General features: G+C 43.8%; 1 protein-coding gene across 1 annotated transcript; it reads left to right on the plus strand.

The window, feature by feature from the left end:
- Positions 1-13,614: 13,614 nt before the first annotated feature.
- Positions 13,615-115,555, plus strand: WNK2 (WNK lysine deficient protein kinase 2; the record flags this gene model as incomplete). The annotated part of the gene is made up of 28 exons (XM_080350572.1): positions 13,615-14,376; positions 52,473-52,645; positions 53,591-53,811; positions 56,965-57,122; positions 66,614-66,702; positions 67,554-67,773; positions 70,485-70,773; positions 73,709-73,905; positions 76,463-76,576; positions 80,222-80,413; positions 81,452-81,991; positions 84,691-84,990; positions 87,521-87,570; positions 89,177-89,342; positions 89,423-89,539; positions 89,703-89,870; positions 90,098-90,143; positions 91,282-91,398; positions 91,861-92,927; positions 94,329-94,401; positions 95,879-95,934; positions 96,012-96,682; positions 98,538-98,752; positions 100,838-101,053; positions 101,991-102,089; positions 107,548-107,592; positions 109,346-109,599; positions 115,148-115,555. 28 exons carry the CDS (start codon positions 13,615-13,617, stop codon positions 115,553-115,555), a joined length of 7,023 nt encoding a protein of 2,340 aa, XP_080206698.1.
- Between the last annotated feature and the right edge of the window lie 28,624 nt (positions 115,556-144,179).

Here is a 144,179-nt window from a genome sequence, read left to right on the forward strand (position 1 = left end):
GTGCCAGGGGTGGGTTAATGGTTGGACTCAATGATCTTAAAGGTCTTTTCCAACCAAAATGATTCCATGGTTCTGTGAAGATGACTGTAAGCATCTAGAGCTGAAGCAGCCCAGAGGCTGCGGAGGAGGGTTCCTGTCCCCGGCTCTGAGCAGCGACAAGGACTCCGACTGGAAGACTGCAAAGTGCCAGGAGATCCCTCACTTGGCTCCTGGGGGCTGGCTTGGGGAGCCGGGAGTTCTGTCCTGCTTTGAATAGCTTATTTTAGAAGAACCAAATGTTAGCAGAATTTTAAAGCTACATTATTGGTAGTGTTGTGTACACAGCTGAAATCCAGGCGATGAATTTAGAGCAGACAATTAATAGGATGTATGATAACAAGTAATCATGAAGGTATGCAGTTAAAGTTTATGAAGGAATTCTTTTACACCTGTCTGAATGAAATAGTGCAGATAATTGCACACTTAAAGAAGCAAAAAATGAATATAAGCTTAGAGCATAATAGGATCCAATTTTTTTCTAGCTGTCGAATTTCAGTGGCTTTGTTAAGGTGTGCAGGGCAGCGCCCCTGGGCTGGGGGGTATCATTAATTAGCTTACTTTGCATGTGGCACAGGATAGAAGCTGTAAGAGCATGTGCAAAGTAACCAATTGGTGGACAAAATGTGCGCTTCAACTCAGGGGAGAAAATTACCTTGTACCATGTGCTATCTACACCAGATTTAGCCTCTATTTTCCCCATATGTGTGCTTGCATCCTGCACTTTATCAGGTGCAGGTTTGGCTAGAAGGTGAGTTCTGCTCAGCCTCATGCTTTGTATCCTGGGACAGGTAGGGTGGGAGCCCATAGGAGTAACTGTGCAAAACCACAGGTTGGGTTTAAAACTTGGGTCTCGCAATGTTTGATTCTTTGGGTGTGTTGTCTGTCGTGAAGCAAATTGCCCAAATTACAAAGAGGGTGTGACACAGCACAATGAGGAAAGAGGCACATGCTTTTGATTGACTTTTAACATAAAGAGTATGGGAAGTAGTGCTGAAAGCGGGCCCCTAAACCTGTGCGGGGAAATTTGTAATCAGAAATGGCATAGTTTATACTCTTCTATATTTCTAATCGTATTGTTGTCTGATCTCATCTAAAGCCTGAAGGCTTCTTGCTGGGTGAAAATTGCATGTGGAAATAGAATCTAGATAAGTTGCCTGTCATCTCAGTATCAAAGCACTTGAGTCCAGGATGAAAATGTCAGGTTTTTATTTTAGAAAAAGAAAGGCTTTTCCTCCTGTGGGATTCTGTGAACAACATGAATCAAGATGTCTGAAACCGCTGGACTGCAGAAAGTCAGACAGAGTCAATTACGTTTCAAAACCATGGCCATGGCAAGGTGTAACTAATCAACTAACCATGACAAATTCTCTTTTCTTACCAATATATATTTGATAGTCATTTCTTACTGTGTTCATCTCAAAAATAAGAAGCATAAAATACCTGCAAACACTGTTCTCCAACAGTATTTTTGCATTTGTCTGGAGCTTATGGAGAAAGTTGGCGATAACTGGTTCCAACCATTTCTGCCACATCTCCTGGCTTTCTGGAAAAGCTGCTTTAAAATGGCACTAAATTGAAAGTGCCTTGTTGCAGAGATTTTTAATTTAGAAATAATATATCTTAGATTTGCTTTACTCAAATTATTCAACATCATGATTTGGAGTATTCCAAACAGCAATGAGAAAACTCTTTGAAACCCCTTAATTGCACAACTGAAGTGGACCCCTGGTGCAGCACATATCCTCAGGCAAAATGTTTAGACTACTTACCTCTCTGATTAGTCTTTAGTTTCAAGGAAAAGTTAAAAGCATGTAGTAGCAGTTGTTTTGGGGTTGCCTTTGAGGACTGATGGAGAGAGTGCTGACAGGTAGGTGAAACATCGCACCGATAAGTAAAAGATAGCAGTGCAGAACCTGGCTGGGGCCAAAGCTACTGTATGAGGAAAGGCAGGTATCTATAAAGTATATAAGATGTAGAGGCTGATAAGGTGAGAGGATAGCGTGAAAAGTGTGCTCTGTAAGCCAAATGAAAACATATGGCTTAAGCTTTTGTTGTGTGTATGTACTGCAGTTATCACTGGAAAAGTTATATCTGAATGTTTTCCTCCCATAGCAAGAACCAAAAATACCCCTTTCATCCCCAAATTAACAGAATCAAGAAAAATACAGCATCTCCAGGAGTCCTTTTGCAGCCCAGTCCCCTGGGAGAGAAAGGGTGAGACACCCCTGACATTCAGCAGAGGAATCCTAGTTATTTCTGTTCTTTGCCAAGGCCAAATCGGTCTCTTGAGAGAATGTTGCTGGACTGGTAACATTCAGCATCAAGGAACTTGTGTTCAGAAAGCCACTGGCTCCCAGAGGGTGGTGGCTGTGGGCTGACTTCAGAGGTCAATGCCCACAGCCTTCTTCTCCTCCACCAGCCTCCAAGGCACCAGGAGGACCCTTTCTCTGAAGTTATTTTGTCCTAATCAGAGAAAAATGACTTGTATCTTTATTAGGCAATGAAGAAATCTCCTCTCTCACCCAGGTGCATGAATTCTCAAAACAGTTGGAGCAGGTTCACGTGTCTTCTCACAGTTCATGTGCTGGAATTTTTCTAAGCAATTTTGACTCCTCTGCAATGAGATGCCATAATGCATGAAAGAGGATGACCGCAGTGGTTGCTAATGAAAGCAGGTTAATGTATAGAGTATGTTGTATCTATTTTATTGCTCCTATAACATTGGGGCCACCGGGTTAGCAGAAAAACCCAAGGAAGGTTTCCTACCCATCCTAAGGCTGCTCCATCTCCTGTCCAGCCTCCTGCAGGACTCTGTGCCAAGGGATTCACTTCCAGCTTCGCACCCTCTGAGCACCCAGCTGCTCCGGAGCAAACACAGCTGGCACCGGTGTCATTGGGCACCGTCAGTCCGTGACATGGGCTACTGCAGTTCTGTTCAAACGAGGAAACAGAGTTATTCTGTGGCGTTACAGGCTAATTTCTCATTGCAGACAGTAACTGAGTAAATTGAGAGTAATGCTCTTTAAAGCACCTGGAACTCAGCCTTGTGGCCTCCTGATGAGGGATATATTAAAGCAAATACTGTATTACAAAGACACTGACAGCAGATCACCTCGGCTGCTTTTGCATAACTGTGTTTTCACTTCACTAATATGTTTTTACAGTAAATAAGTGAGAAAGGGATCTTAAAAGGGCTCAGATATTCCTCCTGTGTGCTGCTCTGTGGAGTATTTGCTAGCAGTCTGCCTCCTGGCTTAGCCTTGTAGTTAGAGGTTTCTCATAGCTATTAAAGGAGATTAAACCCAAGCAAAGAGCAAATTGCACCATTTTCTGGCATTTCTTCCCATACAAACAACTGTTGGACAAGACTGGCTTGGCAAGGAGCTGTCCCAAATCCCACTGCCCCCCTGTTCCTCTGAGACCACACAAATGCTCAGAGTGCTTAGAGCAAGCTGCTTTCCCTTTGGGATCTGGGCTATTTGGCCTTCGCACACTCTACAGCTCTTGATGCCCCACATCCTTGACTGTTCCTGGGAGCCACGGAACCCAGTGAAGGCTGCACACCCATTCTGAGCTCCAGACGTCCACCTTCCAGTTGTTGAGGAGCAGCCACATCTATTTAACAGCTGTGGGTGAGGCACCATCCCCTCTTCCTCAGGCTGTGTAATTTCTCCACTCTGTCCCTAAACATCTCTTTCTGCCGGTATCCCTGCTCACAGCGGAGGATCGGTACATACTACTTTTCTTTCTGGTGTTTTTTTCAGGTTGCCAGGGAGACAGTCGTCTGTCTGCACTTTACAATCCAGGCATTTGGGCCTGATTCCTCCAAGAAATAGTCAGAGGTGGGGTTTTTTTCCTTTCTACCATAACTAATTCCCCAAAATCACATCTTCTTACCCGCGCCCTCCCCTGTTGTGTGTCTCAGCATTTAGAAATACCTGCTCGTGGTGGGGGAATGGCCTGGGAGGGAGAGGGTGATGGCTCAGATGGGCGCTGCTCCTGGGAAGAAGAACCATAGAAACATAGAATCATTTTGGTTGGAAAAAACCTTTAAGATCACAGATCTGAGCCTCTACACCCATGCAGCAAAAACTCCCTGTCAGAGGAGCTCCAGGACAAGGTGTGAAGACATGGTGCCACACACAACACAAGACGGTGTTACACACGTTTGCTCTGTGATAGGGTGGTTAAAGACTGAAAACCAGACATGTAACCAATATCTCTTTTGGTTTTGGCTCATCCTGGGCCATGACCAATTTCTCTCATATTTCAGAGTCAGGAGGAAATTGCTTCCTAGGAAATGGTGTTGGTCTCACCTTCCTTTACTGCTTCACCAAGTACATTAAAAAGCTGGTTTGATAAGGCTTTTTTCTGTGTTTATGTCTCTGTGTGTGGGATGTAGTTCCTGTTGTGAAAGGTGCTCTTGCTGGCCATAAAGAATGCTGGAAAATGTGGTGCTGCAGGTGGACGAGTGATGATGCTGGTCCGGCAGCCTCTTGAAGCATCCACAGCTTTACAAACACAGGTACAATAGCTCCCTAGTCTGCAGAGCGTGTGGTCTAAGCCACATGAGATCCAGAAATACTCAGGAGACTGATACTCACTGAGTAAAAAGAAGGTTCTTCCAAAGAATGATGGAGAAAGGCAGAAAATACACGTTACTAGACAACGGTGGGTAGATATTTTCATGTGTAAGATCAAAGTGGGAGACAGTGAGAAGCCGAACCTAGGAAAAGAAAACCACTCTTTGGTGATACTGTGGGTTGTGAAGACAAGGATGACAACAGAGCACAGCGACTTGTTCAAACAGAGGGATAGATACAATACTGAAAGCATCACTGGCTTTGGAATATATTCTAGGCTAAGAGCACATGTTGCTAGGAAACTTTTATATTAAAAGGCATTCATCTTTAAACCTTGGGAACATAGTAATAGCTTTTCCTCTGTGTTAGGGAAGTTCTTTTAATGTCAGTCCTGACGTTACTTAGACAAGTAATACGCGAGAGGGAGAAAAATACATTAAATTGTCTTGGGCAAAGATTAAAATCTAACATTATTTTTAGCTAGCTTACAGGGTTTAACTGAGCTTTAGTCATTCTGGTCTGACTAATAAGAGGCTGATAAACAAAGATGACTGTGTTTTGTTTGATAAGATGTTAAACAGAATAAGAACTGAAATATGTCTGGAAAAAGGTTTAGTTAGCCGAACCCAGAAGGTAACTTTGGGTTATGACAGGATTCAACAGCTGCGATCTGGAGAGGAGGGCAGCTAATCAAAATGCCTTCAGGTTATCACATTCTCAACCACAGACCGTCCGCCTTTTAGTTTTCCCATTTCATACAAGTTCTGTATGCAAGACTCAATAGTTCATATAAACCCCTTTAAAAATCCTCAAGCATCAAATCTCTTGAGGCCAACTTCTAAGAGGTTTCTAACCATAGAATCATAGAACTGTAGAATCGTAGAATCATAGAATCACAGAATCGTAGAATACCAGATGGAAGTGACCTCAAGGACCACCTGGTCCAAGCTTTCTTGGCAAAAGCCCATTCTAGACAAGCTGGCCCAGTCTCCTGTCCAGCTGAATCTCAAACGTGTCCAATGTTGGGGAATCCACCCCTTCCCTGGGGAGATTATTCCAATGGCCAGTTGTTCTCATCAGGAAAAATTTCCCTCTTGTGTCCAGGTGGAATCGTCCCAAGAGCAACTTGTACCCATCGCCCCTCGTCTTTTCCATGGGACTCCTTGTGGAAAGGATGTTAAAGACCTGCTTCCTGAACAGAGAAATCTTTAGAGAAGAGCAGAGCTATTTGTGGGATTCTCTGCTCAAATGAGACATCCAAATCTGGTTCTAGTAGTTCCTAACCCTAATAGTTTAAGATGGTTTTACTTATTTTTCTTTCTTCCTTCAGTTCTTCCCTCCTTCCATCCCTGGCTTGAGTGTAGGTGCCATCCTAACAGTTCCTGGCTGATTGATTACGATCCAGCATCCTGAGGTGCCTGATGGTTGCAGCTTCAGCACATCCCTCCTGCTGCTGCCACGCTCTCCATCCGCCCATTCAGTCAACGGGGGAATTGCAGGGTAAACCAAAGCTACTGCTTTTATTCTCCCTGTGTGCTCCTTCCCTCTATGCCCTGGTTACACTGAAGGTCTATCTGACTTGTTTGCCATGGTAAATTCAGGATTACAAACAAGCTTTATAACATGTAATTGTCCCCTTAAAAAAAAAATCACAAAAAATAAAGAAGCACTACTGATAAGATTATTATGAGCACTTTTAAGGGACTTTTAGTATTAATATCACTATACGACATGTCCCAGGGTATTGGGAGCTCTCACATAGTATGTTCAGCCTCAATCTCTCCACATGTGCAAATGAGAACGGAGAGATCTGCCTTTCTGTCTGGCACCTCCGGAACACAAGAACTTCTGCTCTGGGAGAGCACTGCAATGTTGAACAATTCGCTGAGAGGGGAAAACACAGTGTTAGGATTGATATTAAACATGTTGTTAAATGATCTAAAAGTAACATCCTTGGAGTTCTGTGCAATGAAGCTGGTGACAGGCTTTGTCATATCAGAGCTGATACAGCTGGAAAAAGCAGAGAAGCTTTTGGGCTCCACCTAATCATAACTTAAGATCTGTCTAGCAAAACCAGAGTGGAAAAGGCAATGTGAACCCGTAGGATGGAGTAGGGCTTCTGCAGGTGTTCCTGCCTTGAGGATGTAGACTGTCCGTCAATGCCTGTGGTGTGCCCTTGTCTTTGACAGCGTCTCTCGCACGCTATCTAATTTTCCTAGGGTAAAAGGATATGGTTAATTTAGCAGCTGGAAACCTTTCAGGGCAGGAGCCGTCTTTGTTTTCTGTGCTGGTACCACCACCCGTGTCCTGCGTGATACACTGCCAGAAGGGAAATGAAACACCCAGCTGTTCGTGTCCCAGATGTGCATGTTCACAGAGGCAGCGGGTCTACAAACACTTGCACAGGGGTGTGACATTTGCACAATTAACCTCATAACCAGTTGGATGGATGAGTGAACTTGTACTGCAGGATCACAAGGTGGATATTATATGAAGAGTAATTATATTGCAGAGCACCTTTGCCATGTGCGTCTTCTGTGTGTGAGTTAGAGAACAAATGGAGCTGTGTGGTCAGTTATGGCAGGCGAAAGGGAGACCACGGTCGCCTTTGAAGCCATTCCAACACACAGACGTTCTGGTGACACCTTCTCTGTTATGCCACTTGGTGGAGCTTAGTGATTTTGGCTATCACATACATCCTTTTGCAAACTTACTGTTGGATTACACTATCGGTTGTCAGTATATCTGGAAAACAGACCAAATCTCTACCCAGGCAGTCAAACCAAAAGTCTGCCTTAAGTTCTAACCAACAAGATGCTGATTCCTAGCTACTAATGGTAACCTTCCCTTCTCTTGAAAGCAATAACATAGATGGTGTGGTGTTTTAATTTTTTGAAGAAATGTTAAAATATGGGCTGAGGATCTTGGTATTTATGACATACAGGATGGGAGATAGGTGGAATTATGTCACATTTGGTTTATTTTTCAGATTTAAAAGAATGTTTTAAATTTTAGATTTTCTCTTTCCTTGCAGAATTTTGGGAATGTGTAGATGAACCTGGTGAAGATGTCCCTGCTCATGGCAGGGGTGGCACCGGGGGACCTTCAAAGATCCCTTCCAAGCCAGACTATTCCATCATTCTATGATTCTCTATTGTTTTTAGCTCAAGTTAACGCCATCGCAGACGTACTTCTGACTGTTGATCACAGCGGTGTGTTCAGAGCCACCGGAACCCACCAGACAAACGCATTCCTCGTGCCTCAGCGCTGGCTCTTACTCTTGTTTGTAAAATGAACCTGGTCCCTTGAATACTCACGGCATAAGGGAGGTTTTTGTGCTGAGGTTACATGCTCTCACCGCTTCTTCAATTCGTGAGAAAGAATAGGATCAAAGAGCCAAGTACAACCAGGAGCACCGCACAGAGACAAGATCAGCAGATGTTCTTATTAAACTTAGAAGAACTTGTGCCTCATCTTTTATGTTAGAAAGAATAGTGGCATTGTCATTATGTCTTATATCTGCCTATTTTGCTGCTAAAAAAAAAAAAGAAAAAATGCAAAGGCTCCACACAAACATTAACATTTTCGAAAGCCCCAACTGTGCCATGAAATGCCACATTTGACTCATTGATTTGGTCTATTTTGCTCTGTTCCTTATTCTGCTCTAATCCTTACTTTGCTCCATCCATCTATTTTATTTTCATTATAAAGGTGCTGCAGGGATCATAGCAGAAAATGGCAGAGAGGTTTTAAAAAATACCAATGAGCTGTTTGAACTCTTGCAATCCTCGTGGCCACACAGAAGCATTGGGATATTAATTGGGTGGTTCATTTGAGTTTATTGCAGGCTCAAAGCCATGATTTCCTGGCAAATAAAAGCAGATAAATAATTAAATACAAACTTTTGAATTACGCAGTAATTCTAAAGCAACTATTAATCCTTGGTCAGATTTGGGGTGGGAAAGGTGGTAGCCTGCACGTCTGAAAAATAAACGTCACCTTCATGAATTGGCATGGAGAGGTGATGTTCCATGTCAATGATACAGAGATGCAGACGACCTGTGTGCTGCCGGTGCTGAGTCAGCTGCCCTGCAGGGAGGCCCGAACACAAGGAGCTGGGACACGGCTGCTCCTCGGGCAGGGGAGCAGGGAACACACCTCATAAACCCACACAGCAATGGAGATACTGCCCATTCACTTCTTCGCAGCACCATTAAATTCATTTATTTGAAGAAACCTGAGAGGTGACGCTATGGCATATTGCTATAGGCTGTATAAGCTCCCATTAACAGGAATTAAAAACACAGACCATTTTTTGAGTTGTTGTCATACATGTTGGAACAATATATTGTACCAGTGGAGGGCAAACAAAGACACATGGAGCTGATCCCCTCCTGAGGTGGGGGATGCACATCTTGCCCCCGCTTGCTGCCTGGCTCGCTGTACCTGCGGCAGGACTTTGCCAACAGCATCCATCACTGAGACATACAGAGATGCTATTTTACACATTTGCCATAAGTTTGTATTAACTCAACGACTTGAACTATTGTACCTATAAACAAATAGTCAGAACAGAATACAGATGACCTAACTGAGAATGCATTGTGAAACTGGGTTTTAAGATTATTATTGTTGTTATCTTAAAGGAAACACAACTGTTCTATAAGGCTGCATCAGGGCCAGTAGCACGTGCAGTGCTGAGAGCACACTCTCGGTGCAACTGAAAGTAGCTCTCAAGAGGTGTTTGACCTGTTTTTAATCAAGTTATAGGTTATATAAAAAACAAGTTAATAGAAAACTGGAGGCCAACATAAATGTTTCCACAGTTTCCTGCAAACATTTATTTTAAACAAATAAAAAATTTCTCGGTATCTGAGAACCTGAAAGTCAAGCTGTTAACACGGAGAACTGGACTTCCTCACTCAAAACTAACATATACAGAGAGAAAAGAATGGCTGTTATTAGGAGAAAATGGTTATTTTTCTCCCTTTTAAAAATAACACTAGCTATTTACTCGGACAAGCTGTCCTGCTCTGTGTTAGCTGGTGGCTGACTGTTCCTGACATCAGTCAGCAGAGCGGTGAGGGGAGTCACAGACAGAACAGTGTTAATCTGCTCGTCAAGTGGAAATACCCATCTGTGCTTCGGGGGCGAAGTGTGGCTCAGTCAGCTTCTCGTGCAGAGAGAATTTCATAGAACCATAGAATCGCTTTGGTTGGAAAAGACCTTCAAGATCTTCAAATCCAACTGTTAACCCAAGGCTGCCACGTCCACGTCTACCCCATGTCCCTGAGAACCTCATCTCTGCATCTGTTCAGCCCCTCCAGGATGGTGACTCCAGCACTGCCCTGGGCAGCCTGTTCCAATGCCCCACAGCCCTTTGGGGAAGAAATTGTTCCTAAATCCAACCTCAACCTCCCCTGGTGCAATTTGAGGCCATTTCCTCTTGTCCTATCGTATGTTCCTTGGGAAAAGAGACACTCACAGGGATGAGCAGTTTGTTTTTCATACGTGCAAAGAACAGCTCTCCAAGTCAAACGCTGGACTGAGATCCCTATGTCTGAGGCAGCACCTTCACTACCATTCTGTTAAAACACTCTATAATTTACAATGCCACCCGCACACCAGCTCTCGGTGGTGAGTCAGCTTCAGGTTTGCTCTGGTGATGCTCTAACAATCAAGAAAACTGTAACTGTTTATCTTATTCTATGCCTTTTGGTAATAAAGCATACCATCATCTATCTGTCTGTCTGTCTACTGACTTGTGCAGAGCTGAGATCAGGATGGCAGAAGAATCAATAACCTGTCTCTGTTCTGGGTAAACTGAGGCAGGTAGAGGAAACCAAATAAAACAGCTTATGGAAACAGACCTCATAGGGCTCTGTTCCCATCAGCCGAGGGGTCTTTGGCTCGATGGTAGAAATGAAGAGTGTGTTTGTCTTTTCCTTTAGGTTTCCTTAAAGTCCACCCTGTGTATTTGTCAAGCTCTCCTTGCCACGCAGGGGGGCACAGCGGAATGGCAGGTTGTCTGTGGGACGGCTCAACCAAAGAACACTGAAGAACCACAAGCTGAATGTCCATCCAGCTGCTGTGTCCATGGTGGTCACCGACAGCCAGCAAGGCCTGGACAGGCCACTCTGAAGGCTCCAGAATCACAATCTGCTGGGAAAGGCCATCGTTAGCTGCTGTAGAGTCCTGGCTCAGACTGTGCATCCCGTTCACAGGTGAGCAGGTGGGAACACGTCACTCTGCCCGTGTGACCCAGCCACAGTGCTGCATCGTCCCCTCAATGCTGCACGTTGTCACGCGTTGTCACGCTGCTTGCCAAGGTTACTCACTGGAGTGTGTGGAACAAACGTACAGCAGCACGGGAAATGTCAAAGAGTACAAGTGTGAAGAAGATTTTTCCTTCTGTTTAAGTACTATCAAAAGTCATCCATGTAAACAGATTCAGAGCATTTGGTAGTGGATCACGATTAGGTTTGTGTCCTGCAAATTATGTTAATTTTTCAGTAGGCAAAAGGCCACTAGAAGAGCACTAGGCACTATTTCGACATAGGATGGCACAAGGAACCGCAGAGGAAGCTCAGCCGTGAGGAAGCTGGTGTGAGGACGACTCTTGTGAGGACCAGGTGGGAGCCACCTGTGCAGCTCAGCAGTGCCTGTGTGTCCTCCCGAGCCTGGTTTGGGATGTTCTTCTCACCTGCCCACGTGCAGGTATTCACCCTCCTCCAGGAAGGTCTGGCAGAGAAAGGCAAATCAAGTCTCTTCCCCCTCCAACCCCTGTATTTTTCTTGATTGCAGGTTTCAGGGTTTGGGATTTGGTCAGCTCTAGAATGTTCCCCATTTTTTTCTGTCCACCTGCTGAGTGTCGCCTGCTACTTTTAGTTGTCTCATTAGCCTGAATTTTGTCCTTTTTTCTACCTGGTGGTGAGGATTTCTGTAGCTGGGAAGGGAGTTCTGGGTCAAGTTTATATAATAACTAGGAGAAAGTGTCAGAGCTGTTAACCTTCCCTGCTTTTCTCTTGGTGACTTCATATTGTTTTCTGTTTACTAAAGCTCTGTCGGTAGAGAAAGAATAGCCTGGCATATAGAACTAATGGTAGGTAATTCTGTATAACACGCAAACCTGTGGTTTATACCACAGTTGCAAGTCCTAGAAATATTGTATTTTAACACTGAAAAACAAACCATTGTAAGATCAAATATATTCATAACCCTGGGGTTTTTTTTGTTTTGTTCTGTTCTGGTTTTTTAATGGAAACACCAGAGATTCTATTTAAAATAACCATGTATTTTCTTATTTTAAAAGTTTTTGCTTAATAATCTTTAACTAAAAATGAATTAATTAAAAGAAAAACTAATTATGGTTCCCTGGCAGTCAACTTCCTTTCCTTCAGAAATCTTGGGGAATAATTACTGGGTAAACCACCTCATTAAAAAAAAAAAAAGTTAAATTTTAATTACTAAAACATATATTTGTATGAATCTAATACTTAAGAAAGCAAGCTTGACAGTAGTGAAGTTCAGAGTCCTTTAATGAATTTACAGAGCAGAAATGTCACAGCTGAGGATGGGCACAGCCTTCAGCAAAGGACGTGTCCTCTCACCAAACTAAGCCGAGGGGAAGCATGTCTTGGTCTCCACCTCTAACTTTCCCTCTGTCTAGTCCAATGCCAAGTGTTAGCCATAATAAACCATGAGCCCAATATTCAGAGAACAATTCAGAAGCTGCCAGGAATGAAGAAAAAAAAAAGAAAAAAAACCCAAACAAAGAAAAATCCAGACACATGCGGCAGACAGCGCGTTCAAACCCACAGCAGTGAAAGGCAGAGTGATGTGTTATCAAACGCTATGCACGAGTTAGTCCTTATGCATGTTTTACGTTTGAAGGATTCTGAAAAATGACGCGTAGGAAGAATATTTGGTTTCTTCTAAGTAATCCTCCTTTTAATTACACCCTAGAATAACAGGCGGCTTGGTGCAGTCACCTCCGCGCCGTTCGCGACCCGAGGGAGCAGTAGGAGCCGCGGGCTGGGCTGGGCTGGGCTGGGCTGGGCTGGGCTGGGCCGGGACCCGCAGGACGACGCTCACGGAGGAGCAAAGGGAAGCGCCGGGCGGGGACACCTGCACCGCTCCCCCAGGGCCGCTCCCGCCCGCGCCGCGGGGCCCGGAGACCCTCCCATTGTCTCTGGCGGCGGGGCGGGCAGGGCCGGGCCGGGGCCGCCCTCCGCAGCCTCATTGGCGGTCGCCGAGCGCCGGTGCCTTAAATGGGGCGCTCGGCGGGGAGCGGCTCCCATTGACAAAAGCAGCGCGGCGGCAGCGGGGTGGGGGCGGCGGAGCGGGGCCGGAGGAGCGGGGGAGGGCGGGGGGCGGTGGCGGCCCATGGAGGCGCGGCGGAGGCTGCCGCAGGGCTCGCCGCGGGCAGGGGCGCACTCGGCGCCCTGAGCCGCGGGCGCGGAGCGGGAGGCCGGCATTGCGGGCAGGGGCGTGCTGCAGCGCGCAGGGGCGGGCCGCGGAGCTCCGCTGCCGGCCGCCGGCTCGCTCGGCTCTCCTTTCCGCGGCGCGCACCCCCGCCAGGCGCACGCACAGCGGTAACCGCCCCTTCTCCCCGCCGCCCTTCTCATCCTCATCTCATGGCGCTGAGGACGGCAGCCCCCCGCTCCGCACGTAAGTAAGCGGCTCCGCCGCGGCTTTGTGCGCGGCCCTGCTCGCTCCCCCCGCAGGTGAGGCGGCCCTGCCGCGCACCTGAGCCCGGGGCTGCCCGGGCGGGGAGGGGGGTGGGCAGGGTGGCTGCGGCTCGGCCCGCGGAGCCCGGCGTGTCGCAGCCCTCCCGTTTCTAAGCCGCGGTGCGGCTCTGCCCGGGGAATCGTCGCGCTGGGGCCGGGGTGCGGTGCCTGGGGGCCGGGGCCGAGCCGTGGCCGCGGTGCGTCAGGGCGCTGCACTCTGCATTTGCCCCTCGCAGGTGGCGGCTCAGCGGCTCGGCGCGGACATGGACCTCGGTGACTCCCCCAGCCCGGGGAAAAGCGCTGAAACCTCAAACCGAATGGAAACTGGGGGCGATGCCAGATCGGCACCTCGGCGGGGAGGAAGAGGAGGAGGAGGAGGTGGCGGGTTTCCAGCGGCTGCCGAGCCCAGCGCTCCCCCGGTTGCGGAGACGAGCATGAATATTGACGGGCCCGTCGGCGCCGGGAGGAGCGGGGCGGCTGCCGCTGCAATGCCGGGAGCCCCGGGGGCACCTGCCCCGCCGCTCCGCGCCCCTTGCTCCAGGGATCCCAAAATGGTCCATCAGCGGTTCCTGCGGAGGAGCGTGGTGGACTCGGACCAGGAGGAACCTGCTTTCGACCTTCCCGAGTCAGAGCATCAGAGGAAAATTATTCTGCTCCCTAAAACCAGGAGGATAATTGCGGAGAGGGCAAAGGCAGGGCAGGGGGCCGTGGAGAAGGTCTGCCTGGAGGCCGAGCCTGCGGGGGAGCCAAAGGCACCGCCAGCCCCTGGCAGTGTCGGAGGGGCTGAGGAGCAGAAGGAGGCTGGCAAAGATGTGGAGAGGAAAGAGGCGTCAGATGCTTCTAAAGATCAGAGCAAGGCTAAGAAAGAGGAGCCTGAGGAGGAGGCTGACATGAAAGCGGTTGCCACCTCGCTGGATGGCAGGTTCCTAAAGTTTGATATTGAACTCGGGAGGGGATCCTTCAAAACGGTCTATAAGGGCCTGGACACAGAGACGTGGGTGGAAGTTGCATGGTGTGAACTTCAGGTAAGCCGAGCTGATCCTCCGGGTTTTTTTCTTTTGCATTGTAAGCCTAGGAGCTAAAGGCAACATGCTGGTGTCATCTACAGAAGCTCAGCTTTGAGCAGCCTTTATAGTCACCATTGCTTAGTATCCAGTGTCTAACTATAGCGCAATATTCTCATTGGTTCTGAATCTACCACCTTATATACACTCCTCCCAGGCTTAACCCTCTCAGGCCTGGGATCTGACTGCTGACTCTGGCGATGTTAACATAGGACCTGTCATATTGCATTAAAAAATCACGAGTCGCTCTCTCCAAATGCACAAAGCATGCCGAAAAGAGCTAAATGGAGCTCCTGTCCCCCATTGCCTCTAGCCACTTTAGGAACCAGCAGCTTGATTTAGCGGGAATGGAGCAGCAGGTCTCTGCTAAAGACCCTGAATATATTTACAGGAGCAAACTTTCCTTTTTCTACAAATATAAATGCATAATCCTTTTATAAAGATGAAAGATTTGCTGCCCCCTTACTTGCCCTTTCTACTGCTTTGAAACTGTGACTGCCACCAGCTTCTTGTGAATCAAACCTTGGAAAGCACCTGAGTGCTTTCCTTTTATGTTTTAAGACCCCATGAAATGGGGTTAGGTTCAGTTAGGTCAAAGACCTGTCTATCCAAATACCTATTACAAGGAAGATTTTAAATAAAACATTTGATTTGGCCTCTAGATCTTTACAGAGAAGGCATCTAGTAATATCTAAAGAGAGTGAAGAGTCAGATACTGTCTTTTGCTGATTTGGGACGTAGCTCTTATTATTTTCTTGGTGATTTTTATATTCTCACATCTGTAAAAATGACAGTAGTGTATGCTTTTCTTTGTGAAGCTTTCAGTGTCTGTTACTTACCTCATTTCTGTTAGCATTCAGTTGAATAGGACCTATCCAAGAGAAAACCTGAGGCAGATTTTTTTTTAGGTTGCTTTTCCTAGAGCTATTACTTAAGTCTGAGTTACAGTGCAATTTTGGTGGGAATTAGAGAATTTAAGTCTGAGTTATAATTTGAGGTCCTTAAACTCCCACTGGTTCGCTGAGTTTTATGGCCTATGAGACTATGTGAGAATAGCATGTAAATAATGTGAGGTTGTAAGCCTGAGCTCCTGATTGTTTTTTCTTTTAGTGTTACCCAATCTGTTTGTATCTCACTCCTGATTCCTGGGATAGGTGGGGATGGATGTACAGTTCCATCTTTGTTCCCTAGTGACTTCATTACACCATATAATCGTGATTTACTGCAGCATTACTTCTTTAATAAAAAGTGTGGGTAGCACTTTTCAGTCTTCATAATCATGTGTCCCCATGGCTTTTATTAGACAGAAATGCAAAATATGGAGGCACAGCAGTTGTGCAGGGTAAGGCCCTGGGCAGAGGGCCCAAAGGGCTGGTGGTTGGGGATTTAACCCCATTCCCCCAGGCTGGGGGCTCCTGGGGAAGGGGAGCGGCTGTGGGGTGGCCATGGGGACCCCCGGGGAGCTGGGCCCTGTGGGCAGGCCTGCTATTTGTCTGCTTTGGGCTTGTGTCCCGAGACTAAGGCCTGAAATTAATTGAGGCTGATAACTAGGATGCTGCCAGGGGCAGGTTTGTCCCCAGGCAGAGGCTGGTGTGGTTCCCTGTGTTCACTGCAGAGCCATCGGCGCATCAGGAATTCATCTCCTTGCCCATGTTTCGGCATGCTCTGGCAGAGGAACTGAAATGATGCATTTTCAGCGTGCTTTCTGTAATGGAGTAGCTTGAACTACGAGACTGCCAAGTATGGTGGAGAACACAGCGTATTGGAATTCCAGTGTTTGGGTCATTTAGAAAGAGATTGGGAAGGGAAAATTGCATGATGAAGCTTACCTGGTGACTGGTTTTCTGATCCCTAGTTACACTCATTAGGAATTCTTGAACCGACCTGCATGTGAATAAATCATTTAATAATTCTCTAATTTCCACTAGTTTCCATTGCATGTGCTTCAGCTTAATTCAGATCTTACTACTAGATATTTTCAGTTTAATACAGAATGGTTTAGGCCACTAACTAGAGAAAGAAAACTCATTATTTTGACTGCTTTTGAGAAAATTACTGTGAAACCAGGCAAGGGCTGCTGGTTCTCCTGAAACACGGTGGGTTTGGAGGTGATGCCAGAGGCCGAGTAACATGAGATGGTGTGTGAATTTTGAAAACCAGGACTTTGGTCTGGATTGAGAAAGACTAACTGAATGACAAAAGCCTTTAATCACCATGTGATTAAAGCCTGTGCTTTTAGGCTGAGTTTGCATGAGGGAAGCTCAGGAGGTGTGAATGGCTGTGCTTTGTCTTGGGCTTTTTGACTTGTACAGTACTCTGAGTTCAGCTGGGGAAACATTCACAAGGTGCTTTCATTTCAACACTTTATTCACGGCATTTTGAACATTTTTATGTAAGCTGTGCCAGTTAGATATGCCCTCGTTTGTGCCTCTGTGGGAATGTTGAAGTATCCATAGTGGAAGCCATGGTCACCATGTGGCTGGAAACAAAATTACTTCCTCTGCAGCCTCACACCATCAGAACCCGTCCCAGAGCCCTTTTACGGAAATATTGCAGCTGACTGTGCTTTGTCTTTCCTGTGGACGGGCACTTGTGCTTGTTACTTCCAGAGCCCGAGGGTTAAACGAGCAGCACTGAGGTTCCACGCAGGCATTAATCCTCTCTCCTTGCTCAGCACTTTTTTCAGCCCAGTTGTACTTGTTGCCTGTGTGTCTGTCTCTTGTTTTGTCCGTCTGTACAAAGACCTTGCGAGCCATTCTTGTTCAGCGGTTTTATTTCATTGAAAAGATGGCTTTAGGGTTCAGAACCGGAATCATGGCTTGGATTAGGGTAGGATCCAAATGCTAACCAAACTAGATCTGGGTTTTAGACCTGTCTGAAGATATGAGAGCTGTAGTCAAATTCTAGCTAGAAAATAAGGGTATTGTTACTTCCTGAAACTGAAGTATTGGGGCAGTATTAGTGTGCCCTTGCAGTTTGGAAGGGTTTGCATTCTAAGGTTTTCATCAGCTGTAATTAATTGTAATTGGTGGCGCACAATTGCTATGTGGTGAGGCTTCAGCAGAACAGTATTTCAGTGTTGTGCTCCTAAATAAAATGTTAGGTCATGAATAAGGAATATAGGCTTTTGCCAATCTATTGCTGGCAAGCCAAATAATCCTTTTAGTTAGATGAATCGTTTCAAAATCCCCATCCTGTTTCCCCTTGGGAACATGTGGGGAAACTGCAGAAGAGTCAAACCTGGTGCCATCTCACATGCAAAGACCTCATTGTACTTTATGGTTCTCACTTGAACTGTGAATACCGAGCTTCTGTTTGACTGTATTTAATTTTAGTTTGTTGAAAATGGGGAAGGGATAGACTGTCACCTCCTGCTGTTGCTGTGCCTATGGCGAGCAGGTGAGAAAAGCCAGTTGGTGAACCTGGCAGGAAAGCCAGGCTTTTCCAGCGCTTGCCCCAGACTGGTTCTTGGCTTCAGGACACTTGGTCTCCTGGAGCTCTCCATGGGAGCCCCTGATGTTCCTTGGGACAGAGCTTAGTTCAGGGATTGGATGTTGGAGGTATTTGGGGAGCTAGGGAAGAGTGAAGGATGGGCAGAGGTCAGTTGTCCTTCCCCGCCCATATGGCTGAAATTAGAAATGGAGGGAATTAGAATAGCTCTGACCGCATTTTCCAAAAGGCCACCAAACCACGGGGCCTGTAATGGTAAACTAGCCATGGAGACGTGCTACTCCAGGGTGGCAATTGCTTGCTCCCTTCACCTACAGCTTTTCTGCCAAGTTTCTGGTTGTGTATTTCTGTAGGGAAAAACTGGGTTTTCTTTACAAGATGAGTGTTTTACTTAAGTTTCGTAGCACTTATTTTTATGCCACTGCCGATCTTTTCAGACTGCCTGAACCAAAGAAGGAAAAGCATGGAAGTGCATTGTATGTCTGAAGTCACTCAGATATTCAGGAGTTTCAGATTTTTGGAGGGCACAGCTTTTAACTGGAAATTAAGTGCTAAATGTGGATGTGTTTCTGAACATGTCTTTCATTTTATTTGTATACAGTATTATTATGGGAACATGCAATGTATTTTCTTGATCTGTTTTTGTTAAATGAGAAGCTCATCCAGATTGGGTGATAGCTGGCTGATATTAATATGGCATGAACATTCTAGAAGTAGAAGATGAGATTAGACTTTGTTTTAATGCAAGGTGAATAGAAAGGGCATTTAAAATCATTAATTTTAGACCTGCGTGAGCTTGCTCATTTTTGTTTCTAAGGCTGATAGTCTTCCCTTGAAGCAAAATTTCTATTTTGAGTGGATGAAGGGAGGAAAATCATGCAGTTTACTTCTAAGCATGTTACCTTATGTGTGAGAGAAAACTATGGTGCCTATGTAAGTATTTTCTTTAATGTTTAAGTGTTATTTTCCATACTATGTGATCTGTGATAGTTGTTCAAAGTGATGCCAAAGGTCCATGCCTCAGATGTTTTTGTGGAAGCAGTTACATTTGCATGGTTAAAAATGATGGCCTGTAAAATGGACAATATTAAAGCAAGTTCCCTTTGCTCTAGCAAAGTTACATCTGGCAAAATTGAATGATGTGGAAGTAGGAGGATGTCCTGCACCCCTCTATCAAGAAGCCAGGGGATTTTTTTCTGTCAGAGGTAATGTCTGCAGGACTTTCACTGGTGTGGTAGTTTGGATTTTGTAGCATCCTTGTTGGTTGACAGCGTTCATCTGGGGTTGAAGTAGTAGCTGGTTACTATCTATTCTATTAATTTATTGGATGGGTGAACTTTTTAGTGTAAAAGAACAGAATAATTTAGAAAATCTGGGAGAAGAAAGGGAGATGGTATCTGAAAGCTTGAATCTGATACTGCCGCCTGCTCATATTACCTCTGAGAATAATTTTGACTGTTTTGAGTTAATTCTTGAGATAGTGACTTCTGTTTAAATTTAAATAGTTGGTTTAGCTCTGCTTTAGTGTCAGTATGAAAACATGTGCCTGTATCACTGGTGTTTGTTAGTATAGCTGTTGCCCTGACATGGAGAAGCAGGATAGGGATATGGTAGTGAACTATTAATAGACTGCTTCTCAAATTCAGCAAATGAAATAGAGCTGGGTGAGACTTCAGATTCAGCCTTTGAATCGAATAAGACTCCTTTCTTTTGCTTTTGAGCACATTTTGCCTAAAGGTAGATTGTGTGCTCTTCTAATCCTGGTTAAACTCTTCATGCTAGGTGTGTGGGGTCCAATTGCAGTAAAAGGAAATGACTTAAAATAAACCCAGAACTTGGTGTAAAGGATATTTCTGATCCCTTTGGTCATGTCTTGTCCACAGCTGACAGAGGGAAAAAAAGCTGATGTTGCAGGCTGTCATCTCAGTAATGTTTGCACTTGATATGCTGTCTGACTTGTGTGTATAGCATGCTTACATTTATGGTCTGATTGCCTTGTTGTGTGGTTAGCGTCTAACAGGTCTGGAGAAAGCCCGGTGGCTCTGGGAACGATGTGCTAAAAGAAGGGCAGCAGTGGCAGTTCAGCTGTTGGTTACTGGAGTTACCAGGATTTTTCATGCTCTGAGAGATGGGAGGTGCCGTGGAGGTTGGGGAGGGTGGGTGGATGAAAGGCACCATAAGGATGGGGTGTGAAGGGGCTGTTGAGGAGGCAAGTAGTGGTAAATCTCCCACACTTCAGGAGCCTGGCTGGGCTGGGGGGTCTGGGTTGAGTGCTGAGAAGAGCTGGCTACAACTGTGGTCAGGGGAAGTTGGGTTTTCAGGCTTGCCATGACATAGCTGTCGATTGCCAGCAGCAGGACACGTCCCTGCATGTTCAGCAGGTTCTGTGGTAGGTCTGACTGGCCAGAAAATACAAATACAAGGTAAGTGCTGATGCAGGATACCCGAACAGCCGGTAGGCATGTCATGTGGGGTGTGTGACACTTGGCACTCCTGTTGGAAGAGTCATGAAACAGGAGGGGTTGATGCAAATAATATTTGGAGAAGATCTGAAATGGTCATGCAGAAGCAGAACTGGTTTTCCTTTTGGTTAAGTTTGTACAGGTGAAATTGAAGTTACATCTGGAAATGGATTATTTCCTTAAAGTTTATTGTCCTATTAGAAAACATGGGTGCTATCCCAACCTTGATTTTGGTCTGCCTGCCACCAAGCTTGGCAAGGAAGGGGAAAGTTGGTGTGCTGTATTTATTTTTCTTCCATGGAGTTAAGTCAGCTAGAAACAACTGTCATTTAGTATCTTGCTATTCCTGTGTAGCTCTGAGATGGAGCAAGCAGCTCACTACTTTCCTCCTGCCCTTCATCCTGCTCTGAGATGAGAAACCTGCCTCTTTTGCCAGGAATGAGTTTTACTACCATATTATCTGTGACATCTTAAACAACAAATTGTTGTAGCCTCTTCTGCGGTGGTGTCTGGACCAGTTTGTAAAACTGCAAGATGACAGATGTTTTCCAGTCTCTGCTATGCATGGTGTGATGGTCTTTCTGTGTATTTGTTTCCATTTCACTTCTGGAGAGTTGGTGAAAGTGTGAGCTGAATTGGTATGTGAAAAGCAAGGTGTGCACCCTCATTCTCCACACCTCATCCCAAAGAGTACTTGGAGATCTTTAAGTCCAGTTTCCACATAAAACAGAAAGTAGAACCTGTTTTATGTATTAGATTGATCCCTTGCTCTGGAATGGCCTAATCTTCAAACCATAAGCAGCTTCCCATATCCCTGAAGAAAATCTCGCTATCCTCCAAAGAAATCAAGTCCATACCTCCTTTTGGCATGGTGTTCATCCAAAGCAGCTCGCCTGGTGGGAACTTCATGGATTAGCTTGGGTGCTGTGGAGCTTCTGAGCTGTTCTTTCTCCTTGCAGATGGTCATTCCCATGTAGAAGATGCTGAGGATTTGGTGCAAGGAGGGGGTGACAAGTCTTGTGTCCTCTGTGATCACCTGTTGTGGACATAAGTTGTCAAGTTGCTGAACATCTCTAAGCCTTGGGGAGCATCTTAGTTGCCAGCCAGTCATCCATAACGATGTTCTAAATCAGCTGGCAATAAATGTGCACCAAAAACTTTGTAGAGCAATTTGTTTGTTAGCAGTGACTTGACTCACACTGAATATGTACAGTTAAGTGGTGTGTGGTGATACGCCTTCTATTCAGTCCCTGAAAGAAAAATATAAGTAAACTCTATATTTGTGCTCATTTGGAATTTTATTTTTGGAAGATGCTCCATTTTAGGCTTGAATGGTCTTGCAAACTTGGGTTTTCAATTCACCATCATTCCAACAATGCCTTTTACAAAAGATTTATTACCAATACTAAACATGCCATAGCCTTTGTAACACTACTGTGCCTACAGCGTTATTCTAAATAAGCACATTTCTGGAGCTGATGGGATTTCTCCTGTCCTTCTCCAGAATCTTCCATACAAGTGTGCGTGCATTCTAATTCCTATCAGTGTCAGTGTACACAATCAGATTTATAACTGATTTACTGCAATATTTTTTTCTGTGTTTAATACAGCATAACAGCTGTAAAATGTGGTGGTTAAATATGCAGTGGGAGTAAGGGGTAAAATGAAATGCCATATACATGTTGCTTAAACTATCAAGGAAGGAGTAACTCAAGACCTAATACCATCTGTTCTTCAGTTGTTTGCTACGGAGGGATACAGAACAGTTATTCATGAACTCTGAGGAAAACAGATAGGAGAATACAGGCTCAAATAACATTGGTGGGGTTTTTTCTTATTTGCCTGTTCTTTGTCAATTCAGTCTGATCTTCATTCCTGGCTTACTGAAAGGGAAATTAAACACTTTTAGTATTTGATCCCATTATGAATCTCTGCAGTACTTGACCAAAGTTAATTTGAATTTGTGTCATTTTTGGTTAGGCAAATAAACTTAAAACTGCTTTTTGTAAGAAAAGGAAAACCTGAAAGGAAATGGGGGCATTTTGGTTACATGCCAGTATTTTCTTTTTAATGTTGTGGGGTTTTTTTGGGAGGGGGTGAAAGCTGTATTGTAGTTGGTTACTAAAGCTACCAATTTGCCTTTCTCCAATTCTGAAAGTCCTGCTATAGTCTAGCTCTCCAGAAAACTACTTAGGAGGCTTTTTGTTTTATCTTAACCCGGATAATTTAAATGTAAATCTGTATGGATGATGGCTGACTTCTTTTCCTAGCTATGTTTATACTCTTGGGGAACTATATTACCTTTTCCATTACCTATTTAGCAAAGTATGGGCCTTACAGAACTGTGATCCAGTGCTGAGCACACTGATGTTGTGCTGGATGTATTCCTGTATTAGCAGGGCTTGCCCAAATGCCATTGTCATGTGCTTCAAGTGCTTAAAACTGTCTAAAACCCAGTAAGACTGAACAGATGGAGGAAGGCTTTTTTCCTCTAGCTAAATAATAAAAGAATGTTCTATAAAATAAGGTTTTATTAAAAAGAACAAATGGCAGTTGGTCACTTCATATATGGAGACGGAGCATTTATTTTACAAAAGCGGTGTTGCCTAAGTCTGCTTCTAAAATGGGTGTTCCTTTCTCTCACTGGTATGTGCTTAAAGGATTAAAATTATGGTATTTATTCCAGATTTTTGTACAATAAGCAGCTTTTTAACATTGCTTTTCCTGATGCTGTCTGCGTTTTTTTCAGTTAGTAACATTTTGGGTGACCCATTGTACTCGCTGGAGCTGATACAGCTGTGGTGGTTGACTGAGCAGAATCAATTTTGTCTATTAGAGTAGAACAGTGTAGAAGGGGGAGGAAATAGCAAAATTTCCAGTGGATGTATCTCATTGCTGCAGGCCTGTCTGCTGAAATATTTGATAAAAATCTAGATCTTGTAATTCTAAATGGGTTTATTTTGGCCTAGGATTTACTGATTAATTAAGGAAAATTGCCATGGTTGTGTGCGTTTAGAACTCATTTTGTTTCTTTCATATCAGCGTTTGTTTTGAAGATTGTTGTTGCACTAATAAAATGGACTTGCTTTTCTCTCAATTATGGTAAGACTTGCGTTGCCTTTGATTACTAGTGGAGGGGGAGAATATCCTGTCCTTTGGGAAGCAGAGCTTGTTTGTACATATGTAAAACTAATAATAGGAACAGACAAAATACACAAGCACTTCTATTAAGCCATGAGTTATAGGGTAAAATGAATTGGTAAGACTGACCTAGGATGGTTGCTTATAGCCCATCTTGGCTCCTCAAGTTATGGTCTTGCTTGTGGTGTTTTTTGCACATGCTTTGGGGGATGTGGCATCAGTCCCTGCTGTCCTCCAGGCTTCTAATTTTATAACTTTTGTAATGTCTTTCATTGATCTTAATGAATTTGAAAAGTCTGTGGCAGTTCAGCCTGTGAGCCTCAGGAACTTCCAGTGCGGGTGGATGGGGATGAGTTATGGGGTGAGAATATCACATGATATTTGGGGATTATTTGTATTGTAAGGGCCTTGATAATTTGAAGCTCTTGTAGCACTGTTGTAAGAAACATGGGGATTCCTGTAGCTTCTGCTGGTTCTCAAGTGTATGGCAGACTCCTGAACAGGGCTGAAGTTAACTGAAGCAAGATTGAGCTATAAATGTTTCTAGTCTGCCGAGAGCTTCTGAGCTCCATCCATCTGTGTCAAAGTTGCAGTGATCATTTGGTCTTTAAATAGAAAACTCACTTTGGAGTCTTCATGTCAGACCTTAAAGACTATTTGCTTGAGCTGGTTTCTACTCTGCTGTAGGGGTGTCCTGTCCAACACTCTGTTTCCTCTCATCTGAGAATGGAAGTATCTCCTGTCTTGGAGGCATGAAGCTGCAGGAGGTGTGCTCCTCACCCTTCCATTAGCCCCAGTGACTACTGCAGGTGGAGATGGGAGTTCAGAATGAATCTCCCATGTTTAAGCCCTTTGTTATTGCTGCCATGGGAGTAGAGATGGGCAATACCTCTGGTAGGTGCCAAGTAAGAGTTTCTTCGAGGAAACTCCTTCCTGTAGGTGCTGTCAACCAGCTCATTCACAGCATGGTAGGTGTGTTCTGCAAACACCTCCTAGCCCCAACTATTTGAAGAATGGATGAACAGTTCATTTCTGGGTCCTGGCTGTGTTTTTGTACAAGGATGCACTGACCTCAGTTATGGGATGTACGCAGGAGCCCTTGGCTTCTGCAGGAACCTCATCTGCAGGAAAGGTCTCAGTACCTTGGGTGCACTGGCAGCTGGAGGATGGGGTGTCAGGGCTGCAAGTGCTTTCAGGAGAGTACCTTTGGACTCAGGTCAACTTTATGCCTTATTTTTATAGTATGTTAAATTAAGCCAACTGGATAGATTCCCATGTGATACAGGATACTCCTACAAAGGCACCCTGTGTTTTCCCCTGGGCTGTGGACAACTCTGGATCCCTGTTTGTGGAAGAGGATTAAGCTTTCTTTTCAGAGTATAGAAGAAAGAAACCTGTAGCAAATATCTGTGGTTGGGAGGAATAAATTACAGATATTTTGTGAGATATTTTGTGTGTGTGTGGCTTGACTACTTGAACCCCTATTCCCTGTCCACCCCCCACTCCTGAGCACCCTGACAAGGCCTGTACCCCCATACCCCACATCACACCGGGGCTGTTAGCAGGTAAAGCTTGTTGTATGCGAGGAGATTATCCTGCTGCCAGGGATAATTCTGACTTCCCATACCATGAGAAATAATTGTGCGTGATCTGAGATGTGTATCTGCTTGCTTGGGTGAAGCCAGTATTACAAGTTTTTTAACTGCTGAAGCGACAAAACTACTGGAAGCAGCAGTTCTTCCTCTAAGTAACATCAAAGCATTAACTATAATGCTTCATTTATTAAGTATGTGTATACTGTTTTAGAGTTCTCAGGTGGTTTGAGGGAGGGAGAACAGGCCAGTGCTCACTCACATGTGGGTTTCAAGGAAAACTTTTCCTCTCAATAGCTTTATTTTTGGGCTCTTTGCTGTGAAATAAGACACTTGAGATTATGGAGTCTGTGTATTCAAAAGCAACTGTTGCAGCTAAATGGGCCTGTGGATGTTTGACTTCTGCCACGCTAACAGCTCTCCATATTTTTAATTTATGTGGTGATGTTGAACAACAACTCAGTTTATAGCAAGTGTTACTGGGGAGTGTGGTCCATGTTGGGAGGGGATCTCTCAGCATGAAGATGGGGAATGAGAAGCTGGGGGGTCTGGTTGGGGAAATCAGCTTTGCCTGAGCAGGACCTACTGGAAAATACACAATTTACTCACCTGGAACCTATAAATGAAACTGGTGTTGCTGCTGAATCCCAGGTTGAGTGAGAGGGGTGTGACTGGTGCTGATCTGGTTTTGTTACGGATTAGGGAAGGATTACAGGGTGGTTCCTTTGTGCATTTTTTTAGGAGGGCTTTATTCAAAAGGGATTCTACTTCGTAAAATCTTTCCAGTAGGCTTCTAAAAAGCAGTTCAGTGTCTTATTCCTTCTCATTGCTCCTCTTCCCTGTCATCTTCTACCACCCCAAAAGTTACAAGGACAGTATCCTGCTCTATAACACCTTCTGTACCACCACAGGGTGTGTACAAATACTTGTTCTTTATGTCCCTTTTTTGTTTTTCAGAGGGTCATCTGCACAATCACTTGAAATTATCATCTTTGATTCATCTCATAAGATACTTTGATAAAATTTAGATACTTCAGTGTGCGTAAAGTACAGAGTATCTGTTATCCTAGTTGCATTACCTCTGATTTTTTAGAGCTGAAATTGTAATTTATGAATTTTCTGTTAGAGAAAGGAAAAAAGTCATTAAAACATTTCCACTAAGCTAATTTTTGTGTGCAGGAGGAGTGAACTCTTATTCTTATGAACTGTGGCCTTTGTACCTTAAAATCTACGTAGTGTACATTTCAAAATGGATTTCTGTCAGCAGGGTGACTAATGAAATCATCTTGTAGTTGGAGTTCTTGGCACCTAATAAGATGTGAACTCCCGGTGAAGCTGCTACTCGCAGTTTGGTTGTTTCTGAATGTATTGTTCTGTGGATTTTACGGATCATGCTTTTTCTGCAGTTTTTCCTTCAGTGGGGGCAACTAGAGAATTTCTCTTTCCCTTCTGTATCAGTTTTCCTGAAAATTGAAAGTTGCTTTGTTTCCATGACTTGCTACCCTGACTGACTTGCTAAATGTATTGTGGACAACAGAGACACATACACACACAGAGCATCAGCGCAGTCTTATTCCTGAAGAAACAAAGGCTGAAAAATCACCTTTTTTTCCGGCAATAACTAGAAAGAACTAACAGGGATGAGTTTTCTTAGTCTTGGCTTGCTCTTCATAAATTTAAGTCTGTGAAAGATAGAAAACTCCCAGTAACTGGGGACAAGTGCTGTACCGAGAGCAATCTATGTGGAGGATGCAGTGGAGTATTTTGAGTCTGTTTTAATTTCCCAGCCTGGATGGATTAAGTGGGAGCCTCTTCTTGTTCATCTTTGTGTCAATTCTGAACAATGTGTATTGATGTTTCCCATCAACTTGGTACAGTTTTGCAAGTATTTTTCTCAGAGGATACATATTTAAGGGTCAGAATGAACTATAGTCTGTGGCAAAGTGCGCTTAATTGTGTGAGTGGGGAAATGGAATAGCTGGTTTAACTAAAACATCTTAAATGTGCTGAAATGTTAATTATTCTTAGAGGTCTAAGATAGATGAAAAATTGCTCACGAAAGCCCATTCACCTGTTTTAATCAGCTTATTTTAAAAAAAAGGGCAAAAAAACCATGCATCCTACTTCTGTGGTGCTCAGAAATCCCTGAGCCACGGTTTATGCTTTTATTTCAATAAGCATTCTATTCAGTCTGTGTTTTAAGCATGCTTTATATTTTTTAAATGTAATAACATTCCCGGAGCAGCAGCTTTTCTTCTTAGGTCTGCCCAAAATCGCCATGCAGATTTACTTGGCTTTCAAATGATTCCTCGCACTGATAGCGGTGTGATGATAGCACGTCTGGAGAGTGTTATTTCTCTTGCAAGATTAAAATGAACAAACAATATTTATCGAAGCAAGATAACAGCAACTATATAACAGTATGAAGCAGTGACAGTGTGCATGCCCGTACCAGACCTGTGATCTTAACAGGGGAAAACACAATGCCAAATCAGTGTATTTGTAATATATATATATTTTTGCAACATAGCTAGAGAGCCAGTGGTTCAGTTGATTGACTTCTCTTTAACCCTAGACATGGAGATGAAAACATATGCTCAAATGCTTCCCTTGTTTTTCAGAGAAAAATCCAGTAATTCTATTTTTCCTTAAAAACCTGTTGTAAGGGACATATACCTGCTATCAGGCTTCATTTTGTAGTGATAAACCTTCTTAAATAGCTGATGTGTTATATCTGGTAATGCTGCAAGTGGAAAGGGGAATTAATTAAGCAATGGCTGTGTTGTGATTTGATTTGGATTATTTTGGTCTCACTTGTTGAGTTGCTGTTTACTTTCATATTCATGGTAAGTGTTTCCTATTTGTTTACTTGCTCTTTGCTTATTGCATATCCATAAGATGGATGTGAAAGTTACTTAAAAAAACCCCACACAAACCTACAGTAGGAATCATAATAAGGATACAGTATTCATGCATGTGAGATGAATACAAGAGTCTAAAATTGTCACTGTCCTCCTAAAATTAGATCACTGCAATGAGTATTATCCTTTGATAAAAGACCCTTTAAAGTATGTGGGTTTTTAAAATTAATTGTAGTATGTGGCACTCTTTAATTGCAGTGGTGCAGAATATATTAATGTATTTCTGGTAAGCAAAGTGGGCCTGAGTGATTTTAAAAGAAAATGTCTTTAGTTTGTGAATTCTCAAGCGCTTCCTTTAAAAAGTACCTGGAGTGGTTTAGTAGGGGTTTGCGAACTTGTAGGTAGAGCTCTGCTGAAGCCTAACTTTACAAAAGTTTTAAGTCTTTCTTAAAGACTTAAAGACACTGCAACTAGTATGTCAACTTTCTCTTGAATACTGTGTGTAAGTGCTGATCGTGTGCTGTCATACTTTTAAGATGCTAGAAAATAAAAAATGATCTTTAAATCGATCAGAGCTGCAAGGAAGGCTGTGCTAAAACCTTTGTTTCATTGCAATAAATTGTTCTTGGATTGTCTAATTTTGAAAACTTCTCAAAACAAAACTCTAAAATATTTGGAGTAAATCACTCTATGACTCAAAATAACACTCTGGTGGTTCTGTGTGGGATGATGATCCATGTCTAGATTTTGATGTCTTATTATAATTTTATTTTATATTCAAACCATTGCATTATTAATATTTGGAAATTGTCTGAATCTGCTGGCAAGACTAATCCAGCCTCCTTGTGCAAGATGTCCTTTGAATACTTCTGAGCACCCTTTTTTGAGACACTTAAAATTTAACTAAGCCACTTGGCACATCTTGGAGCCTAAACTTGTACATTTTTAGCCTCGTAGACTAAAAATACATAGTCTTGTAGACTAAAAATACATCTTTTAGAAAGAGAATGGTATTCGCAGTAAATCAAACTCATTTTGAGTGTGCTAACATAAAATGAGTGGTATTTGATAACTTTCTCAACTAGAGCTTGATGAAAACCAGGCTTTTGCCAAAAGAAAAGCCCAGCCTAGTGTGTAACTGACTCTGGGGAGGCTGCCCCCCTGCTCTGTTTCTTTGTACTGCAGCAGAGAATGCTGCAGATTATGTCTATAATGGGGTTAATTGACAGAGCAGAAAGGGGTAAGGAGAATTTGTTGGATTTAATGTTATAGTTGTGGGGGGGAAAGAACGGGAAGGGCTGATCTGGTGTGTGCTGCCCTGTGAATACACGTGCGTCGGTAGCTGGCAGGCGGGGAGATGTGCGTGATGTGCTCTTGTAATAACATACATTTTTCCATGTATATTATTAGAGTGGGAATTAATGTATGGGGTGTTTTATTTTGTTTTCTCATGGAAATGTCTTGGGAGAAAAGGGTGTGATGAGAAACCTCTTCAGCCAGCCTTGTTCCAGTTGTCAGGGAGAAAACCCCCAGGCTCTTTCACTTCAGTCTCCCTGGCTCTAGAAAAGGCTTTGTGAATTGAAATACAACTAAGAAACTACCCTAGAGTTTTTGGTTTTTTATCTTTTAAAATTTAATAGGTAAGGGTGTTTTATTTCCTACACCTGCCTGCGGTGCTGAATGCGGTGGCCGGAGCAGCACCGAGGGCTCCCTGCTCGCTCATCTGCAGGGTGGAAATCGGGGAGGTTTGGGAGTTGAATTTGCAGGCCAAACCTCTGTTGATATATTTATTACCTGTCCTATTTTTGTCTCGTACATTTGAAACTATTTTTATTCAGTATAATGTTCTGGAGGACCTAATGTAGTTAATAGACTTTATAAAAAAAACCAAAACAACATCCAAAACCAAAACACCCTATTGGGAATGAAAGGTCATTGCAGATCTTTTAATTTGAAGTCCAACCAAACAGGCGTGGTATTTAATCCATCTTTCCTTGGAGCAACAGCCAGCATATAAAAGCCATAATAAGCAAATTATTAGTTACATCCTCTTCTCAGTCTAACTGAATGTCTTCTAAACTAATATATATGGGCCTGCAGTGGCTTCCTTCAAATGTGGCCTTTTTTGGTTTAGGTTTCTAGTAAATAATGAGGCTGTCCTGGCTTACCCAAGGTGACGAAGTGTGCTTCATCAGTTTATTTCCAGTTAGTTATTCTTCCAGGTGGATCTCCCTGCTCTAAAGGGATACTAATTTACTAATGTCACAGGAAATCTCTTCCAAGTCCTTTCTCTAGTTAGTTAAGCTTTGAGTTATTTGAATTAAGAAAGGTTTCTTGTTCTGGGTTTAAGTGTACATTTATTTTCTTTCAGATCATATGTATTCTCTGCATCTGTTTTTCACATAATGTTTAGATTGAAATGTTCCCAAATTTTTCTCAAGAGTCTGCAAATTTAATTGGGTGAAGAAGTCTGTTCCTCACTTTATTTCACGATTTAAATAAATTATTACATCTCAAACCGAACTGCTACCTTAAAGAAGTCAAAGCACATTATACTTGGCTGTGTGGTATAATGCTTTACAGTTGACAAAAAAATCTTGTGTGAAGTTAAAAATATTAGGCAAAAATAGATTATTTTATGATAAACATAATTTATCACTGTCATAGATGGAGATTGGCTTCGGAGGAATTAGTTTAGGTATCTTTTTCCATCATCAGCAATGGAGCTGTGACAGCAGAGGTTTCTGTGTCCCCTCCGTGCCCAGGCCTGCACTGTTCTGCTCCATCTCCCTTGGACCCACCTCTGTCCATCTGGCAAAGCCTGGAGCAGGGCAAGAAAGTAAGATCAGTGGCTTACATGCTGTGAAATCTGCTGGTTTAGAAAGGTCCGTGCATGTATTTCAGGCATGGGAAACAAGCGGCGATGGGCTCGGCGGGTGGTGGTTGGGCCACCAGCCTGGGTTCTTGGTGGTGGCCGTGAGGCTCCTGGTGGCCCTGTGGGTGCTGCTCTCTTTTTGTCTTTTGCTGGCACAGGGAAAGAGGTGAATAATTGGAGCTATGTGAGAACAGGGAAGGCTAACAGAGCCTCTGAAAATACAGCTTCGGCTCAGCCTGCCATTGGGACTTGCAGCTTGTTTGTGCAGGGGCTGTTTCTCCTGGCGGGCAGGCTCTGACGGCATGGCCGCCTGTGGTATTAAGGCAAGGTGATGATTCACAAGAGTGAGTTCCTAATGTTCCTTCCTCTCAAAATCGCTGTGAACCTGCGTACATGGGGAAAATGTGGTTAAAGCTGATATTGGAGAGATTTGTCTACATGCAGAGGCATGGTTACATAATGTGGATATAAAGGACAAGTACTGTTGTCTGCTACCAAATTGTAGGACAACTAAAGTGTGACTGGTTAGGAAGGGCAGACTCGATGTTTAGTACCAACACACAAAGTAAAGGGGATGTGATTATTCTAGACTGTTTGATCCCCAGATGTTTGCATGTTTGCCACTCTTTAGGCATGGCAGAGGGTAAGTGCAATTCAGGGAAGAGTTAATTAAGGCCTTTAGAGTGAGCCATGCGGGTGGCACTGCCCGTCTGCATCGGGCACACCAAGGGCTTTCTGCCCCGCCGGGTCAGCAATGGGCAGGTTATCTCTATGGGCTATAGAGGAGCCTCGAACCTGGTACAGGCCGGCTGGTGTCAGGAGGAGTTTGGTCACTGTTGGAAATCATGTTGCACTGATCTGGGTTCTGTGGTGTGTGGTGTCTTGTCTTTTTTTTTTGTGGTGGTGTGTGTTTTTGTTTTGCTTTTTTTTCCTGGGAGGTGGAGAGGGAATAATGTCATGTCAGTGCAGCGGAAAAAGGCACTTCAAGTGTTTTCCAAGGCCAGATAAGCTGTATGAATGGATGCTTGCAAGAGGGGAGCCTCGGGGGCTCAGCAGGGTGTGTAGGGAGGAGTGAGGGGCTGGGGTCAATGGGGATGGGGGGTTGTGGAGATGGAGAAGCCCAGGGACTGGGAACTGTGGGCAAGGTGCCTTCCTGTCCCCTCTCCTGGGATTGTCTGAATCCTGCCCTTGCCCCTTCACCTGAGCTGAAGCTGGCTTGATTCTTTAATGTGAGATGGAGCTTGGAGGATTTCTTCCCTCTGGGCAACAATTTGCCCACGTTACTCTTTCTCCTTGTCTATACATTACATTTGCAGTGAATCATGGAAAAGCTCCAAGCCCTTTCTGGTGTGACACAGGATCTGTGCTGCTCCTCAGCTGTTTTTCTAAGCAGCACCTGCCATGGTGGGAAATTAAAGCAGGCGTCTCATCCAGAAAGCAGTGGTGCTGGGGGGGGAAATGCAAATGAATGAGCTTGCCCAGATGGTTCCCTCTGGTTGGGAACAGTCATTGGGAAGGGAGGATGTCCTGATGAGAATGAGCAGCACAATCCCCTCTGAGGTGTTGGTTTAAGAGGGCATCTAATTGGGACGTATGTGCCTCGGCAAACCTTTCTAAAAAACTATTTCTGCTTGAAGATTAGTATCCAAAGCATGGCAGTGCCTGTGGGCTTTTCTGGATATTTTTTCTCTAATTGGTGTGCCTTGTCCTGTGGTTCTGAGGCAGAGCGAGTGCACCAAGATACCTGAAATGTTTTCCAGAAATTGGATTAGAGCAATATTGTGTTCCAGATCTTACAGGTAAACCAAATCAACAGCTCAAAGTTTCAAAGGTTGTATTAGCCTCAGGTGCCTGCTGACCGTTGAAATGCTGCCTGTTTTTCAGATTTAACCTTAATTAAGAACCTGTGAAACACCTGAGTCTCCGTTCTTCCCAAAAGCAAGGACATGGATCAGCAGGGAGGTTGTGAACTGTCAATGTTGCTTTCAGGTGATGCTTCCCAATCTCCTAACCTTAATATACAAAACGTTGGGCAGTTCCCTTAGATTGTTAACAGCATGTTCTCTGGTGCAGAGCACTGCATGGATCTCACTTCGAGAAAGATGTGGATGGGTCAGTCAGAATCCAGCATGTGGTTACAACAGTGAGCAGAGACCTGGACTCCATGGCTGGTGGTGTGAGGTGGTTTGTCCAGTCTAGGGAGGAGGTGACTGATTTAAAGATATTTGAAGAACAGTATCTGCTAAAAAACCCCTCAAAAGCCTACTTGAAAGAGGAGTTGAATAAATGATTCTTCATGCCCACTATGTGCAGGCAAATAATTAATGGGCTTAAAATGAAGCTAGGGAGATGCAGGTTAGACAAAAGGGAGAACTTTGCAACTAAGAGCAGTGGACACTGACAAATATTCCCTGGGGAGGCTCACTGGAGCTGGTGTACAGGTCTATCTGGAATAATTTTAAATAGTCGCTCTTGTCTTGGAGCAAGGGAGTAAATGAGTGATATTTCCCAGTGACCTCCAGAACCACTTGCTGCAGTTCTTATTCTGTGCCATGGCATTGGTCACATGTTTGGGTTTACAAGGTTTGCATTTATATTGGTGTCCTGTGAGCACTGTTATTTCAATCAGCACACGGTTTATGTAAGTTTGGTTTAGTTTGGTAAGGAGCCAACCTAAACTGAGCACTCATAAGTCATCTTCAGATTGAGCTGTTGGCAAATTATATTTGTATGTATTTCATTAAGAGTGCATTGAACTGGTTTCAGATGGTGTAAGGGTTAGGGTGCAGCTTCAGGTAGTAGCCTAGCCAACAAAAAATGACCCCATTTTGCACACAGAGGAATGCAACAGCTGAAAGCGGCACCTTGTGCGAGTGCAGAGACTGCCCTTCCAGCCATGCTCACTGGCTGCAGGGAGGGACAACACATTGTGATGGCCTGACTGCAGAACCTTGCTGGGAGAGTAAGGCTGGGCTTAGCTGGGTTAGCCTGGCAAACCAAGAGGAGATGTAACAGCTCAGTAGAAAGACAAAGGGAGGGAAAACTCACTGGAAGGAAGAGAGCCCTGGAGGTTGGAGGATGAAGTTGGCTGGGGAAGCAGCGTGTCTCAGTTGGGCTCAGGTAGAGTGAGCAAGGAGGAGGAATAAGGTTGTAGCACAGCTTTGCATTGGGAGCAGCGTGACAGCAGTTCTGATTGTTTTAAGAAGGTGATGAATTTATGGACAAGACTATCTCGCATGTCCTGCAGTTGACCTTGGAAGTTCTTTATGTAGTAAGGTTCCACAAGAAGAAACTCTTCCTTCTTGAGTTACTGCTTGGTTTTGTGTGTGGTGTGTGGTTTTGTTTGGTGGTGGAACCTTATTGTTAAAATGTTCAGGTTTCATCCAACATGTGCAATGTACTAGTGCAAAGTGGAAACTTCAGAGAGGAATGTTTGTTTTTTTTTTTAAAAAAAACAAACAACAACAAAAAAACACCCCAAAAAAACAAAACAACCCCCCACCAAACACCACAAAACCCAGACACTTTAATTTGGAAATCTTTTTTTTTTGAGTGCTCATATTACTTCTGAATTGCTGTTTGGGGTTTTATTGGTTTGTGTTGGGTTTTTTGTTGTGTGGGGTTTTTTTCGTTTTGAGTCTCTTGTATACTCAAGTTAGGTCAGGTTTGCAACTGCGTGAATCACTGGGGTTTTGAACATACCTGTGAAAATACAGGAAGAAAAGCTTTTATTCTGTTCATGAACCACAATGTCTCTCAGGTTATGTGTTTGCACTTTATCTATAGATATTATTTTTGTTGGAGCTATTGACAGTGGCTGGAGGCTCAGAGTCAGCAAACTAAACCAAGTGTCTGATGAACTTGGGAGCAGAGATAAATTGATGTAACATGATGGTTTCTTATCCAGCGCAGAACGTATAAACTGTGAAGCACAATGTTGTTGTGTGCAAGTGAACTGTAACCTGATGATATTTAACAAGGGAAAGTGTAGAGTCCTGCATCTGGGCAGGAACAACCCCAGGTTCCAGTATAGGCTGGGGAATGACCTATTAGAGAGCAGCGTAGGGGAAAGGGACCTGGGGGTCCTGGTGGACAGCAGGATGACCATGAGCCAGCACTGGGCCCTTGTGGCCAGGAAGCCAATGGTACCTGGGGTGGGTTAGAAGGGGGTGGTCAGTAGGTCAGAGAGGTTCTCCTGCCCCTCTGCTCTGCCCTGGGGAGACCACACCTGGAATCTTGTGTCCAGTTGTGGCCCCTCAGTTCCAGCAGGACAGGGAACTGCTGGAGAGAGTCCAGCGCAGGGCAACAAAGATGATTAAGGGAGTGGAGCATCTCCCTTATGAAGAAAGGCTGAGGGAGCTGGGGCTCTTTAGTTTGGAGAAGAGGAGGCTAAGGGGGGACCTTATTAATGTCTATACATATATAAAAGGTGAGTGCCATGAGGATGGAGCCAGGCTCTTCTCGGTGGCAAACAATGATAGGACAAAGGGTAATGGGTTTAAGCTGGAACACAGGAGGTTCCACTTAAATTTGAGAAGAAACTTCTCAGTGAGGGTGGCAGAGCCTGGCCCAGGCTGCCCAGGAGGGTTGTGGAGTCTCCTTCCCTGAAGACATTCAACATCTACCTGGACATGTTCCTGTGCAACCTCACCTAGGCGTTCCTGCTCTGGCGGGGGATTTGGCTGGATGATCTTCTGAGGTCCCTTCCAATCCCAAACATACTGTGGTACTGTGTGTGATGTGGAGATGGTGACAGTGCTTCAGCACTGATGGCTTGGAGCAAAGAAGCAGCGACGGCCACATCTTCATGTGGCCCTGGCTCTCCATGCCTCCTCGTTCCCATGGCCTCTACGTTCCAGCCCAAGTGAGGAAGTCATATAGGAATGACTAAATTTTTGTCTTCCTGTCTTTACTGAGCTTCATTTTTATGGCTGTGGAAGTGATGGTACAGTATTCTGTGTAGAGGTTGACATTTCCTGCCATCTTTCTAATTTTCTTTTAAATAAGATACTTCCCAGACATGCTGTGTCTGTGAGCGCTGGCCAAGGTCACTGTTTGTAAGGACATGGTCTTATTGAGGATGGTGGATCGAGTGTCTTGCCACATTCTGCTCAGCATAATCTGAAAATTTAGAGCTGTTCTCCATACTGTCAGAACACATGTGGTGGGTTTTGGTTGTAGAAGAGGGAAAATGCAATGCTTAAATATCAAAAGCAAAGGAGCAGTAATGTGTAATTTTTAGCTGAGGCTAAACCCCTGAGGTTAATGCTCGATTTTCCACAAAGCCTCATCTCTTGAGAAGTGAGTCTTCTGTTTCTGGCTGGGTGCATATTTAGTGAAGCAACCAAGTAGATAGACTAGAGGAAATCATTGGTTATTAACTTAAAGTTGGTTAAGAGAGACAGCAGTAATAACAGAAGATAAACTAATCTCATTTGTTACAGTGGAAAGTCAGTTCTAAATTGATTACTATCTTTGTTGAAGGGATTTTTTTGTGTGTGAAATACTAACACTTCATTGAAAAGATTATTGCTGGTTTTACTAGGCATTATTTTAACACAGTGTTGTTTCTATAAGGACACAAATCGAGGGTGTGATTGCCTTTCTCCCTTCCTGTCCTTTTGTCAGTTATCTGATTGCTCTTCTTCCTTCTGAAGCCTTGATATCATAGTGCAAGAATGGAATGGAAATGGTTTTCTGTTGTGGCAAAGGTTTGTTTGTGAGCAGTCTCATCAATCACACCTGCTTTCCTTCTAAATGTTTCCTATGGCAAGAACATCTGTTTAGGAGAATATCACCGATCCCTATGGGATGATTTACCATATGCTCCTATTTCAGGGTAAAATTAAACCAATGGACCTTGACGATGTTTTCCTAACCAAAAATGGGTCCTTGTGCTTCTGTTAACAGGACATGACCAGTATTATTTAATAATGGTGTGAATCACTTCCACTGGTGCTTTTCTGGAGAGTAATGCAGTGTCTATGTGCCTTGAACCGCTCTTTCGCACACGAAGGCAGATGGTGTTAAACTAGTCAGATAAGCATATGTCCAATCTGGTGCTGCTGGGCATACTAACAGGGTAATGATTTATAGGATTGAGAGCCTGGAGATATGGTTACCACCAGAGGGAAGAAAATAGGGCTGCTGCATGCTTTCCTGTAAGATTAGAGCTGTCAAGTGCCCAGGTTTCCTTGGGTATCTCCACTTTCTGAATCTATAAATTTTGAGGCTTGGCTGCATGATGTCCAGGGATCTCCATCCAGATGAACTGGCAAGAGGGTCTGTGTTAGTCGGGCTGGTCATGCACGATAAATCTGACGTGTTCTGGGCTCGCAGGGTGGGCTCTGGCTGCACTGTGTGTGTGTGGATAGTCCTGTTTGGAAATCTTGCAGAAAAGGGCAGCACGAATGAGTTCAGAGTGGCTGTGATTGCCCCCTGCACCTCCCTCTTCCTGCAAATTTGCGTACTGGCAGAATTAGCATCTGCAAAACACTTTGTGGTCCTGGCGTGGCTGAGGAATGAACACCAATGCACTGCCCAGTATTTATAATAAAGCTTTCATTTGGAAACTAGTACAAAGGCTCAGAAATCCCTTGCAGCTTTCATGAGGGTGAAGCCCATTGACAGAGAACGGTGTGCACACACTGGGATAAACAGCTGGCACGTTGCACAGTGATTTTTCAATTCTTTAATGTTTTTTTACCTCGCACCCTAGCATACACATCAGCATGAGGTGAAAATAAAAGCACAAACTGTTTCTGACTTCAGTTGCAGGGACTGGAACTGCAGCGTGTGCTTTGAACTTCTGTACAGCCAATTGCAAATGAGTTCACGGCCTTGGATTTTAATGTGCCAATGAGTTTTAAAGACAGTCCTGCCCTCTTATGTAAGCTTTGAAGGTATTTTCATGCCTTATTTGTGCTATTTATCATGGTTTAGTATGCAATTATACAAAGAGGATATTTTGGGGGGGAATTAGGCAAGTTATTGGGCAAGAATTGGTGACAAGACATTTCTGATCACTCTGCTGACAAGTTGATTTAGGCTCATAAACTTTGTCTGCTCTATCTTGCATTAATCCAGGTTTTGCTAAAATCTATAGAAAATGTGTAAAGGAGGAAACTACGAAAGAATTAATTAAAACATAAAGTGGGGTTTTTAATACTTCATTTAAAGGAATGCAAATATTAAAATAGAGCCCCATGAGTGCACATGCAGAAACTCTGAAACCTCTTAGTGCTGTTTCAGACTGTATCCCTGCATTAACAGCATTTAATGTGAAACACGTACCTCACCGCTTCCTTTGATTTCCCCAGGAAGCTTTTAAAATTATTGTTGGTGGCAGTTTTTCCATCTTTAGAGTAAACAGCACTTCATTGCGTCCGGAGCCGGCCCGAGCTGCTCTCCCCGGAGCGCGGGGCTCTGCGAGGACGGGGTGACGCTGCCAAAGGCACCGCTGGGTGACTCTGACACACCTGCTGCTACATAGGGACAGTGATTTCATTGAGGCAAATACAATCATTTGAGGGTGTTTTGCTTTTAATTTCAGTAAATCTTGAACATTACCCTGTAAGGATGTATCCTACACCCTTTCTTTGTCGCAGAGTGAAGCAGTTACTGGTGATGTCTGTGACAGGTGGTTAAATCTTGCGTATTGTTTTTTGTCAGCCTGCTCTGCAGACACCTGTGCTTTCGTTTTGCTGTATGAGGGCTGCTTTGCCCACGGCTGAACAATAACTTGTTGAACGATGAAGCCCTTCTGTGTACTCAACCTGTCGCTTATCCCGAGGACTGTGGGAAACACAGTCCGGGATTTACATTCTGAACAGTGAGCGTCTGTTACTGCTGGTGACTGAAAGTGTCTTACTTGAATTGCTGCTTCTCCCTCACTAGTAATTAACCTGTTGCTTCATGCTAGGAGCAAGCCGTTGTGCTACAGAAGCCACATGCTCTTCAGAGAGACCAGCATTTGCAGCCTCAGAAGGATGTATTGATTGGTTTTTATTAATGTGAAAGTATCTAAGGAGAGATGAAATAACCAAAGTTTGAAGAATTATAAAGCATTTTTAAATAATATCAAAACTGGGCAGAGTTCCCAGAGTTCTAGTCAAGTTTTTAACTATGATGTGTTTTGCATTTTATAGGTAGGTAGCATTTACTTAGCAAAGAGATGCATCTTTGGGGAAAAAATATATTCTTAACTCCTCAATGAAAGTGTTTAGCAGTAATATTTTTCGGCTATTGAATACAGAACTATTTTCTTCAATGTGCATTGAACAAATTGAATCCTCAATCCTAAGATCTGCAGGCAGTGCCATTTGTCCTTAAAAAAACAACTGCAAGCAAACAAACCAGGTGGTATTGCTCAAATTAACATGATAGCTGTATGTGCTGTTATTTTTTTTCTTCAGGTGTTTCATTTGAAGAGATTTTAGGCTTTTTATTTGTTGAAATTAGAGGAAAGCAAATGCTTCTGTTGTGTTAATTCTGTGTGGGTGGATTCTTCAGTTCTGTGGTACCTTGTTAGTGTTCTTGAAGTCAAACACCAGTCAAATTGAAAAGAGTTTATTTGCTTTGCGTAGGTACACACTATTATGGAGACGGAGCGTGCAAGATAGCCAAGAAAACTGTCATCTTTATATAAGGGAGTTTGTAAAGCCAGCTTTTGAATTTTTTTTTCCCCTTGGCAGAGTGTTTTGCGCGAGGAGGAGAGAACAGAGGTGGTTTCTGTATGTTTTTCTAACTAGCATTGATTTTTACAAATGAAGGAAATAGTATGTGATTAAACATACAAGAAGCCTTTTTTGGCAAATATAACTGTTCAGTATTTTCTTCTTGCACTACTCAATGAAATCTGAGTGTGAAGCCCAAATTACCAGACCATTCTTTTTCATAACCTAATTTTCCCACTTTAAAGTCTTTTTAAGCCAATGGTGCCCTGAGCTGCATCCCCAGCCCTGTGGGCAGCAGGTGGAGAGAGGTGATTGTCCCCTCTGTCCTGCTCTGGTGAGACCCCCCTGCAGTGCTGGTCCAGCTCTGTCCTCAGCACAGGACACACAGGGACCTGCTGGAGAGGGGCCAGAGGAGCCACAGGAATGATCCGAGGCTGGAACAGCTCTGCTAGAGGACAGGCTGAGAGAGCTGGGGGGTTCAGTTGGAGAAGAGAAGCTCTGGGGAGACCTTATTGTGGCCTTTCTGTGCTTAAAAGGTGTCGAGAAGAAAAATGGAGACAGACTTTTCAGCAGGGCCTGTTGTGACAGGACAAGGGGTGATTGTTTTAAACTGAAGGAGTGGAGATTGAAGCTGGACATGAGGAAGGAATTGTTGGCCCTGAGGGTGGTGAGAGCCTGGCCCAGGCTGGCCAAAGAGGTGGTGGATGAACCATCCCTGGAGACATCCCAGGCCAGGCTGGACGGAGCTCTGAGCACCCTGAGCTGGTGAAGATGTCCCTGCTCATGGCAGGGGTGGCACTGGGGAGCTGGGAAGGTCCCTGCCAACCCAGACTATGCTGTGATTCTGTTCTTGAAGTGTTTAATAAAATTATACAAAGTTTTATCTTAGTTTTCTGATTAATATTGCTTTCTGTAGAGTCTCTGAATGTCTGATACTATTAGTTAAATACACTATATGGAACATTCCTTGCATAATTTTGTAAAATCTGTACTTCTTTAGGCTGGAGATTTTTAGCTGTGATCAAGAGGTCTGAACATGTTGATAAGAAACGTATCTGTGCACACCAGTTGTGAATCTGATGGTGCAAGATATGGGTTTTGTTTTGGTTGGGGTCTTTTTTGCTCATTTAATTTTCAGACTGTTGTCATGATGGGCAACAGGAACACCGACCATGAAGCATCACACACTTGCTTAGATTTGGTGCTGCTGACTTCACGTTTTCATAGGTTCTGTCTGGCCAAGATTTGAACTATCTTGTTTGCACTTGGTAACTAGCATTTGATTTAGTATTCCAGGACCCTAACCAAGGGGATGTGTCTTAACTACCGCTGTAGCTGAACTATGTCACAGACATCGAGTCGGAAAGTACCACCATGATCATCTAATTGAACGTCCTGTGTACTGTGGTTCATTGGAGTTTCGTGGATGAATCTCTAATCCCCTGCATCTCGGTCTGTTTGTGACCTCTCATCTTTATGCCTTAAGTCTGTAGTAATTATTTTCAAAGTGTAAAATTTGGTAGTAATGGCTTCTTTTCACAGCTCTTCATAAAAAACACAAATCACTTTGTTAGAACAAAACCTAAGCCCTGCAGAACCTCTTGCAAATCATCAGGGACATGTATTTTTATATGTGTAACTTGGGTAAGTGATCAGACAAAAACTGTTACATTTTTTTTAGAATTTTTAATCAATTTATATACATGGCAATTTTCTGTTTCGTTCTTATTCTTTCTTAATGTGAAGCAAATGCATTGCAGAAATCTGAGTTCATTATGTCAACACTATTATCTTTATCAACCCAAACATATAATCTCATTGGACAGTGGCCAAGATCTGTTTTTCATAAACCCGTGTTGATGTTACCCTTTCATGCTTTGCTGTTCAAGGGAGGGGAAGTTAACTTTTTAGCTGTTAGTATGTTTTAGATGACAAGCTGGTGTTATTCTTTTGGGCAGGGCTATAGAATGTCAAGCTTTGCAGGAGGGGAAAGAAAGAAAAAGGAAATATTTTGTTACAAATGTGATGCTTTCAGCATAATTCGTAACCATTATGAGAAACTCTGATTAATATATCCTGGCCAGGAGTGCAGCATTTGCCTTTGAGTGTTTTCTAACAGGTTGTCAAGTGGTGTTAGGAATGAACAGAAAGTTGACAGCTCTTTTCAGCATTTAGGAAGGTTCCCAAGACACTTGCAGATAAATTACGAAGTAAGTGTTCAGGAGCTGGGATACCCCAATCTGCCAAGTGTCTTTGTGGCTGTGAATGATCCCTGTCCCTACTTTCCAAGGGGTTTGCAAGCATGCTACAGGGAATGCTTGTTCTGAGTTGTTTTTCAGCAGGAAAGATGGACTATGACTTTTTCCTTCATCTTTGCACTATATCCTTCCCACATACCGTTTCTTTTGAATCTTCTTTCCAGCAGCAGCAAGCAGTTGGTCTGTTTTCGGGCACTGTGGAGTGGGGCTGGAGTGAGAGCAGAGTGTTGCTGGGGCAGCTCTGGGACCTCAAACTCTTTGGCTTCACATGTGCGGGAGTTTAAGTTGGGTATTTGCAATAATATGGCTCCCCGCAAGGTTGGTTGGTTTGTTTTAATTTTGTTTTGAGTGAGCCATCACTGTGCCCTTGTGGCCAGGAAGGCCGATGGCATCCTGGGGTGGATTACAAGGTGGGTGGTTAGTAGATCAAGAGAGGTCCTCCTTCCCCTCTACTCTGCCCTGGTGAGACCCCATCTGGAATATTGTGTCCAGTTCTGGGCCCCTCAGTTCCACAAAGGCAGGGAACTGCTAGAGAGGGTTCAGCATAGGGCGACGAAGATGATTAAGGGAGTGGAGCATCTCCCTTATGAAGAAAGGCTGAGGGAGCTGGGGCTCTTTAGTTTGGAGAAGAGGAGACTGATGGGGGACCTTATTAATGCTTATAAATATATAAAGGGTGGGTGCTACGAGGATGGAGCCAGGCTCTTCTCAGTGACAAACAATGATAGGACAAGGGGTAATGGGATCAAGCTGGAACACAAGAGGTTCCACTTAAATTTGAGAGGAAACTTCTCAGTGAGGGTGGCAGAGCCTGGCCCAGGCTGCCCAGGGGGCTGTGGAGTCTCCTTCTCTGCAGACATTCCAACCCGCCTGGACACCTTCCTGTGTAACCTCATCTGGGCGCTTCTGCTCCGTGAGGGGATTGGACTAGGTGATCTTTTGAGGTCCCTTCCAATCACAAACATACTGTGATACTGTGAGTTTTGTTGTGTTTGGTTTTGTTTTCAAAACAAAGAGCAAGTCATGTTAAAGGACTTTTTTCCTGTGTTCTCTTCTAATTAACTCCCCCCAGAGGTCCCTAGCAAAAACCAGAAGCAAGTTGGGAAGGAGGAGTTCACGATACTGGTGGTTATGCTGCTGTTCATCCATATGTCTCTGGGGTGTACCGAGGAACTCGTTGTTTTTTTGTGTCCTAGAGATGCAAAACATGGGCGCAGAAGAGTTAAATGACTGAGTGTTGGTGGCTTGGCAGGCCACAATGTGAGGGAAGAACTGGAAAAATCTCCCCAGGATCCATTGAGCCATTATTAGAGCTTAAACGAAGATCTGTGCCATTGCTTTTCTGTTGTCTAGCTATTTTATATTCCTTTATATATAAAGTTCAGCATGTATGTACATAGACACACATGCATATGTGCAGTCTTGTTTTGTGAAAACGAAGTCGTGAAAAGTTCTAAGATGCTAAAGGTACATTGAAGGCTGTGTGGGGAAGCTGGCTTGTGCACCAAGACAGCTTTTCTCTGGGAAGAGAATTAAATACGTCCAGCTAAATAAAGGCTGCGGTTGTGCCAGTTTTTCTCCTGCAGAGCTCGGGGCCGCTGCTGCAGCCCTGGCCAACCAGACCCAGGGGCCCTCCTGGTGTTCTCAGTGCTCAGCTCAGCTTTGCTCACAACTTTGAAGGTTTTTGAGTATTATTATGCTATGCTGCTTTGGGTGGGCAGGAACAAGTGAGAAAATGGCTTTTAACTCTGATTTTTCCGTGGCATGAGGTGGTTTTTGTGAGAAGAGTGATCGAATTAAAGGTGTATTCATCACAGACTGTGATTTGAAGAGCTCTGAAAATCTTTCTACAGCCTGCTCCAGGGAGGGCTCTTAAATGGTTATTAGTCCACCCAGCTGGTTTAGTGGGGGTTATTTTGTAGTTTGTGGAGTTTTGTTTCTTTAATAATTTGAAAATTTCTTAGGTAGTTTCCTAAAATAAATGCGCTTAGTCTATAATTAAGAGACTAAGCCTGACAGCCTGTTCCGTGAGCATCTCCTGACCTGTGGTTGATGAGCAAATCCAAAACAGTTCAAGGGCTTAATTTTGGAGGCAGAAAATATCTGTTCTGACTCGAATGATCTCCATTGCAAATGTCATAATCCTGTTGCTGCATTTCTGTCTAAACATAAGTTCTGGAGGGAATGGTTTGTTTTAAGCAACTTTTCTAAATTGGTGTATTTCACAAAGGATAAAAACTAATGTGAAGTGAAAATATTTCCAAGTCATTATATAAGTGGCACATTTGTTTTTCTGTTTATAAGGGTTCAGCAGGTAGAAATGGATCTAGTTGAGCTCGTGCTCAGCTTTGCTACTGGTGCAAATAAAACTTTAATCATTTACAAAGTGTTTTATTGAAACTGTAAAGCCATACAAACATTTCTGTTGGGTCTTAGCAGATTTACCATTTTGACAGATTTTTCCTTTCAAAACACGTAATGCTGGAAGGTGCCTGTTGTGTGGCTGCACTCAGGTTACAGGGAAACTATTTTGTGAATGTTTGTGACCGTAACTGAGCGTCCTGTTCTCTCCTTAGGGTTACTGGTGGGTTATAATTGATTCAGTGGTAAGAATATTTCACTTTGCATTTTACCAACTGAAGTATGGAATTGTTAGGTTATAGCCGGATGGGAAATAGTAGCAATAATGGGATGAAACTGAAAATTGCCTGTTAGAAAGGCAGGATTGAATGCTATGCAAGACACACTCAGATTAAATTTACCAGGGCAAAGCTAAACAAAACTTGCCTTGTTCTGCTAATTCTCTGTGCTGGGTTAATTTTGGCTGGCAAAGCTTACTGGCCAAATGAGTATTTACATTTACATACTGAGCAGTAACCTGGGGTAAGACGCAAGGGTTTGGGTTCATCTGGGAAGGCTAAGCGAGGTGCTGGGGCTCCTGCCTTTTTTTAGGAAAAACAACACTTCTGCTTAACAAGCACACAGGGAAGGGAAACTGAAGATTTCATACCTAGAAACTAATTTGAAATGGCTGAAAGAAGAAAAAAAATCAGATGGCTTTCCTCTGCATGCAAGTGCCCTGCTGCTCTCGCAGGCTGGAGACAGGTTTGTCTGTTGTGTTGTCGTGGGAGCTGCCAGCAACATCTCTTCTCTTCCCTCTGCACAGTTCCTGCTCTCCAACATTGATTTTGTTTGTCCTTTTGGCTCCTGCTGGCCCAGGCCAGAAGGACGGGCCCTCCCGGGGTGGCTGTGCCTCCTCGCTTCAGCAACCAAACAGGGAATTGATAACCACAGCGATTAGAATTGCAAAGGCATCAACCCTTGGACTGGGAGGTCTTTGCATCATCCCTGAGTCTTCCAGCCAGCATCTCGTGGTCTTCCCAGCCCCTCAGAAGTGAGGACAGAATGGGAACCCGCTGCGAGTGGGACACGGGACCGGGGTCACAGGCACCTGTGGGTTTGGCTTCATCTCTTTGAGATGTTGTCTTGTAGTGTGATATTTTATATGCCCAAACACCAGGTTTATGGATGGTGTGAATGAAGTGAAGCAAAATGCTTTTTAAAAACATCACAAACTGTTGTATAAACTTTAATGAAGGATAGAGGACAGGGTCCAAAGTGGATTGCAGAAGATACCAGATTTTCATGACACATCTAAAACAGATTTTTGGTTGTTTGCTGGTTTTTGTGATGTGTGTTTTTGTTTTTTCTCCCTTTCTGTGTGAGCAGAGGTGATCTGGTGTCACAGGGCTTGTCCAGCTCTTTTCACACATTGATTTCACAGTTTGCTTTGAAATAAGTCATTTTGTGAGGCAAGCCTGGACTGTTTCAGGTATTTCATCTAAAATTACAAGCTTATGTGAAACCTGTGAAACCCTGGTAATTAAGAGGGTTAATGGGGTGATACCTGCAATTAAGTCAACTCCTTGTGACAAGAACTTTTTTGGTTGACTGTAGGTTATCACAGTGCAGTTGTTGGGAAGTTTTCATATGTGAAGGGGTCTGCCCATGGTGTTTGGTTTATTAGGTGTTTTCATGGCTCTTGTGCTGAGATTTGTGGTTGGATTCCCCTTCCTCCAGCACCTTGCAAGACGAGTTTCTTAAGTTCCTGGTGTTCAGTAGAAGGCATGAATCTCATGGTTCCTCTGCAATAACTTTGTCTCTTAAGCAATGTGAAGTGTAGCAAGCTGTACTTTTGTCCAGCAAAAAAAGCAAGCCCGGTCTCTTCTGCAGAAAACTGCTGGGTTAAGCCATAAAGCTCCTAATTTTATGTAGATTTCTAGCAATGACTCAGGCAAATAAGTAAATCCCTCCTGGCCTGTTCCGTAGCTCCTGTTCGTTGAATTGTGAGCTTCCTTGGGGGCAAGGGCTGCTTTTCATGCATTTGGAAAATGAGTTACGACTGGGACACCTCAGTGTGCCTCACTAATACAGCTAACAAACTGCAGGCTGTAACTTCACCAAGGGTGGCTTAGTGAAGAGGAATGTTGGCTGAACGCCAATATGTACTGAAGCCGTAAATGTCTTTTTCCTCAATTGTGAGTTGTCCAATGGCGTCTGTCATGGGTGGGATCCCTAAAGTCCATTCAGGCAGGAAACAAGCTCCAAGCAGACTTTATTCCAGCCAGAACTGTTTGGTAAAGAAACCAGCTTGAAATGGGGTTTATCCAAATTATTTAGCACTCTATATAAACTATATAACACTGTATAAAACAACACTGTATAAAACACATGTCCATATACTAGTTGAGGATATTATTATTGTACAACCACATGAGAATGATGGTCCACAGCATGTATGCATTTACAAAAACCAGAGGCCTCTTCATTCCATGGCACCCAGAAGGAAATATTCAGTTGCCCAGGGTGGCCAAGGGCTCACTCAAGGATATTTCCAGAAAGATGATTGCTCATGGAAAAGAAGGCAAGAGCATCTGCTATTAGGCTTTGGGAGCCATCCTGGTTTCCTCTGAGAGTGGATTAGACAAGTCTTATGTATAATACAAAAGGAGGTTGCACTAAAGAAGTATTCATTTGGAAAAAAACCTTTTTTTAGTTTAAAATGTGTTTTTATTCATCCTTATTGCTAAAGACATTTGAGTTTTTAAAATCTGAAAATTTATCCAATGTTATATTTGCTTAAGCGGTGGTACCGACAGTATGGAATTTAATGAATTAGCAGGTAACATGTCCTCAGTTCACAGCAAAGCGAGTCCTTGGCTTAGCTGCAGGATGGCTGGGAGGCTGCCGTGTCCCACCAAGCTGTGTCTTGCTGTCGAACTCATGACCAGAACCGCGATTCCATCCATAAATCCACAATAAACCAACAGGCAGTTACACAGGAGAAAGCTGTCAGTGGATCCCAAGGCTGATTTTTGTAGCTCAAGGCGATCTCTGATTAGAAGAGTAGTTGCGGTACGTAAGAAATGTGCAGATTTGGCATGCAGATGTGAGAAGGTAATTATATGAACAGATGTTCATCCTGCTGATTCAGATATTTGATTTCTGTTCCTGTGTCAGAAGTGCCTCTTCATTTGCCTTTTCTTCATCACTAATATGAGATGTTACAGGTTCTGCAAGGCAGAGGTGAGCCCTTCCCTCTCTTGCTCACCTCTGCTCCTCCTTGCTTCACCACAAAGACCTTAGTCTGTCTTATTAGGCGAATTTAAATAACGGTCAGTAAATGCAGCTAGGTGAACTTAAAACAACCAAAATGCCAATATTTCTGGGCTAGCTGGACATAGAACTCCTTAGGCCAGTAAGTGTGGGTGAGATACTCAAGCTGTGTGCTTTGGGAAGTCATTGCCACTTATAAAGTGTTGAAGTAGTTTATTTAAGTTACTGAAAATCCCAGCCTTTAAAGAGAGTGAAACTGCAAAGCAGCACAACCTTCTAGTTTGGTAAGAGCTGTGCTTCAGTTCCTTACATGGATATACACATTGCTATGTAAAAATAATTTTGTGTGTGGTTTTACTTGTTGCAATTGATCCCCTTTCCTCATGGGGTGAGGATGTAGTTTATTCCCAAAGCTGCTAGCCCCTTACAAGTAAGTAGAGGCAAGAAACTTGAGCTCAGTTGTGAATCTTTCTCAGAAATCTTCTAAAGGCTCAGGTGAAAACCAGTCTCTTGCTTGCATAACTTTCGGAGTCTTAGTCAGAGCCCATATGTTACAACCTGGAGGAAATGATGCTTGGGGATGACTAACAGAACATGTTCCTGCTGTTAATTTGGGTGTCATTCCAGAGATTTAATTTGTAAGCTTTCCCTTTCATTTTGTTAACACATTTACTTACTAATTTCAGTCTTTGCTGTTGTTCCCCACTAAGGAACTTAATGAAGGGATGAATTTTATATTAACAAAGAGAGGTATTTGTTCGCCCTGCCTGCGATGAGTGGGGAGAAGCAGAGAGCATATGTGTGTTAGATTAGCAGAAATATGATTTACAGATGGGAAATCCACTTTAATGTAGCTTCCTGCTGCAAACATTTTACTCCAGTCTCTCTGAATAGGTGTGTAATTTGCTATGAATTGCTGATTGGGAATGATTTCTTCCTGCCAAAAAGAAGTAAATATCTTTCAGTGGTTTGATGCTTAAGACTGACTATGCAGTTATAATCTGATTTAAAACTGGGAAGCTAGGAAAATTAATGAAGGAAACATAGCTTACAATTTATAATTTGTGTTTAATGTGCTTTGTTAGGTTGGCCTTCATAATGAAAGATACATTGTATAACCCCAAGTCAATTATTGCTTATTTCTCTGTGTGAACAGTGAAATGGTGGGGCCATAAGCCAGCCAGGCTGCATGTGTGGCTGGGGATGCTGCACCCGAGATGCACGGTGAGCATTCGCTGGTTTGTTCTGCAGAAGCACTAAAATATCACGCTCTGAAGGCAGCGTTGGGGCAGCGGAGCGTGATCGGAGCGGCTGTGCTGGGGATGCCGCTATAAAGCAGCTCTGCAGGCTGAGGGGATGGGTCTCTGTCTACCCCCGGGTTTGTGGGACTCGCTGCTCTCCTTATAGCTGGCTGTGATTGTGGCAATGGCGTTGCAGTGCAATAATAGCTGGTTGTTGCGTTGTGAATGTATTTGCAAAGCTCTGTGGGTGAGAAAGCTCCTGGCTGCTGTGTCTGCTCCCTCGGGTGCTCTGATTCCAGCTGTGCTGCCAAAGTCTGTACTGAAGCCCTTTAAGCTGGCTATTCTTCACTGTTTATTAAGGCAGAGAAACAAGTTAAATTTACAGATTCCTTCTTAGCAGTAACACAAAGCGAGTAGCTGTCTTTCCTCTTGCTTGGTTGTGTTTAAGTTCAGTTTGTCTGGAAAAACTGAACAGGCTCAAGTGCAATTGCTGTGGACTTTTGAAGGTTGAAGTTTATTTTAGAAACCTTGGTGCGAAGCAGTAGGCTTGAGAAGCTTTCAATCACTTGAAATGGAATTACGATGTCTCTTCCTGAGCCAAGACTTTGTGTCCCAGTGAGGAGGGAAAGAGCCAAGAAGTGAGAATACCTTAAAAGGAGAGGAAGCGTGTAGAATCTGCAAACTGATATTGATAACTCCTGCATCACATTGAGAAGAACGTTGTCCGAGTGGCAAGTCTCGTGTCTGGAGGAATCTCATAATAGCAGCAGTGGAGCAGACCAAGCAACGAGCCTGTTTGTCAGCTGGGCACGATGCTGCTGTCGCACCAGCCCTGCTCCTCCAGGGCTTCATGGGTCGCTTGGCATCCCTGCTCAGCTGGGTGATGGTGCAAACACCTGCTGCAGGTAGTGTGATGTTGAGTGACTCCTTGAGTCAATCTGCACACTCGCTTCATTCCCCCAAATTCTAATCGCTGTGCGTTATGCAAAGTGACGTCTTAAATCCAGCTAAGTGAATTAGCTTTCTTTGGCATGACCTTTGCAAAGGATCCTATTCCTCATCTTAAAACTTGATGTCCTAAGGCTTACGTCTTTACCTTTCAGCATAAGGATATTTTGTCTTGTGTGAATTATGTGATGGGCAATAAGTGTCTGTGCCCCCAGTGAAGTTTTTTTGGGTTTAGATTAAAACCTGAGTGAGTCACGCAGTTGAATGGGTGTTTTTGCTGCGTCAGAGCAGAACACAGTTCGACTGTTAAGCCCTTTCTGACACAGTTTCTGCTTTGGCCAATGACTTGGTGTGTCGGGCTCAGCCTGGAGGAATTTAGAACAGGTCATTAGAGCCCTTACAGCACTGCAGACCCCTCCTGTGGTGGGGAATGTGGCACGTGGGGGCAGCTGCCCTCACCTTTCCTCTCAGTACTGGCCCCAGGCCTTCTCCTGAGAAAGATGCTCAGCTATCATTCTGGTGGAAAAAAGACTCTTTCTACTGTAGTTATAGATAAAGCACAGATTTTTCTTCCAGAATCACTTTATTGCTTCATTGCCCAGCTTGCAATTTTAGTATTTGGAATTCAGACAGCAGCCCAAATGATCCAGTGCTCATACTATGTGGAATTTACAGTATATGATTGTCTGCAGTGTCTGAAGGATATTTTTTTAAAGTTACCCTTAAAGTGGCAGTGGAAGATTTCTCACAGTGCTCAGAAATCTGGAAATAAGAGTCAAGGGATATGGTATTATGGTTTTTTTTTAATTAGAAGATTTTTTAGAAACTGCTGGATCTGTGTCGCCGCCTTTTCCTTTCTCTGCTGGCCACACTCTGCTCTTCCTGTCTCACACAAGGACTTGCTCCTTAATAGCAGTGTGTCTGATTTATTCTACGGGGTTTAAATTAAGAGGAAACTCAGCAGTAGGGAAAGAAGTGATGGATTTGAAAGCAATTCTCAAGCTCTTCTGTCCTGGCTCATTAGACAGGCTGCTTTTTCCCTTTTCTCTTTTTTTTTTTGGTGTGTTTTTTTAAAACTTACAATATATGCAGTTGCTGCAGAGCAGTGGAAACCCTGCCTTGCTCTGAGCTGTTGGTGTTCGGGGTGCTGCTGCCTGCCCAGCCCTGGCAGTGCCCTGGACATGGGGGGACCTGGGCATCGTTCCCCATGGTCACCCTGCTGTGCTCCCCCATGGCTGCGGTTGCTCAGGGCAATGTTGCCTCTAACGCTGCTCCATAAAACATAAAGGAAACCAAGAACCTCTCCAGCAGCACTGGTGTAAAATGGAAATGCTTCCCCCACAAATGCCCCTGGGGAAGGAGGTTTTCTGTCTTCCAAGAAGAGCCAAAGCATCATTTTCATTTTATTTTTTCAACCCAGGTTTTCCTCATGAAATCTGTGTAAAGCTGACTTGTTTGTAGCCATGGCAATGCTCACTGGCTTCCTTGAGATCGCAGCTGAGGACAGGCTGTCAAAATGGCAGTTGCCTGATCCCTCTGCACCTTGGTTACAAATCAGCTGGGTGCCAATTTAATTCACTCTACATATGCTCTTATAAACATGCCTAAGTGAACTCACAAAAAGAAAATGTCTGAGGTTAAAATCTGAACTAATTAATCTTAGTGATTTGTGAGCCTTTGCTTCTGTGAGCGACAACAGTTACACAATTGTTCCTTTTAAAGAACTAAAAAGCTTCATTTCTAGGGCAGTGGAGGGAAGTGCTCCCAGCCTGACCAGCCATCCAGGGTGACAAACCAGGTGGCAATAGTGTGGGCTTTGGTAAAACTCCTATTTTGATCTTTCTCGCCATGTAAAGAGGCTGGAATATGCCTCTAGGGTGGCTGGTGTGGGGTCTCGGTGCCTCTGGGGTGGCTCGTGTGGGGTCTCGGTGCCTCTGGGGTGGCTCGTGTGGGGTCTCGGTGCCTCTGGGGTGGCTCGTGTGGGGTCTCGGTGCTGGTGACAAGGTCCAGGCTGCCCAAGGCTCCTGTTGTCCCACAGGAGGAGCAGATGGGCCCCAGGCTCCCTGAAGGTCCCTTCACAGCCTAGGGTGCTGCTCATTGCTCCTGAATTTCTCTAGGGAAGCCAGAGTAGTAGAGCATGACATTCTTCACACCTTTCTCCTTCTCTGGAGACATTTAAAACCTGCCTGGACACCTTCCTGTGTAACCTCATCTAGGTGTTCTGCTCTGGTGGGGGGATTGCACTGGATGAGCTTTCAAGCTCCCTTCCAACCCCTGACGTTCTGTGGTTCTAATTTAAAAGAGCAAGTATTTCCATGCAACCAATATGCAGCCCGCAGAACAGGCTGAAGGACGGCTTGTAATCCTGCCTTTGCTTCACAGCAAAGTCTGTAAAATTAGGCAGAACGACAAACAAATAAGGAAATTGGAGTGTTTGGTTTTTAGAAAGGGGTGTCGTTTTAATTTGTGGCCGGGGATGGGGAGGTTGGTACAGGCTGGGGTGGTTCCCTGGGTCCCTGAGCTGCCGGTCACCGCCAGGAGCGGGCACGGCCACAGCGGCTTAGCCGTGAGGACATTCCTACCTGGAAACGAAATCCTCTGTTAATCTCCCAGATAATGATCCTCTCGAAACCAAAACAAGAAATAAATAGCTGTGTGGTGATCCGTCAAGCCACGGGTGTGTTTATGCTGCCTGAAATATTAATGCTGTCATGTAGCGTAGCACAGACAGCGCTTTGTTCACAGGCGAGTCTTTGTCTTGACACTGGATTTTAGGCGAGTGCCCTCATTCATACACGCTACTCACCTCTTATGTAAAAGATTTTATAATTGCTCTTGATGCAAGCACAAAACAAATCTAGAATTCTGAATACTCTAGCAATGCAGTGCCTTTATTTTTGTCCATTCGCTACTAATAATGTCTCATTTTGGATTATAGGACAGAAAACTCACTAAAGTAGAGAGGCAGAGATTTAAAGAGGAAGCAGAAATGCTAAAAGGCCTACAGCATCCAAACATTGTGAGATTTTATGACTTCTGGGAATCCTGTGTAAAAGGCAAAAGATGCATTGTGCTGGTTACCGAGCTGATGACCTCTGGAACGCTGAAGACGTAAGTACTGCGCTCCTGCTAAGAATAGCCAGGGAAACATTCAGAAAAATCCTACTTTAATATTCTGAAAAAAGGCACCTCCAGATAAAAGCAAAAAATGGAGCTGTTGTCTGGCATCTGCCATTTGTCCTGTGTTTCGATTGCATTGGTTTGACAGGCAGAATTTTGGCCTCCATCTCTAGTTCCCCACTCTCCTGTGTCAGTTGTGCAACTAGAAGCTGTTCTCTGGAGTGTCTCACCTTCTGCCTGCGATGTTTTAATTTGTAGGGATGTGTTCTTGTGGTTGCTTGTGTTTGCATGTGGTGTTAGAAAACTCAAAGAATAGCACCTGAATGGCAGAACCTCTTTCTGAAGCAGAAGGTGCTCTAGGTTATCTGCTAAACAATATTAATTAATAGGGTTTGGTACTGACAATCTTGTTAAGGTTGATATAAAACAGTTGGCATGAACTCTTGAACAGATTTTCAGCCCCAATGGGAGAAGTGCTTATCACTGCATATATCCAGTGCCAGTGCATTAGCAGGTTTCACGTTTTTACAAAATGCATCCTCCCAAACAGTGTTTTAGGCAAATGGAAAAAATACAGGTACGTGGTACAGAGGTCAAAGTCATGCAGTTAAAGTTAAACTTCAGTTTTCCTCCCATTTGAATATATGAACCATATTATAAAGCTGTTCTCTGCATGAAGTGAATTGCTGTTCTATTAGACTTGCAAATATTTGGTTGTATTTCCACCAAAAATGCTTATTATCTTCCTTCCTAAAAATGAATGCTCTAATTCCTCCTTTGAAAAGATCTCTTTCAATTTTGTGATATTTCTGGGCTGCTATTATGGCATCTAATAAGGGGCTTTTATCCAGAATAGAGTTTCAGCTGTTAAAGCCCCTAGAATCTCTAATAACGCTTCATTTTCTTTATATGCATTTCTGTGTGTTTGTGCTGTAGGTATCTGAAGAGATTCAAAGTGATGAAACCGAAAGTCCTGCGTAGTTGGTGCCGGCAAATCCTGAAGGGTCTTCTTTTCTTGCACACAAGAACTCCACCAATAATTCACAGAGACTTAAAATGTGACAATATTTTTATTACTGGACCAACTGGATCTGTGAAAATAGGAGACTTGGGTCTGGCAACCCTCAAGAGAGCTTCGTTTGCCAAAAGTGTGATAGGTAATCCTCCTGTTCTCCTTGCCTTCCTTCTGTTGGGACTTCATGGTTTTCTTTCACATTTTGCGTTAGTGATTCTTTCACTTGTAGGTTGGTAAAGTAGTTTTGTGAATATGACTCTAAAAATCCCAATCAGTAGGAAATGCTATCATGAATTTCTCTTCTTCCTTTTGTTTCACAGTGGTTAAACACTTTGTTTTTAATTGAACTTGGTATCCAGGAATCCCTCTCCTTCCTCCATCAAAAGGAGCAGGAAGGGTTCTCAGCAGCTTGTGTACGTTGTGTGCAGAGCTGGCGAAGTTGTGCTGGAACATCTGCCATTTGTTAAAAATCAAGGGGTACAAAATTAAAAGGAGTTTCCCCTAGAATATGCAATGGGTGATGCCCTCAGGTGGTGCCTGCAAGGAGTGGGAGAACATGAGTTTGCTGAACTGGGAGGACATTTTCTGAATGACCGTCGAAGGATGTAGTTGCCTTGCAACAGTTATGTTTAATGTTTTCTGTGTAAATGTAATGTTTTCCTGAATTCTTAAACATTTTGTGTCTTTTTTTACCCAAGCTCGCTTAGGAACTCTCCCTTGTTAAGATCTGTAGGTGATGGTTTTAGGAAGCTGTAAATTCCTGAGAAATGGTGCTGAAAATGGGAAAGTTATTGTGCACATAGTCATATTTCAGCTTACAATATAAATGGAAATTAGGTTCTATATAATTAGAATTAGCAAAGTGATAGTGACAACCACTGTTCCTTTACTATATATGAAAACAGCATCCCATATTTCAGGCAGTAGTTGCTTAAATGATTATTTTAGCATCTCAGATTTTGGGAGATCATGTTTCTTTACAGTTACTGGTACAAAAGTATTTGCTTTAATGCTTAGGGAGCCCAGTATCATTGAAGTCAAAATGATAAAAGCTTAGGATACATGCATGGCTACTGTGGGTCTGCTTAACTGTGATTTTAGTGAAATCATGTTGGCTTATATCTGTTGTTAATTTCTCTAGTTGAAGCACTAATAATTGGTGGGTTTTTTGTGTTGAGGGTCAGTATTTCTTTGCCTAATTTTGTTTGCAGTATAACAATTGTTCTTGGGAAGTAATGGAATAAATTCAGTAGCACCAATACTGAGAATATCATCAGGAACACCAATACAAGGTTTTGTAAAAATCAGTTGTTACCACAACGCTGCCAAAGCCGTGCTCATGTCCACAAGAAATTCAATACTGAGGAGGGCCGCAGGTTGCTGGCAAGGTGTCTGCATTCATTTGGCAACGGAAACGAGTTGATCTTTCTCATGAGTAGTGCTGCTCCAAGCAAAGAATCAGGAGGGCTCACACTGCTGAGATGAGTAATTCTGGCCCTTCCGTAGATGTAGTAGCTTTAAAGGAATATTAGTAGCTGCAATTTTACATGGGCCTGAAGGGAATGAAGTCAGCATGGCTGAGGGCCAGTGTTCCCTCGCTGCGATGGTGCCATTGCTGATGCTGGTGTGACCTTGCGGCGTGTCCCTGCGGGGAGCGCAGGAGGGGCCGAGGAGATGGCTTTACATCCAGGTGGTCTGTTTTGTTTAAAAATATTGTATGTACTCCTTCCCGCTCCCAAGCGATGGGGGGAAAATTCATTTTCATGCTATTTTGGAATAGTGTCAAGAATTTCATTTGTGTCTTAGACTGTCACTATTGCTTTTTCAGATTTGCTTTAAATGCTCCATAATTCATGAGGTTCACTTCTGCCTTGGAGTTTTGTTCCTTCTAAAACAAGGTAGCAGCTCTGAAAAACATTCCCTTTCTGGCAGCTGTTAACTGTTTCGCAGCAGCAACCAGCGCCTGTGTGAGGCTGGGGGGAAACCTGCGGAGCAGGCACTTGGTCAAGCTGTCATGATGTGGGTCCGACTGATTTACAAAGGCCGAAGGAATGAATGTCTTTGTGGAAGGTCCATAAACAAGAGGAGGGATTGTTCGTGAATTTTGCGAAGTGAATTTTACAGAAATGCTTGTACTGAGGCTCGTTTTGTGCATTAGGCCAAGTCTGCTTCAGAACACACGCACAAGCAGGGTTATACTGACAGACACCAATTCCAAGATGTTGTTTATGTTGCCGTTTAAAAATTGCTTATGTGACATCCCCAAACATATACAAGAACTATTTTTTTTCCAGATATATGTTAATTTAATTACAATTACTTTTTAATTACAGAGTTTGTCCAGGTCCTTCCTGTGGCTCAAGACCTCTCGTGTTCCTCTCAGCATCCTGATGCTCGCTGCTCCTCTCCCCCCCATGACTGCGTTGCTCTCTCTTGCTTCATATTTTCTAAATGTCAAAAGGAAATAAATTAGTCTTGACTCCTCAGCATAAATTACACTGGGACATACGGTTCCTGGAATAAATTACCAAAGTGTTAATTTTTTCCCTTTAAGATCACACTTTTCAGAGCAGTTTGCTGTGCAAATGTTGCGGGTGTCATAAGTTGCTGCTTGTCACAAAGCTGCAGATTCCTGTTGTGGATAATGCTTCACCTCACGTTTACCCAGTTGCCTCAGATTTGGCACCCTAATCCCTGTTGAGTGGGACCTTATTCTGTGAGTCGCCTCACTGATTTGTCCCACTAAACCAGCGGCAGAGCTATGTTGAGTGTTTTGTGCGTGACTTTGTAGGTGATTTGTGACACTGCTATTTTCTAAGGGCTGTCTGCCTGCCAGGTGGCTGCTCCGTATCTCTGGAGGAAAAAAACTGCAAATTGACACTGATTAAAAAAATGGTGAAGGTTGTCATTTCTTCTCTCCTTTTCACGTCCCCAAACCTGTACGCACCCCTCCGTTCACCCAGAAAAATAAACTGGTTTGTGATTTTCAGACAATGTGCCATATTGCATTCTCTTGTTAGTTTTTGAGATTTTGATACTTTATCTTTTTTTGTTGTCTCTTCTTCTGTCTTGTATCACTACCAGCGAGCCATGGGGGTGTGTGTGCTCTGACCTTGGGCTTCTTCCCTGGAGGATGCTTGAGCTTATTCTAGTTCTTTCCTTCTTTTGAAATGCTCTTGCATGCACCCTTACGCAGCTATGGTGGGCACACTTTTATAGGCGTGGTTATAGGATTGTGCTTAAAGCCATTTAGGCTTGATCAGAAATATACCTTCTTTTTGTGGTGTCTTTGTAGGTACACCAGAATTTATGGCCCCGGAAATGTACGAGGAACACTACGATGAATCTGTGGATGTCTATGCTTTTGGAATGTGCATGTTGGAAATGGCTACCTCAGAATACCCTTACTCAGAATGCCAGAATGCTGCTCAAATTTACCGGAAAGTAACCTGTGTGAGTAAATGTCCTTAACTTGTACTGGGACTTTGTAATCTGAATGTTTAAAAACATTTCAGTGATGTATCAGTACTGTCAAATGTGTGGTGTGTTGTAGAAGCTGAGGTATCTGAGCTCTGAGTTACACAAACCTGTGGCAGGTTTCTCTGTAACCTTTTGCAATTCCATGGTTGGATTGTGTTTGACTGTACTGCAGCTGCAGAAAATAGCTTTAGTAATATTTGCTGGTTTTTTTTGTATCCATCGGTCCAAAATTGGGAAGAATGAGCAGAGGAAATACTTTCCTCCTAAATGGGGGCTCTTCAGACTTGATCAAGTTTCACACAAAGCTGAAACAACTAATTTATAGATTATAGCCTAAATACCTATGGTGGAGGATGTTTGATTTAGATTTCCAGCACACGTTCTCTCTGTTTGTACGCATAACAAATTATCTGAAGATATTAAAGGGAAAATATAGCGGTGTTTAGTTTTGGAGTCAGCCAGAGGAGCTTCAGATCTGATAATCCCCAGAAAGGAACTATGAAAACAGGTTTGCTGCATTTTCAGGTGTGGTTAGGCTGGAGGAGCAGCTCATCTAAATTAATCTCTACACTAAATAAAATACCTTCTCTAACACTCTCAACCCCAGATGATAAATGTATTTGTCTGTGTGAGCTGTACTGTAAATGCCTGAAAAAACTCCTGAGTCTGTAAGATGCTATCAGATTGCAAATCACTGACTGCAGAGAAAGGAGACTTGCCAAAGGCTTTGGCAGCAGTGCTTATGTTCTATTCTACTGGGTTAAGTGAATCTGAGAGTTACAGGAGGTTCTTTTTTCAGGATAGATTATGTTGAACAGACTGGTTTGTCAAAGATTTTCGCAGATACTTCTTTCCATCTGGTTTTTACAAAAGAAAATAGTGAGCTGTGTGGTTTGGCCCTCGGGCATCACCAAAACATGCAGTCTGCACACTGGGGATGCGGAAAGGGTAATCCTTGGAAAACTGCACTAAAGCCTGCAAAGATTACCTACAGATAAGGTTACTTTTGTTTATTTGACCTATAAGGTAGAAAGAGTAGTTAGGCTTAGATGGTAGATATATTGAGCAGATCCATCTCTCTGTCTCAAAGTGTTTGTAAGTCTCAAAATTAGTTTGTATTCTTCTTACCCAACTGCAAAAATCTTCCTAAATGACACTTAGTAACTTGTTGATTTTGAAAGGTGCTTATGACCACTTGCTTTGTCCAAGAGGTTTTCTGAATCACGTCAGTGCAAACATGGTTCTGTGAAATCCTGCAGTCAGCAAACACTGCTTGAGGTTAAAATTGCATTTTCTGGTTTGCTGTATGCTAACCTCACACAGGGATGGTTTCATTAGCTACCCGAACAGTTGCATGTGCCAGATGTTGGGTTTATGTGCGGTTTGATTTTTATGCATATAGTTTATTCAGCATCTGTCTCTTCCCACCGCTGAAGACGGTGATGCTGGGTCGTTGGTGCTCTTGCTGTAGTTGGATGTGCTGCTCGGCTGTGGTGACGCTGACCTGGTCGGAGAGAGAGGGTGTGAATGATCTGGGAGTCAGTCTTTAATAGTTGAAGTCGGTATCACGAGACACAGGAGGACATTCCTGCTGGAAATGCGAGAGATGTCATCACTTTCTGAAAGCAAGACGCATCTGGTGAGGGGAAGCAGCTTTTAGCCTGCTTCTGTGTAAACTGCTGCAAGCCAACATTTGTAGCTTGGTAAAAGTGAATCTTTCCCAGTGGACTGCAACCCTGATTTCTGGTGGTTTAACTCTTCTTAGTGTGTTGCCTTAAGCCATAGCTACTCAGAAATAATTAGAAATGAAAAGGGGTGGCAGCGGCGGCTGAGCAGTGCCGTTATCCACACGGCTCTGGCTGGAGTGGCTCCCGGTGGCGCTGCGGGGAGGGGAGGGTGCAGGGATGGGAGGCTGCGGAGCATTGCTGGAAACACATCCTACATTTTCTCAAACCGGTTAAATAGGTTTGGCTCAGTGAAGCTGCTTGCCCAAATCCGTGTAAGGATGGCTGCTTGTTCCACGTTGTTATTGCCCAATGCTTTATCATGTTATTCCACTTCTCCCCTATGAGGAAGAGTTTGTTTTGTTTGGCACAATGCTTGTTGGCTTCATTTAGGTATGTAGTCCTTCGGATGTGCTCTAAATGCCATCTTGGTAGGTTGCTTAGGAGGCACCTCTTTGGACTCTAAAGCTTCATGTGGTGACAAGAAGATCCTCTTCTAATGTTAAGCTCTGGGACCTCGTGTCCTGAACGTGATATCAGTCTAACCAGTCTGATTCCGCTGGAATTGTTGGGGTATTACCTGCTGCTGTGGGCAGGTGTTGGGTGAGCAGTTTGTGGAGCTGCCATCACAGTCGGCTGGTGTTAAGGCGACCTGGCTCTATGCATTTAGAGCCACAAATAGAGAGCCCCACATACCCAGAGAAACTGTGTGTATGACTCTTAACCATCTGGAATATTGGTAATTAAGACTTGGTAAGACTAGCAAGTCTCATTTATCAAAGCAATATCCAAGATGGCAAAGAATAATGACTAATCAGAGGATTCCTGATTAGATGTTACATTTCAATTTGCAGGCTTAAGCAGTCATTTTTTTTTAACACTGATGAAAGCCTGAGCCAACTATTCTGTGGCAATAACCTTTACATAGCTGAGGATTAAGATGGTTATAATAAAACTTTGTAAAACTGGTCTTATACTAGCAGCTTTAGAGATGGAAGATAATGCAGATCATGAAGAACAAGTATTGATGGCAAAGCTGTTGAAAGGTCGCTTTGTTGCTTGTAAGGGGTATTTTTGAACCAGCTGTCTAGCAGGGGAAGCTGAGACAGAAACCATCAGATACAGACACAGTGGGTGTTCTTGCTGCTGTGTTCAGCTGAGCTCAGGGCAGTAGTGGTGGGAGCAGGGGCACGGGGATTTGTTAGATGAGAAAAATGGAAGAATTGGCATTACTGCTGTTCCAAGGAAAGGGTTAACCAGCTCCCTGTCGCATGCCATGAGCTGCGGGAGGAGGAGCAGGGGGTGGACCTCTTGGGGAAGGTGCCAGAGGAGCTGCGGTGCCCCAAGAGACCTTCTATCCCAAGGGAACCTCCCTGGTGGGCTCAACAGCTTCTCCAGAGGGGCTGCAGCCACAGAAGGTCTGGCGACAGCAAGGGACCCTGCTTGGACCGGCGTGAGTTGTCCCGCCGGCACTGGGGACTGAAAGTAGCTGTGGAGAAATTTGGGGTGTAGGGTCCCAAGCTGTCACCGAAGGGTGAGCTCTGCCCCGTTAGCTGAGGCAGTGACGACTTACAGATGAAAAGTCTTTAGGATCACTTTCCATGAGGAGTTAGGACTGGTCGTGTAGCAGCTGTTGCGAGCATTGAGTTTTACTGGACGGGAATATAGTATAGAAATGGGAGCGTTGACTAAAACCAAGAGGATGGGTTAGACTGTTTGCTCCCCAGTGATGATGAGGTTTGGGCTTCTCACTAGAGCAGAAGGTGGTCCTGACCTGTTCGGATGAAGAGTATCAATAGTGCAATGCTCCTGAACACTGTCAGCTATTTCAGCTTGTCACTGAGAAATTTACTTCATTTTTGATGAAACTGGGTCGTTTGGTTTTTTTTTTCACCAGAAATATAAACACTATTTTAAGTCTTTTAAATTGAGGGTCAGTGTAATGTAAAAATGTGATTGCTGTGTCTAGCTTCCTGATGCTTTTATTTTAAAAATATCAAATAACTTGCTTTTCCTGCCTGGGGCTCAACATCGTGGTGGCAACTGGTGGAGGTGCCAACAGCATCTGAAGGGGTTGGAACTGTTTGTCAGGGTTTGCATCAAGCAACTGTTTGCTGGTGAAGGTACAATAAGCACCTTATTCTTCAGGCTGTCTCTGTGCTTGCTCTGGGCTGCCTGTTCCCTGTGCTGCCCAGCACAACTGCTGTGTTACACTGGTTTTGCCATTGCCTCTTTCCGTTGTTTCTGCTCCATCCTAACGCTGTCAAACTCTTGCCTGCTAACAGGGTGTAAGACACATGTGAAGCCGTAGCTGTTCAAGTCATCTGCGCTGGTAGCCCTTATTGGTATGGAAAATAGAAACATTACCCTTCTGAGACATTACATTTTGTTTAAAGGTATTGCACATTATGCATGGCTGTCATGTAAGATAAATATACTAATTTATTTCAGAGACCTTTTACTCTGGCTGACCATATTCTCATTGCTTATTTGTTGCTTTAGCTTTCCACTCTGGTTTTTACTATGTGCATATGTAAGAGTCCAGGATAAAGTGGCAGTTGTTTCCAAATGTACAGAGGGGCTCTTCTTTGCCAGATGAGATGTGCTTGCTAGGACTTGTCACCTCTCTGCCCTTTCAGATGGAATTATGGAGTGTAAACATAAACAAAGTGGCTGTGTAACATAAACAGAAAATGAATATTTTTCAAGCAACAGGTCCAAGCCGCTTTTACTGCAGTTAACTTTGAAGTGATTTCCTGGTCAGCATATTTGCAGTGACCTTCATTCTGATGCCATAATCTCATTTTTCATGCATAACTTGATGTTTTTTCTTAGTCAGATGGTTTTTTTTGTGTTTAATCATTCTGCCAAGTGATTTTGATGGAGACAATAGTGATGAACCATCGGAGCCTGTGACCTTCCCACGCGGGTCCAGCGCAGTGTTTGCTCACGGGTGCTGCCGAATGCGCAGCTGACCAGCGGCTTGAGCCGCGGGTTTCTGCACAGACCTGCGCTTTAAAACAACCCACCTGTTTATAGTGTTCTCTTTGGCCTTTTAAGTTTTCATGTCGTTTCTTTTTCATAAATGTCTCAAATGTTTTCTCAGCATTCTGTAGCGAATGAGGCACGGACACTCTAAGTTGCAATGAGAGACATTTATTACAAATTCAGGCTTGTATTTATACTTGCTAGGATGCTTGCTCAAGCATTACTTGTTAAGTTGTGCATTATATAAGTGGTACTTTTTGCGTTCCCACAAAAGCTGCTACTGTAAAGCTTTTTTTGATCTATCACAAGTTACCCCCCTGTCCTTGATGTATCGATCCTGTATTAATCACTCCAGCCTTAATGTATCAGTAAGTATACAGTCCTTGCCTCTTGTATTCTTCCAGTACTTGTTCCCACGTTGTTGACTTGTAGTTTCTCACAGGCCTGATGTCAAAATCCTGCCACAGCATTGGAAGGCTGTATTCGACATTGTTCGTATAGATTAAATGCTACAGATGTAGCACAGCAGCAACAGACAAAAGATGTTATCAATGTTATTACACTGACTTTTTGTGTGTTTCAGATATCTTATACCTGTAGATAATCTTCTTAGATAAGCATTCGCATTGCAGCGAAATAGAGATTAGTTTATAATTGCACACAGTGATTTTGCTGCCGAATGTTGCGGGACAAAATCCTGACAAAATAGAGAACTTTACCTTCACTTTCTTGATTTCAGAGAGCATATGATAGGGTGGAATTTCGGTTGGAAACATGGTTTCAGCTTTTTTTTTTTTTTGGAAGAAGGTTTTTCCTTTTCTAGGAACTACGTGAGCCTGGATGTTCCTTACAGGTAGAAGATGGAGTTTTAGTTCAAAGTAACATATTTGGCTTGGAGGGCACCTGGGTGAAAGGAGCCTTCAGAAAAATTACTGGCTCACAGGGGTCAGACTTCACGTTGGCTTCTCTGGCACACACTGTGCATCTTGTGGAGCGTTATGTGTTACTCTTTCAAAAGTGTGCTCTGCTGATGGAAACGTGGCAAGCGGCTGCTTTTAGGCGTCTGAAAAACAAGCTACATGTGTTTGCCCTCAACATAAAGGTTAAAATTGTAATGTTCTGTATGTGCCTGAGCATAAACTCAAATAGCATATTCTGGAGTGCAATGTATTTCAAATCTAATCCCTTCAGAAAGAAGGTGAGGAGACTGAGTGGTGGTGAGGGATTCCAAGTAACTCATCCTGTGGGATATATTTGATATTCTCTCATTTTGCTCTTGGATTTTGTGTTTATATATATACATACGTATTAGCGTTTAAAGAATTTGTATGAAAACATCTCTATGTACTTTATGTCAGCCAGCTAGCCCTGCATTTCAGATGCAATGGTGCTGAACTTACCTTGTTTACAAGACGGCTGTGCAGTTTTCAAACCATGGTGGATAATTCCTTAGCTAATACGCTTCGAATTTCAGTGCCATGTTTCTTTGGGAATGCTCAGGAAAGACAGATGGCTTTTGTGTAAATGAACAAGACGAGTCCTTTGATTGCAAATAGAAACCTGCGTTTCGCATAAACCCCCTTCATTGTGGGAGGCTCTGAGCATCAGGGCCGGCGCTGCAGGGAGGGTTTGCAGCATCACAATGAGGTGGCCTTGGAGGTTTTAATGAAGATTAAGGAGCAGAAGCGCACTATAGCATATGGGCATTGAGAAAACACTTCAGAGCAGCTCCGTTCAGTACTTCACTGTGCCTATTTTGTCCTTGTTTGTTTTAGTCACCTATTCATAGCATAGCTGTTCAGTAGGTGAATATAATACATGTTTGGAGTCACTGTTCTTTTAAAAGACGTTGAAAGTAAAATGGTGTTTGAAAGAGTTGCTGCTTATTTTTTTTTTGTGGAAACAATTTTTAAGGTTAAAAATAGGGGTCAGACATCAGGATCTGTCAATAGGACCATTTTCAGTGCAAACTTAATTTCTAGGTGCCCAGCATGTCCCACCCTGCTGCATCCCCACTGTGGCAGAGCTCAAGTCAAGCCACATAAATGAAGATTGCTTGTGAATTCCAGGAAAGAAAATTAAATGGAGAGATTCTGTGATATGCCTTATGCTGTTTGTCTCTCCTATGTTCATTTTGTGCTAAGATACTCATGGAACACTGTGCAATTATAAAAAAGCAATTGGCACGTTCCCTTGAGCATGTAGATACGTGAGCGATATATTCCTCTGGGTAGCTGAAAGCTCTTCAGGTAGCGTGGTGAAAATTGCCTCTACTGCTGCTTTGGGGTTTTTTGGTGGTGTTTTTCCCCCCTTAAATTGATACTGATGCACATGTGTGGGATAATTTTCAGTAAAGATTAAGCTATAGTCTTTATTACCCATTCTTCCTGATACGTGTCAAAGAGATGGAAATCGGTGGTTTCCTCTAGCAAACAGAAGGATTTGAAAATGTAGGTTTTACTGTTGCTTTCTGCTGCGAATTACCGAAGTTTTCTTCAAACTCCTCCCCATCTGAGAACACAATGTGCTCCTGTAGCTTTAGGATGTGTTACAGTATAGAGGATTAATGCTAAAAATGTCTTTTGGTGGCAATTTTCCTTTCATTCCTAACTGGGGTGTTGGAGCTCTCTTAAAGTCTCTTGGCACACCACAATGTGGTTGATCTTGTTTTAAGCAAGCCTGGGCTTTGAGAGGCTGGACACTCCCTATCATTTTTACACATTTTTCTAATATATATAATTAGAACCCTCATCTCATAAATAAGATTTAGGTTTGCTTAACCAAATAATTCTTTTTTAGTGGGTCACAGCCAGCCAGGCACATGTAGGGATTATTTTTTTGTCCCCACAAGAGTGGCGTTTTGAATCTTAGCAGCTGAGTCTCTGTGTGACTATTCTGTGATGACATTATTCAGGATTTATGAATGATATATTTCACTCTTGGGTTTAAAGACAAAAAGGGAGCGGTTGACCTGAAATAAAAAAAGAGATCGAAGTTTAAAGTTGAATCTGAGCCTTGAATGGCAATAGAATGTTAACAAAATCTAAAAGTATAATCTGATGCTGGACTATTCAGAAATTCAGAGGCATGCCAACCCTCATTGAATTTCACCCATAAAATTTATTAAGACCACATTTAGTGAAGTATTTGAAGATGTTGTCTGCAATAGGTTTTATTTTCTTGAATCGAAGGCAGCATCGGGTGAGCCCTGGGTCCACTCTTCAGGACTTCAGGCCTCCTTATCTGCCCCTGCATGATCCATTAGTTACTGTTCTTTCACGGTGAAACTTTAAAAGGATTCAAATGGAGTTAAATGTCCAAATCCCATTCGGTTATGTGCTTAATCAGATTCTGTTTGTTTTTTTTTTCTATAAAGGGAGTCATATTTCCTTTTTATTCCACTTATCAACTTCGTTGGAAATGCTTGAGTCCTTAAGTAATAGTGTCTAAGTGTAGAATCTGTTCTTAGATTAATTTTGTCAAATTTTCATGCAGATACATCTTGTTTTTGTAGGTTCTGATGTTATGTGTTTTTAAAACTGAATGAATTTTTGTGTGGTTTAAGCTGAACATGACAAATAAAAGGGCTAACTTAATTATTCTTGATTACATGTACACACTTGATTACATGTACACAAAGATGGCATCATATATAAGCTGTTATTTAGCCTGCAAGCTTGCACACTACTTCTCTTACAATCTCTTTGTGTTGGTAAGATATACCTCATTTTAATTGAGGGGCTGTGTACCCTGAGGGGGATCATGCTGAGTTACGAAATGTTAGGAAGGAGGGAAGATGACCTGTGATTGCCCTAGGAGTGCATGTTTGGCTTTCAAATCCCCTCAATCTTCCTAAAACAACCCCACGTAACCTGCAAGAAATGCAAATTATTCCTGTAGCAAGGGCCTCGAGCCAGAGCTCCCGACGTGAGGAAGCAGATTTGGCTTCTCCGAGTCTTCTTCTGCAATGAGCGGTTGGGTTTTCTCCTTGAAAGGCCACGCTCGTAGGTTTTGCTGTTCCAAATCTAGACCTGGGTGCTGCTCCCAGCAAAAATGCCAACGTTTGACAGAGATTGCACTTGATGGGTAGGTTGATTTATAGGTTACACCTGCTCCGCCACTCGCTCTTGATGAGATTCTAATGATGTGCTGAGGAAATGCAAGAGCAAGGCAGAGCTGCTGGGCATATTCTCCTGCTCCCTGCTTGCTTTGGGGGTTGGTTTGGGGTGTTTTTTTGGAGGGGCTGGGGGACAGTTGGCGACTTAAAAAAGCAGAAGGTTTGTAGGAAACAGGAATATGGAATATTACGTGGATCCTCCAAGATATTTTTGACTTATTCTTGCAACAAAAAATATGATTATTTGTCTTTGATTTAGCATTTTGAGAGTTAAAAAAAAAACCAAGAATAATTTCAGAAAATATTTGTTTTGAAAGTGTAAAATTGCCAGTTTCTTGTATGTTGACTTGAGAGTCAATAGGATGTAAAAATTTTGCAAAGGTTAGTGAAGAAAAAGGGAGATTTGCCCTGTGTTTGGCTGAGTTAATGTACAAACTCATGTGCTTATTTTGAAGTGTGACAGTACTTAAAATATGGTAGCCCTAAATCTTCAGTTCAGTTTTACATTAAGACTAACAGCTTTAAAGCACTAGCTGTTCCAAGGGTTGAATTGACTATAAAATGTAGGAAAAATGTCCTTAAGAGATATACTGTAATTCTTTTTGAAACTAAATTGTTTTTCTCTGTTCTTTCAGGGTATAAAACCAGCAAGCTTTGAGAAAGTTACTGATCCTGAAATTAAGGAGATAATTGGGGAGTGCATTTGCAAAAATAAAGAAGAAAGGTTTGTTTCAAGTGATTAAGTTGTGTATTAAATAATGTGTATGCAGGGATTTCAAAGCTATCTGTGGATTTCTGCTCTGGCCTCTGGGTCCCCCAGAGCAGCAGAAAATGCAGAATGGAAATAAAATAGAAATGATTGTCTGCTTTCCTGCCATATAACGTCAGGATAACAGAATAAATGCTGTTGTGTCCTCAACCTCTCAGCTACAAAGAATAAGGTCAGAAAACATCGTTGAACATGTAAGCTGGCGGATTCCAGCACATTCCACACTCGTGTCGCTCAGGTCTCGCTCGGGAGGTTCTGTGGGGAGCACCAAGGCTGGTGCTGGAGATCCAGCACAGGCACCATGTGGTGGAGGCTTCACCAGGAGCAGGTTCCACTGGCTTGTGTCCCCTCTGGACGGGGAGACTCATTGGGCCTTGTTTCCAGCTTTGGTTCTCAAACCTGATCGTATACTCACCTCTCCTAGATGAGTGTCTCTACTGGTCAGTATTTCATAACTTTCACAAATATGGTTTTTAGGGACCTCAACTGGCTACCTAGAGAGAACCTCTTTCTTTACTACTCATTAAGCTCCTACTGAAGAACAGCTGAGCAGAGCTGTAATCCACATTTCTGTGCATGCTTATGGTCTATAAATATTGGTGAAGCTTTGAAACAGGAAACATTTTTTCAGCAGTCCTCAGTGTAACACTGCAAATACTGTCTTTTTGCTAAGAATGCAAATTTGATATGGATGAACACCAAACATACTGTGAATGTTTTTGCCTTTAACAGGACTTTTTTGTCACAAACTTCTCTGAAAGTGCTTAAAACTTGCAGTATTTGAATATTCTTTATATCCATTGCAGATATGAAATTAAAGATTTATTAAGCCATGCCTTTTTTGCTGAAGATACTGGGGTAAGAGTGGAACTTGCAGAAGAAGACCATGGTAGGAAATCCTCTATTGCCTTAAGACTCTGGGTAGAAGATCCTAAGAAACTGAAAGGAAAACCCAAAGATAATGGAGCCATTGAGTTTACTTTTGATCTGGAGAAGGAAACTCCTGATGATGTTGCACAAGAAATGGTAAAATAAACTTCTCCTGACAAAAATGTATATATATAAAGTAGTGCATAAATCTCAAAGGACAGCAGGAGGGAGACTGGTAAAGTAACTTACATTTATGCCATTCCAGGTGTCTAGTTTGAGCAGTTTGCACTGATTTTTAGGATGAGTGCTACAATAAAGGAGTAAACAAGCAAGAACTAATAACTGGAAAATACTGTTTGCCAAGTATGAAAACAGATGCATGAAATGACATTTCAAATAGCTTAGGGACCAGAGAAGTCTCTTCGACTTTTATAATTTGAAAACTCCTTTGCCAGATTCTGTGAGCTGTTGAATGGCTTCAGATTGTTTTTGAATCACATTAGTTTCAGACAGCAGCTTGAAATAAATTAGATGAGTTCAAGAGTTCAGTCATAAAATATTCTGCACTGAATTCTTCAAAACTCTTCTTCCCATCTTTTCTGTCGGTATAACTCAGGAGGAATGTAGATGAGGAAAGTCTGTGGTCAGCCCCTCTATCACCAAACATCAATAGGAACTAGATTCAAGCCCACTGCACAGAGTCAGGAATAAACTTTGGATTTTTTTAATGGATAAGTTTAATTTGGTGAATTTCTGTGTCTTCAGAACTTGTGGGCTTTTGTTAGAAAAACTATTTTGTGTTCCAATTTCACTATATAGTCACTGAACATGTATTTTTAGTGATGTCTTCACTGCAGTTCTTTAGATTTTAATGGAAACATAGAATCAGTAAACACTTAAGGGTCTGAGTTTTCTGGTGCTTGCAGAAATGTTCCTATTATATCCTAAATCCCCAGGGGTCCCACTTAATGATGTTGTCATTGCCATTCCTGTTCTGCTTAGGAGCCTCTCAGTTTGGGAATGTTGCCTTACTGTGCTTGGACCTGTCAGCACATCCTCCAAATTTAGTGGGAGAAGTTCAGGCTCCTCTGTCTTCTTGTCATTAGTTTGCAGTAGGTCCAATATTTTCCGAGCAATGTATTGTTACATAACTAATTTGTTTTAAAAGTTGCTCTGGTACAGTTACTTGCTGTTATATTTTGTATTTAAATATTTTTAGAAATATTTGGAGTTGTGAAGTTCTGTAGGTTACTTGGCCCATAGCTGTTATATTTTGTTTTGAAGAAATATTTCTTATGAAAAGTATACTTAAATGGATATACTCCCTAAGTACTGTGATGCTGTTCCCTTGCCCGAATTATTTTAAACAGTGTGTTTTATGATTACATTAAGAGTTACCTAAGTGCTTGCACATTAAATGCTTTCAAACTGGAGGCTGTTGTGGGGGGCAGCTGGGGGCAAAGGGGAACTTTCATTCCTAAATGTCTTTCTAGCCCTTATGAATTGTGAAACAAAGCCATGTGCTTCCAGCAATTTGTGTTGGTTTATGTGCTGTGAAAGAGAAGGATGCAGGAATGTATGGGGAATTATTGACCATTATTGATGCGTTTTCAGTAGTTGAGTGTTCAGCCTGTCCAAAGGAACTTGAAATGTTCTGGTGGGTTTGCAACCTAAGTTATGTTTCACAATCAGCTGGTACTGTAAAATAGTATGTCAAACTTTAACCTTTCCTATAGAGACATGCAGGAATAAGAATAGTTTCTTCTTTTTTAAAAAAAAAAAAGTTAACCTGGCAGGTTTTTAGTGCCTTTGCATTAAGTGTTGACCTGTGTCATGAAGCATCTACTGGGCAGGTTGGTTAATAGCAGCCAAGGTTCTCTGGACCTGGTGGTTCTCCCCAGTGACTCCCTCCTGTCAGTGTTATTTGCTGGCTCATCGGTTCAGGAGTGTCAGTGAGGTCTGGAAAATATCCAGATCCATCTCCAGCTGTATTTTAAGCTGCTTTGCACCTATTCATTTTAAACAGCAAGAATCTAAACTGTAAAACTATCTTGTATTAGGCAAGAACAAAGGAAAGCCGCTATGTTTCCTTCATGTATATAAGTGTTCCCACATCTGTAGAATATGCATGTTAAGAATGTAGGGAGAGCAGACAAATCTCTGGTAGGTGCTTGTTAAACTAAAATTCATACCCTGCACTGCAACAGATGATGCAAACAAATAGTGCAAAGACAAATTTCCATTTTACCCATTGAACAGCTGAATTCTGAGAAAGCCTGGTCCCCTATTCAGTCACATGTGAACAGCCCGCATGTGTCTCCATGATAGGCTTTTTCTTTATAGAAGTCAATCAATACTGACTTCAGCTTTTAAGAGAGTTAATTTGAGATGAAATTCTGTTAAGACCTTTTCCTTCATGACTTGCTGTGATATCAAGCCCAGTAATTTGGGGAACTGTGTATACTAGAAAGGTTAAGGCAATAAATTTTGATTTAGGGGTTGTATGGTTTACTCCAGTTGAATTGTTCAAAGACCATTTTACAAAGATGTTCCTTTCCTCTTTTGACTATGCTGTTAGTCTGCTCATCTGCAGTTAAACTTGCTCTCTTTCATGTTAACCAGTGAATAAATTGACCCAATGCATATTTGGGTCTTAGAAATTACATATTGTTTTAAAATGCATTAGGGTAGAACTTTTATTTAAAAAACATCATGCTTTTGAGTTCCTGTTCTCGTGAGGAATAAATATCTAATTAGTTTTATTTCAAAGTGATGTTTTCTCTGTTAGGAAGAGATTTGAGCAATACCTGTGTGTGCACGGCCATCTGTGCGCACGTAACCTTGCTAAGTTTGTGCCTCCTCTGTAGATCGACTCTGGATTTTTTCACGAAAATGATCTCAAGATAGTTGCGAAGTCGATCCGTGACCGAGTAGCGTTAATACTGTGGAGAAGAGAGCGGATTTGGCCGAGGATGCAGTCGGAGGAACGCCGGGACTCGGAGTGCCTGGAGAAGCTGAAGGCGCCGCACGCCCAGCAGGTCCAGGTCACCTATTTCTCTCACACGGGCCACCATGTCCTGTCGGAGTCGGAGGAACCCGAGGCCGACCAGCACCCCTTCCAGCCAAACCTGCCCACCAGCGTCACCTCTGTCGCCTGTAAGTCTCAGCTTGGTTTGCTGTGCATACAGAGAGGAATGTCTGAAGGGAAAAATGGAGGATGATCTGAGCTCGGTGGCGAGATGAGCCGCTGGGCAGCCTTTTGCACAGTAGCTCAAAGAACACAAGTATCTCGGGCAGATGCACGATGATTTTGAAAGGAATAAAGTGTCAGGAAAACCTGTGTTATATAGAGGTAGCTTCTCCTTCAGTAGCACTGAATGCAGAAAGCATATTTGTAAATGGAAAAGCAAGAAGAGCTGCTGCTAGACACAAAAAATACATGTTTTGTATGCCAGATGGTGGGGTCAACACTGTTTGTGTGAAACAATTTCAGAACCTGCGGAGGTTGAATTGGCACCAAACTGACCAGAGCAAGAAGTGACTTTTTCAAATGGTGTTAATGTGGAGCTGGTTATTCATACACAAACATGGCTGAAACCGAAGCACTGCAGTTTCTGGTGTTTTGTGAGTTACTCGTGGTGACTTTTCTGAAGGTTTTTATGCAAAGATCTACAGCGGAAAAACCATCTCTGAATGTTACATGATGTAATTAAAGATTTCCCTCTTTTGTGGAAATATTGGCTGTGGTTTGATTACTCGTGTAGGGAACACTAGACCTCATGGGTTGACACTAGTGATGCTGGGGGTCATTGGGTCAGGATGCAGATCCTCTTTGCTTGCAGAGGTTGTTTGCCTTCTATTCCAGAGCACCAGACTTCTCTTGAGCCAACAACAAGGCATGAGGCAAGAGTGCCTTTGGTTCCCTAAAGCAGCTTGTCCCTGGCTCTGTCCCCTAAAATCAGCCTTTGCTACTGAGTCAAGCTTTTGGTATTGAAATCTCAATCTATTTATGCATTTAAACATCTTGAAGGAAATGTTGCCAGCTATATTTAGCATGGAAGATTTGAAGTTTTAGGAGTTTTGTGGTATAATCTGATATATGTATTTTGTTACTAAATTATTATAATGTTTCTGTTTTACTGTTCTGGGCTTATGTAAGCACATTTAAATTTAAGATGCATGATCTTTAGCAAAGAGAACTGCTGCTTTAATTCAGATATTGTATAAATTGCTATACAGAGGTTGCTTTGAGTGCTAAAATAAAAAGCATGCCTCTACAAGAAAACAAACGTTAAGATATGAGAAATGGTCATATTTGCATAACACTCATAATACTGCAGTATTAACAGTGCTTCTGTTCTGAGGATAAATTGATCTCGCTTCATTTTTTTTATCATATACTTATTTCACGCTATCTAATTCCCTTAAGAAACAGCATAATTATGGCTCTGCTTCCAGTGGTACAAGAAGCTCTTTGTGCTTCTCACGATTCTGTGGGACATGAGTTGGCAGAATTTGATACTAAATATAAACTCCCCCCAGTTTATTTCCTACTCCTCAACTTGTTTAAAAGTTCTTGGTATTATTTGACAATTCACTATCAATGTCTTTGAACATTTCTGCTGTGATGTTAGGCCTTAAGGCCTCTATAGATGGCTGGTCTACCAATTTGTGTAATTATCTGAGGTTAAATGTAAAAATTTAAATTAATAACTTAATGTATGTAACTATAAAAATCTGAGACTGATTCACAGCTTTTACTTTAGCACTCTACTGTCATACTTTTTTCCTTTGAGGTCTTAAGTTACTGTTGGTAATAAAATGGAAGTGTGTTTACAGCAGGACCTTCTGCCTTCTTAGAGCAGGACCCCATTGACTCTTTTTAGAAATAAGCTGCATAAATATAGAGGAGAGTTTAATTTTGCCAAGAAAAAAAAAAATAGTTTGGAGAATAGTTTTTGAGTATTGAGGAGAAATGTCATCTCTGGTGCTATTAAAAAAGCTGAATAAGATCTTATTTGGAATATGGAAAAAAGAGAAGGTGGCAAGTGTTGGAAAAAGAAATAGCATTTAAGCTTACCTATAATTTAAGCTATTTTTTTGGTAACTCTTTTAGTTTTCTTTCAGTTTTGAGTTTTAAATCTGTTACAAGCTATTTGTCTTTTGAATACTTCAAGCTATGGTCTTGGTTGTCTCATTTAATTTCTCAAATGAAGAAAACAGTGGCTTTATACCTAAGAAGAGCTGGGCACCTGTACTTTACAGGCTTCAGAAGTTATGAAAAGACATTTTTAAACTCATAATACACAATAGTACAGTTAAAAGATGTATTTTGGTTTGAGAAAAGATGCTTGCCCGGTGCCCATAACTGCAATTCCCCAGGTTTGCTGGGCAAGCACCTGCATGAGAAACTCCGACAGAACTCTGAATGCACCTATTGATTCTAAACTGTCAAACTGTCTTGTCTTTGGGCAAGAGCAAAGGGAAGCCTCTAGGTTTCTTCCATGTATAAAAGTGCTTCTACATCTGTATAATACACATGTTAAGAATGTAGGGAGAGCAGATGTATATATCTCCTAGCTCACTTCAAACCTACAAATTATTTTCTGTTCTTCATCGTGAGGTATTGCTGTATACTCAAGCAGGGCATGATTTGCTGAACTAACAAAGCGTACAATATAAAGAATTGTGTAATAAGAATAGGTGTTCAAGTCAGTGCATCCCTGGGAGATCTGACTAGAAGACACTGATCTGCCATGAAAATTACAGTTGGGGTTTCCTTTCCTTTCATCCTACAAAATCTATAAACATCTGCAGTTCTTAACGTCAACCTTATGCCTTTTAAAGGAAATATCAATGTGCCTAAAATATTGCCATGCACAAAAATCCACGAGGATGGTTCTTGGCTTAGGAGAAGCAGTATGTGCCTTTTGTAGAAAATACCATTTGTGTTGTAGAATGTATTTATATAATGGAAAAGGCTAGAGGAGTAAAAACGCTAATTATGTAAACAAGTGTTGACCTTGCTCTAAAATAATTACTTGAACATTTGCTGTTGAGCTCTTAATAACAAAAAATATTGTCCTTCCAGCTGACAGCACGTTTGACAGCGGCCAGGGCTCCACGGTTTATTCGGACTCGCAGAGCAGCCAGCAAAGCGTCATCTACTCGTCGCTGGCCGAGGCGGGAGCCCCCGCGCTGCAGCGGGTGTACAGCCCCCCGCTGAGCGATGGCCCGGCGCTGCCGCACGCGCTGCCGCCGCTGGGCCACTACCAGCCGCCCGCCGCGGTGAGTCTGCGCTCCGCCGCGTCCTCCCGGAGCCTCCATCCCACTGAATGGTGCATCTGTGCCCTTGTGTTCAGTGGGCTTGCTCTATATGTTCCTCCCTCACCTCTGTCGGTGGTGACTGGCTCAGTAACGCATTTCTAGTTGATCTGAAATGTGCGTGTGGTTGATGGTATATACCCAGCTATACCTGCCGTTCTGAAGAAATGCTTCACTGGCAGCTGTCAAACTCAGTAAAAAAGTTTTTTCTCAACCTGTTGTTGCTGAGCTACGTTAGTAGCTTTGCAATGATTAGTTTTGAACTTGCAGTTGTATTTGAGAGCTCTTCTGTTGGGTTTTGCTTGCTGTCAGTGTAGCCAAACATCACTGGTCCTTCATTTGTTCAAGAGCTTCTTGGGTCTGATGTTGTTCCAGTTGTGACAAAGGGCACACATCCAGTCGTGGTGTTTCTGGCTCTAGGTTTGGATTTAATCTTGCACGGACTTGGTGATGTCTGTCCAGTACTGAGGCTCCAAATCAGGCACTGGTAGCCCAGTCAGATGTTCACAATTTCTCCTGTTGTGCTGTTTTGACCTTGACCAAAAGCAGTTAATGGAACCACTGGTGCAAGAACAAACACATGGGAGCGAACATAAATCTTCAGGTGCTTCCAGTGAGAGTCACAATGTGGATGTGTTGGGTCCTTTGGGAGCTGTGGCAGCACCGTGTTCCCGCTCCAGCCTGCACCCGTCACAGGTGACAGGCATTGCTCACGCTGCTTTTCACCGCCACAGCGACCACATCATGGCTTTGACTCCAATCGCAAAGGAATAGGAGCGGAGAACATGTGTCTGTGGACAAGAGAAGAGGCAGCTGGGACCTCTGCATGCCCTGCAGAGCTGATGGTTCCTCCACAGCCTTGTTGTTGTTCAGGCCCAGGCTTTTCATTTCACCATGGCCAAGATCAAAGCATGTTGTGGATCAAAAAGATGCCCTAATGCCTGTTGAATATGCTCATTGCCCTGGTAGCCAGCTCCTGGAGAACTCAGTGTCTCAGCCTCTACCGCAACTAGCGGTTCAAGTTTAGACCTGCTGCTGTTACATCAACCTTTCCAATACGCAGTAAGCCAAAAGACCAGTTCTTCTGTGAGATCTGCAAGAGCTGCAGAAAACGTTCTGCCTCCCAAACCCTGCGCGGGCAGAGGAACCGGCATGCCCGGACGGTCCCAGCCTGCGTGTCCAGCAGGTGCTGTGGGGAGCAGCTGCCCCCAGCCCTGGAACTAGTAAAAATTATAGTCAAGATGTGGTAGGTTAGTTTGGTTTTGTTTCATCTTATTTGACTTAAGAGAAGAAAAAAATAAAATCTGGGACAAATAGGTCTTTTTCCTGCTTGATCCAGGTTTACCCTACATACTTAAAGTGCATCATTTTCCCTGGTTTTACCTTATGTTTTCCAAAATACCTACAAGAAATTATGAACTGTATTTTGTGAATGCACTGAAACGTGACCGTTCACCTGAAAGAGAAAAGATTTGTCCTTGACGTCTGTAGGCAGCTCCCTCCAGTGTGGAAACCACCTTTCCAATGTGCATGTGTCCCCTGGGACGCATCCTTCTCATTTCTTGTTCACCTGGAACACCACCTTACCAACTCTACATCTAATGGTCAATATACATTTTTTTTAATTAAAAATATTAGATATTATTAATCTGAGCTGTGCAACATACTCTTTTAGAGCAAACTCATTCTTGCTTTTGATAGGTTTCAGTAGTTTTAATCTAAATGCATTACTGTTGTGCTAGAGAGTTTGGAAAGATAACCTTTATTTGTGAGCAAAATATTTTCTCATAGTTTTTATTTTTGACAGTAGTTCCATATTTTTTTCTTCCTGTGATAACTTAGGTAAAAAGTTCTGAAGTTTGAAAGTATCAACACACACAGGAAACAGAAATCTGACTCAAAACAAAGGAAATCACTATATTTATCTTGGAGATAATATATCAAGATAACAAGCACATAATGGGAACTGTAGTAGGTTTGGTTTTTTTTTTAGGCTTAGAAGGCTCAGTCTGACATACCATTTATCTTTAATCCATCCACTTCGAGCTAAAGTTTTGGAGAACTGTTTTTACAAACCCTATCTGAATTTCTTTTCACTTCCACTGTGGTTTTGTTTCTGATTTCTCTATTTGTTTTCTTGACATCCACTTCAAGTAAATTACCTATGTTTTGGAAGATAAAGATTCTTTATGAAATCGCGAAACTCTGAAGATAAGTTTCTTTCTCACCCAGTTAGCAACGTGCTGCCGTTGGTATATTCTCACTTTGTGTGTGCTTTCAGTGGTTTTTCTGGTGTGCGTGCTTGCTTCCAGAAAGAAATGCAATGCAGTTTGGTTGTCTGATTTGGAATTTGCTGGCTTTTTGCCATGTGTTTATATTAAGTAACTTTCTGTTCCTTGCAGTTAACTTTTCATCTTTTTTCCCCGCTCTGTGTTGAACCGAGTAGCCTGTTCTTTGTGATTCTGTTCCCAGTGAGCGGTTGCGGACTCGTGGCTCTAACACCTGCTCTCCCTCTTCACAGCCGGCGCCTGTGGGGCCCCCACGGCCCCAGCGCTACCAGGAGCCGCCGATGCCGTTCCCCGTGGTCCAGCCCACCTCTGGCACCTCCCTGCCGCCCGTGATGGCCAGCCAGCAGGTGAGGGCTTGCCCACTGCCAAAAAGTGCTGCTTTCCTCCCGTTCCTCACCTGCGCTCTGCTCCAACCCATCCCTGGTAGCAAGTTTGAGTTGTTTGGAATTGCCACTGGAGAGACTCAGGGATGGGGCAAGGGCCGCTGGGTTTGAGGGATGGACAGTAACGGGCTTGAGGACAGTTGTGTGGTACCTTGGAATGTCTTGATGTAGGTTAGGGCTGCTCTTCTGTTTGAGGGACCTGGGGCTCTGGAGCTGGACAAGAGGAGACTGAGGAGTGACTCATTCATGGAGGTCAATATGGAAACGGGGAGTGTCAGAAGGATGGAGCCAGGCTCTTCTCAGTGACAACCAATGGTAGGACAAGGGGCAATGGGTTCAAACTGGAACACAGGAGGTTCCACTTAAATTTGAGAAGAAACTTGTTCATGGTGAGGGTGTCAGAGCCTGGCCCAGGCTGCCCAGGGGGGTTGTGGAGTCTCCTTCTGTGCAGACATTCCAACCCGCCTGGACACCTTCCTGTGTAACCTCATCTGGGTGTTCCTGCTCTATGGGGGGATTGCACTGGATGAGCTTTCCAGGTCCCTTCAACCCCTGACTTTCTGGGATTCTGTTGTGGCCTAACAGCATTGGCTTGAAGCCTCATACAGATTGCAGTGTACTAGCTTGGTCCTTAAAAACTGAACAGGTTTTTATTAATTTTGCATTATTATTTGGCACCTCCTTCTAAAATATTAGAGAGAGACTCTGTTGCCTGGTGTCAGTTGTCTTTGAATCCTTGGAAACGCTGCTTTTTGTCTCATGCATATGTGTTAAGTGTAATTCACTATAGGCATCCAGCCAGTAGCTTTATCTTCCAAGAGAATGTCTCTCTCTAAAATGTATACAAATAGTAATTTTATGCGTTTTGAATTATCAAATTCTCCACAAAACCTGTATTCCTTGAAGGTATTTACAAAGCAGCTGGGGAGGCCATATCTGCCTCCATGCACTGTGGTGGTGTGAGCCGCTGACCTGTACAACGTGGTAATTCGTGGCTCACTTTAGGGATTCTGCAAAAAGCTTGGCTTCCTTTGGTAGCATCTGTATACTTTGTGACTGGCTTGTTTCATACCTCTCCAAACCTTTTTAGCTATTAATATTCATCTCATGAGTTGCCTTTTTTTAATGTGCTTCTGAAAGCATCAGTATAAGGACAATGTATTTTGTTCTTCTTGAAAAACACATGCTGATGGGAAGGTTTGTCATATATGGGATTTTCTTTTCCGAAGGGCAGGGATATGCTCGTGATTCTCTCAGCCAAAAGTTTTACACTTATGCAAATTTAGGACCTCACCAGTTGTCCAGAACTTTCTAGTGGCCCCTGGAGCTTTATACTGACAGCTCAAAATCTGTTGTTTATTTCCTCCTGTGAGTAAATGCTGCTTTGGAATAGGCTATTTGCCTAACTTACTTGAATTCTTTCACATGCCTTTTCCTCACAGCTTTGCTGTGTCTCGAAATAATTCTGATAGCAAAAGGATTTAATAACTAGTCGTCTTCTAATCTTACCAGGGAGCCAAATAAAATACTTTGTACAGTATTATTGTTACAGAAATAAGTAAAATGATAAGTTTCTGTGCAGAACTTCCCAGAACACGTGTGTGCTTCAGACAGAAGTATTAACAGTTCTGGTACGTCTCCAGGTACGATGCGCTGAGCGCTGGAGATCTGCCTTCTTTTTCAGATGCATGGTAGGGCAGGTCAAGGAAACAATGGGGAATCAGGGTGAAAAAAATTCATCTGTCTAACATGATCCTATATGAACACACACTGATGGCTCAGACGTGTGGGATCAATATTGCATCTCCTAGTTTATTTTTTCCCATTTGGGTATCTGTACGTTTATGATATTATGGTTGTAATGTGGCCAAATTAGCATAATTGAGTGGGATATTTTGTCCTCTGTGTACCTCATCCAGCTCACAAGCATCCTGTAAAACACAAGTTGAATTTGAAATGGAGGGTTTGAGAAGCCGCTTACTTCCACAAGCTCAATTTTAGTGCTTTTAACAGAGTTGCAGGTGGGGTGAACAGCCCATGTCAGTGTGCTCGATCCACAGATATGTGGGCAGCCTATTGAAGCTGTGGATTCACCCAGCCCGCGGTGCCAAGACACCTGCTGGGTTGTTTGCTCCAGCCCTGCCCTGTGTGCTCACGACTGCTCCGCTCCTCTGGGTCTGGTGGGAGAGCCCATGGTGCGGAGCTCGTGCTGTGAGATGAGCAGATCCCCCAATGCTGTGGGACGAGCGGGTCCCCCCGTGCCATGGGTGGGCTCCATCTCAGCCAGTTTGCTCTCTCCCATTGCCAGTTCCAGGCTCCTGCTGAGGTTGTTCACATCAGCGCTGCCATACCCTTGAGTGTGTGGTTTTAACTGGGTGAATGCCCCTGCTTTCCCAAAACGTGCGATGGCAGAAACTGCAATACAGAGCCACCTTGGTTTTTTTGTTCCGTGTGGCAAGGTGAACGCGCAGGCAGGACCCAGAAGCTGATGCTGTACAGGGTTGTTGGTGCTGTCCCTTGCACTGCTTGTGGCATTCGATGTGTTCGCCCCCAGACACTTGACACCAGTCGACAAATACTCTCTTGTTTGCTGATCCTTGCATTGGCAACTCACCAGTTGTGCTTGAATTTTACCTATAAGAATGGATGGCATCTTGCTTCCTTGATACATCTTCTGCAGTTTTATTGTATTAATACCTAAAAACTTGTTGAAGAATCCTGCCACTGTGAAAGTGCAGAGCAAAATATTACAATATTGATTTATGATGCAAGTGGTGAAGATGAAAAATTACAACGCGTGGCTATTCATTTTGAAGTTATCTTTTCGCCATTGAGCTTGGTGTGAGACTGTGTGTCTTGTACAGCCCCGGTGGAGCCATCGATCCTGTGGGCGCCAGTTCCATCCTCCTGACAGAGGGGTTTTTTCAAGTACTTTTAGCATTAACTAGAGGAACTGAAGGAGGAGATATTTCCACACTTTCTATGCTACCAGTTTGTTACTGATTACTTTCAGCTTTAATGCAGCTTTTGATTTCTGTTCTACTGTTCAAAATCTGGCAGGCCAGCGCAGCACTGTTTTCCCTGGGAGGGTAAAACTGCTTTTTTGGCTGCCGCATTGTTACTACAGCACCTCAGAAATAACTGGGATCCAGCTTTTACTATAATTATTGTGTTTTATTCATGTCTCAGATAATAAGTGTTGTATATTTCAATGCCTGCTACATTATGTAGTCAGGTTTTGAATGCCAAGATTAGCTGGGTATAATCTGCAGCGTAGGAATCTTTGAAGTTAGTAGGTGGGTATTTTACAGAGCCAACCAGAACAGTCTTGGGGGATTTAAAGAGTTTGAGTCATTACAAATAACCTTTCCAAGACAGTTAGAACTTGTCTTTTCAGGTAATGTATCTTGCGTTTAAATATGGTTTAAACAGAGGCTTTTGTACAGTGTTTAAGTTAGGAGCACCCTTCTCTTCTATAAACCATCCCTACTCTGAGCGACAGTTCTGGCTGTGCGGCTTGGGCTAGAGAGAGGAATGGGTGGCCGTGTCCAGTGAACCATTTCTCACAGCATACAGGCTGTAACCCGTTTTTATTCCTTTCTCCCGCAGCAGCAGCCCCTGTCACAGCCAGCGTCTCTGCAGCAGGTGCTGGCCAGCCAGCCCGTGTGCCCGCTCCAGCCGGCGCCCCATCTGCTGCCCCAGTTCCAGCCCCCCAGCTCGCAGGTGGCGGCGCCCAGCACCCCCCTGAAGCCCCTGCAGATCCCAGCCGTGCCGCAGCTGCCGCCCGTGGCCCCTTCCCAGGTAACGCCTTGCAAAGCGGTGTGTGGGTGCATCCATTGGAGTAAAGCTTCCCAGCTAATAATTAACGTGATTTGCAGTTTTTGTGTGGCTATTTTGAATGCATGCCAATTTAATTAGTCCATAAGAATATAGCTTTTTTTTCCTGACTCCTGTATATTTCTTTACAATTTGTTTTTGTTTGGTGAAGCAAAAAACTCCTATGTGAGTAATCCTTTGTTATGCCTGGAGAGTCCACTTAATGGAAGTTAAAAATTTGCAATAACTGCATTTTTTTTTTTCCACACCTTCCTCTCTGGCATCCTCTATTCCCCATCCCAGGCTTAAGAGCATGAGAAGTTGCCCTTTTTATTTCTTTTTCTGAACTCCTAATGTCACCACTTTCCCCACCACTCACCCATTCCCTTCCCAAGCTCTCAGCCCTGTTTCTGATTTCAGTAGCGGGGATGGACCCTTTCCTGGGCCGGGAAGGGTTTTTTGGGGCTGTTGGTGTCTGCTGGTGACAGCCACCCTGATGGGAAGCAGCTTGTGACAGAGGGGAAGAAACTAACTGCTTCTGTGGTGACAGGGCAGTCATGGGCTGCTATGGGAGGTTTTGATGGTAAAAACCCTTTTATGGGATCTTCCATGCTGCCTGGGTTGCTGCCAGACTGCTGAAAGACAAGGGGTTTAAATTGTCTTGCTGAGTTTTGCACCAACAAGTGTTGTGTTTTGTCTAGTCCGATTCCTCTTCATTTCTGTGAAAATGAAGGCAGCTTTTAATCAGTATGTTACATGAAGGCTTCAAGCTAGTGTTAGAAATAGTTTTAATATCTTAAGGTATAAAACTGTCCCCCCAAAATGAATTTTTCTCTTTTGGTAATGATTTAGTCATAAATCAGTTTATATTACTGTTTACAAACCTCAGGAAATGAATGAAGGTGACTAACAGACATAATTATTGTGGCACAGGTGATTTTTACATACTTGTATGGCAAATGAAACTACTTTGTACCATCAGCGAAAGCACTTGCGATTCATACGGTATTATATTTTTTTCAGATTCCTCAGTTTCCTGTCATTCCTGCAATTACTCCTCTGGCAGGACTTGACAGCCTTCCTCCAGCCCTCTCTGACATACCTGCCGCAAACGTGCCCCCCATCCCAGCTCCTTCTCAGTACTTTGCTCCAGCCGTGCTGCTGCCCAGCCTGCCCATGAACCCCACGCTGCCCATGGCGCCCAACTCCCCCGCCCTGCCCATGCAGGCCGTCAACCTTCCCCACACAACCGTGGCGTCTCTGGTCTTGCCCTGCCAAACAATAGTGCCAAATATGTCGGCCGCTCCGATCCCGTTGCTTGCCGTGGCGCCGCCGGGGGTGCCCGCCTTGCCGCCGCACCCCGCGGTGCCGCCGCTGCCCCCGCAGCAGATCTACCCGGCCGCCTTCCAGCAGATCATGGCGAGCGAGGCGCCCTCGCCCCATCCCACGCAGAGCACGCAGGCCGTGTCCCAGCCGCAGCAACCGCCGCCTCCTCAGTCCCTGCAGCCCGGCATTGTCCATCCCTCCGAGCAGCCTCTCTCCGCGCCCGCGGCCGCTCACCAGGTAACGCGCTGGGCACGGGGCACTCGGGCCTGGCCCTGGGGGTTGGTGAAGGCAGGCGTTCCATGGGCTCCTTGAAACACGCAGGGGGTTTTCTGTGCTCTTAAGGTGCTTTGTGAACTTCTAGACCTTGGTCCTGCAGCTGGTTGCTAGAGCTGTGAAGTCAGGTAGAGCAGGTTGTGTCTTAGGTGAGTATTGAGGATCTTAGAATCACAGATGGTCTGGGTTGAAGGGACGTTCCCAGCTCCCCCAGTGCCCCCCCTGCCATGAGCAGGGACATCTTCACCAGCTCAGGGTGCTCAGAGCCCCGTCCAGCCTGGCCTGGGATGTCTCCAGGGATGGTTCATCCACCACCTCTCTGGGCACCCTGGGCCAGGCTCTCACCACCCTCAGGGCCAACAATTCCTTCCTCATGCCCAGCCTGAATATAGGATATAGGGAGTAATCTAAGAGGCTTTGGAAGGTGAGCAGACAGGAGCACTTTTTGGATTTCCTCTTCCTTCTTCCATCTCAAATACAAAAGAGGCTTGATCTGCAGTTCTCCTGCAGCAGAAGAGCCCGAGCTGTGCCAGCCCCGCAGTGTGACTCGGTCTGTGCACCATGCGGACAGAGGCTGTGGTACGCTCCCGGGAAAAATGGGTGAGCTGGCAGGGTGGTGGAGCTGGTTTGATGTAGAATTGCTATAAAACAGTAAAGGGAAATGGCTGTTCTGTAACAGCTCTAGAAAACTGCACAGAAGAGGTCTGTCAGACAAGAATGATTCTAGCTGCAGACCCTTCCTCCCTTAAAAGAAATAAAACATAAAATGGAGCTTCTAATAGTAGCAGTTTTTACAAGAGAACTTGTTGACATGAGTCTGTAAATACTTCTATTGCCACATCTGTGGTCTGACAATGTGAAATGCAGTCTGACCCAAGGAGGAGAGAGCACTAAATCTGTTAATAATGGTCTTCTTGAAAATCTGTGTTCTACTACATCACTTTGCCATAACATATTGATTAAAATTCATAACATCCCATTTCAACCTGCCATATCACGGCATCTTCAAAGTAGGACATCATTTTTATATTTCTCTCTTCAGCCGTATATTTGGTACAGAAATATTGTTTGTGAAAATGTAGGCAACACGGAGCCCGAGACAGTTCCCGCTGAGCTCGTTAGCCATAGTGTTTCTAATGGCTTTAGAGGGAATTCAATCAGGCCCGTTCCGCCCACCAAGCACGGCAAACACCAGAACTGGGTAACCAATACTCCCAAACAGTCCTGACATGGCAATTATCTATCAAATATGTATGAAAGAATTGCATAGTAATTTTTAGGATTAAAAATAGCTATTAGAAATGAAATGGACAAATGCAGATGAATATTCAAAAATACATTCTATGTTTTAAAGTACTTTTAATGGAGAGTTATTTCTGTAAATAAAGGCTTTCTGGTGCACTGCTGTTTTGGCAGCTGACCTTTAGTACCTTTGAGTTCAGTTTTGCCCAGGTAAATTACACATTGAAACATTTTGTGAATTACTCTAGTTACATACAGTTAAAAAACCCCACTGCTCTTTTGCAGTGTACACCACAGTTGCTGTTCTAACAACCTCCTCTTAAGCAGTTGTGTAACTGTTCAGTGTTGTGGAGCACACTGCATCTTTATTTTTATCTACATGAAAACCCAGAAGAATAATGTTGACTCGTATCCAGAATCAGCAGAGATCATGCCATAACGAAATTGTGTGGCCTAGTTCTCATCTGACCCTTGATATTTAAAAAAATATCTTTTCCAAGCAGACTGAACCTATAGATGATGATACTTCAAAAAAAGTAAAGAATTAGCCAGTTTTTTACCTGGTACTAAAAAGCCTTTTTTCTTTTGGATTTTCCTTTCCTTTTTCCTCTTCCCACAAGCTCAGTCCCCTTGGAAAAACACATGATGTACCTAAAAGGAGAATGTTCTGTTCTTAAATGTACAACTCAAAAGAACTGTTATGCAAAATAACAGCGTGGTCTCTAAGGTAGTTGGCATCTAATCGCACCGGTCCAGTTCCCACAAAGCGCTTACGCACACGAGTTATTTTAATATGCTGAAGAAATCCACAGAGATAAGTGAAACTTCCTCTTGTGTGCGAAACACAAGGAGATGTCTGCAGGATTGGAGCCTTGGTGCTTAGTGTGTCAGGAGCTAAGTTGTGTCTTGTGTTTAAACTAAATGGAAACCAATGTCTTCCCTGAGACACTGGTGTATATTCAGTAAGAGAGTTACTTATGTGGCCTATACCAGCTATTGGTTCTATGTATAACATAGATTTTTAGAAAGATCCTAATTTAGATTATGGGTCCACTGTGTTTTTCCCGGCATGGACATTGTGGTATGCTTGTTGAAAGCAGAGCAAACTATTCAGGACAGCGAATTCATAATCTAGGATTTTAATTTCTTAGCAAAATATGGCTTTGTTTCTACAAATTAAACGGTGCCTGAGCAATACACACATTGCCATAATTACATGGGAAGAATCGCTGGATTTTTATTTAGTCATTTCAAAGAAAGCTTAAACCCTTGTGTAGTTACCTTTCCACACAGAGACCACACATTACGGTCTCATTGTGGAGTTATAATCCTTTCTCCATGAACTCTGGTGATTTGGTGCCTTGTCATGTAAGCGGCGAGCGCTCGAGCAGGTTTTGTTCTAACAGCTGTCTGTGTTGCAGCAGATGCCGGGACACGCTCAGTTCGCTTTGGAAGCCGGAGCCCCGGTGCCCGTGCTGCCCGTGCAGCCTTCCATGGTCATGTCGCCGCCGCTGCAGCTGCAGCCCGACCTCCTGCCCGCCCGCGTCGCTCCCGAGGGCCTGGCCCAGCTGCACGGCGGCCTCGCCGCGGCCAGCCCGCCCGTCCCCACCGATCCCGCTCCGCCTCTGCTGCAGCCACAGCCCGACCTGCCCCAGCCACTGGCCCCGCAGCTCCCGGCGCCCTGCTCGGCTCTGCCGCCGGGGCCGGACGCATCTCAAGAGGTACAGCCCTTTCCTCTAACTCACTCACCAGCCTCAGCCTTCTTACTTATTCCTTTGCGAAATAACCTCCCTTGTGAAATAAGCCCTTTATCCCCTCTCGCCGTATTGAGCCGCTTGTCTGAGGTGCTGGCAACTCTGGGTCAGCAAATAATTGGCTATTGTGAATGAAACTGGAAACTGCATTTGTGACTTGTGAAATGTCTCTAAGTAATGAGGCAGCAGGACTAAGTGCCTCTTTGTAGCTGGGAACAAACACAGGGATAGAAATGACTTTCTTTTAAGTGCTGTGGGTCAGTAAGAAGCTGTTCTGTGGAGTTTCATCCATGTTTTGTCTAGTCTTGTTTTAAAAGTCTTGAGCAGTTGTGCAACCAACCATCATTTGCCTTAAGAAACCATTTCACAATCTGATTCTTTGCTATGTAAAAGCTCTTCATGCTCCTCAGCTTGAGCCTTATTCTCATTTCATTTAGTCTTGTGTCCTTCTGGATTGTCTGAGTTCTAGTCTAGCACCGGGATTTTTGTTTCTTCAGATTTTTATAGGCATTCCCAATTCTCAGTGGCCATTTAAGCAAGACACATTTTATTGCTTTCTTTATAAAACTGTCAGCTCCTTCTGTCTGCTATTTTGACTTTTCTTTCCACTCCCATAATTGTTTAACCTTCAGCCTTGACAGAATGTCACAGAATGTTTCCTTCTCCTCAGCTCTTTAGTAGATATCCATAAACAAAGCAAAACAAAGGTTTTGGCATCTGTACCAGATTTCAGTAAGACACTAATGTGCTCCCCTCCTTGAATGGAAATGCCCTTCAGCAATTCTGCTTTCAGGATTGCTCCTTTTGTGGCTCTCTGTTCTGAGCTACCTTTCCCACCAAAGTAACGATTTCCAGCTTTTCAAGCTAAATCTCTTTTTACACATTTTGATGCACGTGCCTCATGCCTTTACAACACAGTGCAGGCTACAAATTTTGGTAGAGGGACAACTGAACTCCTCTTCAAGAAGATGTTAAGTAAGGATGGTGCTGCCACTAACACTAGATTCTGGTTCCCCATTTTGCTTTTCCTTCTTGCGGCAGTTGAGTTCTTGTCAAAAAACTATTCATGCTGTGATGCAGAACGTTTCCTGACGAATTTCTGTGTTCTCTAGTGTAGATATAGCAGCAATGGTAGAACCTGCAGAATCCCACAGTAAAGCCTGTGTCAGGCTTATCCCTCACTCCAGGTATTTTGCCTCCAACTGCCTTTTTTCTGGATGTGCAGCTCATGTCAGAATCAATGCTGGTGCCAAGGCTACAGCCTTCGATGCATTGGAGATTCTGGAAGTGCGAATAATAACCTTCTTTGTTGTGCAGTGTGATATGAGGGGGTACAAGTTGTCTTATATTATCTGAGAAACCCATGCCTACTGAGGCATGTGTCTGTCCTGTCACTTTATCATATCCTTAGGACCATTTAACCACTGTTTTGCTAACTTCATTCTCACATTTCACCTGTACGGTAACTCCCTTCTCCCTTTTAATCTAACGAATTAATCCAGTATCATAGGATGGTCAAATTGATCAATGCACTGATTTTGTGACACATATTGCTAAGGTTTTCTTGGGTGTAAGAGGAGTTTCATATGGATATATACTTGAAACACTGCGTTTTGTTGCTACTCTGCCATAACTCTTTTATCGCTCCCTTTTGTTGAAGCAGCGAGGGGGGTTATCTGCTGACCTTTGAGCTCCAGCTGTTTGGTACTAAGATGTAGCAATGACAGTCAGAGGGCTTGTTTCTAGCTGTGTGTCTATGGGAGGATTTTATAGATTAATGTTTGTAAATGTACATATAAATATATAATTATGAATATATTTGAGGGGTGTGTATATACCTACACAGTTATATACATGTGTGTGTCTGTGTCCATACATGGTAGTTCGTTACGGTAGCATCATCATCACAAATTCTGTGAAAACTGGCCTGCCTGGTGCAAAAGTCATGCTATCCATGTCTATCCTAGTGTTGCAACCAGCAAAGAGGGAAGCTTTTAGGGGAAAAATCCTTTTGCATAGACAGCAAGAGGATGTGAGATGAAGACTGTGATTTTAAATGATAAATTTTCATCTTTTATTTGTAGTTTCGGCAGAAATCTTCACAATAAGTCAAATACAATGAGAATACTTAACATATTTTGGAAAACTATACAAAGCAATGAAGCGTATTAGCTTATACTTTATATTGGCTCTATGTGGATATGTCAGGCTATCAAGTTTTTCTTGGTGGTAAGGACTATTTTGTTTCTTTCGCCACCTCTTCTGCTTTAGAGACAGCAGAAGTAGAGGCTCTGCCTCCAAAAGTGGCTGTGCCCACTTATCGATGTAACTGAAGTCATGTTGAGAAGGTACAATGGGACATTTATTCCGAATTCCGCGAATTGGTTAAATAGAATGGTTTAGGATTACTGGTGTCTCAACAGCAAAGCTTTCTTAAAGGTGTTTTTCATCTCCCAATGTAATGCATTTACTTAAATGACTTTTTCTTACATTTTAGGAGCAGGCAATACAGGACAAACTTCAAAGTCTATCACAGAGCTGTGAAAGGTATCAATATAATCTCTTTGGCATAAGAAATGTTTTCATTCTGGAGGCTGTTCACAAGGCCTGGCCTTTGCCGTGGCTGAGAGCACAGTAGCAGGAGCTGAGCAGAAGATGGACAGTGTGTGTTTAGGGAGCACATTGCACATGTTCTATGTGCAATGTGCCTCTTTTGGCTCCTCCAACCCTTTTAATTCTTTAGCTTGGGTGCTGCATCCCAGCCTTGATATATGTACAACGGTTTTCATTTCAGCAAGTAACTTCTCTCTTTGTTAAGATAACTGAAGTGGTACAGTCCCTGGTTTTGATGCTGTTGAACCTGTATAAAACCTCCACCTTTATTGGTTATAAAGCTTTGGGGTTAGGATTTTAGTGACCCTGTTCTATTTTCCTGAATAGATGAGTTAAATTTTATGAACTTTAAAGTTTTCATTCTACACCACCAAAAAAGTTAGCTTGACACAAGTCAGTGCAACCCCGCAACCTTGAAACAGAACTCCTTTTTCTCAAGGATTTGCTGCTTTTAAATACTGAATGGAAAGTGAAATCTAATTTTTGTGACTGCAGTTTAGTTCTGGTTATAAATAAGTTTGTCCATCTAGTCTGTTGCAGAAAGACACGTCACATTTTCAGCCTTCTATTAAATTCTAATGTGCCTGTTCCAGTGTTGTGTTTGAGAAGCCGCTGGCAATGGCAGCAAAGCTATGATCTGGAGGGTATCCTCTGCGCGAAATACGTTCACTTTCCCAACATCGAGTTACACATCCGAGGTAGCTGCAAAGGGACTAGATATAAGCTGCTCTGTGCAGCTAGTGCAGGGCAAGAAATAAAAGCCTTATATTTAAGCAAGAGATCCATAGGTTAGACTTAAATTCTTTTAAGCCTGTCTGGCTAAATGCGCTCAGGAATAAATTGCCCAGTAATGCTGAGTTCACAGGCGCTTTGTAAGATCAGTTTACACAAATCTCTGAGGACTGATTTAGACAGAGCTGATCATACCTTGGGGTAATAAATAGGCCAGATGGCCTTACGGAGTTCCTTCTGACATGGTTTTTATGAACCTCTGAAAATTCCCTGCAAATTACTTGCATGTTGATGTTTTCTGTACATGTTGTATTACAAATAAGGTTGTTAGCAGCTACTGTTTTGGCTGCTAAAAATAACATACTGTTGCTAGCTGGTCATCTGGAAATTTGTGGCATAAAACCTAATTTCTGCTTCTCGAGAGCTGCAGAGAGAGCAGAGGCAGCTTCTTAGGGGATGCTGTACCGAGAGCTGAGAAAACTGGACCTTAAAAACGAAGAGCTTGTACAGTTCAGAGAGGGACTGTGAGGATCCCTGATGTGCAGGGGTCAGGGGATGTAGTGATGGGACTTTCCCTGTGGTATTGCCAGAAATGTTAATAAATCATTTCTTATTAGGTGTGATAGCCATAGTACATGCCTAACTTGTAGTTCACTTCAGGTACTGAGCATCTTTTGGTAGCAGGCTTGGTTTGGGCCAAAAGAGTGCACGTCTTTTTGCAGTCTCTGTCATATATCTTACCTTTGTGTAACTCCATTGTATGTGGTGGTAGTTTGATTTGGAGGTTTTTTCCCTTTCTCTTACAAAGCTACATGAGTCCGGATGTTGCTTCGGGTAAAGAGATGAGTGACAGCTTTGAAGGAGCAATAGGAAGTGGAAAACAAGAAGGAAAGTCTTCAAAGAAACATAAGAAATCTACCCGCGCTCGCTCGCGCCAGGAGAAGTCCAGCAGACCCAAACTGACCATATTAAATGCAAGTACAACCTCTTAGCCTGAGGGTAACTTTAGGATTCCTTTGGCTTTGCTGGAAATAACCGCTGTTAATCCTTGCAGGTTTGTAACACGGGGGATAAGATGGTGGAGTGCCAGCTTGAAACACACAATCACAAAATGGTGACTTTTAAGTTTGATCTGGATGGTGACGCACCCGAGGAAATTGCTACTTACATGGTAAGACGGGGTGATGTGGCTGCACACAGTCTCTTAATGCACCGAGCTGCTTCAACCAGCTTGTTCTCACATGTGCTTGTTGACCAAGTGTTCTCATAGCCATGGAATGGGACATTAATCAAAACGTTACCGTTTTCCTCTTTATTTTGATGTGGCCTTATAGGTAGAGAATGAATTCATATTGCAGAGTGAGAAAGAGACCTTTATTGAACAAATGAAAGATATTATTGATAAAGCAGAAGATATGCTCAGTGAAGATACAGAAGGAGAACGAAGTTCTGACCAGGGAACAAGTCCCCAGCAAGATACCAACAGACTGGAAATGAATGAGGTAAGAAATGTTCAAGACAGACTTCAATTTTGATTCCTTTTTTTAACAGCTAGTTACTATAAATTAATTTTACATCCTGTGTTGAAATACATGTAATTTCTTAGCTAGAAAAATAATTCTTTTACTCCATTAAAGGAGTAAATATATGAGCGCTCCTTGGAATGATGCTCCTCTTGCATTGACGCAAGACAGCTCATTCTGTTCTCTTGGTTGTGTGTTTTTAACAGGAGAAGCGGCAGTCTCAAATGAAGGCACCTGTGTATCAACAAAATGGTAAGTGTGCCTTTGAATACAAACTTAAGCTCTAAGGCACTTATGCGAAGGCTTGCTGGATTCAGAAAGAAATCAACCAGTTACTTGTGGATGGAAATACATGTAGAAATATGGGTATAACAGTGGTCCCTGCTGTTAGCAAGCTGGCAGCTCACAGGGCTGACCTGGATAATCCAACATTTGGGGTGTTTAGGGAAGCCCTGGACTACCCAAGCTGATACTCAGCAGTGGAATGGTCAGGCAGGCCCAGGCAAGGACACTGTCCTCGCAACGAGAGCTACATGTGCAAGAGAAAGCTAAAAGATTGTTTGCAATGGTAATTTAATTGACACTTCTCACCCATAAGTTTTTGGCTACTTTGGTATTATGGGGGGGATCTTGGCCTTCTGAACACAGTTGTATCTTACGGGTTTTACAGGCAAACGGGAAGGGAGTTGGCTCTTTATTCTGTGTATAAGCCTATGCTGGAGGAAGTGGTGTTCCTAAAATCCTGTTCCTGCGTGTGGTGCTGTGTGTGTGCTCCATGCTGACAGGGCAGAAGGATGATCTAGAGCTTCTTTTGACAAGTGCAGGAACCGGGTGTTCCTCCAAACTTGACTTTCTGCTCAAAAGGCCTGGTTTATTTTTTGCCTGTAAAGGTCATGTAATTTTCTCAGTACACCTTTTTTAACATGACATTTCTACTAATGAATGTTACAAAGTGTGTATAGTTCTGGTTTGCCATTTACATATGCCCAGGCTTTGGGATAAGATGTGGAAGGAAATAATAGCTAGAAAACATCCAACATGGAAAGGACAAGCTGAATAGATTTTACGTAATTAACAAATTTTTCATTTTGAGAAAAGTGGCCACAGTACCCTTAGTAAAATCTTCTTGTATGTATTTGTTACCCTTCTAAAAGTATGAACACTTGAAGATAAATTTTCAAAGAACTGATAATATCTGGCACAATTGGGAGGGATCACTGTCTCCCTTCCAGAAAGGACGAGAATCAAATTAGGAGCTGTTGATTTAATCTTGGCTAATACTGTAGAAGCTCTAGTTTTCTTTCTAAACATGGGAATTAAGACTAGGCTTTGACAGATGATCTGGAATGTATAGAAGCTTTTGTGTTTACTTTTTTCTTTTCACCTCTAGTTTTGCATACTGGGAAAAGGTGGTTTATTATATGTCCAGTTGTGGAAAACCCTACTACTGATGCACCCGAATTTTCTCCGCCGGTACCTCAGAGTTCGCAGCAGTCTGAAGGTCCAGGTATTTACAAACTTTATAGAAAAGGGTTTTTTCTCTGCAGTTGGTGTCATCTCTCTTCTGTTCTCACCTGACTTAGTTGTGATTGTTTCCCTTCACTTAGTCAGAGAAAGAAAATGATTTTGTTAAGTCATGCATTTTAAGTGTGTTTCTGGTATTGAATCGAATTAGGAATGTTTACTTGAGTTTTGGGAGAATCTCAGGATTTCAACTCTGCCTTAATGCTACAAGGTAGCTGAAGTTCTGGTCACTGTTCTAATAATCAGTGTCTTTTCAGTGAAATATTTTTTGCTTAATCTACAATTTTAGGTTCTAATTTGACTCAAAACAGTGATTTTCCAATGGGACACACTAATGGGTTATGGCTGGATGTGGTTATCACTGTAGCTAACCAGGAAGTTTTGTGGTGATGTTCATTCTATGTGGCTCGTAAAAAAAGTTAACTTGATGCGTGGTTCTTTTCAGACGTGAAGCAGTTGAATGACCAGCCAGCGAGCTCTGCGGTGACAGACCTGCCTGGTGTCTTAGCTGCCCAGCAGCTTCCCCTACAAGCCAGCGTGTGTGACAGCCCCGCTGCAGTCTCCCTGTCCTTGGCACAAGCTCCTGCTGCGCCGTCCTCAGCCAGAGCGCTGGGCCAGGCGGAGTTCCCTGCTCTGGCACCACCGGGACCGGCTCCAAACCTCCTGGAGCAGGCGGCTGCTAACGGAGCTCCACTGGAATATTCCCCACAGAAGGCCGCGGTGGCCGCTCAGCCCGCCGCTCCCGTCCCCCATGCCGCTGTGCCAGAGGAGCCTCCCGACGCTCTCCTGGCTCCTCCGCGCCGGCAGCCGCCAGCGGATGAGGGCACGTGTGTGCCCGACGTGGAGATCGCCTGCTGCAGCGTGGGGCCGCACGCGGCGGCTCCCGCGAAGGCGACGGAGCTCTGCCCGCTGCCCGTGCTCCCCGACGCCGTGGTGCTGGAGCGGCAGCCCGCGGCGCAGGCCCCTCCTCACCTGCCCGAGGTTGGCCCGCACGGCGCGGTGCCGCACGCCTTCCTGAGCCAGGCATTCCCCGCGGCCGACCCGCTGGCTCTGACGGGCTCTCGGCTCCAGAGCCCCACGCAGGCGGTGGCGGCCGCGTCCCAGCCGCACGCGGTGCTGCCCCAGGCGCCGCCCGCGGCCCTGGGCATGGCCCTGCTGCAGCCCAGCGCCGCCGAGTCCGACGGAGAGGGGCCGCCCAGGGTGGACTTCGTTGACAACACCATAAAAAGTCTTGATGAGAAACTGCGCAATTTACTTTACCAGGAGTACGTTCCTACTTCTTCAGCATCAGCGGGGACTCCGGACGCCTCTGCCCCGTTGGAACAGGGTGACAGTGACTTTAACTTGCCGCCTCTTCCCGAAGATCAGGTTCCCGCGTTGGTGTTGGATTTGAGAGAACCAAGCCATAAAGCTGCAGGTGCCAGCCAGGAGGTGAAAGCTGCTGCTGAGGCTCCCTCGGTGCCGCTGGTCCCATCTGAGACCTCCCAGTACCCGACACTGGCCAGTCCAGCCGTGACTCTGCCCTTCACAGCCCCAAATCCAGCTGCTACGGACAGCACCAGGACAGAGCTCAGAGCCAAAGAGCCTGTGGTAGGACACTTCTTGCTTCTCTAAACATTTGACACTTCTACTCCTGGGTATCTTTTAGTCTGACTGCTTTCCAGTGTGGAAGTTCTAAATTTTTACTTTATCAGATGCATTCTGACTCATTCTGCTTAAGCACATGGTAGCGAAAGCCAGATTTTTCCTTTGGCTTTAAAAGTGGTGTATCATCTTAATTTGTTCTCCTCTTGTTTCTAAAGCAGGCAAGAAACATGATAATTTTTTGCTAGCTTAAAAATGTATAACACATGAGGGGTACAGTCATTCAAGTCCTGATGAAGATCACGTTTCAGTATGATGTTTTTTTAATGTAAATTAATGGCAGTGGTTATCATGCCTGCCTTCCAAGTCAGTCCGAATGAAATAAACACTTCAGGAGCCTTGGATTTGTTCAAGTGCTGCAGCCAAGGGCAGACACTCCCTAGGTAGCAGCTTGCTCAGCTCCCAGTAATGGTTTCTGTTGTCTCCCCCTGAACTCCGCAGAGCAAGACTTCTCTGGGAAGCACCTGAGGAAGGCTGGAGCAGGTGGTCTGGATCAATATTCGCTCCATGTCTCGACTGTGGACCTGTGTTACGTTCTTTCAGATAAAATCCTGAGTTTATTAAATTCGACAGATTTGCAGTGCTTTCTGCTAGAAGATCGGTGCATATCTTACTTGAAAAGCAGCATTTCTGGAGATAATTGTCACCATTAGCCAGAATGAGGCTGTTCACTGTAGTGTCAGCTCTGTCAATGGCTTGAAAGATGCTCTGTGTTACAGGAAAGATGACACTTGAGTAACTCATTAGAGCATATTGTTTATAATGATCAATGACATTCTGCAGCAGATCTCGATTAAAGGTGTTATGTCTCTCCAGTGATTTGAATTTGTCCTGTTAAAATCTGTGCCAGTAAGTAAAGAGAGACCTAGAATTTCTGCAGACAGACACACAGATGAAGAATGTACAGTCTATCTGGAAAAGCAAACCAGAACAAAACCTCAAACTTCTGTGTACGTGTATATATGTATATACATGTATACATACATATATATATATACCTATACATGTATAGGTGTATATATATATAAAATTCAGTGCTTGGTTTTTAGTAACTTAGGCTGCAGTTCCCTCTGAGACACTACCACTGATATTTTTCTTCCAAAGGAGGAAAAAACGGAGTTGAAGGAAAAGCAAGAAGGCCACCTCACAGCCACTATAAAATCTAATATTCTACAATAGTGTCAGGGCAGAGAGGGGTGAGAGGGAAGGAGAAGCCTTTCAACTTTGTGTGTGAGACTGAAATTCTTTCTTTTTTCTTTTTACTGCAAGTTTGAAGTGTCAGAGGTGAGCGGCATCGGTGCTCATTCCTCAGAAGCAAGAGGTGGGTCAGCAAGCAGAAAAGGTAATGAATGCTCCTTGCAGTGATGCGTCTGTACTGTGTGTGGTCCTCTGACAGAGCAAGGCACTTCTGGTCCTATTTGTCATATAACTAATATTAAACATCTCACTTCTGTTAAGCTTCCTAGAAAGAAATGGCCTCACAAGGCAGATTGATTTTAAACCATAGATATGTAACACGTCTATGGTGTAGGTGTAGGGTATTCACATGGACAGCTACATTCCCAATAATAAATTTCCCGTGCCCTTAAAGTCCAAACAGCAAGTCCTGTGGATTTCCTGGGTTTCATAAAAACGTGTTGACAAAAATAACATGATTGAGGGTGGCCCCTCTGGCTGGAAGCCTGTAAGATATTTCAAGGAAGCCTCACACAGAACTAGGAAACAGTCCTTTAGATGCAATGGCACTTTCTATGATACAACATAGGAGGAGCTATTGTAAGACACTGGGTATTTATCACGCTTCATTTACCTGTCTTGTAAGTCAAGGGAAGTGTTATGGTCTGAGGAACCTGTAACTGCTCCTGCTGTGATGGGTGAGGTTCGGGATGGCTTGTAATATATATATTTTGAGGTCATGGCAAAGCTGGCTACAACAGCTTTGTGCACAGTGTAGATCGTTCTTGCGTGGTGGGTATAGGTCATGCAGCGCTCTGGGTCTGTGTGCGAGGGGAAAGCTGTGGGCAGCCACTGCATTTGTCTCGCTGCAGACAAAGAGTGTGCAAGTGGAATGTAGCACTGTGTAGTAAAATTAATGTATCTTAGATACCATCAAGCAGTGATGTATTTCAGCATTTCAGAACTCTGAAATGAGATATTTTAGCCTTATGTTCACTCTGCCATGTGCCATAAGAAAGCAGCTTTCTGAAAAGCTTGTGTTTATTGATTTAACTTCAAAACTAGTGTCCAGTAGGTGCAATAATCTCCTTTTGATTATTACCACTAGAATTTGGCTTCTTGCATGCTGCTGTGGTCCAAGCGGCCGTCTTTTCAGCAGTGTGCTGTTTAACTTTGCCTCAGGCACTTTTAATTGGTGGTGGTACCTGTCAAATGAAAGGTGTGAAACCCCAGTCCAGCTGTGCTCAACTGCAGCATTTTGTGCATGAATATCTGAATGCAGTTATTTTTTCAGATATCATGAATACCTTAGTAATGCAGGCCCAATATACTGTGCAGATATCATTCTTAAATCAGAAGACTCTCCTCAAAAATCTTTCAATTGACTAATGAAATTCTACACTCCTCTTACTTCAATTCCCCAAATCAGTTGACTGAACAGAATCCCTACCTGCAGATATTTTATATTGTCATCGATATTGCCTTCTCCATTATAGGTCCTGTATTATGAAGACTGGGTATTTAAATTATTCTTTAGTGCTACACTTCATCAAACTTCAGTTTTTCATGATAAACACATCGGCTTTTCTTATACTGTAGCATTTCAAACATGAATATGTGGTTTTTTCCAACTTGTATAACAGGTTCAGCTGCAAGCATCGCTTCTGCTCCTGCTGCTACAACAAAAGGCCTCCTTCAGGTAACTCGAAAGTTGGAGCGGTTTTATGCTTGATTCTTACAGTTACTTTCAAAATTAATTGCTATTATTTTCTCCAGGTCGCACCTACATCATCAAGCATAACTAAACAGATGGAAACTTCTAAAAGGAGCGAGAAGGCCGAGACTCTGACTCCATCTGTAACGCAGATATCTACAGCAGATGGGGTGATGAATAACCTTCAAAGGAATGACTCTCTAGACTCTGGTTCCTATGGAAAACAGGCTGAAACTCATGATAGCGGCACACCAGCCAAAACCATTGGCAGGTTTTCAGTAATCAGCACGCAAGATGAATTAACATTAGCAGCGCCACACTGCTTGAGGTTCTCGGCACCACCAGACGTCTATCTGGATGCGCTGCCTTCCAGCCCGGACCTGAAGACGGCTGTCCGGCGGGTGCAGACGGCCTCTTCTGTCGATGTCCTCTGTGACCAGGGCTCGAGCGATTCCGCCGATGAGCCTTTCCATCGGCAGCCGGCTGCTGCTGCTCAACTGTCCCCCCCCAGCAGTAGCACGGCCACCGACTTAATTAAAAAAGCAGCTGCTTTTCTGCAAAGATCTGGCAAATCTAGCTCACCAGCACTCGATTCACCGAACGGGCAAGGAACAAAAATTCCCACCATCAACATCACATCTTTCCACTCGCAGTCGTCCTACATGAGCAGCGACAATGACTCGGAATTTGAAGACGCGGATATGAAGAAAGAATTGCAGAACCTGAGAGAAAAGTATGTTGGGTTTGCAAACAAGGCCAGGGAGGCTTGTGTTAAGATACCTAGACAGTGTCTCTGCTTACAAGGAACAAACATGCGTTTTTCATTGCTGTGATGAGTACACTGGTTCTGGGCAAATGAGGCATCACTAAGATATTCCCCTAAATGTCACACTACACCCTTTTATGCATTACTTTATTTGACAGTTCCATTTAGAAGAAGAATAATTGAATAGTAAGTTTTTTAAACATCAAAACATTTCTGCTGCGCTGCCCATTTTCCTTATTGAACAGCTATGTGGGAGCAAGCGGTAGCACGCATGATGTACGTGATGGTAGGTTCCCATGTGGACGCTATTTAAAGCGGCATAAAATTAATCTGGCTGCCTGCATAGACAGCTGCGATGGCACTCGCATCGTGCCCTTCTCTGCAAGGCTGGTTTAGGCTGTCAGGGCTACAGGGCAGCTCCCAGGCTGGTTTTAGCGTACCTGCGGGTGGATCCCGTCCTGCCACAACAGATGGGATGAGGGATGAGTTAACTCTGAACACAACACATGCCCTGACCCAGTGGATGAGATCCGGTGTGAGTTAACTCTGGGTATTTCTGTGTGGTGATTCAAAGTGAACGACAGACAGTCACTCCAGGGGTCCAATTCAATGATGAATTTACTAAAAGCACGTGATGGAATACAAATTACAGTGATTAGTGACTTGGCAAAAGTATGTTATAATATCACAAAACTTACCAACACATTGATAGCAAAAGTCCTTCTAAAAATGGTAGATTGGCAACAATTAGTAACTATAATGCAAAACTTAAGCAGAACTTACAACGATATTACTTTTACATGTAAAAGAAAAGGGAAACTAAGATATAAAAGAGAAAGATATCACCACTCCACAGGTTATTGGTCCAGCGATGATGTCCTACAGAGGGAGGGTGATCACGTTGAAGACTTCAGTCACACTATGTAGCATATACACGCCACGCATGGGGTCATTTTATAACCCTGTTCATTTGCATGTGGGGGATTCATCTCCTCCCTTTGTTAGTTCTGCGTGCTAATTAGGAAGACTTTCTGGAAATGGGTCTAAAGTCTCCAAACTAGGGGAAAGTTCACAGTACTGAGCAGAAGTGAGTTGTTTTGCCTGTCAGGGTAGCTGTTGGTTCATGGTTTCTTCTGATAATTAGTTGTCTGACAGGTCGTTCACCTCTGTCATTCCAATTATCATCCCAGTTAGGCCATGGAGCCTTCACTGATCAAGTTGTCTGACACCACAGCCAAACACAAAACTTTGGGACAGATAAGACCTCCACAGCTGCCTATCTTATCCTCCCAAAGTAACAAAACCTAGATGTTTAAGGCATAACATGATCCTTTGTTCTGGTAGGGATGGGCGGGGTGCTTCAAGATTGTCCCAGGTACTAGGAGTGTGAAATCTGCTTTATAACTAACATAATGATTCATGTGCTAATGGCATTTTTATAAGAGCACTTCTTTTTTTTTCCCATGTTGAACCCCTTCAAACTGATGTCCATACCTTTCTAGAAACTACTGGTTTGAAGAGAGAAGCTCTGGAATAGTTCAGAGTTCCTGTCAGACCTCATGTCAAAATCAATGATTTTTATTGAGGATGTTGAAAATCTTTAATTGTCTAGGATTCTGTCTTGTAAATGAATATGAGAAGTCAGTCACCACATTTGCCAAGTAGCTTGTTATAATTTCACTTGCTTTTGGTTGAGCAGTTTATTCTTCTTACAGCCAAAGAGTGGGGGTTTTTTGTTTGTTTTAAATAACTAAATATGCTGACAAATGTGGTGCTTTATCAGATAAATCGCTAGCAGAGTTCTTTATTTCTTTACGTTTAGGCATATGAAAGAAATTGCAGAACTTCAGACTCAGCAGAAGAACGAGATAGAGGCGCTGTACATGCGGTTAGGGAAACCCCTTCCTCCCAACCTGGGCTTCCTTCACTCCGCCCCACCAAGCAGCCGCCGCCGAAGAACCAGCAAAAATAAATTGAAAGGTGGAAAACTGTTAAACCCTCTGGTCCAGCAGCTCAGGAGTGGAACACCAAGCACAAGTAGGTACACGAGGTTCCTTCTGTACACCCACTGTCTGTGTCAGTTGGGGTTCTGCTGTGTAATGGCATGGTCTGTGGGAAAGGCACTGATTTTTCTTGTCTTGAATACGACAGCGCAAGTTTGTGTGCTGCAAACTGGTTTGGAACTGGGTTTCCTTTGAGACAAGCTTCTTAGAGCTGCCCAGTGCTGAACCATACATATCTTCTCTGCATCAGTTACAATGCTTGGCAGAGAAACAATATTCCACTTCAATTTGGAATACAGCCTGGTTACATTTTCTTATCCTTTCTCCAAATGCAATTTATTGATGTTTGTATTCACCTCTTAGGTGCTGTTATCCTCTGATTATGTGCTCTATATTGTTGTTGTTTACTTTTTCCTACATGATGCTGTATAAATAAGATTGGATTAATTTGCTTCCCAGAAGGATGGGCAGTAAAAAATCTGTTATAAAGCTGTGATAGATGCTTTAGACCATCTGAGATAGTTTGGGATTTTTCAAACAGCAGTTAACAGTCTTGAGTCATTATCTCTTTGGAAAGTATAAAGGCAAAATTTAACTGGGAGATACTGGTATACCCAACACCGATTTCTTTGGCAAGATGTAGAACAGAATATGAAAATCTTTCTTTCAAGCTATTTCATGCTGTTCTTTAGAGGAGCAGCAGCACTTCCAGCATTAGCCCTGTATTTCAAACCTGGTAGCCCTTGTTTGCAATGTCACTGCGTTATAGATTCACTTTGAATTTCATTGCATCAATCTTCGTTACAGACTGGATTGGAAATTTGCTTTTTACTTAAGGATTTCAACTGAGATAGGAAGGGCAAAGCTCTTCAGAGGCAAGACGTGCTGTGATCCATCATGAATCTCAGTATTCTTGCCTACAGGACCTGAAGCAACGTTCAGTACTTTACAGCTCTTCAGCTGCTGCTTGGGCGTGCGGAGGCTTTTCTGCCTTTCCTTGGGATGAGATATTTGGCTGTAATCCACGGGCCATTCCTTGTCCACTTTGTTCTTGGCTTCTCTTCAGCCATTTTTTTCTCTGTTCACAAACCCCACATCTCTATCACCACTCATGGCTCTTGGCTCGTATCAGTGTGCTGCCCTAGTCCAAACAGTTCAAGCTTATTTCTTCATAAATTGTCCCAATTTTCCATTATTGCTTTTCTGTCTAACCTTCAGTTTGAACAGAATTTGCTCTGCTTTTGGGTTCGTGCTTTCTGTTATGCATTTTGTCTGTGTTACTACCTCAGTTTTTTGAGGCACAGTGTAAAGTTCACATTATCTTGGAGAGTCTGTATTTATGCCTGAGTCTTGACCACATAGATGCTTCATTCTCTGGCCTTCCCAGGTCCTTTCTCATAGGCCAAGGGCAGGCAGTTCTGATGCAGTTACTGATGTAATTGTTTCCACTGTTAGATGCTTTTGTTGATAAATCCATGTAACAAATTACTACTAAGTTATTCTGGTGTTAAAGCCTCTTTACCTTAGTTATCCATGTAGATAGATACAGATATTTTATATATAGATGTGTGTCTATCTATTTCTAGATAACTATAAATGTCTTTGCAGCAGCTTTTGATTCCTCTCCATTTGCTTGCTTCCACCTTTCACGTGTGAGAGCAAACCTCCCTGTTCTGCTCAGTCGTTCAGTGCGTTCACACCTCCTACTCAGGCACTTCTGCATCTCTTGCTTGATTTTTGGCAGTGCAACTTGTCCGGTCCTGGCTCCAGCCTTTCTAAAAAACGTAGAAAAGAAACTGTAAAATCAAACCCACTCTCTAAGCTTCTTGGAGAAACCAGATCAGCAACAGTATGTGTAGTTTATTTTCTGGTGCAGCTGATCAATAAATTCTGATTGTAAACTGCTCTTGGTGGCAAATCAACTGTTATTTTTAAGCATGGGTTTTTCACAGAACCCCAGAATGTCAGGGGTTGGAAGGGCCCTGGAAAGCTCATCCAGTGCAATCCCCCCATGGAGCAGGAACACCCAGATGAGGTTACACAGGAAGGTGCCCAGGCGGGTTTTTATTCGGTAGTTTCCTATCATTTGCCATTGCGTGCATTGTGTTTGCTCTTTCAGGTAATCCTTCAGACTCTAAAGACTCACCCCATAAAGAAACAACTAAAACTCAGCCTGGATCTCCCGAAGCAGCCGCCGTACCGTCCTCTGCCTCGGCCACCTTCGGGAAGGCTGTTCAGACGCAGCAGCCGTGCTCCGTCAAAGCCTCTTTGTCTTCTGACATCTGCTCCGGCTTGGGCCCCGACGGAGCCGACGTGAACGCCAGCTCTGGCCAAGGTGATTTTATTCCCGCAGCTGTTCAGCATGTCTTCCAGCACATGCTAAAATTAATTTGCTTCCCTTATGCTTGAACTTCTTAAGAGTGGATTTCACTTCTAGTGGGATAGGAACGTGAAGGTTTGACAATCCAAATTACTGGCTTATCTTTTTAAAAAAAAAAAAGGTTGATGTATTGTCTGAAGAGCAAAAGTTAATCTATCTTACCAAGTATTAAAAGTCAACACTCAAGAAGGCATTCTAGTTTTTAAGATGGAAATCACTTTAATTTTTGCTAGCAGTGGCTTTATACTGATACCTTTTCTGGAGTCTGCCTCACAGATTTTTGAGAAAAAAAAAGGAAAACAAATATATAAAGAAGGATAGGAGATTTTCCTTTGGTTCATTTGGGGCTGTTTTTTAGCTCCTTGATACTGGTAGATCCAGAGTTCCTTGTTATAAAGTACCAAACCATCTTGAGTGTGAGGACCAAAGATTTAAAAAGACAAAACCAAAAAGCCAAAAGCCACCCAGAGAACCAAGTTCTGTTCCCTTTATCTAAGGGGTTAACTTTGTGCATGACTCTGGAGTCCCAGCTAAATGACTATAGACTGGCTGCGTTCCCCAGTCCTGACCTCTGATACTTCTCTGTATTGCACACCTCGGTAGGCTTTGACTGACCTTGTTGCCATGCATATTGGAAGTTATAACGATGATTAAAATACCTTCCTCTCATTGCACATCCTGCCAAACTAATCTACAAAATATCTATCCGTTCTCTTCGGCTGTTATTGCATCCTTTGTGTATGATCAATTAACGTACTCCTCTGTGGCAAAGTTAAAATGGAGATGTGGATGTTTAACTAACAAAGCTGATTTGACTGGTATAGGACATCTGATCACAGCTACTTGTACTTTATAAGTGTCTTTGTTTTCTTCCCTTTATATTCATTTGCAGGCTGGACGGTTTTCCACCAAACGTCTGAGAGAGTGACCTATAAATCTAGTAGCAAACCTCGTACCAGATTCCTCAGTGGACCTGTGTCTTTGTCCATCTGTTTGTATTTGTTCTTTTGTATTTTATCACAGTCCATCTTTCTTTTACCCCCTTTTTCCAAGTACATGTTTTATATCTCTAATATGTTTGGCAGGATGCCCCTTTTTCTGAGCCATCTTTTCTTTCTTTTTATCTTTCGTTTAAGTAATCCTCATGAACACACCTTATTTATATTAATTTTTCATATGAAAGCTTTTTTTGCACTGCTTTTGGCTCATGCCTGGGCACCAAAAGCATGTGTGGAAGATCTCATCATTTATTATATAGCCTTATGGTAAATTTTACCCTGGACTTATCAAAGCTTTTGTACTTTCTGTGATTTGTGTTGAAGTAATTTTATTTGCAATGTGGCAAATATACATGTCTGCTGTCCCGGTTCCAGCGACAACAAAAAGAAATCCATCCTTCTGTAGACGAATGGTCTCTTTCACACATGTTTGGACTATGAAGACATGCATGTAGCAAGCTGATACAATTCTAGAAGGTCACTGAAGGGTATAACTTCCATACAAGGGCTGTATTAACACGATCTACAGTACTGTTTATATCCACTCTGTTTTCTTTAATTTTTCCCCCGCTCTTTGCATGTGGAAATGCTGAGACCATAGTGCTCCAGCTAGTTCTTTCAAAATCTCTTTTCTAGGCGGGCTTTTCCCCGTGCATTCACTTTAATTATTTTAAGTGAGCAATTTCTGATGTACTCATGAGCAGCAGGAAGATCTGGTTACTCCAAGGGCGAGTACCATCCACTTTTTTTGTGTAAGTTGATCTGGCTGAAGCACTTTACTCAGTTTATTTTCTTATGACCTTATGTGACCTCAGAGATGAAGTCAATTAGCAGTTCATCAAAGCATAAAGAAGTAAAAGGCAATATCAGATTTTCAGATGATACTTTGAAATGGATTGCTAGAATCCTGTATTTTTTTCTTTCAAATAATTGTGCACCTGCTATTTGTACCCTATTTGGATGACTTCTAAAGTAATTGGCAATTCGACCAAATGATATCAAGCTATTTAATTAAAAAATTAAGACTTTTTTTAGCCAATCATATATGCTGCTTTTTAGGCAAACAGATTTTGCTTGTACAATAAAGATATGTTGTGCTGAACAGGTACTATAGGCCACTTACATATAACGTTAGAAAGGCTAATAATGTTCTTGAGAAAATGTTTGGTTAAGTAACGGTTCATCTGCATTAATATCAGATCTCCCATTGGAGTTCTGCATTGCTCGTCATTATCCAAGTGGTACAGGTCAAAGGCACAAGACCACTCAAATACACTCCTCCTAATTTTATGAATAAACAATATTTTAAATAATTATCTTGATATTTTTCTTTTTGTTTTGTTTGAGGTCCCTCAAAGCCCAAGCACTCAGGTTCTTGAAAATGGATGTTTACAGCTCAGCATGCTGAATTTATTACCATGCAAGTTTTTAATGACTGAAGTCATGAGACAATTTTGCATTCGGGGATTTTTTTGAGAACCTGAGGGGAATTCTCAGATCACAGATTTTCCCGTTTGGTATTATAATGGACACAGTAGGTTTTTTCCTCTGCACATGTAATTCCCACAAGTGGTTTCATCTCTCTTTCACAGAATTGCTATTTGATAGGATGCAAAAAGACTGGGAGATGGCAATTAAAAACCAGCATATTAAAAATGTTTGGGTGCATGGATATTGTGAATGAAAGCAAGGGAATATGTAAATCCTTCGACTCCTGAAGTCTCTCGATGTTTAAATAACTCGGCACGACTAACGGCTTTCTGTTCTCAGCCCATATGCTCTCTTCTCCGTTTCTTCTGGGCGAGGTGTTTGGAGAGGAGGCTTCACTCCCCCGTTTCTGAGTCAGATGAGAAGATGAACTGAGTTTTGGGCGCTTAACCCTGCCCCATCCCAACTCACCGCTGCTCAGGGGGCGCAACTCAGGTTCCAATGCTGCCTGTCGCTTCAGTTGCTGAACAGCTCTCCACAGCTGAGTTCCTGGCAGGTTTTGGTGGGGATAGGAGGTTCCTGGAGCTTGTTTTCCTGGTGAATCCCACAGGTTGGAAGTGTGTGTGTGGAGGGGTGAAGAAGTAGCTCAAGGCTGGGTGTCAAGGGGATGGACCAGACAGTTTTCAGTGGTGCCCAACGCCAGGGTGAGGGGCAACGGGTACAGACTGAAACACAGGAGGGTCCACGTGAACATGAGGAGAAACTTGTTTGCTGGGAGGTGCCAGAGCCTGGCCCAGGCTGCCCAGAGCGGGTGTGGAGTCTCCTTCTCTGAGACATTCAAACCTGCCTGGACCCACCTGTGTGATCTGCTTGGTGACCCTGTGTGAGCAGGGGTTGGGCTGGGGATCTACAGAGGTCCTGTGACCCAGCCAGGCTGGGACTCTGTGGCTGCGGGTGGCCCAGTCGTTCCCTAGGGACAGCCAGGGGTTCCATCTAGCTGGTGTCCAGAGCAGCCATGCCCGTGGCCTCAGGAAAAACAGCACTAGATGATGCTGGGAACACCAGCCAGTTCCTGCTCCTTCCCTGCCAAAGGGCTGTAGTTGACCCAGGGTGCAGGCAGAACCGGGTGCTCAGATGAGGTTACACCAGCGTGTGGCTCGAGCGAGCGCTGGGAGCAGATGGCGAGTGAGGGTCAGGGCCGTAGTCGGGCAGTTCGGGGCCTTGGGGCTATTCCACAGGTCAAGGTTTCCCTGGGGTTTTTTGTTTGTTTCTTGGAGGGCTGCTGGGAAAAGTTGTGCTGGATTCTCAGAAACGTTCTGAATCTATACATTTCATTAAGGAGAAGCAGCACTTTGGGGAGCTTGGATATTCCAGTGTGAGGCCTGTACTATAGATGAGCAGGTGAATGCGCAGCAGGTTTAAAACAAGAAAAAAGGTTCAGATGCATTCAGGATAGTTTTACCAAACATCTTGCCCTGGTTACAACATCCATCAAACTTGAACACCTTCCCAGTGTTGTCCCAGAACAGCTTTTGACCTGTTCCCCATGTCCAATATTAACTTTTCCTTTGCACTTCTAATGGATCAATTTTTTTATAGGCTTCAGCATAATTTGTAGCCTGAGCTCCTTCCCTAGCTTAAATTGCAAGGGTGTCATAGGGAAGAGTTTACACCAATTGTGACTGGGATGTTCAAAAGCTTCAATTGGCTTAGACTTGTGTAAAGCAATTTTTGTCAAGTCTGTAGTAATTAATATTATTGTATGTGCATATGTGATTATGGAAATGGTCTAAGAATTTATTGCCATTTCTATTTTATTTTAGCTTTCAAGCTTTTTGGCAGCCGTTAGAGTGCAAATATGGGACAGTGGATTTTTTCTGTCCTGTATGATATAATAGCTGCCTAATTTCTCAGATAAGAAATCTGAATTGGAGGTAAAACACTGTTGAACTTCTGCAGTCTTAGATTAAATCTTAATTATGATTCATCTCCTTAACTGTACAGCTGTTAAACACCTTGATTTTAGAAGTAATACAATTAATCTGGTGAATTAGGTTTAGCGAGTGCGTTTTAAATTGGATTTGAATTTAAAACCAATTGTAACCGATGACTATCAGTCCCTGCTTGAGGCAGCATCACCACTTAGATAATGGTGCTCATCTCCCAAGCAACGTGCTGGAGTGAGATTGTTTGGGAGAAACGGCTCCTTTTGGTAATCAGCTCCTCTGTAATATTTTCCTTAACACCCTCACCTGGGCGTTTGGTGAATCTCTCTGGCATCACTTCCCTACATGAGCAGGGGCCCCAGGTTTGATTTGGCACCTGAGGTGCATATGCACTTGTGACTCGCTTTCAGGAAGCAGAGGGGTTGGTGATTAAACACTTTCACAGGCGTTTGAGCACGCACTGTAGTCAGCTGCCTGCTTTTATTTTTCGCAGGCAGTTGCTTTCCATTTGCATACATGTTGTGCCAAATAGTACTAATTCCTGCAGCATTTCTGCGTGTAGCGTAGTTAAGAAAACAGCGTTCTAGCATTACTGCCGCTGATGGTTCCATAATGGGAGTTATGGAACTCCAAGCTAACTTTGAGAGCTAGGCAAGGTAAGGTATATCTGGGGGAAAAATTAAAAATACAATAGAGATTGAGTTGTGAATGTGATTTGCATTTGTTACCTGGGCTTTGAGGTGAGAAACTAAACTTGGTTGCGCTTGCATAAGATGTCACTGTAGTCATGTCCTTCTGATTTTGCTGGAATAGAAACCTCATTAGACTATATGAAATAATAAGACAATCTTTCAAAGCAATCCTTCTGTTCCTCCTCATGCCACTCATACCAAAACACAAACATTTCTTCTCCCTTTTTTCCTCCCTGTTCTCTGTACTTTCTCTTCCTCAGTCTCTGACTGATGTCTCTCCTTTCTCCTACGAAGCCTCATTCAGAGCCTATGTCAACCTGGACCTGCAGTCTCTGAGTTTTAAAGCTGCATTTCTGGCACAGGAACATAAAATATCGACACTGATTTGCTGCAGAGAAAAAGCACATCCATCCTGTACCTTGCTTTTTGCCCCGCTCTCTGATTTTGCTCATGTTTAAGTGCTTCTTCACAATAAATTTGCCATGCCCCATGTCAGACATTCACCTCCTCCCATACCACAATGATCTTCTTACCAAGTCCAAAATACCTTTCAGGAAATTTGGCACTCAAATAGAAACAGTGCTTATTATGTCTGGCAAATGTGACAGTGGAATAGGGTTCTCGGCACACTTCTGACACTCTGGCTATCCGGCAGAATATATAAAATTATGATGAAGGATGGAATGAGATAATTATGAAAAAAAAAAATGTAGTTTGGTTTAATGAAAACTCAGCTACCCTGCTGGATTGTTTTTTGTGCACTTGGACAAGGCATAAGGGAAACTCATTCACAGCTACTTGCAATTGAAGTTCAGAATCTCACATTTAGACACAAAACCTGTTAATAAAGTACTCCGAAACGATTGGCCTCAGACCTGCAGAACAATGTATCTTTTTGGACTTGTAAAACAGGACTTGTAGAGTTGCTTTCCAGTTTGTCTTTGCAGCCAGACTAGCTTGACTTGTTCCTGAAAGCATTTTTGGCCTCCTATCACAAGCTGAATTGACATCATTTCCTGCATAAATAGAGTAGGAACCAAAACCTCCGCATAGGAAGCCAAAGCAATTTGGGGAAAAAGAAAAAAAAAATTAAAAATAATAATAATAAAAACCAAACTAACAAACAAATGCATCTTTAAGTCTTGGGACCTTACTTTTGGCATGCTATTGTATTTCTCAAAGCTTCTGAATGGCTGCACATTAAGAAGGGTTTGAGCTGTCCAGTTATTTAGACTTCCTTTACTCACCTGAACTGCTGACTTTGTCTGTCCTTTCTTGCATAATAACTACTTTTTGATTGCTTAAAAATACAGAAGCTTGTCCGTCAGATTTGTTGTGTTTAGTCTTACCTAATTCTGTATGTCTTGTATTGTTTTACCTTGTAGGGTCCACCTTGAAACGACTATGTCTAGGCAAAGATCACAGTAGTAGTAACTATCTCGTTTTTGTTTCTCAGTATTTCCTTCATGGCATGGGATGTTTTTTTGCTTTTTAATGATATCTTTTACTAAAGGCTAGTTGTTTATTAAATAGAGCTGATGCTTTTATACCGAGATGAAACTAGACTGTATAAATTGTGATTGTTTTCTAGTAATGCATGTGCCGTGATGTCTTGGGAACCACGCATGCTGCAAGCCGGTTTGTGGTGTTTGTGTGAGACTGTGCACGCTGTGGCGAGAAACCCGGACTCAGTGTTCGTCTTTCTGAAATACGCACCTTTATATGACTGCAGTTCTCTGCTGGAGGGATTTAGAGCTTAAAGCAACTCTGTTGCTGTCGAGCTGCATGAAATGTTCAACGCTAATTGAAGAGCTTTCCTGTCAAAATACTTGTTTTTCTCACTAGTCCCTTTCCCCAAGTAAAGGAAAAGGAAATTAGCAATATTCACTTAGAAGTCATGTTGCAGGTTGAATGCATGATCATTTAAAGGTTATTAATGTGTTTTATATAACCATAGGACTAATTAGGTTACTCAGTTTCATTGGCTGGTAACTGATTAATAGAAAAAAAATGACTGAATGTTCATGTTTGTTTATATAATAATTTTATTGCAGTTTTATGAACTTTTTGCTTGGAGAGATGGTCTTTATTTCAAATCTGTACCTATATCAGATACATTAGCTGGAAAGTTGCTTTCTATTTTCCATTTAGGTCAAATTCAGGCACTTTCAGTTGCTCTTCCCCACTGATTTTCCTGCGTCAGGCTTGTAGTTAGAAATACATTAAAAGGACAGACTTTCTTCCCCAGTTCTTTTAGGAATAAGTGAACATACGAAATTAAATCTCTGTCAATACTCTTCCTGTCTGCTTTTATCTGTACCAAAAGTTGTTTAACTTTGTCTCAAAAACTCAAACAACCCCTTACGTCCTCCTCTCTCTTCTTTCTTCTTTTACATTAATGGTCCCGATGGGTATTTTTCCCCAAAAATATGCAGATGGCAGAGATAATGCGCCTAATGCATCAAGAGAGATTGGGGGTTCCTGGAACCTCTGATGTGTAGCAGCCAACCTTCTTGTAACCTCTATGACAGTTATGATTTTTCTAGGAGGACAGTAATCCTATGCAAGTAAAATAAATATTAAATTCCTTTTTTTAATTGTGTGCAGTTTTAGCAAGTAATTCATCCTGCCTCCCACTCTCTCATTGTGGCCTCCTTTGGAGAGACTGTGAGCCTGAGGATGTGGGTGTTAGTGGGTTTTAGGATGAGAGGAAACAGCCTCAAGTTGCGCCAGGGGAGGTTGAGGTTGGATCTGGGGAACAATTTCTTCCCCAAAGGGCTGTGGGGCATTGGAACAGGCTGCCCAGGGCAGTGCTGGAGTCACCATCCTGGAGGGTTGGACAGAGATGAGGTCTCAGGACATGGGGCAGTGCCAAAGTGATGTTATGGTTGGACTTGATGATCTTAAAAGTCTTTTCCAACCAAAATGATTCTATGTCTGCATCTGCTTCTCTCTGAGTCAGGGAAGTTGTGGGCACAATACCCAGTGGCTGAGGTAATGGAATGTAATAGAAAATACAAACACATTGGACTCGGACCATTTCTTTAAGCAAAGCTGTTCTGTAGAAATGGGGGGAGGGTTAAAGGTCAGCAAAGCCACCGTTTGATTGCAGTAGAAACTGTTTGAGCAGCAGTGGGGAAGCGCTGATGCCATCCTCAACTTTCTCTGTGTGTGGTTTTCCAGGATCCTCGACAAACAGTCTGGTAACGTGTCCTGAGCCCGTCCCGCACTCGACCCTGCAGGTTCAGGCCAACAACAGTAACAACAAGAAAGGGACGTTCACAGACGATCTTCACAAGCTGGTTGACCAGTGGACAAGCAAAACTGTTGGAGCTGCACAGACAAAACCTTCCTTAAACCAACTGAAGCAGAACCAAAAAAGGCAAGACATGGAGCCAAAGGCTAATCCCATGCAAACACAGAATGAGACGTGTGGAGTAAGTGGCACTCCTTGAAGAACATACCTTTTGCTGTGTGTCTGAAAGCCTTTGCAGAACCCAGATTTGGAGGAGGACATAGACTAAAATTACTTCAGATAGATGCTTCCTATAAATGTCCGTGTCTTTTAATTAAGTACTAAACTAGATTTTTTTTTAATCGTCTTTTGGAATAATAATGAGGGGTATATGGGCTGCAATATATGTATATAAAGTATATATTTTTAAATTGCAAACTGCTTATTAACAGCAATATACAGCAATACTCACACTATTAACCATATGTTGCTTAACTTTAGTTCTCACAATTCCGGAAGTTTTGCTCTTTTTGATGTTTAATATTAACCTTCCATAGGCTGGGCCGGTGGCTTGGTGGTAGCAAGCCCTTGTTTTAGTAGGAGCGAGTGCTGCGCTGCACGGGGGGGTAGCAGCGGGATGGGTTTGTGACCCTTGTGTGTTGCATTGGGTATCACTGAGGCCATCAGCCTCGTGAAAATACACCTTCAGAAACTCTGTGATAGTAAAATGGAAGAAAATGGAAATTCAAAGCACCCCTTTTCATTCCCACTTATTTTCAGTAGCAGGAAAAACATGGTGATGGGCATTTGTGTCTGTGTTCAGCGCTTGTTTCCATGGCTGAGTGGTGATGTGGAGGCGATCACAAAACCCACAGCAGAATCCCAGCTTATAGTTCTGTCCTGCTCTGGTCTGGGTTTCCAGAGCTCTTCCTCCTTTGCATGGATGGACAATCCTTTGGCTAATACTTCTTGCTGCATTCATATTATTTTGGGAGACTAGAAATTGAGCTAAAGTAGAGGAACAGAAATAATTTTAAAGTAAAGGAACAGTAAAAGCAGAACCAGTGAGGGACTGCTTTGTAATCCCTTATAAACAAGGTAATGGGATTGAACAGAAAGCCAAAGTTACTGTTTGTGAAGTGAGATGTGCCGGAGACGCGATTACATGTCTGCTTTGGTACCTGCGGCTTTGAGTTGGTGGGATATTCTCTTCATAGGGAGAAGCATTTGTGCAAATTTATTAAGCAACTTTGTGTCAATTCATAGTTGCCAAAAGTGAACAAAAAGCAGAGAGTAAATAATCCTACGTAGTGATGATTTAGTCAGTGTAAACCTGCTCTGGAGTAACAGTGACATCTACTTAAGGCTCTATTCTCACAAAATAAGTCAAAGGAGGTGCTAGTAAGTACAAAGTGAGGATTTCTGGAAAGTGATGCTGAGGGCACAGATTTTGTTCTGTTAAATCACTTCTTACTGTCTTGTGCTGTGCTTTCTGCAGCTTGATGGCTTTTCCCTGAGACACCTGCAGTAATTTGAGGTATTTGACGGGGGGGTGTTCTGCCCACTTGGAAAGCTGGAAAAGAGTGGTTATTTTGTTTATTTAAATCACATATTAACATCAATTTAGAGTTAATTTTACTTTCTGCAGTCTTGGTGTCTGTGTTTCAAAGCCTGCGAGGATGGCAGAATATTGCTGTGAGAAGAGCAGTCTTAATACACTGATTATTAGAGAGATTCTTTCTTTCTAGAACATGGCAGTTTTCCCCAGGGAATTAACAAGGTCAGCTGAAGTATTTTAATTTACCAAGAGCTCAGAGAGCATTGGATTCCCTGCTCTTCATTTCTCGGCATTCCTTGTTGCTTGGTTTTGTGCGTAAAGTCCTTGTAGGGCCGTGCAAAGGTAGGTGGCAAATCTTCCTGGCGTGGTGGTTGTCGGGGTATTTTGGCCGTGAAGATGGCACAGCAGGTGATAGATTTAAGTGGGTAAGATTTAAAAGACATTTACAAGGGCGGTTTGGGGAGTTGCGTATCATTCTGCTGATTGTACCTTTTGAAATTCCCCCTAAAAGGAAAGCTGAGGTTAAGGGAGGAGCGGGCTTCGTGGTGTTGGGAGAAAAACAGGCAAAAGGGGAAGAAATGGTGGTAAAAAGATCCTTAGTCTGGACAGCCAGCCAAGTGTCCCAACACATCAGTTCTGGAAGGAATGGGTTACATGGGGAAATGTTGTAACTGCACAGGATGATCGCTGTTCAGTCCACCTTCGAAATGGTATTGAAGAGACAAAAAACTCAAGAGATCACATAAAAGATGGAAAAAATAGCTTTCTAACATGAAGCTCACACTGTACGTCTTTGGTCCATGCAAAACACCATATTTGCGTCGTATTTTGGTCAGATATAAAAATGCATTTGTAAGAAAAGAATAAGGAGCGCTAAACAGATTTCTAGTCCATCAGAGAAAATAATAAGGTTTAATGTTGGAAATAAAGGCTAGATAGGTTGGAAATGTGGTGATTCTTATCCGCCTTTTGTTTTTTGTACTGGAACAAACTAGCAGAAGGTGGTTAGGGCAGGTTGTCTCATATCTTCAAACTGGGTGTTTTGTTTTAGGGGAAGCTGTTGTTGGTCCCATGCGATGTTGGAAATGAGGGGCAGGAGAGACGAAGGGTTCATACCTTCACTTTGAAATTTTCTCTGGAGGTTGTTGGACAGCAAGACGTCTCCTTGGAGAGTTTTGAAACAGGAGTTGGCATGATGTGAGTGGTACTGTGGTGCTCGCTTGGTGAGAATTCTAATTGGTTAGGGGCAGACTTATTTGTAGTGTATTACTTTATCTTGCTGTCCACCCACCGTTATGCGGTGTAGTTGTGTGGCTGATTTCAAGCCTTCTCTTTCACCCAGGAAGCAGAGAACTAACTTTCCCGAGTTATCTCTTTCTTGAAATGCTTCTGCCGCTGTCAGCAAATCGTTTGCTGTGTGAATACAGTATATTATTGGTAGCTTTTTTTAAACTAAGTGAAGGCTACTCTAAGGTTGGAAATCAAATTGGAAGAGAAACTGGTTGTGGTTTTATTTTCTTCTTTATCATCAGAAGTGTAGAAAGCAATAAAATAATTGGGATGCAAAGGAAGACTTGAAATTCTGCTTTGTTTCTGTGGAAGTTACCTGTCAGTTTAGCTCCAAATCCTGGTTGATGCGTATTAGAAGTTTGCTGGGGGAAGCTTCAGGCATCCAGTTGTGTCATAGGAGCACTGAAATTTTCCTTTTCAAATTTATTTGAACATGGAAATACATGTGGATTCTCATCACCAGTAATTTGAACTGTGACAGGAGATACTAGGAAGAACCAGAAGTCAAACTTGTCTGATAATGGTTATTTCTCTAGTGCTCCTTCATGTCAAAGACGTGACGAAATAACCCTTTTTTACAGGTAATTGTGGTTACCACCAACCAAGGGTTACACCTAGGAACATGAGCTGCCTTGTGTGTGGGGAGTACTGAATACTTTGAAGACGCTTGGGATCAAGGGGCTTACCAAAAATGCTTTGTGTTCTTCATACTGTTATGTAGCTCCATAGGTTTTAAAGAAACAACTGTTACGCCCCCAAAAAAGCTGCAGACATGTTCCAAGCCCATAATAAGGCTGTTTGTGTGAAACATGTGGGTCTGTGTCGGTCGGAGCTGTGTGCTGGGGCTCAGACCCCATCAGCAGTAGGTGCACATCTGTGTGCGTTTGGTACCTGTTGCTCGGAGCGATCCGGCTGCTGGGGACGCGGGTTTCTGGAGATGACTCCACGCAAAAATGGAGCAGAAGGATTATTAACACCTTTCACTGTGTCTTCTGTCTCTACTGGATTGGAAGAATACTAAGAAATTAGATAAATCTGTGTTTGGAGCTATTTGACATGGTCTCCTCAGTCCAAATGTCAGAATAGCTTTCCAGAAACCTGGAAAAGCACAAACGCAAATCTTGAGCAGCACCTAATAACTTTGGGTTTTCAGCAAGCTGGAGAAAGGTGAATAAAAAAGATGTATGGGCATCCTTGCCCTGCTTGTGTTGGCAGCCAGCTCTAACCCCATCCTGTGATTGTTTTGTGTTGGTGGTATCTGGACCGTACAGAGGTAAACCAGTAATGCCAGTAACGTAGCCATCAAAATGTAGCTGGAAGAAAAATAATCTAAATGCTGCATTTTTAGAACGGGTTGTGATAGCTACGGTCAGCTTTCACAGCAGAATTTCCTGGTTTCATCTATTCTAAAGTATAAACATTATAAATATTTGTTTTTAAGTCAAAGACAACTCATAGCTCTATACTTTCACAGTACTGTAGCTATGAATATTGCTAAAGTCACACTTTAGAGCTTGCTTGGTAAACTGAACTACCACAACCGTTGTCCAGTGGGGTTTGTTCCATTTTTATGTATGTTTTTATAGAATCATTTTGGTTGGAAGGTCATCAAGTCCAACCATAACATCACTCTGGCACTAACCCTTGTCCCTAAGAGCCTCATCTCCATGTCTGTCCAACCCCCCAGGATGGTGACTCCAGCACTGCCCTGGGCAGCCTGTTCCAATGCCCCACAGCCCTTTGGGGAAGAAATTGTTCCCCAAATCCAACCTCAACCTCCCCTGGCGCAAATTGAGGCCGTTTCCTCTGCTCCTGGCGCTTGTTCCTGGGGAGCAGAGCCCGACCCCCCCTGGCTCCAAGCTCCTTTCAGGCAGTTCAGAGATCAGAAGGTCTCCCCTCAGCTCCTGTTCTCCAGCTGAACCCCCCAGGTCCCTCAGCCGCTCCATCACACTTGTGCTCCAGCCCCTCACCAGCTCCGTTCCCTTCTCTCCACTCGCTCCAGCACCTCAAGGCCTTTCTTGGTGTGAGGGGCCCAAAACTGTCCCCAGGGTTGGCAGTTTGGCCTCCCCAGTGCCAGCACAGGGACGGTCACTGCCCTGGGCCTGCTGGCCACACCAGTGCTGGTACCAGCCAGGATGCTGGTGGCCTTTTGGCCACCTGGGCACACACTGGCTCATGTTCAGCTGCTGTCACCAACACTCCCACGTCCTTTTTTACCAGGCACTTTCCAGCGTCTCTTCCCCAGCCTGGAGCGTTCATGGGGTTGTTGTGACCCAACTGCAGGACCCGACACTTGCCTTTGTTGACCCTCAGACAATTGGCTTCAGCCCATCAATCCAGCTGGTTCAGATCCCTCTGTATGACCTTCCCACCCTCCAGCAGATCAACACTCCCGCCCAATTTAGTGTCATCTCCAAACTTAGTGAGTGTGTGCTTGATCCCCTTGTCCAGACCACTGATAAAGAGATAAAACAGGACTGGCCCCAGTACTGAGTCCTGGGGACACCACCCATGATTGGCTGCCAAATGGATTTGGCTCCGTTCACCACAACACTTTGGGCTCAGCCCTCCAACCACTTCTTTACCCAGTGTGTATGTTCTTCTTTGTGTACATGTTATTTTTGTTTTTGAAAGGAATATTTATGAGTATATTGGGGGAAAAGGATTAAATGGTGGCCAGGGCAAGCCCAAAAACAAACCCCACCCCCAAGTGCCATAAACATTGTGCCACCCCTGTGCTTCCCAAGCCAACGGCCCCAGTTGGTGCCCAACATGGGGCAGGGGTGCTGTGGTGGGATGGGGGGCCGGGGAGCAATGCCAGTATGGACGCAGCAGCGCTGCCCGGGCCAGGCAGGAAAAGAGCAGCTTAATAGCGATGCTTTTTGTATTTTTCTTTTTGTAGGTTAATTTGGTAAGAACAGGATTGGGGAAAAAGTGCGTTGTTCCAGTGTCTTGCCCCGTGTCTGCTGCGTTAGCTCCCGGAGCGTCACCGTCCCTTCCGGTGCCGGTGCCAGGGCCTGCCCTCGCTGGCACGGTGACACCGTACGTGATGCCTCTTTCTCGGTACGGAGGAGTTTTCCCTGCGCCCGTGTATGGGCTGCGGTGGCCAGGGCCAGCTGCGCAGCCCGGCCTCGTCGGCGCTGCCAGCGTGCCGGGGTTCTCGCCCCTCGGCAGAACCTGCCTGGGGCTGTACCCGGTGCCGCTGCAGCCGCCCGTGGCCCGGCCACCCGGCCCAAACCTGCGAGTGACACGGCCGGGTCATCCTCCCGCGGGGAACGGGGGGTTCGGCCTCGTCACGTGGAGCGTTTGACCCGCGGCCGCCAGCCGTGCTGCCCAGGCGGGGACCGGGCGGCCGGCGCACCCGGGCGCGCTGCATCCCGCCATCACTGTGAGATGCTTCACGAGAGAGAGTTTGTCTGTTCTGGGAAGATTCGCTTCTATTCCGTTGCTGAAGACACTTTATTTTGTTGTGTTCTGATGTTTTACACTTGCGATCCTTAAAGTCGACGTACTTGAATTGATGACTAGAAAATTGTACTATCCCCTGCAGGAGTACAGTGCCTTGAATTTCAGCTTTTCAGTTCCAGCTGAAAAGAGATGTAAAATTATTTGAATGGTGTATTTTATTTACAATCTGCTTGTGAGTTGAAGTTCTTTTTATTTCCAAAGATATTGAAGGTTTACAGTTGACGTTCTTCACCCATTTTATTCTGCTGTAAATGCTTTTATTTTAATTCCTGGGTTGAATTTTTGTTTTTCAAGCCTTTAAAAAAATAATACTACTTGTGAGGTGAGGTTTGTTTGAGATGCCAGTCAAAAAAGCTGTTTGTGTTTGTACAAGGAGTAGTGAAATGCACATTTTAAAACAGGAGCATTTACAGAGTGATCCAAGTAAGTTGTATATAAGAACAGGTAATAGCTTTGGGCAGTGCAATTCATTCTCTTCCCCACTCTCTGGTAAAGTTGTTGTTGACAGCAACTTATTTCTCTAACAGGCAGGCGAATACTATTTTCTTCTGTATCGGCAGCAAATTGGATTACATTTTCTTTCTCCTGCTGGGCTTTTATAATTGAGTTAAATTACAAATTAATGCATGTTTCCTAAGTGAAAAACTCTAACTGAAATCTTGATTGTAGGAGAACATGCCTCCAGGTGCCTGTAAGGACGGTGTAAGTACAGCACTTGTGTGTATTCTGGCTTTGGCCACTGGGGTTACGAATGATGTTTTGCCACTGACGCGCTAGCAGTATTCACACTAAAACGGAATAAAAATGTGAAGCTCTTCTTTTTCATATCTCATACTTCAGTTTTGGAGTCTCACCACCTTTCATTTGAAAATTTGAGTTTTTATATCTATATTTTTTTTTTTTCTTAAGCTTTAATTAAGCTTGTGCTCTAGGTGGCATGGACACCTCTCTCCTCTTTGAAAGTTGCTTTTTGCCCACTTTACTGTGCGTGGAGTCTCCACCTGCACCTCTCAGTCTAAAGGCACGAGAGAACCACTAAGGCTGGGTTGCTGCTGGTAAGTCTCCTTTCCCTCGGAAGGCGCAGGTCACAAACCGTGCGGTCCCATCTGAAGGCGCGTTGCTCTGTATCTCTACTGCAATGACATTTTATACTGTCTGCTGAAGGGCAGAGATGTCGTGTGTAGCCAAGCTGTGAATTGTATAGTTCAGTTGTACTTTAAGCATTATATCTGTCTAAATTATTTTGTTTGTACCCTTTGAATATATTATTCCATCAATTCAGTTAGAATTGAATTTTATAGACAATTATGCAGAGTCTTCTGCCTGGGCAAAATACTTACTGTAGTAAGAGATTTCTGTTCTCTGTAACATGTATCTTTAATTTGTTTGGGTTTTTTAGATTCATGTCTGTATGCTTCATGAGCAAACATGGAAAATATGTTCTCACACCAGTTTCCCTTCAGCTTGCACTGAATCTTACAGTTTGTCGCTACTGCCTGTTGTATAGTCCGTCCCTTGTATACTGACAAAGTCAGTGGCACTAAAAACACTGAGAAACTGTATAGATTAAAAAGAAGAAAAATAAACATTTTGTGCTTGAAAATCATGTGAAAAACCCAGTGTTTTTCTAAAGCATAGAGTTGTGTCCATTCCCAGCTGTTCCGGATAACTCTGCATTTGTTTTCCAGACTCTTATCCCTTGACTTGTGTAGAAGGAGCAGATGTGATGCCTCCGCTGTTTCTCGGGTTCTGCCCGTAACACATCCCACCTCTTGGCAGCTGTAGGACCGAAACAGTGCTCCAGAAGTCATGTAGTGCCACCTCGCAGGTCATGTTGCTTGAAATCCCTTGCCCACTGCAGTAATTCTGCTGTTGTGCTGCTGCGAAGTTGAGCAGAGTGGAATGTTAGATGATTCCTTTGAGCAGATGGCATCTTTGGTGTCGCTGGTGGTACACAGGAGGATGCTGGAGTTTGGCAGGTGGTGAAAGAGGCATGTGAACTTTGTCTCTTCTACACAGAAAAGTGCCAGGGAAGCCCTTTTAACATGATCCTGGTGTCATTTAAATGTGAGGAAGCAAAGATGTAGAATTTGGGCCTGATGCAAGCAGCCTCTTGGCGGTCGCTGTCGTTGGTGTAGGTTGCAAGAGAACTAAGAAAGGACGTGCAGGAAGAGGTTGGATGCTTCTGTTCCTCTGCATGCAACTCACGTGGCTGTGCTGTATGTGCCGTGTACGTTGGAAAGGCTGCGATCAGCTCGCGGGGAGCCCTGCGCTCCAGGGCTGGAGCCACATTGCATGTGCTGTGCACCTGGGCAGAGCGGGTGGGGACAGCCTGTGTGAGTGGGGCTGGGTGCAGCTGCCAAATCTCTAGCAGGTGTGTTCCTAATGATTGCATCTTCAGCTGGTATTGGGGTCAAATTATAGCTCAGAGGTTGGTGTCTGCATTTCAGTACTCAGAATTTTAATTTTCTGATAGCTGTCTTGGCTGCAGTTCTTCTGACCATTAACTGCAAGCTATGTTTTGTTACCCTCAATCATGTCAAAGGGTGCTTTGACCCTCAGTGGCAATTAAGCAGATTACATGAGATGGAAGAAATGGGACAACTTCTTGGGCAAAAGGTGAGCAAAGGAGCAAGAGGGACCTGAGGGGTCTGTGCTACTCCAAGGGAGGTGGGGGATCTATACCCACAAAGACATTTCCCTGCAGGTTCCAGAACTGAACTGATTTTGTTGCTGACTCTGAGGGTTGCTTTGTGGGATGCCTTGCCTGTTGCAGGCCGGCAGCCGTGTCCCATAGCTCTGCCATCTCCATGTTCCCAGAGCTGCAAGGACGTGTTTGAATTCCCTATGGATCCTCAGCTTTAGATATGAGCTTTCATGGGGGAGTTCAGAGATTTTCAGGGGTTTAGAAGTTGTAGAAACTTAATACAAATATTGAAAGAATGTTTTTAAACTGCCAAGTCACACATCCAGTAGTTCAGAGATGCCAAGTTAAGTTTACCTGTGTGCCACTAATTTGTTTTTCTGATTACCGTGCATCATGATGGGCCATCTAAATGCATGATTGCATTCCATTTTCCCAGCGCATCTCCGACTTGCTTGGAGCGGGGCTGTGCGGGGAGGAGAGCTGCTGCCATGGGGACGCGGCAGGAGGAGCAGCACATGGCAGGGAGGAACACTGCAAGGGTTTAATGCTCTTCCACAAGCTTTGATTCAGCCTCTCTGACACACATTTCATTCAAAAAGAATGATGTAAAGTTGTCCCATGCAGTTCCTTTGCATGTTTAACTCCAGTCTTCATTCTACAACTTTAAAGAGGAAATATTACTTAACAATCACTTTGCACCCATCTCCAAAGTGTTCCTTTTTTGCTGTCTACTGTTTAACTTCTTTACTTTTCTCTGATATATTTGACATTGGCTGGTATCAAAGATGAGATGACGGATTGAATGGGCTAAAAGTGGCAGTGTCTTTGCTCCTACAGAGATATTTGTGTTTGGGAATAGGACGTGCTCATGCTAAACAGCAGTATTTCTGAAATGAACTTAATCAAGTTGCAGGTTTTGCCACTGGGTATTTGTGGGAAGAAATCACTGATGCTTTTGAATCAGTCATTAGTTTAACTTGGCTTTGTCAGTAGTTGCTCTTTCCCTTCCAGCATTGCTTTTCATGGTCTCAATGCACTATTTTCAATTCTGAGAACATTCAGAATTTTTCCAAACAAGCCCTGTGGACTTAGTGCTTGGTGGGTCTGTGTCTGTATTGCTCAGTTTGTGCGTGTTTGAGTAGGAAAAACATCCGTCCTACATTATTTGGAAACTGGCTTTGGAGACTTAGAATCAGAAGTCTCACTTCTGAAACGATTTGTCTTCAGCGTTGCTTTCCCCCTTAACTAAGCAAAGGGTGCAAGTCTCTTTCAGCAAGACTGATGTCTCAGATGGTAGCTAGTATGGCAAAAACTGACCTAGTCTTCTGCCTTGCTGCCCGCTAGCCCCCACCTGAGATTCAGTAGATGCTGTTGGAAGTGTTCCTGGCTGTGTCTAATACCTTAGTGAAGTTTCCTTACATCCTCTGGCTCCTCGTCTGCCCTTCTCAGTCCCCAGTTTCTGGTGATGTCTGTGGAGGAGGATGGCGGTGCTGGAGGGGTGGATGGATGCTCAATGTGGGCAAGGTCTCTGCAGAGAGAGTTCATGTGCTCTTTATTATCACAGATGGGTCAATATTTTGCCATGGGATTGCATTCATAAAACAGTAAAAGCATGTAATTTCTTGCTATGGTTATTTATTATGGATTGGATCATTGAGGAGTGTTTCTTAGGTGTTGGGCTGTGGTTGACTGGCACATAGGCTGAGCTTCAGTTGAGGATCTGGGCGAGCTGCCCCATGTGCTGATCCTCATGGTGTTTCTTCTCAGTGAACCTGGGAAATACAATTATTTTCCTGTCTATATATTTCTGAAATGAGCTGTTGATCAGCAGGGACTTGTCTTGAATGTCAGTGGCTTGACTGGGGTGATACTTTGCTTCTGCAAGTGGGTCTGCTTGCGGAGCCGTCCCTGCAGAAGCAGCAGGAAGGTGATGTTCCCGCCCTGACCGCGCTGCTTCTTCCATTAATGCAGATAAGCTCCAGAACCGCACCATAATGAAATGGATTTTAGGAGCTGTCGAGTTAAAAATTTTGCATTATGAAAGAATTTGTTGCTGAGAGGGGTTTGAATGTGCTGTGATGCTGACGTTAGCTGTGTTGGTAAATAGATTACTTGTAACTGATTCATTATAAAATGTCAAGCTTGTGCCAATAGGCAGCAAGTTTTATAAATTGTGGTCCTTTCTGCTTTTTTTCCTCAGACTGATACTTGTAGTCTGCTATCAAGATTGTTGTATAAATGCTTGGAGCTACATTTGACTATAAAACTTTTCCCTTGAAATAACTTTCACAGGAAAAGTTGAGAGGCTGTGCAATTCAAGCTTTCAGCCTTACATGCAAAGCCTCATTAAGCTTTAGATTTTTCCTTGATAAGTGTGGAGAAGCTATGCATAGAAGACAACCTGCTATTTTGATAAAGTATGTGTTATAACAGCGAAATTCTTGTGACAAGTTCTTGGTTTTTCAAGGTCTGGTGAGCAGGGGAAGCCTGGATTAATTTCTTTTGATGTCGTGCCACTGGATGGATTTGCCACATATACTTAGCACATTGTTGTAGTCGCACGTTAACAAGGCAGAAGGAGAAGTTAGTATTTCTTTTTTCCCTTAGAAATGAGCAGATTCCCCCTACTTTGCCTTTCATTGTGGAGGCACCACTGAGCGCAGCCACAGCACCATTGCTCATGTGGAGCCTCAAGTGACAGCATGGGCATGGCGAGAGCCTCCCGAGCTGCTCTTCTGGGGATGTTTTGTGTCTATCCCAGTTTTTCCGATATATTCAGGGCTTTGACACCTTGTAAAAACCTAGGAAACTGAAGAAGAAATAACCAGCTGCCAGGCCTACTCAAACAGATGTTCTTTGGGTCTCACATAAAATACCCCAAAAAAGTATTTACTCGTGTGTGTGTGTTGGTTTTTAATTACTCTGCAAATAAGGTAAAAACTTCCTCAGCATGCAGTTTTTGTTTCTCAGGCTAGATAAACTACATCTAATACCTTTCTCACTGTTAGTCAGCAGATGTGCAATCTCTGCCTTTATCCCACAGTTTTCCCCAGCACAGAGGAAATTTTGAGTATAACCACCTTCATTCATCTCTTCAGTGCTGCTGCCCTTCCCATCTTTGGAAAGTTCATGCTGACTTCAGAATAAGAAGTCAAGAGGTTGCCCATGGGACATGGTTTGTATGGAGAGCCAGGTGCCTGGAGCTCTGGTTTTGCTTTGATGGCGACCTGCGCTGTACCCAGGGCTCGGCCCCACTGCCCTCTTAAGACTTTTCCCTGTTACCTGGAGATAGATAATTTTGTCCTATTTTGCTTTCCTGGATGAACTTCTGTGCCAAATGCTGGCTATCAATAGCGAGCAGATACTGAGAGCAGGGTGGATTCAAGTGGAGCTGCAGAACTGATGTTCAAAGCTCAGGGAGGAATTACGATCAATATATGATCTTTTTTTCCTTTTAAAAGCAATTCTTCCTATGAGAGCAGGAAATATGGTAGAAAGTTGGGACCACACTTAATAAAAGCAACACCTGAAATGTGGAGACCCACCAGGAGTGATGCCCAGAGGACATCTGTTTGCACAATGTACTTTTGTCCCCAACATCCCTCGTGTTCCCCCTGTTCTAACAAACTCGTTGCATTTTTTCTGAAAGCATCTAGCAAACTGTATGCTATATAAAACCCATAAATGCTTGCAGGTCCAGTCACGGTGTGCATGTTTCTGTGCCATGGAGCAAAGGGCTTTGGTGTGTGTCACTGAGTGTCACCAGCACAGCTGACGTGTGCTGGTGGGGCACATACCAGGGACATGCGGGGCCACTCTGCCGCTGCATCGGCCTCGTGCTGTGCTCTCGGTGCCCTCGGTGCTGTGCTCTCGGTGCCCTGGGTACTCTGCTGCTGTCGTTTCAAGCCCTCAGCATCTCTGTGCCCTTTTGTGTCTGGCCGCCCACCTCACGCTGTGGCCTGTGGAGCGTGATGGAGGCCGAGGGGCCTGTCCCTGTCTGTGTCCTGCTAGCACGGCCGGAGGCATCTGTGCTCCCTGGCTGGCAGAGGATCCATCAGGCAAGGGAGGCGAGCTGGGGCCGTGCTGCCGGGCCTGGGGTGAGGGGACCCAGCGCCCAGGCCTTGCCCCAGGGGCCCCACCATCCCCGCAGCCGCTGGCTGGCGCCTAGTGCCATGGGCCTGTCCCCACCGCGCTGAGCGACCCTGCCCCGCAAACCCAGACAGACAGAACCACAGAATGTCAGGGGTTGAAGGGCCCTGGAAAGCTCATCCAGTGCAATCCCCCCATGGAGCAGGAACACCCAGATGAGGTTACACAGGAAGGTGTCCAGGCGGGTTGGAATGTCTGCAGAGAAGGAGACTCCACAACCCCCTGGGCAGCCTGGGCCAGGCTCTGCCACCCTCACCAGGAACAAGTTTCTTCTCATCTTTCAGTGGAACCTCCTGTGTTCCAGTTTGCACCCACTGCCCCTTGTCCTGTCACTGGTTGTCACCAGAAGAGCCTGGCTCCATCCTCCTGACACTGCCCCTTTCCATATTGATCCCCAGGAATGAGTCCCCCCTCAGTGTCCTCTTGTCCAGCTCCAGAGCCCCAGCTCCCTCAGCCTTTCCTCACACGGGAGATGCTCCACTCCCTGCAGCATCTTGGTGGCTGCGCTGGACTCTCTCCAGCAGTTCCCTGTCCTGCTGGAACTGAGGGGCCACAACTGGACACAAGATTCCAGGTGTGGTCTCCCCAGGGCAGAGCAGAGGGGCAGGAGAACCTCTCTCGAAGCCTCGTTGGCTTTTTCAGTTTCTGTCTCTGAGGAGACTCGCTCTTTCCCTGCGGGAGTTGGGACTCTGGTCTCGGTGACTGCACAAGGTGCCTGGGTTCTGCCACCAACATAAATACGTTTGTTTGAGCTTCCAGTGTGCCACAAGCCCTGTGGGAACAGAGGTTTCAGTTGGTGTCCCCGCGGTACCCAAGGTGCGGTGGCTGGCAGGCTCTGGCAAAGCGTCTTCCGCGCGCTCTGGCTCCGCGACCTCATGCGACCCTTTTGGTTTTTGTCTGGGTTTTCCTCTATGTGAAATCCACGTGTGGATTCTTTTCTTTTAGATTCTGAAAATGAGATCGCCAGCGACTGACACGTGGCCCCCTCAGCTACGGTGCCAAGCGCGAGGCCCCGCCGCGGCTAAGGAGGAGGAAGAGGAAGATGGGAAGTGATTTATCATGTGTGAGAAATTCTGTGCCGTTCTGGTCCATTCAACGCAATTTTGTAACTTCTTTCTAATCATTTTTTTTATTTATAGTTGGAAATACAAAAATGTTATGCAAAAAAAAAAAAAAAATAAAGGAAAATTATTTTGGGGGAAAAAGGATTTTGTTCCAAATTGTTCCCTTCTGTTGTGAGCCAGGTTCCCGTGAGCAGCGGCTGGAGAAGAGGGGGGAGGAGGCACTCCTTCAAATACTTTTTGTTCCGCACAATTAATTGTAATTTAAATAATTCTCCAAAAGATAAGCTAGGCACGCATATTCAGATTCTAGTACAAGGAAGATAAGTTCCAATTCCATTTAAATTTCTCACCATTCTTCTGTAAAGATAATACTCTCTTTTAAATCCGCTTACATCGAGTAAAGAAACCTGCAGAGACTTCACCGGAGAGTAAGTTTGTACTTGTCACTTCCCTTTTTGCCTCTTTCTTTTTCTTGTATATTGGCTGCATTTTCTTGCTAGAGTTAAATACAGTTCTCGAGTCACTTCTAATTTTAAATGTAAGACTAAAATCCTTCTACAGACGAGTCGGTAATTGGAGCAATTTTTAGAAGACTTTAAAGTGCCTTCAACAAGCTAAAATTACATAGTGGGAGATTTCTTTTACCTGATTCACTAACAATGGGTTTCAGCTGTCTCCTGGGCTGAGGTGATGTACAAAGTAGCTTGTAGCAATAATCTCATTAGTAATAATTTATTACAAAGGACTACTGAATTTTTTTGAGAAAGGCGGTTTTAGTGCTGTTCCTGAGGAGCGGGACAGACCGCTGCTCTTGCCATTATATTTGGGCCCCAAACTCTTCCGACCCTCTGCTGCTGTGCTATGCACCCAAGGTCTTCGGCTGCTTACCCTGTAGGCAGTTCCAGACCACAATGTTCTGACCTTCTCACTCTTGTTTTTGATACCTCAAAAAGAGGAATTTGTTTGCCCGTAAGCCTTTCAGTGCCATCCTGTCTCGCAGCTGGAGCCTGGCATATTGTTTCATTGTTATCTGCCATGTCTGTCTCTTCCAGATCTCAGTTCTAAATAATAAATCTTATTTTGATGCCGTTGTTCCCTATTTCCTTTCCACCTCGCTTTCTCTTGCCCATCAGCAAGGGTGATGAGAGCGCAGGTGGATTTAGATCTGTTGCTGAAGCTCAAGAGCCCTGAAGCAAAGGACCATTAAAATACTTTGTAAATTCAGTGTTCTGAAGGCCCAGGGCCAAAATTATATGTATTTGTGTTAACTTTGTGCTTCTCTGGGGTGCCTCCTGTTCTGTCCCCATCTCGGGAAAGGGACTGATCTCCCACATGAGAGCAGGGGCTGGGTAAGTGGTGAAGGCTGTTGCTAAACTGTTGCTTGGCTTGGCCTCTTCTGGTTGTAGGAGGAGCCAGATCTGTTTCCTTTTTTAATGAGTGGGAGATGCGGGGTCCAACCACACACTCCACCTCCCATTTTCTATTTTGGTTGCTGTCGTCTTTCCTTTGGCTGTGGATGCACCTCCCTCGCCCACCAGTCCTGCACGCTGGGTCACGGCCCTCAGGTGCTTCTCCAGAGATGAGTCGCTATTCCAGTGATCATGGCAACAAACCCCTGTGCCCTCACCTGAGATTTTTATTCCCTAGAAGTTTAAAAGGCTCCTTTCTGCAGGGAAATCCCTTGCTGGCTCTCCTGGGGTCTGGGTCCTCTTCAGTGTGGGCAGCCTCCATCGGTTTTTCTGTTGCTGGACCCTCGTCACTCCTGCAGAACCCTCAGCTCCTCCCCAGCCCCAGCTGTGACTGCGGGAAGCCGATGGGCCTCCCACTGCAGATAAGTATTTTGCGAATAATCTATTAATATTCAAATGAAATGTAAGGATTAGTATCGGGCTGAAAGATCAGGAGCAGAAACTGTGGCAAACCCTGGATGGTGGTTGCTCCCCACCTCCAGCTTTAGATAATCTATTCTGTAAAAGGCTGCTCCGTTTTGGGGTGTAGTTCATGTATTTACTGCTTGCATTGCTGTTTGAAATGAAATCCATAAGCTGTGCTCAGGGTCCTTGAGCTCCCCCAGTATGAACCACTGATGCGGATCCTCTGTGGAGGAAGAGCTGAGCTTTGGTGCTTTTCCTCTCTACCTGCTGTCTCGAGTTCCTCTCTTCCTTGCAGAGCAATAACAAGTGTTCTCCTCTCAATGTGATGCTGAGCTAACACTATGGCTCTTCATGGCATCCATGAATATTTCAAGTCACTGGTAATATCTCTAGCTGCATTTGTCTGTTCAGAGCTGCCAGCAATCTCACCATCTCATCTGAACACCTCATATATATTAATATATGCCATCCTAAAATGATTAACACTGTGCTGAAGCCGGTACAGTGTTCCTGGGTAGTGTCACTTAGAGCATCACTATGGAGCTCATCCTTTGTAGCGCTGCCCTTGCCTTTGCTGTTTGGCTCAAGTTCACGGGAAGCCCAGGAGGCTCCTTTGCCTCTTGGGAAGTCTCCAAGTAATGCTGATCCCCCAAAAAATATTCTCCCATGTGACCTGTGAGTCAATGCAGATCATACAGGTCTGTGCCACTTCCTGAAAAAAACACCTTAAAAAAACCAGGCAAACAAACAAAAAAAAAGCCTTCCACTTTGGGTGCTGGATGCTGTAGAAGCAACCTGGCACATTTGCTTTGCCCAAGCGCAGTGGGACTCCTTGGTGTTGGCTGGTTATTCTGAAATTACTTTGAATATAAACTGTTTAAGGAAAAAATAAGCTGTTTATTACAATCTAGCTACTGACAGTATAGTTATGAGGTTTAGAGAGAGTTGTACAAGGCTAAGATAAAAACCTACTTGGCTTTAGCTAAATTGTAGACCAACTCCTAGAGGTTGTTCTCCCAATTTCTTCCATCTCCAAGATACAGATGTAAAGCAACTGAAGTCTTGGGATAATTTTCAATCAAGATTTTTTTGGATTGTTGATACAGGGTATCTTTATATATTCAAACTGTCCTTGGAGCTGGGCCTCAGCTTCAAGATTTTCCACGTTCTGTTAATCGGTGTGTGATCCTTTGGGAAAACCAGTCCAAGTTATCAGCTGCCCCTCAGGCTTCTACACTACCTAAGGAATAACTGGTTAGTAAAGCTGTTGTGAGCCCACTTCCAGGCAGCCCCACTGCTGTACAATTTGGTTATAAATGTGCTGGGTTTGGTGCTTTCCTAAATTTTAGCAGAGACAAAAGGATGGCTCCCAGCCCCCTACCAGCACAGCTTCGGGGCTGAATGGCTGGAGAACTGAGGTGTCCTCAAACTGAACCAAGCAGGTAGCTTGGAGAACAACTTCTGAGCTTGGACAAGGAATCCAGAAGAACAATGAGCTTGATGTATCAGATCTTTGAGATCTAATTAAATGCGGAATAAGTACCAGAACATTCCTGCAATATTTAGGGGACAGAGCGAGTCGGGCTGTAGCTTATCTCCGCTTGGACGTGCCGAGCAGGATGCGGGTACCAATGTAGCGCTGGGCAGAGGTGAGATTTTAAGTCTGTGTGTGATGCAAATTCTGATCCACTCAATAAATCCTAAATTGCTCTGCAATGTGTTACCCTAAAAGCAGGTGAATCCGTGGCTGCAGCGCCACCTCCCCCAGCAGAGTTGCCCTCATGTTTTGTGCACTTTTCTGAATTAATAACTGGAGTTCAGGAAACAGGCTGAAGTTTCTTAAACTTCAGTACTTGGGAGTTCTGGTCCACAGCAGGCTGACCATGAGTCAACAATGTGCCCTTGTGGCCAAGAAGGCCAATAGTACCTGGGGTGCATTAAGGAAAGTGTGACCAGCAGGTCAGGGTCAGGGAGGTTGTTCTGCCCTGGTGAGGCCACATCTGCAGTTCTGTGCTCCCCAGTTTAAGAAGGACAAGGAATTACTGGAGGGAGTCCAGTGGAGGGACACAAAGATGCTGAGGGGTCTGGAGCATCTTTGTGATGAGACAATGAGAGAACTGGGGCTGTTGAGCTGGAGAAGCTGAGAGGGATCTGATCAATGGGATCAATATCTCAGACTGGGTGTCAGAGGATGGACAGGAGGAGGGGAGTTCTTACTACTGAAGCAGTAGGTAAAACTGCTATATTAGAAAAGCTGTGCACTTGGAAAGAAAGATATTTTAATTTGACAAAAAAAGTGTATTTGTGGCAATAAAAGGAAATAGTTGCAAATGTTAAAAATACAGCTTTGTTTTCTGCAACAGGGGCTTTTGAAGCAGCAAAGTGTTTCAGTAGCTACTGATTGGGGGGGGGGAGGAATTGAAAAGATTTCAAATGCCCTCTGAATCGTACAGTTTCTCTGAGACTTAAGAGCCTGTTTAAACACTTTATTTTTTGTCTTCAGTGCTCGAGTGCTGAGCAGGAGAATTTCTGGAAGGAAAAGGAGGGATAAAGTTGGTGAGATGCTGACTTGATGCTAGGGGCACATTAAGATATTTGAGGCTGTTAGGTGTTTAACAAGGATTCCAGGGGCTGTTAGCGTAGTCATGGAAATTGAGAGTCAGTTAAAACAGTTAAATACAGCAAAATAATTCTCAAATAGCTGCTAATTGCACTGGGTGAGGCTGTTGGATCCGCTGGTCGCTGCATGGAGGTGCTGGGGTGTCTGAACAGGGGTGGGCACGGAGACTGCGTGGGCTCCGCAGCCCTAAACCTCCATCGGGGGGCTGCTGCAGAGGGTCACCTGCTTCTGTTGTCCTTTTCAAATCCAAGTGTGTAGTGGTTTAAAGAAAAACCAGCATAAATTGGAGTGGATGAGGCCGGACGTTGCTGCGCCTGCCTATTGGTGGCAGAACGAACCTTCGCTTTGGTGTCTGGTGCTGAGTTCCAACGCTGGGGGGAGCGGGACAGGAAGGAGACGCTTCTCCGGACACGTCTGTCTTGTTGAGACCATCCCGGTGCTTTTGCTCTTGCTGATGTGAAGTAACAATATCCTAAAAATTACAGGTGGCATTGCAGCAGGATTCCAGGAACCTATTCCCATATATTTTTTTCCTGATGAATAGTCATCGCTGAGAAATCTGTGAGAAAGATGGCAATTAGCAACGCAAAGGGAAGATTTCTGAGATAAGTAAAGGGATGCACATCTTGTAGAGATAAACACTTGGAGACCTTTATTCGTGCTCTTTCCATTATTCTCTGGTGTTTTCTAACGTCTATTATTAGAAAAGCAAACAAGCCAAATTGTTCAATAATTACCTGCCTGGGTGATTCCTCAGTGGGAAAATGGATTTTGCTGGAAAAGCAAAATCCAAATACTCCATTTTAGTTTGAACTGATGCTATTAACAGGTTTCCCATGTGCAGCTCAAGTAGACCCGACTCAGAGGTAGGCTGGCCCATTGCCAACCTGCAAGAAGCAGGATCCTCTTGGGGTCAGCTTTGCTCTCCAGCATAGTTTGCTTTTTATTATTTTATTTATTTTTATTATTTTTATTATTTTAATGTTTATCTTTATTTTATTATTTTTATGTATTTTTATGTATTTTATTTTTTATTTTTATTTTTATTATTTATTGTTATAGCTCTGGGATGCTTCTTAGTTACCTCCTTTGACCTGAGTGCCTCATCTGCACTCGCACCACTATTTCTACCAGGAGGTCTTTCCGGCAGTGCTGCTCATTTTCTTTTCTTACCCATTCTGGGTAAACTCTTTGCTTTGCAAACTGTCAGACGAGTCCAGGCTCAGCTCCCGCACAGAACGAGCATCCCGGGGGCTGCTTGATGGGACACAAGAGGAAACACGGGCTGGTGTGGGATGGGGGGTACACACCTGCATTCCATGTGAATGTTTAATCCCTGGGGTCGCAAACTCATTTCAGAGTCTATCTCATGAGAGTGTGAACCGGAGGGAAGGGCTGGGAGAAAAGGTAATTTTTTTCATTGTCCTTTTTAATCAGATCTAGGACAAAACCCTCACGTTTTAGAGAGAGCGAGCTGAGCGCTGCCAGAGCAGCATCCCTGAGCGCAGGGCCAGGCTGGGAGACGGGGCACTACTGGCCTGGAAATATTCAAATCTATTCATTTAAAAAATAACTGCATTCCATCCTGGCTTTGCAAGATACTGGTGTCACCAACAGTTAGTGAAACAAGACACACACTTGTGAGCTGCCCAAAAGCCGTTCCAAAATGTTTATTTTCACAGAGCACTAAAATGTGAGTGTTAAAGTAAAGCAAGGACAGCAGGGTGTATTTTTCCACGTACGCCGAATTTCTGATGGGCCCAAGTTGGCTTTTCTGTAGCAGCAGCCCTGCCTCCCGTTCTTTGTCATGGTGATTCAGTAATGCTTTACTGTTGTCATGGTTGCAGGGTTACTACTAAAACCAAAGCAACTGCACAGCCCTTTTATTCATAGTTGCAGTGTATAAACTAATTAAGTAAACTGAAAGCAGCAGGCTCTTCCCTGGGCCTTGTTTTTATAATGCGCAGGATCAGATAGTCTCAATTTCTGCCATCCTCCTAAATATCAAACGTGACTCTGTTTTGCCTCCTTGGATGTGTTTCATATCCGAAGACCGGGCAAAGTTCATGAATCATTTAATGGCCCAAAAACCTCCTCACAAAATAGAAAAGGTCTCTGGAAAATCTCATTTGAGCCACTAACCTAAAGCTGGGAGGCAGCGTGCTCCGGCTGAGCTGCGTTCCTTATCGCTGCTGCGGCAGAAACACAATCAAAACGTTTAGGTTCTGAGTTCGTGCTTTGCTGTGTGAAGAAAGACGGTGGCAAAATGATGGGGGGAATTTCTGCAAAGCTCCCCACTCCTCCCCACCGCTGGAGCTGCAGGGATGGGGAGCAGCGCACCACGGACCAGCCGCAGCCATGGACGGCATGTTCTCCGTGGCCCAGAGGAGGTCGGTTGCATGATGACACACGAGCTCGCTTTTTAATAAAAACTTAATATAAGCACAGGTTGAATTTGCGAGTCCCAAGAGCCAGTGGGTTTTGCATGAGATGGGAGCGGTTGTGCTGACATTTGCCTTTGTCAGGGAAGGGTTTGGAAGATTTAGTGTCCCCAGTTGGTGTCCTGTTTGCTGATCAGCTGCTGCTCTGGCCTTGGCAATCGTCCTGCTCTCCTGTAAGGAGAAACAGAAGCAATGTAAAAACCTATTTCCTCCCAAAATTAGTTGTGTTGTAGTGTTCCCCGGTATCTCCCCATGAGGATGCTCTCCTGTGGGGTCAGCCCTGCTCCTCCCTCCTGCGAGGATGCAGGAGATGCTCCCTGCACTCGGCCAAGCATGGCTGAGCACATCGGTGCTGATCAACTCATCTCCAGGTACAAGAGCAGCCTGAATTTCCCCCTGCCCCGTGTAGAGCTGTTGGCTGTGGGCACAGCACCATCCCCGTCCTGTGGTGATCCTGTCCATGCCAGCACTGCTGGAGAGGTACGTGGCCATGGGGAGCTGTGGGAGGGCACAGGGTCCCTGCCTGTCCCACAGCGTTGGGTGTCCCCTGCTGTCCCTCACCAGCGCATCAGGGACGGGGTCCGGTGGCTGCAGAGGCTCTGGTGGACATGGGGCTCCTCGGGAGCTGCCTGTCATTAAGACAAGGGGACCAAGGGGCCTCCTGGGGGCCATTTAACTTCTTCCCTTTTTCACACAAGATGAAAACTCCTCGGTTCTTGCAGGAACTGGCCCCACAGAGAAGTTTCTCTATGGTACCGGTGTCTACCTTCTCTGGGGTGTGAGAGCAGCGGGACCCCAGTTGGGATTCAAAGGTGAGCCAGCTGCACCACAGCTCCTGCTGACTGATGGCTTGTGGTTATTTTGCACCGCTACCTCTTACTCTGGTAAGACTTTTTTATTCAGTTATTCATCACACACGGAAAAGAAAAAAAAGATCTAAGGAGAATGAGCCCAGGAGAGGTGCTGGATCTACAGTGATGCTCGTTATTCTTCAGAATCAACTCTCATTCACTAAAGCTCCAGCTAATTGCCCAGTAAGCCACCCCTGCGACACCCCGGAGGTGAAAGGGGAGAGGGTGCTAGGAGCCACCCGAATTAACAACCTGCTGCGGAGAGGGAGGCACTTGATTGTCTGCCAAATACACAAGGAATCTTAGTGGTGCCTAAAGGGAAATAATTTGCAGTGAGAACACAGGGCTCTTTCCCTGTCAGCCGAGGAAGCAATTCCCATCTGCTGACCCAGAGAGGGACAACAGCTCTCTCTGTGCTTCATGCTCATCGCTTGCAGGAAGCAGAGATTTGTTGTGCAGCAGCAGGGTCATCACCAAGGGGTGATGGGGGTCCCCTGGTGTGGCCACAGCCTGTCTGGCACCGCCAGCGTGTCCCGCTGCGTGTTGGCATCTCCTGCTCTCCGGAGTGCCAGCTGGGTGGGTGCTCATGGCCCCAAACCGTATGGAGCGCGAAGTCCCTGATGATGTGGCTGTGAACACGGGTGGTGTCCGTGCACCGTCCCAGCCCCGGCAGCTGCTGCCTGGCGATGGGGCCTGTCCTGCTGCCAGCTGGGAGGCCGTGGCGAAGGCTGGAGCTGCCAAGTGCCGGTCGGGCTGACGATGGCTGCTGCGCCCCTGGGACGCCGTGGCATGCGCTCCCCGCAGCAGCATGGCGGGGTGTCCGTGGCGCGACACCAGGGCAGCTCTGCTGAGGGCAGCGACTGGAGCGGCGCAGCCGGATCCGCCTGGGCAAGCCCTGGTCACTGTGTGTGTATCACAGAATCCTAGAATGTCAGGGGTTGGAAGGGCCCTGGAAAGCTAATCCAGTGCAATCCCCCCATGGAGCAGGAACACCCAGATGAGGTTACACAGGAAGGTGTCCAGGCGGGTTGGAATGTCTACAGAGAAGGAGACTCCACAACCCCCCTGGGCAGCCTGGGCCAGGCTCTGATACCCACAATGAGAAGAAGTTTCTTCTCAAGTTGTCCAGGTCTGCCCTGGTGCTGCTCGACCCGAGCTGGCTGCACTTGCCGCAGCTGTGCCAGTGCCAGCAGGGAGCCCTGAACCACAGCTGGCCCGCTCAGTCCCTGCATCTGACAGCTCTTAACAAAGTACGGCTCAAAAGAGCCTTAATTATGTGAACATTAAGAAAAATAGCCATGATTTCCACTTTTTTCTTTTTCTTAAATGTATTAAAGCGGTGTTTCTGAGCCTGCAGCTCCCTTTAGACCCAGAAAGTGCCATCTCATTCTGCAAACGCCACCTTTTCTCCTTTTTATGAGCAGAGACATCAACTTCCTCGCCCGCACCAGGACCGGGCACAGGCTGACAGTACACATACATGGATCGCTTCCTCGTGTGGCCAGACGCCCTTTGCTGGGAGATGCTCTCCCCAGAGGCAGTTCATAACCTCTGACCACTGAGCCCGCTCCTGGTTGCTGATTGTAATGAAAATACAGAACATTTTATCTCTACGAAGTGAAAATGTCAATGCTGCCTTTTGCTTTGGAAATTGATTTAATTAAGGCAGCATGATCCAGCGTAACTTCAAGTACCTAAAGTCAGTTTTGCAAAGTTTAGCATCGAGTGTTTTAAATTTACTGAATCCCTATCTTATAAAGGGATTCCTTTGCTTTTAGAAACGTTTTTCAAAACTACTAGTTTCAGCACAGTGATCTAAAAAGCAATTATGTAACACAGGAATTTCCTCTGAAGGTATGTCAAGAATTTCTGAGTATTTTTGTTGCCATTCCCTAAAAGAGTTCAATATTTGGTTTTCCTGAAGTTGGACAGCTTACTTCTTTTGGAGGAGTCTGTTTACATTGAGTTTTGCAACTTTGCATGTTTAGAATAACAGTAACTTGATAGGCATTAACTTCAAAGATGTGACCTTCAGCTTTTCAGGAACGTTTTTAACCTCGTAATTCATTATCAGTGCAAAACATCAGGCCCTGGCGTTCCTGAGAGTGAATTGTATTGCTGTATTGCATCCAGAAAGGGTGAAACCGAAGCAAACCCAGGGCCAAGTCTTCACACCTACCCTGGGAGTGACTCTGCTGAGACATAACCATGCAGGAATAATGGCTCTGCTTGCTTTTTTATCAAACATTTTTACTCTTATTTTGCCAGAATACTCGTGGGGAGCACAGCAGAGGACACAGCTATCACCCAGCACGTATGGGTGGGAGATGTTCTTCAGCTCCAACGCCTGCATGGGGTGGCAAATCCCAACTGCTCGGCAGGATTTGTTGCACCAGGCAAGGCGTGTGGGTCTGACAGCGGCCCTTTTATGTGCTTTTGAGGCTGCCAGCTGAGCTCTGACCAGCCTGAGGGATCTGATCTTAGCGCAGGAGAACAGCTCAGAGCCCAAGCGTTAACAGGCTCGTCACATCTGGGCGCTGTGCGCACGGTGTCGCTGGCGCTTGGCTGGGCCCCGCGCTGCGGCGGGTGCCGGGGCCGCTCTGCCCGCGCCGCTCGGGCGCACACGGGTCCCTTCCAGCCGTCCTGGCTCGCCGGGCATCGCCCACGGAGCCGATGGGAGCGGGAGCAGCAACACCGTGTGCAGAGTGAGTAACGAGCAGTGTCTTGATTCCATACCTGACTGGGACTTGTACCCTAACACCTGAGAACTTCAATTGCGAACAAAAAAATAAGCAACCTTTACACATAAATGAGAACACTATTTTTTACAAACTCAGACCTATTTTGGGCTGGTCTACCAGATGAAGGGACACATTGATTCTCGTGCAGGAAGGACATCCCTGACTGATAAACATCAGTTTATCTGTTTTAGCCACACCAAACTAAGCATGACAGAAGCCAACTATTTATAAATACCCTTAGGGGTAAATATTAAGCAGGAAGAACTGCATGAGTTAAAGGTTAATGTTAGCCTGGGATCAAACGAGTATAAATTAATCATAAATAAATGCAGATTGGAAATCAGAAGAGAGTTAACAGTAATGTGAGGAACAAAATTCTGGAGTGCCCTGTGAATGCAGAGGTGGCTTGAGAAGCTCGTGGAAGGATTATGCAACTAAGTATAAATTCCTCAAGACAGAAGACATCCTTTTGTTCTGAGTCCTCAGGGACTCCTTGGTGGGCTGCTGCAGCTGGAAAAGAAGGGATTGCTCTTCCCACCCCCTCTACTAGATTTAGAGTGCTTGGGTTATCTGTGTGGATAAGAACAAATTCCTGTTGGTGTACCATCTAACTTGGGGGGTTTGGGTTGTTATTTTTTTCCCATACTCTCGACCACTGAAGATTAGTCACAGCCAGAAACAGGATATAAATGAGATTTTTTAAGTAGCTTTAAAATCATGGGTGTCTGGCTGGGGGTCCTGGCCCTTGTTCTCATGGTCAGATTTACTTACAAGTTCAGGTTCGATTGGAAACTCCTCCCTCAGTCAAGAGCAGCAGAGACTACAGAGAGCTGGTACCCTTGTCCTCCTGCCCATTATAAGCCAGCCATGGTATTTGTGTGGACTCTCAAGTGAACATCCTTCACTCTCCGGCTCATCATCCTTTCTTGCTGTCACACAGTGTAAGCCCAGAATATTTAAAGCATGATTCTCCATTATACCAAGCTGCTCTAGAAAGCACTCTTCACTGATTATAAAGTAATTATGGAGGACAAGTTTCACTCAGTCCCAAAATAGCCCGGCGTCAAATTCTCAGCTGAAATAAATGCTCTCTTGCCGTTGCCTTGAGCACAAACCTACCAGGACAGAACAGCAGCAGGTCCCAAGTGGCAAGTGGTGAATGTGGTTGGGAACTCGGTCATAAAGCTGACGGTGAGTTAGACTAATATAGATATTTTTCTATTTTATTTTATTTTATGAAACACTGAGAAGGCTGAGATTAGCGTGGGCTCTCACAATATCCAAGTCAGTGTCATTATTTAAAGCAAATATACAGCTTTCTTCAGGGCCCCTTTACTACCTTACAGGTTAGTGGTGAAAAGTTACGTCTAGTTGAAGGCTGAGAAAGTAGGAGATGAAGAGACATTATTTAGAGCTGAAGATGTTCAGGGTAAGGATTATCTGTTCCTTTGTGCTGGCACAATGGGCCCCCCTTGTATGGCACAATATGTAGTAAGCATCATTAGCAAAAATATAGTATTCCTTGTTCAACCAGAACACCTATAGTAGGAGAAGACTGACAGATGGATCAGCCCACACTTGTCATTCCTATTTGAGCCCTTTCCATAGGGAGGTTTTTCTGCCTACTGGTCTTGATTCCTATTCTGAGAAAAGATGTTTTCCTGATACATATTCTGATACACATTCACCTGAATAGCCCATTGGACCCTCAGTGAAATAAAACACCTGAAGAATGCTGTAAATACAGGTATGGCCAAGCAATTGCCTCTCTTTAGGCATGATTTTTAGATGCTTTGGTGGTATTGGAATACCAGACTTCATTGTATATCAGGATGCTGTGTGGTACTCAAAGCCCATCTGCTTGTAACCACGTTGCAGTCAGTAGCACAAGAACATGCGACCAAAGTATTAAACATCAGCCCGGCTGCTCCCCACCAGTTACTGGGGTTTGGATGGGACAGTTTTAGGGTGCTCAACCTGACGTGTTGGTTTTTAAGGTTTGCTAAGCCTGTGTTCTCCTACAAGCCATGCTCCTGTAACTCAGCTGAGCTTCCGTTTCATGTAAGGTACACCCTTATTTCATGGAATATGATTTCTTTGCTGACATCAATATAATGTAAGTAAACATTAAATTTACTGACCAGAAAGAGGAAAGAATATCTATTCAGCTATTTAATTTCCTCTTCCCATTGCAAATCATTGTCTGCTTAGTCTGGGAAAAACAGCTCTACTTAAAAGTGTCTTTATATTGGCCAAGACTGCACCACTTCCACCTAAAAATGTCTTGCAAATCCGTTTATTGTATCTTTTATTCTTATAGTATTGACCATAACAGATGCCACAAAAGGCCACTGCTTGATTTTGCAAAGCCTCAACCTGTTGATTGGGTGTTACCACCAGAGATGCTCTTTTATATTTGGCATTTAAATGAAAGTTAAACTCGTCATTCTTGAATTTGGTAACTTCCCATACACCTGTTTTTCTCAAATTCTGCTTTTTCTTTTTTCTCTTATTTTCACCAGTAAGAATAAGCCTTCTGGATCAATTAAATTTTTCATTTTTCCTAGCAAAGGGATTCTTTCCTTTGTGACTCTGTCTTCTATTATTCCTTTATTTCATTAGGAATTATAACAGCGTTGACAAGAGCAGAGATGTTATTCCCCACTCCTCCTCTTTCCTCTGATGGATTTTTCAGAGCTGGAGAAAAAACATGATGTTACTTTAGAAGCAATTTGATCTGCCTATGCAGTCGTGTGCTTTGGCTTTCAGCTCTTCCTTTCAGGACTCAAATGACCCCTTTTACGGGGGGAAAAACCCACCTATGTACATTATGTGAATACTGAATGTGTTAAATTTCCAGGATATCTAACACTCCCTGCCTACAGCTGCTTGGTACGTGAAAAGGCAAAGGGGTCTCTGAGAAAAGGCTACAAAATGAAGAGTCGATCTGGCGATGGCGAAGCACGTTATCCTGTGTGCTGGCCTTCTAATGAGCTCGATCATCCGCTCGCTGTTGCTCATCTAATTTCAAGGAGCTGTTTCAAGAAGAAGGGAGTTCTGGGCTTTTACATAAAAAGCGGTGGGATTAAAGGTGCAAAGGGCAGAGGTAAAACATGCTCAGGTAAGTAACTACGGCTAATGGAAAAAAGGTCTGGAGTTGGTAGCAGAGCAAGGAGGTGGCAACAGGCAGTAGCTGGGTCTGGTGGTGTTTCCAAAGAGGCCTGGATATCTGGATTATCACATGGGATGTCTGGCTATAACACAAAGCAGTTTTTCTATTCATTTATTTAAAGCCATCTGTTTTTTTCACATTTTCTTTGAAAAATCTTTGCTCTGCCCTCAGTGCCAGAGCTGACTCTTGTTGACTAAGAGAACTTTCAGTAGGTTTGCTCCCAAAAGAGCCCACTTCTTCTCCCCCAGTGAACAAAATAGCATGACTAATGCCTTTCCAAAGTTAAAAGGTCTTTTTCATTTATATAGGCAGAAAGAGCACACTTCTCAGTAGTACTACAGTTGACTAAAATAAATTACCAGCTACACAGCAGGTCAAAGGATGCTTGTGAGTAGTTTTCGGTGAAACTGGGGGAATAAAGATGTAATATCACAGCAGTACCTATGCCATGAAATAATTAGGGTATTTCCTAGCAGAGAAAAGCCTTTTCAATGGCACATCAGAAAAGTGTAGCTAATGCTAAAAATAATTATTTGTACTCAGATTCGCATGTTGCTGAAGCAAAACCTAATCTTTTGAATGCCTAATGATGCAAAGCTTTTTCCAGAAAAATATGCATAATACATGAAATACTAAGAATGATAATTAGAACTTCCCAGATTTAAAGACCATGCAAAGATCTTGCATCAGATCCATAGGATGCACATAACTTAGACGATAGTGTCTGTGCCACAAACTGGGGGCAAGCCCAGACATCAGTGGTATCGACAGTGCTATGAATCAAGAGTGTCTACATTCCTGACTGGACTTAGATCATCAAACAGGAGGTAAACGGCAGTTTGCAAAATTGAGAGATACAAATCTATTACCAACATTAGAACAGAAAGTGCAGATAGCTAGGAAATACCTTTACTTATTTTGTAAGCCTGAATTTTGAGTAAACTGTCACCTGAATCATCAGCATCAGGTTATTCAGATCTAATTTTGATCTAACACTCGATTTTATATCAACAAATAACCTGTCGGTACTAGGGGAAATTATTTCCCATGTTGACTGGTGTATTTCAGAGTAGGCTCCAGTGATCCATCCTCCCAGAGATCAGTATTATCAATATGCTGCCACCAACACCCACAGTAGGTACACAGAGAAAGCACTAAAATTCCCAGGAGAGGAACTAGCAGGGAAAGAAAATCTTGTTTTCTGATTTCCATTTACAACCTAAAATAGCCCGTCTGCTGGGAGCAGGAATTCTTTGTGAAAACAGTGATTATGAAGACTATGGACTTATTTACTTTCCGCCAGCGTTGCAGCATACGACGTGTACTCACAGGATATTTTTAGTCACAGATTCTGCCAGGCAGAAATGCAGTGGAGTTAATCACATGTAGCAAATTAAACAAAAGCAAAAGAGCTGGTAGGCTTGGGGGGCCCTGCAGCAGCTGAGCGTTTTGTTACTCTTTCTGGGCAAACTTTTCAAAATCACATATAGAGACAGTAAAGGCAAAGGGTAGTGGCAATTTTTTACTTGGATCAAACAACCTAAATACGTATCTGTGGTGAGCAGACTGAAGCAGGCTGAGAAATTTGTCTGTATTCGTATTATCGTCAGAATTAAAGCTCTTTTGCAGTGAAAATGTTGAAGTTGGTCCACCAACATGTTAGGTGTTGTCTGTCAAGTACTTTGTGGGTGATGAGCTGTGTGGCCCAAGTTCCTGTCCCAGGGGCAGAACGTTCAGCAGCTGGACTGGCACCTCCTGGCCAAAGACGTTTCAAGCAGTCTTGAATCTAATACGAATTTTCAGCACGGGAGGAAAGGGGAAAGGCATCAAAGGTGGTTTCAGCACAGCTCGACTGGATGCAGATATCCTCACCTGTGTCCTCGTGGGGTGACGAAACAGCCTCTGAACTTCCCCTTCTGCAGCACGTTCTCCCTTTGTTGAGAAGGTTGCCTAGAACATTCTTGCAGGAGTAGATTTTTTTGTCATTGTACCCTTCGGTGGACATGGAAACGTGTCGATCCTGGTAGCTTTTTCTCTAGAAGCACAGAAATAGTAAAATTAATTGAAAATCAATGGTTAATGTTAAGTTACAACCAGCTAACTCAGCTCAGTGTAACTAAGTCAAGAGCACACAATAGAATTATGACAATCAGCATTTATGGGAATGAACGCATCACTGTTTTAAATGAAGACTATTCTTCCATTAGCTCAAAGTAGCTTGTAAAATCTTTCACTATGACTAAAACCTGGAGTAATGTTGGATATCATTCACCGCGATGCTTATTTATGGCATTAGCATTTTAAGGTTTTTGTGAAGTAAAGCAGCAGGGATCAAGTGGGCTCCCTCGCATCTGCTAAGCCTCTGAAAGACAGCATGTGCCTGCTCTGGAATTCAATTAGGAATTAAATATTGAATTGAGAATACATGTGTAAGGAGTTAAGGAGATCTGAATGTTGAGCTCGCAGGCACAGACACGCCATGGCCACCCTCTACCCCCACGGCTCTGCCAGCATCCCGGGCGGCATCCCGGAGCCTCTGCCCATGCAGCTGGCTGGAGAAACCCCAGGGAGTGGGGAAGAAGAGACAAAAGGTGCTCTCAGGAGAGAGATGCCCCAAGCCTGCTTTGTATTGTTCCATGAGGAAAGTAAATCACGCACCATTTCATTACCGCAAACTGAAAGATGGGCTGGTGGAAACGCAGTTTATACAAGACTCCACAACTCAAAGGCTGAAAAGATACGTCGAGTTTAAGGCCGATTATGTGTCTCTTCTGGAAGGGCAAATCCTTTACTCTCTAACGGGAAGATGCAAAGAGGATTATGATGGCAGTGTCCTTCCTCAGGATAGTTTTGCTTTTGTTTTTCTGGCAAGGGAGATCTTTTCTAATGAAGAACTGCTCTTTCTTATGAGTTAACCTTCGTCAGTGACCACAGGACTGCAGAGGCACAAAATAGATTCTATCTGCCCAAAACAGCTCACAGACAGTGACTATCATTTTGTTTTATTTACTGGGTAAAAGGAGGAAAATGGCTTTTAAATTAGATGTTGAACCCCTTCCAGAATTGCAATATAAGATACTGAATCAATCATTCTTCACACAGTTGCCTCCTACTCCGCAAGCTCCTACTACCACAAAAATTGGCTGTTGCCAACTGAGCTGAGTGAATAATTTGCAATTTCATATCTGTAAAAAGAATTTTTCCTCTTCCCCTTTTCATTATTTGTCCGTGCAGACTGATTTTTCTCAAATTTATTTTTTTCAAAAACGTGCTGTAATCACTCGGCAAGTAATTCTTGCTGCAAGTCATTTGCGAGCAATTTGTTGTGAGAAGTCTTCAAACATTGGTCCTGATTCCGTTCGCTCTATATGAATATGTGCTGTCAGTTTCTGGGAACACAACATCAAAAAAGCAGGTTTTGACCCATGAGAACAATCCCACTTCTGAACCTAGAAAGCTCACACAGAAAGCACATTTTATTGACAATTATTTAAGACTTAGGCATGCGTATCACTGAGATGCTTGCAGTTTACAGGCTTCTGTAATTTCCACGCTAACTAGAAGACAGCTTTTCTAGCCCTAAAGAGAACATTATTTTACCCACTTCACAACCCTAATCTGCTCCTCACCAGAGCTTTTGTCTCATCCCAATTCATTACAATTTCTGTCTCGCAAAACATCCCTTGTGAGAGATGAGGCTTTCAACAGCATCTAAAGTGGTTGGGTTCCAAATTACAACTGAAATGATGCACAATTCCACCATTAAAAATGACTTAATTCCCAGAAATAATTACAGGATTCTTCTGGTTATTGTTGCACCTTAATGAAAAATAAAACGGTAACAAAACACTGGCTGAAGTGTCTGATCACAAGCCTTTCTCAATGTTCTAGAAGGAGGATACTGCCCTTCCCAGATGGTAAAATACCATCTTTTCAGAAAAAAAGGTTTTAAAGGAATGGTTACGCTGCTCAGAGGGATCTGGGTACTTCTTAAAAAGAAAAGTGGTAGAATGACCCTGCAATATCGAAAAGGAAGAAAAAGACAACTCGAACACCGAGTGCCATTGTACACCAGAATTAGAATTTCAAATCCAAGTCTTGCAGTTGGCCTTAAACATTTGCCTTGAAAACGCCTGTAAAATACAGGTCTTGGCTCTTGTTGGTATGCAGTGGAAATCCTTTGCTGGTAGTTTAGATAATGTAAACAGTTGCTGCAACAGTCACCCAGGCATTTTATGATGTTAAGTAGGAAAAATGGAAATGAAGAAGTCAGGAAATACATGGCTGATGATGTCCGTGACTGTAATCGGGACATGTATGGGCGTCTCTTCCATTGTGCATTACAATGGGTCCATTCTGTGAAAACCTTGAAAAACAGTAAAAAAATCTGCCTAGAGATACTGAAGAATGCAAGTCATAAACCAAGTAACATTTTTTTCAAATATGAATTTTGCAAAAGGAAGTTATATTTTGCTCTCAAACAGACTTCTTCTGAAATTATTTTTATATTTGTCTGTGCAGAAAAGAAATTTGTTGCTGCACCGTATCGATGCTCTTAAGTTGTATCATCTGAGATGGACTGTAATTTCAACACTTGGTGATCATAAGTAACTCTCAGGATAGCTTAGTCTGCTTCTTTTAGTCTGCTACAGAAAGAAGCTGTTGATGCTCGAGGTTGTGGAGTCTCCTTCTCTGAGCCATTCAAACCCGCCTGGACACAACCCTGTGTGATCTGCTCTGGTGACCCTGTGTGAGCAAGGGTTGGGCTGGGGGATCTACAGATGTCCCTCCCAACCCCAGCCAGGCTGGGACTCTGTGATGTTAAGCATCGAAGACCCCTGACCCAAACTTTCAACCAACCACTTCTGGCTTGTCTACCAACCCAGGTGCCGAACCCAGCGCAGGGATGGGAGAGCCACGTGCTCCAGGGAAGCTCCCGCCGGGAGCCGCAGCCGCCTTCCCACCGCCAGCTGATCCCAACCGCGAGCACACTGGCTGTAACACAGAGCGGAATCACCACGAGACATTCAAACGAGGTAATTATGTCTTGTTAATTTGCATCTCATTTTTGTGATGTGATTGCATGCAGTCAGCGTAGGAACTGGAAATTAATACAGCACGATTCATGCCCTGTCATGTCACACTGCTGGCCTTTCTGAGCAAGACTTTTTTTTTAACGCTATACTCATAAATCAAGTCCCTCAAGACAAGAAAATTGTTATGAAGTTGAACAATAATAACTTACGCTTAGAAGAGCTCCTTACTTCCACCCGCAGCAGAACAGGGAGCTCCTAAATTGTTTTCTTGTATGCTGAAATTAAATTTTACATCTTCAGTGACAGCAAATAAATCTCTGTTTCTGTCAAGTTACTTAACCAGCGTAGTGTTGGATCCACTCTCTAGGAAGGTCTGTATTTTCTCCTTGGAGCTGGTAATACTACATGTATCAGTTTAAAGGCTGATACCACCAGCACAGAAATTGCTGCATCAAGTGGTGTGGATGGAACTCTTCTTCCTGCTAGATGTGGATCTCAAACATAATAGAATCTTTTAACATAGTGTTACTTATAGTTTGTGCTGAATCATGTAAAATGTGATTAACTCAGAGACGCAAAATATTTCTTTGCACTTTTCACCATTAGCTGGTATTTTTTCCACTGCCTACATTATGTAGCTTCACATCTGTTTTTTCTGATACTAATGGAGTTTTAGGGTAAAGAAATGGTGATGTGCTGGCATACAGATATTTAGAACTTTATAAGGAGATTCTTTCCATGCATTCTTTTACCTGTAATTATTATGAGAGAAAAAAGTTGCTACACTGAAAAAAACCCAAATCCTAGCCTGTCTTATTTTGAATTTGCATATTCAAGTCCACCTACATCACGTAAAGGGTGGCAGTCCAAATTATAAATAACTTGAGCTCAAAAAGCAAGGTTGCAACCCTCGATAACCAGAGCCACAGCGATCACTGAGCTCACTCGGAGCACAGCACCCTGCGTTCATGCCCAGCTCCTTGCACCACTCCCACCTACAACACAACGGAACGTTTTGTTAAACACCATCGTGCTGTGCTCTGCTTCTCTGCACCAAGCGATGTGAAATAACACAAAACACACCGTGCGCCACGTACTCTTATTCTACAGGGCAGGTATAATCGCTGTAATTATAGCACAACGGCATGGCAAATACCATGTAAGTACATAGCAATTGCATGTTTCTACAGCCTACTTGTTAATTACGCATTGCTGCTAACAAGTCCGAAGATAAATTATCATAGCACTTGCAGCATTTAGGTGCTTTCAAAGCTCCTAAGCTGTGTAGTAATGGTATTTGTACTATTTTAAATGCTTGCTTTTGTTGATTTTCCATTGGAATGGGGAAGGGAAACAACCCACCTCTGGTGCCCCAAAGCCAATAGCATAAGTGGATATTTCTTATTGCTCCAGCAGAAGTACACTACCATACAACATAACAACACATCTACCAGCAAGGAAATCTGGACAAATGTACAGAAAAAATCATTGCCATTACTAAATCACTTTCCCAATTCCATTTAGTAATCCGCCTAAGCAAATGCTGTATTTCAAACCACTGGTACTTGCACGCAATAGAACTAATACTGTTTTCCTGATCCAATATTTAATCTTGCGCAGGCTAAAAATGAGAGGAAAACCTCATTTCACTGATGTCACTCACAAACCTCCTATTGATTTCAGTGAGGGCACGGCTCTACCCAGACAGCTTATTTGTAAATGGATTCTTGTAACAGCTTATGTTATGTCAGAAAGATATCACCACATAAGGCCATTTCATAGGCCGTGCTGGCTCTTCTATGAGCCACGCTGCTGCATTTTAGAGTACAACTTAAAACTTTTAATAGGTATTTTAATAGTATTCAATAAAA

This window comes from Nesoenas mayeri, assembly GCF_963082525.1.
Source record: "Nesoenas mayeri genome assembly, chromosome: 10".
NCBI lineage: Eukaryota > Metazoa > Chordata > Aves > Columbiformes > Columbidae > Nesoenas > Nesoenas mayeri.